The 144179-nt window shown below is 41.8% G+C and overlaps 1 protein-coding gene across 1 annotated transcript; it reads left to right on the plus strand.

Annotated features, from left to right (window-relative positions):
* Positions 1–16488: 16488 nt before the first annotated feature.
* TRIM66 (tripartite motif containing 66) lies at positions 16489–46725 on the plus strand. Its single transcript, XM_052652523.1, has 19 exons — positions 16489–16512; positions 17935–18082; positions 19029–19161; positions 19489–19605; positions 21272–21386; positions 21923–22069; positions 24750–24867; positions 26296–27200; positions 28839–29003; positions 40214–40747; positions 40907–41099; positions 42504–42564; positions 43002–43176; positions 43489–43778; positions 44253–44379; positions 44698–44772; positions 45129–45281; positions 45694–45912; positions 46609–46725. Exons 1-19 carry the CDS (start codon positions 16504–16506, stop codon positions 46666–46668), a joined length of 3744 nt encoding a protein of 1247 aa, XP_052508483.1. The 5' UTR covers positions 16489–16503; the 3' UTR covers positions 46669–46725.
* Positions 46726–144179: the final 97454 nt, after the last annotated feature.

Consider the following 144179-nt stretch of genomic DNA (forward strand, 5'->3'; position numbering starts at 1 on the left):
CAGCATTTAAAAACATCATCATTTTTGTTTGTTTCGTTGTCTGCAGTATTTTTAAAGTGATTTGTAGCACAGGTCTAAGTTATCTGAGGCATTAGACCATTGCAGATATTTTGAGAACTGAATTTTGAGATTTTTAAACCTTGGACAAGCTACCTAACCTCTGTTAGTTCTCTGTTGAGAGTTTGGAGTACAGAAAAGATATGGTCTACTTAGATTTTTTTAAATTAATGTGATTTTTAAACTTAACCACTTAAACTTAGTTCTCCCCTAAGCTTTTAATTTTAACTTACAAATCTTATTCTATTTATTAATATAGAAAATTTAACAGTCACTTTAGAAGGACCTTTCATTAATATGTGAACATATTTACAGCTAATATTTGCTTTCATAAATTAATTTTTTAAAAAACAATTGTCTAGCAAATAAACATTCTAAATTACTTAAAGAACTCTTGGAAATATAGTAAGTTAAATTTATAAAAATGGAGAATCTTAAATATGTCTTATAAGTTCCAGCACTGTTGCATTATTATCCAGAATATGTAAAGAGCTCTTGCAACTCACCAATGTAAAAATGGGCAAAGAACTTGAATAGACATTTCTCCAAATAAGATACTATCACTAATATTTAGGGAAATACAAGTCAAAACCATGATGAGATACGACCTTACATTTGTTAGCATGGCTGCTATTAAAATGAACAAAAAATAAAGAACAGAAAATAACAAGTGTTTGTGAGGATGTGGAGAAATTGCAGTCCTGTGCACTGTTGGTGGGAATATAAAATGGTGCAGATTCCATGGAAAACAGTATTGTGGTTCCTCAAAAATTTTTAAAATAGAATTACCAGCAAGTCCACTTCTGGAATTAAAAGCAGGAACTAGAAGAGATATTTTTGTGCCCATGTTCATAGCAGCATTCTTTGCAACAACCAAAATGTGGAAGGAACCTAAGTGTCCCTGGACAGATGAATGGATAAACACATGTGGTATCTACATGAAATGAATATTATTCAGCCTTAATAAGGAAGGAAATTCTGACAAATGCTACAACATGAATGACCTTTAAGAACATTATATTAAATAAGCCAGTCACAAAAAGACAAATATTCTATGATTCTGCTTACATGAGGTACGTAAAGTAGCTAAATTTACAGAGATAGAATGGGGATTGCCAAGGGTGCAGGGAGGAGGGGGTGAAGAATTGTTTAATGATATAGAGGTTCAGTTTTGTGTTTTTAAAAAATTTTAATTATCTTTTTGGAGCATAGCTGATTTACAGTGTTGTTAGTTTCAAGTTTTGCCCATTTTTTAAATCAGTATTTTGTTCAGTTGTATGACAGCTTTATATATTCTGGACACTAGACCCTTATCAGATAAATGACTTGGAAATACTTTCTTCCTTTCCATGGGTTGCCTTTTTGTTTTGTTGATAGTGTGCTATCAACACAGTGAAAGTTTAAAATTTTAAAGTCCCATGAACCTATCTTTTGTCATCTGTGCTTTTGGTGTCATACCCAGGAAATTATTGTCATAAAACTTCCCTCCTATGTTTTCTTCTAAGAGTTTTATAGTTTCAACTCTCATGTTTAGGTCTTTAGTCTCACTTAAGATTTCTACCATGAACTAATTATGCATATCTGAAGACTTTGACTCTAAAATCAGAAACGTTCAGAAACTAAGATCATGACATCTGGCCCCATCAATTCATGGCAAATAGATGGGGAAACAATGGAAACAAGTGATAGACTTCATTTTTTTTGGGCTCCAAAATCACTGCAGATGTTGACTGCAGCCGTGAAATTAAAAGATGCTTGCTCCTTGGAAGAAAAGCTATGACAAACCTAGACAACTTATTAAAAAGCAGAGACATTACTTTGCTGACAAAGTTCCATATAGTCAAAGCTATGGTTTTTCTAGTAGTCATGTATGGATGTGAGAGCTGGACTGTAAAGAAGGCTGAGCGCCTAAGAATTGATGCTTTTGAACTGTGGTGTTGAAGAAGGCTCTTGAGTCCCTCGGACAGCAAGGAGATCAAACCAGTCAATCCTAAAGGAAATCAACCCTGAGTATTCATTGAAAGGACTGATGCTGAAACTGAAGCTCTAATACTTTGGCCACCTGATGAGAAGTGCCGACTCATTAGAAAAAACCCTGATGCTGGGAAAGATTGAAGACAGGAGGAGAAAGGGATGACAGAGGATGAGATAGATAGATGGCATCACCAACTCAATGGACATGAGGTTGAGCAAGCTTCAGGAGATGGTGAAGGACAGGGAAGCCTGGCGTGCAGTCCATGGGGTTTCAAAGAGTTGGACATGACTGAGCAATTGAACAGCAATAACAAAATCAGAAAACTAAATTCATACTAATGACAATTATTAGAATCATGGTGTTTGTTAAGTGCAAGGAAGAAGGAAAATATAAGCTTTGGTGTCAGTATATCTGGGCATCTGAGTGTGAGTCCTAATCTGCGTGTGTGTTCAGTTGCTCTGTTGTGTCCCACTTTTTGCAACCCCATGGGTTGCAACCTGACAGGCTTCTCTGTCAATGGAATTTTCCAGGCAAGAATACTGGAGTGGGTTGTCATTTCTTTCTCCCGAGGATCTTCGAACCCACACCTCTTGTGTCTCCTGCATTGGCAGGCGGATTCTTTACCATTGAGTCACCTGGGAAGACCCAGGTCCTAATCTGCCTACCACTTAATAGTTGCATAGTTTGGTAAGTTTTCCTGCCTGTAAAATGGAGATAATAATTGTAATTAATTTATAGGGTTGTTATGCAGAGTAAGTGAGAACATACACAGAAAACCATTCTGTACTATATGCCTTGGATATAGTAAAGAGACCAAGAAATGTGAAAAACAATGCCATTATTTAGAACTTGTGAAACTGAAGTGGAAAAATCTGTTAGATGTGAATATGCTTGATTTGGAGTCAGGCAGTTTCTTGAATATGCTATATCTTACATTATTTAGCATGTCCTGTGGTCTGGCCAGGCTGTTGTTACCTTCCATATTTGCATTTGTGGGTCAGAGTGGAATAACCTTCCTCTGCTACTTGGAGGTTTTAGGATTCTCTGCTGTGTGCTATTTGTTGATTCATATGTCTATCTCCTTCACAGGTAGTTACTGACTTTGATGTACCAGGCCCTATGGTATTTAGGGCACTGAGGTGAAAAGACCAGGCCCTTGCCTTCAAGGAACTCATATTCTATTGAAGGGCAGATAATAATATAGTGTTGTAGGAATGTGAAGGAAAGACTCTTTAGTTTAGGCAAAGGAGCAATGACTCTGGGAGGTTCTCAGTGTACAAGGACTGGTGGATATCAGTTTCTCAGTAAATGTTTTCTGAAGGATTAAAAGAATGGCACCCAAATGAGCTGACTGATGAAAAGCAGAGATGTCACCTAGTTCTGGCAAGTCCAGTGAGACACCCGATACCTGAACTTAGATTTCTGATCCTTAATTTGAGAAGCCAGGCTTTGGGAGTCTCATTCTTTGGAAAGAGCTTTTAGCACCTCTACTTTATCCAGCAGAGTAGGATTACAGATTTGCTAAAAGGCTTATCCTACTTCTGCCAATCTGGGATTTTCAAATGTCACATATGGGAATAGGTAGAGGGTTAGCAAGGAAGATGGACAGAGGCTGAAAAATTAAAATAGGCCCTTAGCTTCAGTGCCTCCAGACACACAGGGCCACATGGCATGGGGATGAGTCCATTTCCATAAATCTATTCCTCCTGGTTGTTGGGCACAGCCAAGCAGTTGCCATGTTGAATGGAAGCAGGACTGTGCCTGAGCTCAGGGTCTTTCCAGCTGATTTTCAACTCTAATCCCTCAGTGGAGCCTCCTCAGGCCTGCATGTTTGTAGTGGGGCTCAGCACAGGGGGAGGGCATGAAGTAGGCATCTTCTCATTCAGCTGGACTGTGCCTTGCATCTCTGCAATGCCACATCCAACAGAGAACCTGACACCGGTTGAGGGCTTAAGTGAACAGATGATAAGCAGTGGGTCCACAAAAATCCCATGGCTCTTGTCTGAAAGGAAAACTTCTTCCGGTTATGACACTGCCCCTTTCTATTCCTCAAGTTGTGAGGTGCAGATCATATCTGTCAAGCATCTTCTGGTTGGCAGAGGCTATATGAAGTATTTATGCCTGTATTATCTTTTCTAAACTTCACAGCAACCCTCTAACATAGGTATTATCCCCATTTTACAGATGAAAAGCCTGGGAATTGTGATTATGTAAGGTCTAACAACTACTAAGTGTCAGGTCAGGTCAAGCCAAACTCAGGTTCATCCACCTTTGGAGCTTGTGATCTGCACTGTGGCGCTTTGCTCAGGGGGAGATTCCTCACTCACTGGAATCACTGTGCTAATGGAGGGACTCAAGGGAGAATCTGAGGAAAGACCCAATCCTGCAGCCTGAGATACTGGGTACAGATCTTCCATTAATCCAGTCATAGCCTAGTTGAAATTCTCCCCAGCAACTCCATCATACTAGGAAGTGGATCTACATCAGGTCTTAGGCCCTGAGGAAACCAGCTGGACCAGGTCTTTGAAAGCTAGGGATGGGGACCAAAGCAAAGGCAGTAGTATGCTGGGCACACACTGTCTCAGCTGTGCTGTGAGATGGCTGGCGTGGCGGGTTCCAGGAAGGCTGGATATTGGAAATGGGTCTACTCAGCCAACGAGACTATCTACTTGGGACTGTTTGCTTTTAAATCTGTTTGAAAATGGTCCCAGATCAAATTCTACCTGGAAAGTTGGCCATTGAGTCCCCAAGTGTTACTTTAAATAAATGTAGCAAGCTCTGAAGGAAGCCGGCATGCCTGAAACTGTTTACTATATGCTGGGTCTGTCTTCAAAATTTTCAGGGCTCCTGTGGTTCTGGGACTCCCTGGTGGCTCAGATGGTAAAGAATACACGTGCAATGCAGGAGACCTGGGTTCAATCCCTAAGTCAGGAAGATCCCCTGGAGGAGGGCATGGCAATCCACTTCAGGATTCTTGCCTGGAGAATCCCCATGGACAGAGGAGGCTGGCGGGCTAAAGTCCATGGGGTCACAAAGAGTCAGATACAACTGAGTGACTAGCGCGTGTGTGTGCCTGCACAGACACACACACACACACGCACACACACACACACACTTATGATTATATTTGTTATTTTAGGAGAGGAAGGCTATTAATTGGATATTTCCTTCCCAGTGTAAGTAAAAGGAACATTAATCTTTCTCTTCAAATCTAATAAAAGACAAATTCTAGATGTGAGACCTTGATTCTGAGGTCTAGATTCCAGTCTCTCCTTGTTTGGTATCTTACTTTTCCCAGTATCAGTGTGGCTGATGCAGTCTAGGTATGGACAGAGACCCTGGTCTGGAAGTCATGGGCCCTGTAGCTTGGTCTAGACACTAATTGACTGGGTGATCCTGGGTACTCTCTGGGACTGGACTTGAAGAGCTCTGGGAACACCAAATAACCACCACAGCCTCCTGCTCCCTGAAGCTAGTGACAGGTAACAGCATACCCCTTGAAAACTGCAAATGCTGAAAGGGGGAGCAATCTCTGTCCCTTCATGGGCAGGCCTTGGGGCTTTGGGAAGATGCAAAGAGAGGGACCTGATGCAAGATGCTACAACCTCAGAGTCAGAGAGGGAAATGGTACTTATCTTAATGAGCTGGAGGGGCTCTAATGGCCTGGGGTGAGAGTGGGAGGTGGGAGTCGGGGGAGGGGTGAGGTCTCAGCAACAGAAGCTTGGCAGGTGAGATGACTGCTGCTTGCTCACTCCAGGTGATGAACAGTGTGTGCAACCATTGTGGGGTCTGGTGTGGGCAGTGACCCAAGTTTCCCAGGTGGAAGGCAGGCTGCTGAGCTGCGTGTGCAGCAGGTGCAGAACCTGGAGTGCTGGTGCCCTATCAGCAGGATGGTTTTTTTAGTTCACGAGCAGTTTTCCTCACATTAATTGGCTCTCTAGGGCTCTGGGAGTAGCACTGGTACTGCAGAACAGTACCGTTACTGGGAGGGCAATTCCCCTGGTGACAGGAAGGAGGCAGGTTGTGTTTTGGGGGATGTATTTCTGCTGCCAGGACTACTTGGAAGACTATAGCTACAGAGGGAGTTCAAGGTGGATGTGATTCATGGACAGGGTCTTGGAGGGGCCTCTTGTCTGCTGGAACTCTCTCATTTAAGAGAGACCAGTCATTGTTGACTGCTGTGATGGCTGGAGAGCAGGAAAGACCTATAAGAGTGTATCTCTAATCCCTCATTGAGTACATGGGACATCAGAATTCCAGAAAGTTCTAGAATTCTGTCACATAATCGGTCACAGAGCAAAGAAAAAAAATTCAGGTAGCTCTCTTGCCTGTCAATCTAGGGCTTGCCTGGACTTGAGGGACAGTAGGAACCACAGACCTAGAGTAGGGTGCTTCCCTTGGTTCCCCCACCATCCTCAGTCCAGGCCCAGTTGGAAATTGGGACAGTGGCCTTGCATAGAGTGTGTTCATGCATCGGTTCCTGGATTGACTCTTGAGATAGGGAGTGAAAAGAGATAGAGGTGCCACTCTGTGAGATGAGCTCAGTTTCCTCCTACCTGTACTTTCTGCATTCTGCTACGGGTATTTTCTTGACACAAAAACCTTATTTCACAGTCAGGCAGTTCCTAGGAGCATGTGCTCATCCATCTCCAACCTGTATCTGTTACCTGGCTCTTACGCCCAGGTTCTGACTCTTGGCTCAGATCTGCTACCTAGCTCTGACTCACAGTCCCTGGATCCCCCTGCCTGACCTTTGTTCACGTAGTGCCTCTCTGGGTTATGCTCCCAAATCCTCTGGCTTTGACTCTGACCACTCTCCTATCCTGGGCCTGAGTTTCTAGTATCTATTTCTAGTACCTACAGGGCTCTTAATTGCTTGTAGTCCAGAACAGAAGCTTAGCCATGGCCTTTAAGGCTCTTCCCTATCTGACCCCGCACTAATTTTATTCAAAAAACCTCATCTGTCATTCCTCTGCATGGGCTTTACATTCATTCTCCACAGGGCCTCACACTCTGTCATCTGTTATCCTCTGTTTATAGTGTCCCCCCCTTCTGAAATGCCCTTTCCTTGTTAAGTTACATCCTCCCAAAGTGAAAGTGCTAGCTTAGTCATCTCCAACTATCTGCGACCCCAGAAGTCTGTAGCCCGCCAGGCTCCTCTGTCCATGGAATTCTCCAGGCAAGAATACTGGAGTGGGTAGCCATTCCCTTCTCCAGGGGATCTTCCCGACCCAGGGATTGAACCCCAGTGTCCTGCATTGCAGGGAGATTCTTTACCATCTGAGCCAACACAGAAGCCCCCAAACTGAATATCTAGCTGAAATGTGACCCAGCAGAACTAGAGCACACAGGGATGGCAATTTGCTTTGGAATAAGTAGGTTCCCCATTATTGGAATTGAACCCCAAAGGGTGAGACTGAAACATGGTAGCTGTTGCTTTAGGTCAGGGATAAGCAAACCTTTTCTGTATAGATAGAAAGTCATTTGGGGCTTTGCACGTCATAGAGGCTCTGTTACAACTACTCAACTCTGCCACTGCAGCACAAAAGCAGTCATAGACAATATCAAAATAAATGGGCATGACTGTGTTCTAATAAAAGTTTATTTACAAAAACAGATGAATTAGTTTTGTGACCCTTGTTTTAGGCTCTGGTTGGGGAAATTGGGTGAATTTGAACCTGTGGGTGGCATCAAATAGAAATAGCTGCATAGGAGCCAGACAGGGCCAAAAGATATGGAAGGGAATCACAGGCAAGGGATAGTGTTAGGATGAGGTGCAGGGAGGGGAGAGCAGGAGGACCAGAAGTGAGTTTGGCACATATATAAGACTACTTGAAGGAGAGAAGTAGGAACTCTGTTTGGAAAGGAAATTTAGGGCCAAATTTCCTTTCCAAACAAAAGGGTCTTAACCAATTTAGGCTATTCAGTAGACAGTCCAGAGACATTGAAGGTTTGGGGTCAGTGGAATATAATCAAATCTGTATTTTTGAAAAATCATTCAGGCTTACTGAGAAGAATGATTAGAGGAGACAAGACTGGATATAGAAAGACCTGTTAGGAGGCTTCTGTAGTTATCCAGGCAATGGGTTCAAGATTTCTGGTCCCTTGAACCAGTGCTGGTCTGGATGTGTGTGCTAAGTCACTTCAGTGGGACTCTTTGTGGCCCTTTGGACTATAGGCTACCAAGCTCCTCTGTCCATGGGATTCTCCAGGTAAGAATACTGAAGTTGGTTGCCATGCCCTCCTCCAAGGGATCTTCCCGACCCAGGGATCGAACCCTCGTCGTCCCTTATGTCTTCTGCATTGGCAGACAAGGTCCTTTACCACTAGCGCCACCTGGGAGATATATAGATACAGATATCTATCTATCTGATCTGGATGCCTAAGAATTATTTTGGAAACTTGCTAAAAATATAGATTCCTGGTCTCGTACCCACACTCGGGAGATTTGGGTTTGGTCAATAGGAGGTTTCTAATAAACCCTCCACATTTGTAAATCATTGGTCTAGTGAGGCAGAATGAGGCCTGATCTTTTTAAGAGGCTATGGATGCCAGAGAAAGTAGAATGCAGGTCCTGCATCCTCCTGCTGCTGCCTTTCTCTGTTCACGGCAGCCCGTCCGTGGTTTCTGCCACACACTCCACCGCTCTGCTCAGCATCCCACTTTGGTCTTGTTCCATTGGTTCTCTTCGAAACAACTCTTCTGTCCGTTTCTTTCCATTTCTGTCCTCATTTAGGCTCCCATTAAACCTCTTCCCTACTCCCCACTCCCCTCTCCCATCTCCAGTCCATCAGTGTTACTCACTCAGTCATGTCTGACTCTTTGCAACCCCATGGACTCTAGCCCACCAGGCTCCTCTGTCCATGGGATTCTCCAGGCAGCAATACTGGAGTAGGTAGCCATTCCCTTCTCCAGGGGATCTTCCCCACCCAGGAATCGAACCTGGGTCTCCCGCCTTGCAGGCAGAGCCACCAGGGAAGCCCTAGGCCATCAGGGCAGTCATAAAGCCCAGTCTGTCTGTCTTCAGAACCTTTTTGGGTGGCCTCTGCTTTTAGGATAAAGGCTCCTTGGCTCGGCAGGCAGGGCTCTTCAGGAGCATACTCTCCTGCCAGTCTTTCCAAGCTCATTCCTGTCACTTTCCCTCTGTGCTTCTGAAATTTTTCCGGTACTCTGGGCTTTTGCAGTTATCCCAGACTTGTAGTCTTGACCCATCCTCATATCTTTCCTCTAACTTGACCCTGTTTTTCCCTGCTGTTTCTCTCCCAGCTTGTGCATGACTGTATCTCCCTGGGGGGAGGGGGAGGGTTGGCTGCCAGGGACACCTCTCAGGACCTTTGTGCGCTGCAAATGTGTGTCTTCTCCATCTGAAGTCCTAATCCTCTGCTGTGACGGACATTTGGTCACTATGGCAACTGACTGTGACGTCACAGGAGAAGGACTTCAGGTGAAGTGGCAGGAGCAGGTGAGTGTGTAGGAGACAGATCTTCATGTCTGTCGAAGCCCCCTCACCCCCACCCTCCTTCTGCGCCGGGGGCATGGAGGGCTATCTCGGGCTCCTGCTGATTTTTAGAACGCTGCGGTGAGAGTGTGTGCCTGGCATCTGCGCGCTGCAGTAGTGTGGGGCTGACAGAGTGTGTCAACTTGAGCTCTGGCTGTGCCGGCACCGCTGCTGCGTGAGCCTGTTATTCCATTCTGGATTGCTATTTTGATACCCAGATTGCATCATTCTTCCTACGTATAAACAGGGGGTCCCCAGGGCCCTGCAGCTACTCACTTCTCCACCAACACTGTTGTTGTGATGAGCTCTATTTAAATGAGCTGCCGGATCGGGGCAGGTTCCAGCCACACATGAGCACTGTCATTTTGGGGAACATGGAGGGCTGAAGGATTTTTGGATCGAGTCCTAAAAAGCTGGGAGTGATGGCCTCCTGAGCTGTGCAGAGGGCGACAGAGCTAGTTCCTGAAAGTTGAAAATCTCGTTTTCTTCCTTCTGAGCTTCTGTTCCAAGGCACCCAGAGGATTAGGAAGGAGATGCAGCTAGGAAGAGAGTCTCCTCTCTGAGGTCTCCCTCTCGCTGTTCAGTTTGGGAAAAATACTGCAGAGCCTTCGAGATAAACAGGAACAGGAGGAGTCAACCAAGCCCTTTCTTGCAGAAGCGTCTCAGGTGAGCTGGAGAAACGCAGCCCTGGCTGAGGATGCATCAGGGAAAGGAGGAGAGGACTCAGGCTGCTCCCTTTTCCCCACCCAGTACCCAGCTCCCCGAGGTTTAGGCCCTGTAGCCCAGCTGGCTGCAGCGTGCAGGGTGGGTGTTCCTGGGCACTTGGTAAGCACCATCCTCTGGGACCTGTGGTGGGCTCACCTGTCGCTCTTCTGACTTCTCCCCCAGGTGTTGCTCTAGTCACAGGGCAGCAGGCGCCACAGGTAAGCCTGCTGGCAGCCAGGGGCAGGAGCAGAATCACCTTAGTATCGAAATCTGTCTTTCTAGCAGGGAGGGGGCATCTGGGGAGTGGGTGCAACATGTTTATTAAAGGTGATGCTGCTGCTCTGAGCTTTGGGGGGCTCATGTGGTGGGGGCCTTAGCTGATGCCCAGTACCCTGGGGCTGCCTTGGGTGGGAGAGCAGGAATGGTTAGTGAGGAGGGCCAGCCTGCCAGAGGATATAACTGGAGAGTTTTTTCCTCCTTGTATAACATGTGACAGAGGTATAGAGAGGTAGAATGTCTTACTTGTGGCTACAGATGTAATCAGGGACTGCTCAGTGGTTTACAGGGACCTGTGGTTCTTTTTAGCTATGTCCCTCCCTCTCTCTGGGCCTCTGTGTCACTATCTTTATGGTGAGGGAATTGATTAGGTGAACAGTGGAAAAAGCTAGGTTTGTGCAGCTTTGGTTCTACAGGTGAAAGCTGGCAGTAGAGCACCAGTCTTCTCCAGACGATGCCACTGCTCTGTTGGAGTCAGAGCGTGGGCCCTGGCTGCAAAGTTTCAGGGAGCCCTGGCCAAGAGCTTTAGAGTGACGGGCTTTTTTAACCCTCAGAGGGTTGCTTAGCACTGGGCTCAGGCTTATGTGCGTGTGCCTGTTGGGCCGGGCTGACCCACTGCTAGTTTTCTGAGTCCTCTTTGGGCATGCTCGCCCATCCTGGCCCCGTGCCCAGGTTGCCTTGGCACTGCCCTTCATATCTGAGGGTAGACTACCCACTCTTGGTCCACCTTCCTTGCTGCCTTGCTAAGTTCCGGGCTTATCGCGCTCTCTAGGCAGCAGCAATGGTTGTAGTGCCAGATCTCAGGCTGCACCCTAGGTCTGCTCATGGGTCTTTCTGTGAAGCTGGGAGTTAGGGGAGGCAAATTGTGTCCTCCAGGGACCTGGGATCAGGACACCCTTCTGTCTGTTGGGCATCTGCCCTTTTCTCTTCTCTGCCAGAGGGGAAATACATAACAACTGCACTCAGAATCTTTCTTAACTTGTTGGAGCCTCTTTAAGACTGGTGAGCCTGCCTTTCTCAGCTGCTGAGATACAGAGGCCAATCTATCAGGCTCAGCCACAGTGGGAAGGGGTACTCACTCTATGGCACTGGTCCTCAAACTTGGTTGTACATTGTAATCAACCTGTAAAATTCCTGAGGAATTTTAAAAAATACTGCTGCCTGGCTCCCACCTCCTGAAACTGATTTAATTGACATGGGCTGTGAACTGGACATCAGGATGTTTAAAAGTGTCTCATATGATTCAAATACATAACAGAGTTTGAGAACCACTCATCTACAGAATGAAACTGCCCCCAGATTTATTTTTCTAGGCAGAAAAAACTCCGTTTCATTTCAAATATCATATTTCTTAAAACTATAAGCATCGCTGGGGCTGTCTCCCAGCTCTTCCTGGATTTCAAATTCAAAGCTGGGTCCAGATCATCTTTAGAGTTCGATCATTATTACGGAATATTTTACTTATAATCAAATTATTTAGTTAATTAAAAAGTTAAAATTACCTTGTTTGTTTACACTTGAGTTGACAGTGAAAAGTGAAAGTGTGGTCGCTTTCTGTCCATGGAATTCTCTAGGCAAGAATACTGGATTGGATTGCCATTTCCTTCTCCAAACACTTGAATTAGAGAGGAGTATAGCGACATGGGCAGGGGTGAGTTTTAGAGGCGGACAGACTTGGGTTCCAGTTGTAGTTCTGTCTCTACTTTCTGGGATCTTCTGCAGGTGACAACTTCTTGAAGCCTCAGTCTATCCAACTCTTAAATGGGGATAGTGCCTACCTCTATTTGGTGAACTGACAGTTAAATAAACCTGTAAAGTGCCTAATATAGGGAGTGGTGGAAAAAGAATAATCTGCCTTACCCTCCCAGAGCCCAGAAGTGCTCACTCTTGTGACAGAGGGACTGAACAGCCTCAGTTTTCAGAGGGCCTCTGGTACCTGTGAGTTCTTCATTCTGGAAGCAGAAACGCTATCTCCTTTGGCGATGGTTGTGTGGCTTTTGGGCCCTGGTCCTCCATTTCTTAGAACAGAGGGTCCTCTGTATGAAATAAAAGCTCAATGCTGTCACTTGAAAAATTCAAGTAGAAAAATAAAAGCAATATATCTAAACAATATTTTATGATTTATAATTTGTGATTTAAATAACTAAATATTAAATATTATAAACTATTAAAAACTTAATGTTAAATATTGTAAATTGATATTTGGTCATTTTATATATATGCACAGCTCTAGGAGTTCATGTATTCCAGTTGTCAAAAAAATAACTTTGTTTTGGTATCCTCATTGAAAAATGGGGAATCTTCTTGAAAAAATAAGAAGCTCAAGGTTGACACAGCTTGATGGGGGTTAGGGAGGTTACGGACCTCCTGAGGGAAGATAAGAATTTCTGGGCAAAAGTTATGACACAAAGAGAGCCCGTGTCCTCCGTGTCTACTCTGGGCCCTACAGCTATCCTGGAACCTGGGTACCGCTGCCACTGCGGTTCTCCAGCTCTGCTATCAGCTGCAGCAGCCCCTCTTCAGATGGGAGGAGCTCTTCGGTCCAGGCCTCCCTCAGCCAGGCCTGACTTACTGGCAAGGGTGATCTGTCTCTTCCTATCTTGCCCAGGGGAATTTATTTCTGAAGCGTAGTTGCAGAGGAGGAGGGTTGAGAAATCCGTGTGTGTGTGTGTGTGTGTGTGTGTGTGTGTGTGTGTGTGTTAGTCACACTCAGTCATGTCTGACTCTTTGTGCTTCTATGGATTGTAGCCCATCAGGCTACTCGGTCTATGAGATTCTCCAGGCAAGAATACTGGAGTGGGTTGCCATTCTCTTCTCCAGAGGGATCTTCTCGATCCAGGGGTTGAACCCCGGTCTCCTGCATTGCAGGCAGATTCTTTACTCTCTGATCTACCAGGGAAGCCTGGTAATCCATACTTCCCTGCTATTCCCATTTCTCTCACTTAAGGATGTAGAAAGTGTGATTCAGAGAAAAGGGGTCACTGATTTCAGGTTGCACAGTTAGTGACAGTCTTGAACCTGGAACCTATATCTCCCAATTCGCAGCCTTTCCCAAGGCCCACACCTCTGCTCTGAATCAGACCTTGTTCCTTTATTTTCCTGGGCTGGTTTTTTCCACCACCCAGAAAACTTCCAGATGGCTTTTTTCGACTTTCATTGGCTGTGAGTGCAAGGAATACACATGGAATACTCAAACTGGAAAGAAACATAATTGTTGAATATGCTAAAAATCATGCAATATTTTTTAGTATCAATTGTGGATTATTTTTGTATGTAGACATATGAACAGATAGTTAAAATGCAATGTGATATATGTTATATTAGAAGGATGTTCAGGGTACTGTGGGAACCCTGAAGAGGGAATAATTAATTCTTCCTAAGGGAAATCAACCTTGCTTCTCAAAGCTAGAGCATTTGAACCAATTTGGAAGGATGAATAGGAAGGAGTTTATCTGAAAAGGACTGGGGTAGCAAGGAAGAGTATTTTAGGGAGAGGGAACAAACGCTTTCACAAACACAAGAGTTTTGCAAAGATTTGGTGCATTTAGGGGATAGCAGAGGTATTTGGCACGGCAAGGACATAGGATGTGTGGCATGTGAAGCTAGAGATGAGACTAGAAAGAGCTGAAGCCAGTGTGGAAAGGGCCTTGAGCCACAAGCTAAGGATTTTGGCCTTTGGGGCCATGTGAGGTACAGGATGTGTGATGAGGCCTTGTCTCATCTATTCAGTTATTTCTCTTTTTCTCATCATGCTAATGAGACTGTGTTACTATGACTAATGTTTGAGCATCTGCTACCAGGGAGTTGAAAGCCTTATGGAAATTATTTTCAACAACTAGAACAGCATTTCTGACCTGGGGGGAAATGAGGAGGGTCTTCCCTGACCAGCCAAGTGGAAGGGAGGGACAGTTGCATGATGCCCCTGGATGATGCCCCCTGTGTCAAACGTCCTTCCCACATCTGTTGACGGGCAGAAGAGTATCTAGGAGATTGCAGATCCAGCTCTGTCATTAAAGTCCGTGGCTCTGCAGAGGCTAAGGGAGGGTTTTTTGTGTTTTGTTTTTTTTTTTTGGCAGAGAGGAGTGGTAGGTGAGGAGAAGAGCGGTAGTAAACTATTATTTTGCATGATTTTGTAGATTTAATTTTTCCAGGATATATCAGTTACCTTTTGCTGCGTCGAAAGCCACTCCAAATCTTAGCGGTTAAGACAATAACAAAGCTTTATTTATGAATCTGCAGGCTGAGAGTTTGGGCTGGGATACTCTGGGTGGTTCTGCTGGGCTGTGCTGGGCCTGCTAATCTCTGCTGTGCTTACCCATGTCTGTGTTCAGTTGGTGGGTCAGTTGGGGCTCCCTGGCTTGTTTTGGCTTCAGGTGTCTTACCTGAGACAACTAAGGCCTCTCTGCACATGGTTTCTTATCTCCCAGCTGTCTAACCTGTTGTTCGTGTGGCAGTATTCGAGTTCTGAGAGGGAGAGCAGAATCATATAAAGGCACTTGATGTCTAGGCTTTGAACTTATTCACTGTCATTTTTGCTGCATTCTGATGGCCAAAGCAGGTCATGAGGGCAGCCTAGCTTCAAAGGAGAGCGAATAGACTACACTTTTTTTTGAAGACTCCACTTTTAATGGATAGGATTGCAAGGGCATGGACACAAGAAGGGGAAGAATTTGTGGCCACTTTTTCAGTCTCTCAGATTATCTGACTTTCATCACATGCGAGAGTTGATAATTAAGGTTATTGACTTACCATGAATGGGATATGAGAAATCTTTTGAATTCAAAGTCAGCATTCATGGAGGATTATGTGAATTCTCACATATTGTTTAGTTCAGTCCTCACAGCAACTCTTGTTTTCCCTTTCTATTTTGCATATGAAGAAACTGGTGTACCGAGGGGTTAAATGAGATTAAGTGACTTGCCCAGCTAAGGTCACTGGGTGGTAAACCTGGTGTTTGGACTTGTTTGTCTGCCTGCAACTCTAGAGCAACTGCCATTGTGTCATTTTGGTGATATGAGACAGAGAAGACCGTGGTGTTATTGCTACATCACTGGCAGAGCCAGCCCCTTTCCAGGTTGTCCTCATCCCTGGGCACAGGCACCTGGCCCTCAGGAGCTCTCTCCTTGCCCTCAGTGGGCCAAGCACTTACGGAGTGGACCTGAAGTACTGCAGTCTTCAGGGTGGCAGTGTCATACTGCTTATATAGTTCAGGAACCCACCATGCTGACGAATGTGTTGGAGACTGCTGCATTTCTCTGGAGAGAGGGAGGTAGGACAAGATGTTTGTGTTCAGGGGTGAAAATACATATATGGGGTGCACCCAGCGTGGACTGTGTGGAGAAGGCGCAGCAAAAGCTGTTTGAGCTGCAGGGGCAGACCAGTTGGTCTTGGTTGTTACAGGAGAAGAGTATCTCCTAGATGAGCAGGCAGGCAGTCCTTGCCTTTCTCTGGCTAGAACTTTCTGAAAGCTCTAGTTTTGAAATCTCTAAGGAAATTCTCCTACACAGTTATATAAATGGCTGGAGCTGTGCCCTGGGCTAAACTGACCCCTTTGAACTTAGCCAGTAGTGGGAACTGGGCTCTCAGGGTGGGAGCAGCAGGAAGGCACCTGATTATCACAACTGGAGCAGGGTTGGGCCTCTGTTTTGTAGGAAGGAAAGAGCTGTAGGATCAGGCAAAGTTGAGGATGTGGAGAGGTCTGTAGGGCAGGCCCCTAATAGGTTGGCCATGTCCAGAGTACCCTGATGGTAAGTGCAGGCTGTGGCATCAAACATACTTCATTTTGGCACAGATGGTGTTGGTACATACTTGGGTGTTGTATATTAGAAAGCCTTGTGTCTAGGTCTTATGTATAATCTGCCATGTTGCCCTGTGCTATCTTTACCCTCTTCTCCCAGAGCTCATCTCCTGTCCTGGGTGTGAGTGAGTGTACATCACCAGGGATGTAACTGAACATTTTCTGCTGCAGTGCTTTTCTTCTGGGCAATCCAAGATGGTGAGGGTAAGTCAGGACAAGCAAAGAAGCAGCTAATCCTTTTCAGAAATCTGTGCAACCCTGTCCATAAGTCTGTCTGTCCACCCATCACTCTATCTTACTTGTTACCCTTCCACCAGTTTACCTAATCATCCATCCATCCATCCATCATTCTATCCAGAAGAGAATCAAAATGTTTCAGTTGGGGAAGCAAAATGAGTGTGTTTTTTTTCTCTCTTACAGCTTTTACTGGAAATTATGACTACTAAGCTTTTATTCCCTCCACCGTCCCAATACTCGAGCTGAAACTCATTCACCAGCCTGGGTTAGATGGGTTCACCAGTTTTGCTTGTATTTAACAACTAATACCTTTTCCCTGAGTTTCTGAAATTTCACACCACTTACTGACTAGTATCCCTTCTCATTCTTTCTCCACTGGGGTATCCTTGCCACTACATTTTATTCATTTGCCATTTTACTTACTTGCTCCTGTATTACATTCTTACTGAATGTCTGCCATATATGCCAGGGCCTGTTCTGAGTACTAGGAAGACAGAGACCCATGTATCTACCCTCAAGGAATTAATAGTTTAGTTAGTAAGACCTACATTTCTCCTCTTTCCTTTTTCTTGCTGTGGGTTTGTCAGATCCCAGGGTGAGGACAAAGCTGTCAGAATCCATGTCAGTTTGGTGGCCTGTGTTATTTAGCACAGATAGGCTAATTTTTTAGAAATCTTCTTTTCATCTCTCATATCAGCCCTCCATGATATTTCTGACCAAATGAATGAACATTTGTACCAGGAGAAGGCCAGAGATTCTTGGTCCTGGCAAGCCCCAGTAGTGGAAACACAGCTCTGAGAGCTGGTCTGTCGTACTCTTTCCTGGCTGTTTATCATCATCTTTTTGTGCACTCATACAGCTACGGTTTCTTCTTCTCTGTAGCATGTTGAAATTTTTGCTTTTGCCTGTGCTTTACATTTTCCTCCCTTGTCTGCCTGGTGAACTTCTACTTGTCTTTCAGTATCTAACTCAAATGTCACCTCATTATGGAGGACCTTTCCTAGCCTCTCCTAGTTGGAACTCCTGGAAACCTTGCTTTGCTTCCTTAGCACTTGGTGCATCGTTTCATCACAGCATAACCCACTGAGTATTTGCCACACTGTCCAGGCTGTGTACCTTGAGAGCGGAACCTTGCCTTATTTATCTGCATATCCTCAGCTGCAACACAGGATTTGTGTGAATAGGCCTTGAGGCCACTGCTCTTAGTCACATGCTTTCCTTCACGTGTCCCTACGTGTCCCTCCCAGGCAGTTCTCCAGAATGGACTGCACTCCAAAATAGTGGAGGAACAGCTCTGTGGGTCCCCAGTCCCTAGCGTGTTTACCACTCATAAAAGCAGGTCCAAATGATGAAGACACTGTCAGTAATTCCAGAACTCTCTACTCCTAGAACTGCTCGGAGTGCAAGGAGAAGAGGGCAGCTCACATCCTCTGTACCTACTGCAACCGCTGGCTTTGCAGCTCCTGCACGGAGGAGCACCGGCATGGTCCGGCCCCTGGGGGCCCGCTCTTTTCCCGGACCCAGAAGGGATCTCCAGGTATCACTCCCTCCCCTCCACTAGCTCACATACCTCCCACCCCCATCCCCAGCCCCCGCCCCATAAGTAGTACCAAACCACAAAATCTTTGGAGAAGAGCTCTCTGCCCTTGTTTCCCTGCTGGGGGTGAGAGGAGGGGTGGTCTCAGAGCCTTTCCGAAAGAAAAGCTGTTTCCTCCAGAGTCACAGCACGGTGTGCCTTCACTCCAGGCTCTCCCTGTTGCCAGGCCAGGGCAGGGGGCGCGTGGGGAGTAGGTGACTGTGAGTGAGATGGTGCGGGGAGGAGAAGTTTTAAATTACTGTGGCAGCTAATTGAGTTCCCTGTCTTTCACCTCTGTTTAGAGCAATCAGACCCTACTTCTGTTTAGTTACTTGATTAATTTAGCATCCAGGATCAGGGTTTGTCCATTTATCCATCCAGCACCGTCTGTTTTAAGTGACAATCTTCTTCAAAGTCTTTTCTCAAGGCCCTTGAACTGTGGGAAAGGTTTTACCTTCGTCAGACAGGAACCAAAGTTTATGATCCATGTAATCTGATCTGGGTAGCTGGTTTCAGCCTCAGTCTGGATTGGGCAGCTGTTTCAGCCCCACCGTAGCAGAATCCTGGCCAATGAGGAGGTGTAGGTTAAGTTCTGAAGGACTCACTATTCTGCAGGAGATCCATGTGCAGCAAGTAGCAGGTACCTTCCTCAGGCTCAGCAGATGGTGAGATGCCTGGGGCTTGGTGGTTATTTCTGGACAACTGTGCCGATCTGGCCAGTGTAAGCCCACCTTCCTCATTGTGTTCCTGGAACCTAATTGGCCCAGAGAGAGGGTCACTTTTGCACCACCTTCCCTCTAGCTCAGGGTCTTCCCTGTGTCCATAGAAGGCTGAGGGTGCTCAGTGGAGCTAACTTAAGAGGTCTTCCTGAGCAAGACATGCCCGCTTTCTCCATCTTCTCTGGCAGGAGTGAATGGTGGTTCTGGAGACTTCGCCTTGTACTGTCCTCTACACACGCAGGAAATTCTCAAGCTGTTTTGCGAGACCTGTGATGTGCTTACTTGCCATAGCTGCCTCATGGTGGAACACAAAGAGCACAGGTCAGGCAGGGTGGCTGCCCAAGGGGACTTGGGAGGGCTCTGGACTCTCTACCTGTGAGAGTGCTGGGTTCCCAGTGCAAGGAAATCCTCTCCCTGCTTAAGCCAGCCTTCAGTGCCCAGGCTGGGCTGAAGGTTTTCTCTGTTCTGTTGTGTGGGGCTTCTCTGGAGAAGCCCTGAGGGCTAAGAGTCTCTGACTCCCTAAACATAACCCCAGCCTCCCTGCACTGGGCCTGACTGAGGCAATGCATTGCGGGGATTCTTGCTTAGCAGGCATGCTCAGAATAAGACTCAGTCTTCCTCATTTTTTTTCTCTGCCTCCTCCTCTAGGTGCAGACATCTTGAAGAAGTTTTGCAAAACCAGAGGATGCTTCTGGAAAGTGTGACTACGCAGGTGGCCCATAAGAAATCCAGTCTACAGACATCTGCAAAGCAAATTGAGGACAGGTAGCATCAGCGAGCCCCTTGCCTACACTGGAAATGCTCTGCTCCCTCTCACCCTGGGTCCCAGGGCCAGGATGGAGTGGACATGCAGACACTGGCATACGTCCCAGAAGGCACATGTCCTGGTCTTAGAGGTCTCAGGGCCAGGGAGGGGGTTTCGGGGCATCTCTTGGTGAATGGAGCCAAGCTAGGTGAGGATGATCACAGTGGACCTGGGCTAAAGTGCCTGCCTTCTGAACATGACCATGAACTGACCAAAGGTAGGTGCTTAAGAACAAGGGCACAGAGCAGATACTGAAGAAGAGAGGGCTGTTTATTATGTGAGTACAAGTCAGTGGCAATCTATCCTTTATCACTCCTTTCCAAATGTTTTCCTTATACATCTATACATGATATGAAATCATCAATATTTTGTGTAGAAAGAGAAATAAGCAGGTACGGAGAGAGGATCACATGGCAGACATTGGATTGGGCATCATGCATGTATCGTTTTGATCAGTTCTTTCTTTGAGTCAGGGGTTATCTCCATTCTACTGATGAGGAGGGTAAGATTCAGAGAGATTAGGTGAATTATCTGAGATCACATAGCTAGTCAGAGACTGAGCTGGGTTTGGAAGCTAGGTCTGTGTGGCTTCAAAGCCTCTTTTTTCATTTTTAAAAAATGGTTTTATTGAGATATAATTTATATACCATAAAATTGCCCTTTTAAAATGTACAATTCAGTGGGGTTTTTTTTTTAGCATATTCATAGAGTTGTACAACCATTATTATGATGTGAAAGTCACTCAGTTGTGTCTACCTCTTTGTGATCCCATGGACTATAGTCCTCCAGGCTTCTCTGTCCATGGGATTCTCCAGGCAAGAATACTGGAGTGGGTTGCCATTCCCTTCTCCAGGGGATCTTCCCAATCCAAGGATCGAACCTGAGTCCCCTGCATTGCAGGTGGATATTTTACCAACTGAGCCATCAGGGAAGCCCTGGTGAATTGTACATTTTAAAAGGGCAATTTTATATTTTTTATATAATTTTTATATATAGATATAAAAAATATGATTTTTATACCATAAAATTTCCTTTATAAAATGTACAGTTCAGTGGGGTTTTTTTTAGCATATTCATAGAGTTGCACAACGATTATAACTGTCTACTTTTAAAATATCATTTTTATCACCCTAAAAAGAAACCCATACACATTAGCAGCGACTCCCTATTCACCCTGCAGCATCCCCAGCCCTTGACAACCATTAGTCTACTTTCTGTCTCTACCTAGGCTCTTTTCACCGCATGACGCTGTTTAGTAGAGCATTCCCCCTCTTAATGAAATAAGAAATTACATGAAGTCGTACCTGTGTTCACTCTCTCTGTCCTGCCGCTGGTGCTGTGTGAACCGATGAGCTATTGACTTGACCTGGGGATGGACCTGTCGTTTGTTGAGAGAAAAATGAGTTGAACTTCGGGCCATTGGCCCACTTAGATCAAGTGGGCTGGATTGTACAAACGGCAGGATGGATGGTGGAGGAAGGTTCTTATTTCTTTACATTTGGTGCCTGCTGGTCCCTGATTTCAGTAGAAAGTTTTCCCATTGTAGGCTCTTACGTTTGCTGTCTGAAGGCTGTTGTAGGCCTGGAGGGAAAGGCTCACCATGCTGTTTCCTCCTGTTGTTTGCAGGATTTTTGAGGTGAAGCACCAGCACAGGAAGGTGGAAAACCAGATCAAAATGGCCAAGATGGTTCTGATGAATGAACTGAACAAACAGGCCAATGGACTCATAGAGGAGTTGGAGGTATATGTGAACAGATGGTTAGGTTCTGTACTCTCCTTGGGGCAGAAACCAGGCACATATCAAATATGTCTCATGGCTCAGAGATGCCTGGGCTAGAATTCAGATGTGCAATTTCCATAGCTCTCTGCTACTCCCTGTATCTTAAAATGTCCTGTCTAATTTTGGGAAGTTGGCTCATTAAGGGCTTAGAAAATCAGATCAAACTCCCATTAATGCTGTGGCAGTAAGGCAATGCCTTCCTGGCCTTTGCAGGTTTATGGCCTTGAAAGAGTCATGAAACGAGCTATGCCCAAGAAATCTAGACATTCATTTCCTCAGTCATTTATCACTTATTCCTCTTTGCACTGTAAAATCTACCTTCCCTTTCTCTCTCCCTCCCTCCATCCCTCAGCAGCCATGTCCTCCTCTCAGGGGTGCAGTTTCATCTGATTCCATTTGTGTTTACACTGATGCACACAGGCCACTAGACTTCTCAAGCATGTGGTCTGCAGTCCAAGAATAGGATCAGGGACTCTGTCTTCTCTCTCTGTACCCAGGGCATCACTAATGAGAGGAAGCGGAAGCTGGAACAGCAGTTACAGAGCATCATGGTTCTCAACCGCCAGTTTGAGCATGTGCAGAATTTCATTAACTGGGCTGTCTGCAGCAAAACCAGCATCCCTTTCCTTTTCAGCAAAGAGCTGGTAAGAAGAACTCCAACTCCTCAATCACTGACTTTGGGTTAGTAAGTGAAAACCATCTTTTACCAAACCTCACCGTGCAAAGGACCCAGGTGCTAGAATAGACCTACCTTCCTCCAGGCAACTCAGCTAGGAAATTCTGTAGTTCTGTCTCAGGTCATGGATCCAGACATTAATACTAGAAGTGTGTTGGACCTTCCCTAGGAAGTTGGGTTTAAATGGGGCCTAAGAGGAAAGGAGGAGTGGAGGATGACATTGAGGTGTTGGGCTTAAGAGATTGGTGATGCCCAGGAAAAGGAACAGAACTTTTGAAAGAGTTGATGAGGTTTGTATTTGGATATGTCGAATCTAAGGGGCCTGTAGGGCATCTAAAGGGAGCTGTCCCAAATCTGTTTTGATAGATGGGTCTGGAAGTCAGAAGAAAAGTCAGGGTTAGAGAGAGAAAAAGATGTGTGAGTCTCTGGGATTTGGGTGGTATTGGAAAAGTGTGTGAAGAAAGAAGAAAATAACAGATCTGGAACCCCGGGAAATGTCCTAGTTCTCAGCACAGTCTGAGGAGGGAAATGAGTGAAGGAGATGAGAGGCAACCATCAGAAGTCAGCAGAGAAAAAGAGTGTGGTACACAAAACTTAACAGAGACCTTCAAATTTTTAAGTGATCAATGTTATCATTGCTAAATAGGTGATAGAGGATGAGTAGTGAAGAGAAATCTCAGAATCAGGAGGCCCATGGTATAACCTTTGAAAGACACCCCAACAGCTTTTCTCTCCAGCAAAGTAGAAAGGTCAAAAGCTAGAATGAGGGATTGAGGATGGGAGGTGAGGAAGTAGAGGAATTAGTGAAAAGCAGAGAAATAAGGTAACTTGAGAAGGAGACAGGGTTGGGGATACTTTTTTAAAATAAGGAAAACATTTGCACATGTTTATTTGGGAGAAGAAGTTGAAGATAGAAGCGATGTGTGGTAGAGGGAGCATACTGGGAAAGCAGGAGGAAGTGGGATCTAGAGTGAAATGGTTGACTTTAAACAAGAGGTGCTTGTTTTCTCTGAGATTGAAGGATGGGAAGATGTCAGTATAATATAGTTAAGTCTGGAGATAGGAGGGATACAAGTTTGAGGGAATTTGCCTTCACCCTCTATGAAGTAAGCAGTGATAATCAGAGGATTAGACATTGGGTAAATGACGTTCAGGAGAGAAGTAAAGATTTTAAATAGTCATTAAGGACCATGGAGGGACTTCCCTGTTGGCTCAGATGGTAAAGCGTCTGCCTACAATGTGGGAGACCCGGGTTCAATCCCTAGGTTGGGAAGATCTCCTGGAGAAGGAAATGACAACCCACCCCAGTATTCTTGCCTGGAAAATCCATGGACGGTGGAACCTGGTAGGCTACAGTCCAAGGGGTCGCAAAGAGTCGGACCTGACCGAGCAATTTCACTTTCACTTTCAAGGACCACGGAAGAGGAAACTGACAAGAAAGGAAGGGACTGAGGGGGGCCCTGAGCATAACGATCAGTGAGGCGACCCCATGTAACATAGCTTTGGGGTGGCTGGGTTGATGCAAGGGCAGGCACTGATGGGAAGGGAATTAGGGCACTAGTGATGTTGTTACTTAAAGCAGTGGAAAACTAGGATGGCCAGCTGGGCTGAGGGAGCAGGGCTTGGAGATCAATGAGGTGGAAGAGCATGCTCAGGAAGAGCAAGAACTATTCTGATCAGGGAGTAGGTTTTTGGAGTTTAAGGTCTCATAGGTAGAATGGCTCTAGATGGTGAAAATGGTCTAGGTCTGGTGACTGAACTGAAAAGAGAAGTGGAGGTGTTTTACATTAAAGAGCTCAAGGAAGTAAGAGGCTAAAACATTGATTAGGACATTGGTTAATTAGATGTTAGCAGGGTAGTTGGATACTTGCCAAAGTCCTAGATAAATAGGAGAGTTTTAGTAATAGGAGACGGAGAAGGCAATGGCAACCCACTCCAGTACTCTTGCCTAGAAAATCCCATGGATGGAGGAGCCTGGTAGGCTGTAGTCCATGGGGTCGCTACTAGTTGGACACGACTGAGCAACTTCACTTTCACTTTTCACTTTCATGCATTGGAGAAGGAAATGGCAACCCACTCCAGTGTTCTTGCCTGGAGAATTCCAGGGATGGGGAGCCTGGTGGGCTGCCGTCTATGGGGTCGCACAGAGTCAGACATGACTGAAGCGACTTAGCAGCAGCAGCAGTAATAGGAGATAGATGAAAAGGATGAGGAAAAAAGAGGGCAATTAACTAGGATGGAAGGGAGTTTTACAAGTGGGTGGAAGGACAGCTCTGGGGAACTCAGAGAGTGTCTGCCCCCATGGACTTTCCAGTTGAGATTATGGTAGAATGAAGGGAGCACTCTTGAGAGGGTGCTGTCAGATGATATCCTGAGGAAGAATTAAACTCATCTGAGGCCTGGAAGAGATAAGAATGTAGGCATTCCAAAAGCCTCAATAAGAGGAAGGGGATCAGTAGGGGCAGAGGGAAGGGGAGGAATGTCAAGATACTAAGGTGTAAGGAAATGAGGGAGCACACTGGGAAGGACCACAGGCTAAATAGCCCTGGCTCTGGGCCCTTCAGCTTGTCCCATGAGTGAGGGAGAGGGAGTTCTCACTCTGGCACAAAATGCCCAAAGAAATGACCCTTGGTCATTGCTGTTGTCAGATTGTGTTTCAGATGCAGCGATTGCTGGAGACAAATTGTAACACAGACCCTGGCTCCCCTTGGAGCATCAGATTCACTTGGGAGCCTAACTTCTGGACCAAACAGCTGGCTTCCCTAGGTGAGCCCAGGGCCTACTCTATGGGCCTTTGCATGATTGCTAAGAACACATTTAGACCATCTGCTTAACTCGCTGGGTAGATCAGCATATGCCCAAGAGAAAGTGCACCCTGAGACTGCCAGTGGTCATGGAATCATTCAGCAAACCTTTTCCTGGAGATGATGATGGTGGGGTTGGAGTGGGAGGGGGAGAGCTGACAGCTTAAATAGCAGTGGCAGTATAGGACTTTTGTAAGAGGACCAGTTGAAATCTGAGTTTCCTATTTCACATGAACGTCCCTGTTCTTCTGGTTTCATTGCTAGAAGAGGAGACAAGACAGTGGTCCTACTCTCCAGAATGCTGTATGCCAGTGCAGGTGGACCTGTGTCTCCGAGTACAAGGGCATACATGTGTGTGGGCACAGAGATACTTCAGCGACACAGAGAGAGGCAGACAGGCAATGGCACACACGTCTTTTGGAGTTGAGATGTTAGAAGATAATTCATGACCTTGCACATTTTTCTTCCCTGCTGCAATAACTTGCTGGCGTTCAATATTTAGGCAGAATGTAGACAATTTGAAGTTGTGCCTGTGCTGACAACCTAATGATAGGTTTGTTAAACTAATGGCCAACTGCTGCCTTTATCTGGACTGATATTCTCATTGAAAGTGTTCTGAACTTGACAAAATAATAAGTGGATATTTAGGTTTATTTTCTGCTTCCCTTTCCCTTTTGATACAATTCCACAGACCTTTGGTGAGCACCTGCTCTGAGTCAGGCCCTCCACTAAGTGACCAAAGGTGACCACCTGCCCTCAGGACACTTCGTTTTCCCCTACATAAGCCTCAGAGGACCTGAAGAAGCCATTAGACTGAAACAGCAATAGCATCATCTTCTCATGTATGAGGCCCTAGGGTCCTCAGACATCAGCACTGACGCTTGGCACTGACCTGGGGATGGAGCTTCTCCACTCTCCTCCACCCTGCTTGCCCAACATCTAGTTCTCCAGAACTGTATTTGAGGACTTACCCATTTGTCCTGGGGACGAATCTCCTTTGCTACTTTTTAGTACACTCCCTCTTCTCCCCCCAGTGTTGATAGTTTTGGTCTGAGTCTTCCTTGGGCTATTCTGTTAAAAAAGCAGTAGGTACTCTGTGAGGGAGCCCATGGTTTCCCTAGTGGGATACAAACAGAGTCGGGACTGAGCCTCTGGTAAGAGCTGAGCTGATTCCTCAAATGTTCCAGGCCCCCAGCACAGGTCTATATAGTTTCTATTGCTGATATCATTCTAGACTGAGTCTTGGGGGTTAGGGATTGAATTTCTTAATCTCTGCCTCTGGTACAAGGTTGTTGAATGATATCCTTTGGCCCTGGAAGAGGGAGGTAGCAGGAGTAGGGGCAACAACTGCAGATCACCTTTGGAAACACTCTCTATTCTGAATTTTTAGGCTGTATAACTACTGAGGGTGGACAGCTGTCCCGGGCAGATACTCCTGCTTATGGAGGCTTACAGGGACCATCATCTTTTTACCAAAGCCACCAGTCCCCAGTGGCTCAGCAAGAGACTCTCAGCCATCCCTCGCACAAGTTCCAGTCTCCAGCAATCTGTTCCTCCTCGGTGTGCTGCTCCCACTGCTCCCCAGTCTCACCCTCCCTCAAAGGCCAGGTCCCCCCACCCAGCATACACCCAGTGCACAGCTTTAGGCAGCCCTCCGAGATGGTACCCCAACAGCTGGGCTCCCTGCAGTGCTCCATGCTGCTGCCCAGGGAGAAGGAACTGCCCTGCAACCCTCACCCGCCAAAGCTGCTTCAGCCCTGGCTGGAAACCCAGCCCCCTGCCGAGCCGGAGAGCACACCCCAGCGGCTGGGGCAGCAGCTGACTTCACAGCCCGTGTGCATCGTTCCCCCACAGGATGTTCAGCAAGGAGCCCATGCCCCGCCCACCCTGCAGACACCCTCCATCCAGGTGCAGTTTGGCCACCACCAGAAGCTGAAGCTCAGCCACTTTCAGCCACCGCCACAGCAGCAGCTGCCACTTCCGCCCCCTCCGCCCCCTCCACCCCAACAGCAGCCACCCCCGCCTCTCCCTCCATCCCAGCATCTGGCCTCTAGTCAGCACGAGAGCCCCCCGGGACCCGCCTGTTCCCAGAACATGGACATAATGCACCACAAGTTTGAGCTGGAGGAAATGCAGAAGGACCTGGAGCTTCTCCTTCAGGCTCAACAGCCCAGCCTGCAGCTGAGTCAGACCAAATCACCTCAGCATCTACAACAAACCATCGTGGGGCAGATCAATTACATTGTGAGGCAGCCGGCGCCCGTCCAGTCCCAGAGCCAAGAGGACACTGTGCAGGTGAGGTCAGGGTGGTACCACCTCCCTAGATTCTCCCTAAAGAGCGTCAGGGACACAGCCTCCCCCTCACAGGGTGGCACAGGAACAGTTTCTTCATCTTAAGCTGGCCTTGAACTCAGCCATCCCAATTCAAGACTGCCCTGGACTCCACCTTCCATCTCAGGAAGGCTCCAGAGAACACAGTACTTAGCTCCAACACAGATCCAGGCTCAATCCTGTCCAGAGTGGCCTGGCTTAGTCCTGTCCTTCTGGGTGACACTAGGGACTATGTCCGTTAATGGAACTTCCTGAGCTGTGCAGGACTCCAGTCAGTGCAGGGCAGAAGGGAGGCTGTCTCTTACCTTTGTAACCTCACTTCCTTTACTGTAACTTATGAATTCCAGCTGGGGGAAGGGGAGAGCTTAAGCAGATCATTTGCCTAGAAATCATACAACGTTGGGGGCTTCCCAGGTGGCACTAGTGGTAAAGAGCCCTCCTGCCAATGCAGGAGGCAAAAGAGACAAGAGTTCGATCCCTGAGTTGGGAAGATACCCTGGAGGAGGGCATGACAAACCACTCCAGTGTTCTTGACTGGAGAATCACATGGACAGAGGAGCCTGGCAGTCCGTGGCTCACAGGGTCGCAAAGAGTCGGACACGACCGAAGCGCACATGGATGCTCATAAAACGTCGAGTGGTAGGTGCCAAGACTTGCGTCCATGCCAGCTGACTCTGAATTGCCACAGAGGAGGCCTTGTCCTCTCCCTAGGAGGATGACTAAGGCTGCTCTTCTCTTTTCTCAGCTAAAAGCCAACTGGAGAGGTGCAGTTTGTACCTCTGGGATCTTTGCAGTACTCCATATCTTCATTCTTAATTCTTGCTTTTCTTGGTTTCCAGCAGCTTCCTGTTCCAGACCCTTCCTCCTCCCCTTTCACTTTTTTCATAGTGAAATATATATAACCACATTTATACCTTCAAAGCAGCTCTATAGACTTTTACTTTATTACAAAATCTAAGGCTTCACATTTATGCTTCTGCACTGACAACTTCAATTTTATTTATTTTTATTTATTTATTTGGCTGTGCAGCATAGCATGTAGGATCTTAGTTCCCCAACCAGGGATGGAACCCGTGTCTCCTGCAATGGAAGGGCAGTTTCTTAACCCCTGGACCACCAGGGAAGTCCCTAAGCACTGACTTCAGATCATGCTTTGAATGTCTGCCTCTGAGGCTCAGTTCCTTACAGAGAATAACTTATGATGGCAGAGAAGGGTCTAGGGTTTATAGAGGACCACAGCTCTATAAATGTAAGTCAAAACTGTTGTGATTGCTTAGGTAACTATGACAAAGTTAGCTCATGATTCTTGGTTTGAGTTCTATTCTAAGATGTCATATTAGGAACAGCTTAGATAAGAGTATCTTCCTGAAAAGATTTCAGGCCATCTGCAGTGTGTAGGTGGTGGGCAGTGCAGGTGGGCCTCAGCCTTTACCACTGCTGCTACTCTTTGTGGGAAATGAAAGTCACTCAGTTGTGTCCGACTCTTGTGACCCCATGGACTGTAGCCCGCCCAGGGTCCTCTTTGTATGGAATTTTCCAGGCAAGAATACTGGAGTGGGTTGCCATTTCAGGACGCACCCAAGTTCTTATTTTCTCCTCCAGGCTGCGGATGAGCCCCCAGCATCTGAAGGCCCAAAGCCGCCGACTCTCCCCCTTGACAAGAATACTGCTGCTAACTTGCCCCAGGCATCTGGGGAGGAAACCCCTCACAGTGTCCCCGCATTGGACAGCGCCATCCAGCACTCCTCTCCGAATGTGGTGAGAAAGGTACAATTGGAGCCTGCTTTCCCTGATCATATGGGACCCACTGCCAGTCAAGACCCCAGGGACCTGGCTGAGGATGTCTGGGCTGGGGGAGGAGTGTCCCTGTTCCATCCCTGGATGTTACACAGCCCTGACTCATGCCTTTTGTCCTAGTGAGTGAGCAAGGTCCTCCTCCACCCCATTGGCACTCCCCCACACTTAAATTGGGAGCAGCTGGGCTTCATTTCGAGAGGAAGGGGAAAGGGAAGGAAAGCCAGTTTGTTGAACACTGACTGTGTACCTAGAACCGTGCTTGGTGCTCCGCAGGGTGACTTCACTTAACCTTCCCAATAGTTCTGTGAGGTGGGGATCCCGATTTTATAGCTAAGGAAACTCAGATCCAGGGGCCTACAGCTAATAGAGAAAAGGGGCTAAGGTTTATGTAAAATGAGAATCACAGCCTGAGCTTTTTCCTCTCTGCAATGAATGACAATGGGGAAAGTATTTTATGTGGTCCCACGATCCAGAGTTGGCTGGCTTTAGAATTTGAATTAATGGAATTCTGTGGGTGAGTGGCCTACAGAGATGACCTGCAGAGGTGGCTGACCATCTGAGGGCACTGGGATGTTTTGAAGATAAGCTAGCAAAGCTCTTCCTGTCTGTCCACCTGTCTGCTTGGTGGACGGTTCATGGCAATAACCCAGAATCTTACAGCTCCTGGTTGTCCTACTCTCAGTCCTGTCTTTCATCTCTGCCCCGGTCATCCTCCTAGCTGGAACCTCAGTGCTGTGCCTTCCCACCAGCCCTCCATGTGTCCCTTGGCCCTGTTCCCCTTATCCTGTCCCTTTTCTGGTCTCATCCCCTCAACCCTCCTGGTACTTCCTCTCAGCCCTGTGCCAGGAGCTCTGCCAGCTATTCTGTACCCTTCTAGCCTGCACTCTCAGCCCTGCAGCATCCCTTGGGCTCTACAGTCCCAGTTTCGCTAGTGGTTCTTTGTACCTACTACCCCTCATCATGTTTCTCCCAGCAGCACCATTGCCATAGATCAGTCTACCTCAGTGATGCCTGAGAAGAGAATTTTGAAAAGTAAGAGACAGCAAATTTGCACTGTTACCTTAGAAATCCCTTGAAGTCTGGTACTAAAGGTCTTTAGTTTGTGCCTAGCCTGCCCTATCCTTTTGAAAATGGTTTGGCTTAGAGGCCCAAAAGATGCTGTGCATTGGACCTGTGTGCCCTTAGCAGTTTGCATTCTTACACCTGAGGTAGATACCTGTCTGTTCAACCATCCGTCTATCTACCCATTTACTTATTTACTCAGTGATCAAAAAACATGTTAACCTCTTGTCATGTGCCTCCTATTTTTATAGGTGTCAGGAACACACTGGTGAATAACTAGTCTCACTTTGTACCTTACAGTCTAGTGGGAGAGAGAGTTAAACAAGCAGCAACAACGAAGTATGATGAAGTGCTGTGATAGTCAGTGGGGTGTATATAAAGAGCATTGAACTCTTGGAGATGACTTCCTAGAGAACATGGTTTTTAGCTGAGATTTGTTTGAAAAATTAGGCTGGTGAAGGAGACATGGAGGGGAAAGGCCAGGATAAATAGAGGGAATGGCTAGTAGGAAGGTCCAGGAGTGAAAGAAAGCCTGGGCTACTTAGGGGGTTTCAGATAATTTGACTTGGTAGGAACATGAGATGAACTAGAGAATGGGAATGATGGAAACCAGAGCAGTTAGAAAGCTTTGTGAATCATGCTCTGAATTTGGGATTCAGTCTTCGGGGTTGTGAGGTGTGAGTGAAGGATTACTAGCAAGGAGGATTACTAACATGGCTTGAATTAAAGTATAGAGAGATCACTTTAGTTATAGTAAGGGAGACCAAACTAGTACAGAGGAGAAATAGGAGAAGATGAATGAAATCAGCTAATGATGGGAAAGAAGAGGCCGCAAGGACTTCAAGAGATGAGATCCTAGGAGATTTTTGGACTTGGAGTCTGACTGGCAGTGGGAAGTGGGGTAAAGGACATCCAAGGTGTGTCTTGGTCCACTGAGTTGCCATTCATCTGAGATGGGAGCATGGGAAGAAAAGTACATTTGAGGGGAGGAAAAAGTCAAGTTTTGAATTGGTGGTGGTCTCCTCTGTAGGCTACGTTATAAGATGACTGGAAGACAGCTAGCTCTAGAGGGCAGTAGGGAGCATGGGCATTACCAGTGCCCAGCTGGTAGTGGGAGCCATGCTGAAAATGCTTCTGCTTATTTGATGGGTCTCAGTTCTGCTCCACCCATTAGAGAGGAAAGGAGGCAAGCCACATGCAAGCATGGAGTCTGTGCTACCTGGGTGGGTGGCCTGTAGGGTGCTCGGAGCCTCGAAGGGAGGGGCCGCTTCACTCCTGCATGGCTGCAGGGTGGCAGTGGAGTTAATGAAGATCATAGGATATCTAACTTTTCATCTGGAGCTCCTCTGGCTGTTACCGGGGACTCATGCAGAGGTGTGGAGGGGCCAAGTGACCTGACGTTTTTCAGACATTTCATAGGCTTCTTTAAGGCTTGTACTCCCAGAAAAAGGAACCTCAAGGTTGCCATCCAGGGGAACCTGGTCCAGAGGAACCTTTGGGTCTACTTGACTGAGTGAGGTACTGGTTATACACAAAACTCCTGAAATAAGGAAAGGGGCTTTCTTTTTGAGGGAATTCATTGTCTTGAATCTGGGATTGGGCAGGATGGGGGATATGAAGGTCACGGTTACCCAACAACATTCTGAGCATCTTATCATTGATTTATAGCATTTTCTACTTTTTTTCATAGATTTTTATATGTATTTTTCTATTTTATTTCTTTGTTTATCCTAGCAATACTATGAGGAAGCCACTTTCTTATTCCCCTTTGAAAGATGTGGAAACTGAGACACAGAGAGATTAAGTGACTGCCTAAAAGTTAAACAGCCAACTGTTGGCAAGGTTAGGCCCAGAGCACAGTTCCTGCCTCAGCCCTGGGTTCAATGACTAGGTTAAATGGCCTCTCTCTGTGCACTGCAGTGGGAGAAGCAGGACTCCATGTGGCCTCTCACTGCTGGATTTTCCTACCTTTATACTCTCTGAAGTAGCCTGAGGCCTTGCTGGGGAGAAGTCTTAGGACCCATCCTAGCTGGGTCTTGGCTGTCTTTATCTGGTAACGGCACTTAGCCCCCAGCCTACTCCTCAGTCTGTACTGGCTGGCAAGTGCCAGGGGAAGTCAGAAGTCTATCTGAGTCCACAGACGAGAGGAAACTGTGGCAGCAGGCACAGCCCTGTGTGTTCCACAGAGATGTACTCCTGCTCGGCGCTACTTCGTGTCACTACAAGGGGGACTTTTGTTACAGCCGAGCAGCTGTGCACACGTACCTAGGAGATGGTACTAAATGAGCTGATGGTGAAAACAGATTGCTGCTGCAAATGAGATGTGAAAGTTCTAGAATGGGTTTTCTAGTGGCTTGAGCTCTGCAGTCTCTGGAGCATTTTACCCCACCACCTTCTGTGCCACCAGCAGAATGTTTTTGTATGAACTTGGACATTTGTTTGTCAGCTGCTGTTGCCTAAGCGTTCTAATCTTGGTTCAGCCACTTTGGAAAAAGGTGATGAAGAAAGACAACTTTACAACAGAACCCCTTTAAATACCAGGTGAAACTGGAAGATATTTCGATGGCTTCGTTTCATACTTCTGAACTAGTCGACTGCCGAAAAATACACACACTCCTTTTGTCAGCGCTCATGGAATCGAGGCTGTAGACATCACAGAGAGCTCTAGCTGAACCCCAGTTCACCTGCAAAAAGGACCTCTCTTCTGCTCATAGTGGGGCCCCAGATCTTCAGAGGACTTTGAGGCCGCTAAGTTACTGCTTACGGCTTCAGTGGAGTCTGGGATATATTGTCAGCAAATGATGCAGAAGTAGTTGACATTCCTGTGGTCTGGATTATTAAGAGTGAAGCAGAAGAGTGGAGGATCATGGACCTGATGAATAGCATTTATGCCTTTATCAAAGCATTTTGATGCCTGCGCTCTTGATTCTTAAAACTCAGTGAGATTTACATTCACCTGTAGAGGAGGAAGTTCAAGCCCAGAGATGGAAAATAATTTGCTTAAATGCATATTCTAAAGCTTGACATAAGTGAGGAAAAACTAGGCACCCTGCCTTAATAGTCTCCAAATACATGGCTATAGACCAGATCATGGGTTCTCATCCATGTCTTTTCCAAAAGCAGCTGTCTTTTCCTTGCAGCCTGGCACTGACAGCTTCTGCTCAGAATGCTTCCAGGGCCTGATAAGGCTTTCTTCTGGCCTAGGCTGTGACCCGGTTAGCAGTGCAGAACTGTATAGAGATGTGCACACTGTCCTACATAGGAATCGAGCCAAACACCCCCCAGGTCTGGCTGCCTGAATTTTATACTCTGTAGGAAGCCTATCTCCTTCCTTCTGGCCTGATTTCATTCACAGACCAAACCTAAGATCTTTGTCTAGGTCTCCTGGTTCATGAGAAAGTAGGTTCTTGCTCCTAGACCTTTAGATTTCCTTAAGCCAGCCCAAGAAAAATACCTCTGGCCTAGTTCTTCCACATCTCCAAAATTTGGGTTTTAAAAGTTCCACTCATTCTAGCCTTCACTTCAGATTCACTGGACTCCACCTTTTCCTTTGCTCTTCCTTCTGCCTCAGACCCTGATCCTTTTTTTTTTTCCATCTTCATGGATCATCAGGGCACTGGGTACTCTTCAGTTCTCTCTTCACCAGCCATCATTGTTTTTCCATTTGACTCCCATTGGTTAGCAGATATCAACATAGTTACATCTGTAGCAACAACCTTACTTCATAAAAGAATTTTTCATTGAGCTGGCGGGACACTTACTATCAGCAAGAGCAACTTTCCTGTTAAAAATCAACTTGTGAAACCACTGGCAGGAAAAGTTAGTTCCCCACTCAGCTATCTGATTCAGTTGTGTCAAGATCTACTGCTTAATCTGAAAGCTACTTAATCTGTCTACTTAATCTGAAGCTGTTGAAACACTCAAATATTCCAAAGATTTAGTTCACAAATCTATTTACATGCATCCTTGTCTCCTTATCTATTTCCTTCAGCCGAGGCGAAGGCCTTCAATATGTTTCCAAAAGACAACTCACAAGTCATTGGTCTCTTCTCCTACTGTACCTGTATATGGTGGTCAGTCTTTGACAAGTTTGACTCCTAGAATCAAAACCTGAAACCAGAAGTAAGCAGGCAAAGCTTCAGGGCAGCAACAAGAATAGTTGTTACAAACCTCACACATTATATTCTGTATGAGACTATAAGCCCAATTTAGTCAACTTGATCTAGCAAGCTTAGTTATATGGTTTTCTTTGGAAATTTTTAGTTTTTCTGTATTATAGCAGTAAGCAGAGTAGAAGCAGGGAGTTGGGACTTCTATAATGGCAGCTAACAAGAGGAGAGAAGACAAGAAACTTCACCTGGAAAAGTGCCATGATGTGATGTCATTCACAGAAAGGACTAGCTAAACCCTACTACATTCTTAGAAGTTCTCTAAAGCACCGATGAACTACAGGATACCCCAGCAATAGAGGTTCATCAGAATTCTTTTACGTCACTAAGAAATGGTCTCATTCAGCCTCAGATACTCTGTTTAGTAAGACAGGGTAGTGTGCAAAGCATTTTAGAAGTACTATCCTTCAAAATAATATTTTAAAGTCAATTGCATTTTGTTACTGAAAGAGGTATGTTTCAGATATCTGGCAAATTGATTTCTGCAAAACACCGCTCTATCTGTGCTCCTTTATCCCAAGCAATATTATCTTGCTGTACAAACTTGAAATTTATATTAAACTCAGGGTATGTGCACCAGGTGTCTGCTTATTGACTTCTCAATCACGTCGTACTAGAGCACTAGCTTTCTACCTAATGGCACAAAACCAAGACCAGCCAGCAGGTTTCTATGGCTAGGCCCAGTCTTGGATTCCTTTATGAGCTTGGAAAATTTGGGTACTCACTCTGTGTCTCAATTTCCCTTCCTGTTAAAATGAAAAAACAATATCTTCCCTGAATTTGACAGCATCTTGTGGCAATCATTAGAATGGCAATGTAGGCATTCCAGGTCTTCAGAAAAAGAAATTGAATTCAGCAAAAAAAAAAAAAAAAAAGAAAATTGAACTGCAGAAAAAGATCTGAGTGGTGAGAAAGGGGAGAGGAAGGCAGCAGGTGGCAGGGCACAGGTGAACAGGATTGGACAGGTGAAGGACTGCAAACGTGACCAGGAGCAGAAGTTGAAATTTCAGGCAGTTTAGATAGGTCACAGGTCAGGCAGGTGGCAAACAGAGATAAAGAGATTAAGAGACAAGGAGAGCGAAGGGATGGGGACATATGATTTGGGAGGAGACCAAATTAGGGGCAAGTAAGGAGATACTAGGTCATGGAGGTAAGAGAGAGCGCCCTTCATATGTCAGAGGTGACCTGAGCTGATTCCCAGAGGTTGTTTGTTTTTGTTTTTGCATTTTTAACTTTTCTCCTTGAGCTAGAAAATAGCTTATTTTTACTTGCAAACCTCAAAATCCATATGCTCACCGATGAAGTCTGAGGTTTTATAGGTGAAGATGAATTCAAGGTGTCAGTTAATCTGGGAGGTGTCAGTGATTGCCCTGAACAGACATTCCAGCTGGCCATATACTTTCACCTTCTCTCATTTGACCTCTGAACAATCCCAGGTGCTAGAGAGGGCAGATAGCACCTTCTCCACTGACATATAAGCTTCTCCTGTGTGTGAGACACCAAGTGTCGGACAACTTGGCCATACTCACAAGCCCTTCTCCAGCTGTAGCACGTTCCTGAGAAGACCTTTCCTTCCTTCCTTACAGCCCCCAGCGACTCAGCCTGCTTTCCTGGCCCTGAAAGTTGGCCCTCCCCTTGCCCCTACTCACCTTGTCATAGAGTAGGATAGAGGATCTCAACTCCCCTCTTTCTTTCCGTACATGACATAAGGACCTTCTGTGTTAATATTTTGTTGTTATTCACTCCAGAGAGCCAAATGAAGTATCAAAAATAAGTAACATACAAGATAATAGGTTCCAGAAGTGCCACTATATTTGCATAGCCTATAGAACAGGATTGAGGCCAACTTCCGCAGAGCGCTTTTTCTGAGTCTCTTCTTAGAATTTCCCCATATACGTTCCCCAGGTCCTTGTTACTGTTACCAGAGCTTCACACCACTCCTGATATCCTTGGCCTTCTTGAGATTGGTTATAGATATGAACAGGAAAGAGATCAGTCTAGTGTTCAGTATCAGGACAAGTTACTAACCTCATGCTGTCTGCTAGGTGTTGTGGGAGCAAGTCCAGCAGGCCCAGCTCAAAATAAACCACAACAGAGTTTCCACAATTCTTCTATGGCTCAAGCTGCATGCCCTCTCTCCTTTATCATTATATTAACTCACATTTCATGGTATGTAAGAAGGGGAATTGATATCCTACAAAAGTGATCTCTACTCCTAATCTGGAAGGTTTTGTCTTTGGGAATTTAATCTCTTGTATATCTTATGACATATAGCCCCTGACCGTCTGGGACCTGGAATGGTTCCAGATGGATTTTGGTGCTCTTGAGGCTTGGCCCCAAGGATTTCACTAAGTTATCTGTGTCATTGGTAGATGAGATGACTGCATTAAATATACATGTCAAAAAGGGAGACAGTCAAAGTATCCAGCTCAAAGAATTAGACAATCATGTATAAAAGGAAATACAATGATCACTGGATATTCCTATCCAAAGATAAGAAAATACAGAATATCAGAGAGCTGTATGAGTGCATAACCAGGACAACAAGGGGACACCAAGGGATGCAGGCCTGGGTATGTTTGAGATATCCCTTGGCCTCTGGCCTCAGTCCCTTAAGCTGGGCTCTATACCTAGTTTATCCCATTTCGTTTGCGCATTCCCCCCATCTCTCCTCCTCCTCACCTTTCTGATCTTGGGACTTAGACTATTCAGCAAATTGAAGTCTTTTTATTGAAGACCATTGAACTATGAAGAAACATATTAAAAGTAAACTTCTGTAGAGAAACGAAGGGTATTTAGGTCATCTGCTTTTAAAACTGAAAATTAAGAATAGGAATTATAAGCTTTACTAAAGCAGTTAAGTAATAAGGAAAAAGGGTTGGGGGAGAAGAAAAGAGAAGAGAATCAAGAGAGACTAAGGGCAGGTGATGGAAAGACAAAGAGATGGAAGAACAGAGTGTGGGAGAGATCAGGGAAGAGGGTGAGCAGAGAGAAGGGCAGAGGCAGGCAGGCCAGAAAAACGAGTGTGGCTTTGGTGCCAGAGAGCTGGATTCTAAAGCCATAAAAATCCTATGCAAATATACTGGTGAGTGAAAGGATCCCCCTGAGATTAGGAATGTAAGATGGCTACTGTCACTACTTCTGTTCAGCTTCATACTGGAGGTCTTAACTGGTGGAGTAAGGCAAGAGAAACAAATGTAAGCAAAGGGAGAAAATAAAACTCACTAGTCCTAGGCAACATGATTTGTATGCACAGATCTCAATGTGACTTTAGTAAGATCGCTGGGTACAAGTTCAATATATAAACAGCAATTGTATTTCTACATGTGAACACAAATAGAAATTGAGATTTATAAAATTATGTTTTCAATTATATAAAAAACCTCAGATGCCTCTGTGAGCTTCATTTTTCTCAATTATAAAATTAGGGCCACAACAATAATAACATTAACAGTAATAGCAACAGCAGCAGCTAGGGTTTGTTGAGTACCCACTGCCAGACATTGCTCTAAATGTTTACATGGATTATTTCTTTTAAACTTCACAACCCTTTAATGTTTGCTGTGAGAATTAAATGAGGAAATATATGTAAAACACTTAGCAAATTGCATTGTATATAATAAATTCTCAACAAATTTTAGCTACATAAAAATGGGCATTGTTTTAGAGAAACTCATAGACTTAGTTGTTAGTAGAACTGAGCTTCTATTCATTGGGCATGCAATTTGTAGACTAAACAGTCATGCATTATTGTTTTTAAAAAATTGTGAATAGCTCATTAATTCATTTGTTCAGCCAGGCACTGCTCTTGGGTCTAGGGAAACACTAGACAAGCAAAACAGAAAAAAATCCATACTCTAATAGGGTGGGACTTCCCAGGTGGTGCAGTTGGTAAAGAATCCACCTGCCTGCTAATGCAGGAGACACAAGAGTTGAGGGTTCCATCCCTGGGTTAGGAAGATTCCCTGGAGGAGGAAATGGCAACCCACTCCAGCATTCTTGCCCGGAAAACTCCATGGTCAGAGAAGCCTGGAGGGCTACAGTCCATGGGATCACAGTCAGACACAACCGAGTGACTGCACGCACATACTCTAATGGAGTTTACAGTTTGGTAGGGGACATATGTGTTAAGCAAATGGTATCACAGATTGCGCTATGAGACCGAAGTACAGGAGTTATGAGAATGTAAAAGAGGGGAGTGAAAATTCACAGGTGAGCTGAATTCAGAAGGTAAGTGGAACAAGGGCAGGGCTAGGAGAATGTTCCAGAGGAAGCAGTCTGTCTAAAGTGGGTAAGGGAGAGGATGTCATGATTCTGGACCTAAAAAAATTGAGTGACTGGAGCTCAAAGGCTGAGGAGAGGGCCACTATATGAACTCTGGCTGCAGAGAGGGACAGAGAACAGAGCATCAAGGCCTTGGAAACTTTGTTAGGGATTTTCACAGTGGGGAGCAGTATGGTTTTATGCAGATTGCTGATGTGGTCAGATTTGTGCTGTCAAAGTATTTCTCCACTGCAGAGGCTACTACTGTAGTCTGGGAAAATATGAAGTATAACCCGGGCTCAGGCACCAGCAGCAGAGAGAGGAAGAGTGGGAATAGCTGAGAGGTGTTCAGGTGGTGGAGTTGATGAGGTTTGGTGTTAGCTTGGGTGAGGGAGGAAGGGTGCCCACTGATGCCTCCCTCCTAGGAGCCGACTCAAAGAACTGGGTGACTAGGGTGACATTCACTGAGGTGAGGACAGTCTTTGTTGGTTAGCTTTACTAATATAATATGGAAACTTGAGAGGGTATTTGAAAGTATTTCTTTTCCTATGGAAATTTGAATGTCTTACTCAGGGAAAAGAATGATAGGTTTAAGATACTAACTTGGAAGCTTTGAGATATTAACTCCTTGTTTCCCCTTTGATTTTCAAAAGGTGTCAAATGGTTATGCCTTTTGTCTTAAAAAAGGCTTGGGTATTAAACAGAAATTACTGAAGGTTGCATTTAGAACCAGTCTTCCCACCACTTGCCCTCCATCTGTTTCTCCAACCTGAAAAGCTGCAGTGGTTCAGTAGAGTAATCTGTATGTCTGTCTTCTGCCTAGGTCACCAAGTGGTTAGAACTGAGCAAAGAACTATGGGGGTTAGGATATCATTGCTGCATCCATTAATTGTCCGAGTTGTCCATATTAAGATTTAGCTGCTCTGATGTTCTCTGCCTCTGGTTTAGAATGGCTTTGGCAGGTGTGGTAGGGCTAGAAAAGACCTTCACATCTCTTGGTCAGAGTCTTCAGTCTAATGCTGGTGGTGCTGGAGTTGATCTGAACAAGCCTGTGAGAAGGCTATGGGGTTGACGTTCCCCAGGACTGAGGGGGCTCCCCAAGCCTTGGCGTTATCTCAGAGAATGTCTGCGGCAGATCAGGGTTTGAGCCTTCTGAACTTCCTCCCGTTCTTATGTAGCAGAAGGTATCCTGTAGGACTCCCAGAAGGGAGGGGAGGCCACTAGTGGCTTGTGGGGGACATGTGATGTGGGAAGGTATTCCTACAGTCTGACTCTTTGCTTAGGTACTAGAGGGGAGTGAGGGATGTGGCTGATAATGTGTGTGTGTAAGTTTGTACCACCCTCAGGTCAAGTGGTAGGCTGTCTCTCTCCCTCTCTCAGTCTGTGTCTCTCTCACTCACACACACACACACACGCACGCACGCACGCACACACGCGCGCACACACACACACACGCACGCACACCAGTGTCCTCGGCTGTGCCCACCTCTCTGGGTCATAGCCCAGCAACCTCCATGGTGTAGGGGAATGGGAACAGGACTTCATGGTCTGTCTGAATTCCCTGAAGCTACTAGACTCTGAGGCAGAGTGAAATCTGAGCATGGGACTCTTAAGGGCTGCCTCCCTCCTTTCCCTCCCACCATTCCTAGCTAACAGCCAGACTGTCCCCTGTTTTTGCTCCTGTAGCACTCCACTTCTCTGAGCATCATGGGCTTTTCCAACACACTGGAGATGGAGCTGTCATCTACCAGGCTGGCGAGGACCCTTGAGCCACAGATGCAGAGCACAAGCAGCCTGACAGTTGCCCCACCCCAAGTGATGCCCCATGTGGTACCAAGCCTGCTGAGTGGCCCCCCACCAACCATGTCCAGCCTAGTGAGCGGTCAAAACCAGGCTGTGCCCAGCCTGACAGCCAGTCACCTGCCAGCCATGCCCAGCCTTGTGCGTGGCCCACCCCAGTCCATGCCCAGCCTAATGAGTGATCCCTCCCCAGCCATCTCAAGCCTGGCAAGTGATCGCTCTCAGGCTGGACCCAACCTGATGTCTGGTCCCACCCATACTGTGCCAAGCCTGGCAACCTGTCCGCTGCAAAGTGTGCTTCCAGCTTCTGATGTGCAGCCAGAGACTGGGTCCGGCTCCAGTCCTGGTGCTGGCCGAACTGCAGGGGGCCTGTGCCCTGGGGATGGAACTGACCCCTCCCTGGGGAATGCCTTGTGTAAGGTAGGTCTTGGAGAAATGCCATTTAATGTCCTCTGCTTAATTCTGGGCAAAAGGGTGGCTCCTGAAGCCTCATTCTGGCCTTAGCTTAATAGCTCTGTGACCAGTGACAGGGAAAATGTCTGATTTCTTTGATTCTTGTTGGCCTTTCACTTTGGAAAGATGGAAAGTGAGGAATCTACCCGCTTCACTGACTCTCTGGGACAAGGCCCTACAGCCGCTGCTCTGGATGCTTCCAAGGACTTGTCTATCCCCTCAGACCTGGAGGAGCCAATTAACCTCTCTGTGAAAAGACCCACACTGGTGCCAGTGGTCAACACATCTGTGGCCCTGCAGCAGCACCGGAGCCCAAGAGGTGAGACTCAGCAGCCTGCCCTTCATGCTGACCACACACTCGAGCAGGCGGACTCAGCACCGCAGGTGAAACAGGTCGCAGAGCCGTCTGAGACTGAGGGAACAGTGTCTTTCTCTCAGGCTGACCTCACTTCTCTGTCCAGAACTGACCTTTTGATGCCTGTTCTGTTTCCCTCTCTGTGGCCAGGAAGTAACCTCCTTGTAAAATTCCCCAGGCAGAAGTTTGGGGATCTGGGTTATAGGAAGGGGGACCCAGGAAGAGCACCGCCCCAGAAGGCCTGGGCTTGGCACAACATCTTGGGGACAAGACCGCGTCTGACTTGGTTAGCTGACCTGCTCTGTCTCTTTATGTTTGAACGTGTGCAAGATACCTAACATTTCTGACTTAGTTTTCCCCCCTGTAAATGGAGCTAATCATAGCTACTTCGTAGGCTTCTGGGAAAAATACCTGCAGTGAAATCATCTGATGACTTATCCTGTAGCAACAAGAATTGGCCTTGCACTTGGCCTTGACGTGGATTTTTGTCTCACAGAAAGGGGAATTTGCACTGGTTGGACTTGGCTCTGATTGTCTTCCCAGCTCCCCACACGCAGTCTCAAATGTGGCTAGGCGAGGCACCTTCCTTCCAGGGAAGGAGAGGGCTGGTTGGGAAGTTAGACAGCAACTGCCTAGTGAGTCCTGGGGGCCTTCTTAGTTCGGTGTATGATACATGTGTAGTTTGTGACGATCGATGTTACCTACGTATTTAATAGATGAAGAAATTTTTCTCCTTGTCGCCTCACATTGGCTCTTCCTAACTGCACAATAACACCACCCTGAATTGTAAGCAATTAAATATTTTGAACCCTGCTTGTCCATGGACGGTGCCTCGGCCAGTGCCTGGTGCTGAGTGGGCACCTGGTACATGCTAGAGTCCTCCTCTCTCCCCACTGCCCCCTGCCTATCTGCACAGACTGCACTTCTCTGGGGAGGGCTCCTGGGAGCCTCTTGCCCCTGCAAGGTGAGCTGGATTCTCAGGCTGTGCTGAAATCCCAGCACTTGGCTGATAAGGAAGGGGCTGCACAGAATGACTCCTAAGAGCAGGTGACACCAGTATATACATGGGGAATGAGTGACTTCTGAGCTCATTTTGAAGGTGAGATGCTGGCTCCTTAGCACCTAACCCAACACTCACTCCTGGGTAGCCTCTGAGTGTTACCTGTGTTATCTTTGAAAAAGAAAGTAGCCTTCTTCCCCCCTCAGGAAGGGAGCTGGGTAGGATTGTCACCATGATGAGTGATTACAGTGTGAGTAACGACGGTATGACAGGCGTGTGACCGCAGTATGAGTAGCGGATAAGAGTAGAAGGTGTGGGTGATGGGGTGTGTTATTATAAATGTATTATGAATTTGTCTTTTGTCTTAGAGTATGAGAATTTTGAACAAGGAGCCCTCGGGCTGAACACAAAAGGGAACCAGAGTATCAGGTAACAGACCCTTGGCTCAACATCCCTCTCCCACCATCCAACTTCATGTCCTGGGAGACTGGCACAGGAAGTGAGTCTCCTTGAGTACTTAATCTGGAGCTTGCCTGCCTCTGTCCTCAGCCCTCAGACCCTGGAGTGGGTGTGTGGTTGTGTGTCTGGGATGGTTGTGGGAGGATGTCCTGACTCCAGTGCTGTGAGGCAGGCACTCTGGGTGCAGTTCCCCCTCTACAGGGGTCCCCCTTTGACCAGAGGGCTCCCAGGGGCCAATGGGACCTGACCAGGCAGAGCTGGTGGCGGGCTGGAACAGGGGCCTGTGGAGGGTTGGACTGAGGAGCTCCTGAGCAGTTCAGTTGTGGGATCGTGGATGAGCTTGACTGAGCAGTCGGGCCAGAGGGATGTGGCCTGTCCGAGACCCAGAGATGTGGTTCTTGCCCTAGACCCTTCAGTAATGAGCCCAAGATTCCCTATGTGCGCCTGGAGCGGCTCAAGATCTGTGCCGCCTCCTCGGGCGAGATGCCGGTGTTCAAGCTGAAGCCACAGAAGAATGATCAGGATGGGAGCTTCCTGCTGATCATCGAATGTGGTGCTGAGTCCTCCAGCATGTCCATTAAGGTACCGCTTTTCTCTGCCTTCTCCTTGAAACTTGGCCCAGTCCAGGAGCCTCTCTTTCTCTCTGCTCCTGGCAGAATCCTGGCTCCAGCCTTGTTCCGAGTCTCTGAGTGGGGCTGCTGCTCGGCCACACCTTGTCCCCTGCTGCCTGGGGTCTGTGAGGGGCACACTAGGACTGAGCTGTCCTGGTGTTCCTAGGGCTGGCTGGTTTGGGGTCCTGAAATAAGTTGGTGCCCAGGGCTGGTCATCTTTCCTCTCCCTCCCTCAACAATGTGGTGCCTCGCTCTAACCGCTCAGACTCACTTCTTCCCCAAGGTCAGCCAGGACCACCTGCCTGATGCCATCCAGGCCCCAAATCTGGGGGGAAGAAAGGTCACTGTCACATCTCTGGCTGGGCAGCAGCCTCCAGAGGTGGAGAGTGCATCTCCTGAAGAACACAGGCTCATTCCTCGAACCCCCGGAGCCAAGAAGGGGCCCCCAGTACCCATAGAGAATGAGGATTTCTGTGCTGTCTGCCTCAACGGCGGGGAGCTGCTGTGCTGTGACCGCTGCCCCAAAGTGTACCACCTTTCCTGCCACTTGCCAGCCCTGCTCAGCTTCCCAGGGTGAGTCATGCAACCCAGGCCCTGACCTGGATGGCACAGTGGTCTTCCAAGGGAGGTTATTCCAGGCCAGCCCACAGGGCTCCCTCGGGGGAGACTTCCTCCCCTCTCTGGCCTGCATAAACTGCAGGTCTGTGACTTAGTGGCTCTCTCTGTGCTTCTGCACACAGACAGGCGGATGCTTCCCTTTCTCCTCTGTTCCCAGCTTCCTCCTCTGTTCCCAGCTTCCTCTTGTGCAGATTTATCCCTTGATGTCTCTCCCAGCCCCTTGCTAACTCCTGTTTTTCTGGATTCTCTAATCCTGAGTTAACTGAGTTTCTTTCAAGCCTGTTGCTAGGAAGCCATTCTCTGTAGGGCAGGGCTGGGGACTTAGTTTCTCATGCCACCCCCACCCCAAGCCTGTCTCGGGGTAGAGGGACAAGGGAGGGGGCTGTGGACACGTGCTGAGGCCTCACATGGCCTCACTTGCCTCTGCAGGGGAGACTGGGTGTGTACTTTGTGCCGCAGCCTGACCCAGCCTGAGATGGAGTATGACTGTGAGAATGCCCGCTTTAGCCAGCCTGGAGTGCGGGCCCCTCCTGGCCTGAGCATATATGACCAGAAGGTAGGCAGGGGTCTCTGGGAACAAGGTTCCCACCTGGGGTAGCCTGCCTGTGCCTATGGGGGCTGAGACTTTTCTGAGGGGGATGAGAAGCCTCTCTGGTACCTCTCTTTTGCGCTATGCCTGGACTTTGGCCCATGGGGGTTCGCTATGATTTTTCTTCTGCCAGCTGTCTTCCTCTGGCTTGGGAGGCTGAACTGTGCCCTGGTATGGCTGGCGGCTCATACCCTGTGGGCCAGAGCCACGAGGGTCACCATGGTCAATTCTTACTGAGGTGGGGCCAGAGCAGACTGACACGGCTGCCCGTTCTGGTTTCTGCAGAAGTGTGAGAAGCTGGTGCTCTCCTTGTGCTGCAATAGCCTCAGCCTGCCCTTCCACGAGCCTGTCAGCCCGCTGGTAAGGAAGCGCTTGCTGGTTCTGCAGAAAGCCTGGGCCTCGAGCGGATTGCGGTGGTGCCCAGGGTGGGCTCGGAGCGTGGCCCCTGGAAGTAGGGGTAATTTGTGCATGGTCTCGGGACCTGGGGGGCCTGGCCACCACAGGCCCCAGCTGCTGTTGCGTCAGACCCGCTTGACATGTAAAGCACTCCTCGCTTCCCTTCCTTCCCTCCACCTGTTGCTTCTTGCTGCCTTTCTCTTCCTTGGGTTCTTTTCCTTCTACTCCAACTCATTCTCTATCTTTTCTTCCTTCTTATCCTTCACTTTTCTCCTCCACTTCTCTCTTCCTATTTGCTTCCCCTCCTCTCCTCCCCCAAGGCCCGACATTACTACCAGATTATTAAGAGGCCCATGGACCTGTCGATCATCCGGAGGAAGCTGCAAAAGAAGGACCCAGCTCACTACACCACCCCGGAGGAGGTGGTATCAGACGTCCGCCTCATGTTCTGGAACTGTGCTAAGTTCAATTACGTATGTCTTCCCTGTTTTCCCTCTCCTCTATTTCCGGTGACCCCAGGAGTGTCATGGCTGGATAGGGGTGTCTGGTTTGGGCCTGGGCTGCCATGAGGACCTGGGAGCAGACCTTCGGGGGCCTACTGTAGCGACTGTGTATAAACTCCTCCCACATTTGGGCCTCAGCATGAACTCAGGAGGAAGATGGGGGTTGTTAGTGACTCGTTATCTGTGGGTAACTGTCAGGGTCACTTCTGCTTGGAGAGTTGATGACACTAAACGGATTATCCTGGGTCCTGAGAAAATGTAGAATTTGAGCCATCCAGGAGACCCAGCGGGGCTTTGTGCTCTTTGTACAGCTCTTGAGCAGCCTGGAAGGGATGGGCTGGTGGATCAGGGACAGGTCATCACTGCTCTCCTCCCCCTTCAGCCCGACTCTGAGGTTGCAGAGGCAGGCCGCTGCCTGGAAGTGTTCTTTGAGGGCTGGTTGAAGGAGATCTACCCCGAGAAACGGTTTGCTCAGCCACAGCAGGAGGACTCAGACTCTGAAGAGGTGTCTAGTGAGAGCGGGTATTCCACTCCCCAGGGTTTTCCGTGGCCCCACTACATGCAGGAGGGCATCCAACCCAAGAGGCGGCGGCGACATATGGTAAGAAGCTGCTGCCAGCTGGCAGGCGGGTGGGTGATTAGGCAGGTGGAGGGCACCCAGGCAGCAAGTACAGGGTAACCTGAAGTGAGGCTTTTCAGCTCAGGTGGCACAAGAGAGTAGGGACAAGGAGCCGTCACTTCCCACCCCTCAGCCTAAGTGGAAGGCAAGGCAGTGTGGGGCTCTTCAACTCCAGTGACCCCTGAGGCTTGGAACTCAGAGAGGTGGATGTATCTGCCTGGGTCACCCTGAAAATTTGCAACAGGACCAGGTCTCCTGACTCCTGCTGGTTATTCCACACTGTGATGCCCTGGTCTCAATCCTGATCTCCACTTGGGTTGGGAGAAAGGGAGAGTCTTCTTGGCCCCTTGATGTAGAGAAGGAAGGAGAGGTGTTGCTTGCAGGAAAGAGATCTCCTCTGACCTTTTGTCTGGTCTTACTCGTGCAGACCTGAAACGTCAGTTCCATGCTGTTTCATTCCACTGACATGTACTGCCTGCCCACTGTGTGCCAGGGTCCCCCTAGCCACCCCCATCGCCTGTGACACGTGGCACACAGTGCTTGGTGGCTTCATGAGTTTTGAAGTTGCATCCCTGGGGTGGAATAAAACGCTTTGGCCCTGGGGAATCCTAGTCTAGACTTTTCACACTAATGAACCCTACATTTGGGCATTCTGATTCTAAATATTTTTTCTTTCAGGAGAATGAAAGAGCAAAACGAGTGTCGTTCCGCCTGGCTAACAGCATCTCCCAGGTGTGAGGGCTGGAAGGAGACCAAGCACTCTGGCAGCTGGTGCCTCCTCCTGTTGACCCCTCCTCCCCACCTTTCAGCGCATTCTCCTTGGATCGTGGACGTGAGACGCTTCTTGTCGAGCCTGTACTGCCCTTCTTTGCCTTTTGCATCTTACAGCATTTATTTGGGAGCCATAGTGCATCCACTACAGAGAAGATTTCAGAAATAAACAGCAAAGAGGGGGTGTTCCCTGTGAGCAGAACGGTCAGATGTGTAGGGTCCACTTGACAAGACCAAGCCTGGTCGGGCTCAGGAGGACCATCCTTCCTTGGTGAATTCTTCCTGCTGACGAAGGCAGACATTTCTCACCTTTCAGTGTGCAGGGCTCAGGAGCAGCGTATGTATCTGAATTCCTCTTGGGCCCAGAAGAGGGTAAAAGAAGGGAGAGAGGTTCTGATATATCTACTGCAGGCCTGTGATCCTTGGCCTAGCACAGCCAAAGACTGTCACTATTTGCCTTTGTTTGGCCTGCTCGGACAGAGGCACCTGCCCTGGGTGTGGTAATGAGGCTTCTAGAGGCCATAGGTCTCAACTGGTGCCTATTCGGGTTCTCACGGTTTTCAGGGTATTTGTTCTTCACGTCCCCTCTCCTGATGCTGATGCAGGTGGCCACCGTGGAGCTCTAGATAGTGTGGCATTCTTGATGGGGCTGGGGAGCCGTGCAGACACCACTTAGGTCTTCAGGCTCAGATCTTACTTACAGGCTTAAGAAGATTTTAACCTCAGAGCGTGCCCTCTGTGCCACTTCCTTGGATTGCGAGCTCTTCTTTGGTGTCAGAACTGGCTTTCTAGAAGTGATTATTGGTGGCCACCCCTTCATTATGCCCATTCAGAGGTCCAGACCCTGAGTTCTGCTTGGGAGAACTGTGAGGAAGCTGCCGTCTGCTTCACATATGGAAGTTCTGGGCCAAGGAGAATGACCCACAACCAGCTCCCTCTGCTGGGTCTCTCCTCTGGCTTAGAGATCCTAGCTCTCAACTCCTCCACTTCATAGAGCCAAAGATCAGAGTGAGTCCTCTGACTCGCCTGCCCTCAGGCTGTCCATAGCCAAGAAAAAGTCAAGACTGCTGATAGCCCCCCACCCCCTTTTGTTTGTTGGAGGTTGGAGAAGGTCAGAGGGACTGGCAGGAGCAAGGCCTAAGCATTCATGGAAGTTCTGTCAGGGATGTAAAACTGATAGAAGCCTCTTCAGTGTCCTTTGGTGACCCTGAAGCAACTTCAGAACGTTATTTCTCCAGGAATTCAGAGAGAAGTGTTCTGGGGCTCACGGGCACAGGAGCAGCGCTCCAGGGTACATCTCAGATAGACGGTCATGGTCCATGCAAGGAGTTTGGGAGGAAAAGGCATACACAGATGCTGGGGGTCAGGCCACCTCATTGGCAAGGGCTTGGTTGAGAAGGAACCTGTTACTGATGTTGGCTTGGCCTGGAGACAGCTCTCCCTGGTCCTGTAATGGCTTAGCTAATTTCAAGGGAGCTGCAGGTCATGGCTTTGTTTTTGCCAAGAGATGAAGTTTAAGGAAATTCTTGGCTGTAGGCCCCTTGTTAATGGGGACATTTTGATCAGAGAAAACATTTCTTCTCTCCTTGTGCGTGGATGGAACTGCTCATTTCCTTTCCACCCAGGCTGAAAGAGCACCTTCACTTCAAAGCAGACTATGCCCACTGACTTACCATTCTCTCACCAGCACATGCCAAGCTCTTCTAAGCAGATGGGTTTCCATAACCATGTTTTCTGGTTTGGGGTAACTAAGTCTTGAATACTCCAGTAGCCAGGCAATCTTTGGGCATAACCCTCTGCTCTTTGGAGCTCATATGACTTTATGGTTTGGGCTCTAGCCATTTCCCTTTCAATTTTTGAATCTTTTTCTCTATTTAGTTGGCTTGGCAAGGTTCTCTCTGTAATTACCTCATTAATTCCTCCTCTCGGTCATTTTTCCTTTGTGTGGGTCACCTTCCCACCTTCTCTGGATCACCTTCACGGTGCTTTGTGTTGGGCAGCTGGGTGAAGGCTGTGACAGTCTCAAACCTGATTGACATCTTTCCCCAAGACCAGAGGGAAACCACAAATACGAAGCAGAAATATAGTTTAGTGCTTGGCTTCCCTTGTATCAGTGTTGTTCCCACTTGTAGCCTGCTGGGCCAGGGGACCTTAGTGATGTGGTAGAGAGTCACATGCTCCCTTCCCACTGCTGAGAACCCTGCATGCCAAGAAGCTCCCTTTAGGCACCTGAGCAGGGAGGGTGGGAAGGAGGGTGTCCTTTCCACCAGGAGTGTGTGGCCCCCCCGTTCCTCCACTGGTTACCCCACAGCACTGCCCTCTCCTGGCTTTTCCTGTGAACTTAACACCAGTGTTTTAAGTCATAGTTTTGTTTTGTTTTTGCATGCAGAAAACAACATGGTGTTTTAGAAATTAAACTAAAGGCTACTGGCTGCGTGACCGTCTTTAATGGCTCTTTGTTAACATTTGAGCTAATCTTGTTTTTGACTTACTCCTATAATGGTCCCATTTTGGAATCAGTTAAGTCCTTTGGTCATTGACAAAGTCATGAAGTGAAAATGCAGTGAGTTCTGGTAAGGTACAGAATGCAGTCCTAGAAGAGAAATTGGGTCTCTTGGATGTGCTGAGAAACAGAAGAACGGGCTAGCTTCAGCTGATGCAGAGGAGATTGTAGTGCACTCTTCTAGAACCTAGGTAGGTTGACTCGGCCTAACTTCCAGCAGTTGCCAGCTATGCATCTTGCCTGTCTGTGCAAGTGGCAGCCACCAGATCCTCTGTAGGCTCTGTAGGTCTTCACAGAGAACCCTGCCGTCAACCCTGGTGCACTCTGGCTCCCTGTACCCGATTCTGGCAACAGGTCTTTGCCTTGCTCCTAAGACCTAGACCCCTCCCTATATGTTCCTGGGCTCTGCTCTGCTTTCTCTTTCACTCCATGGTGTCACCTACAATCTTCTCTTCTGAACTCCTTAATGAGACTCTGCCCTTTCTGGATTAACATCCCCTGTGCTTCCTCTTCTCCCACTGTTCCACTGCTATTAATTTAACTGCCTGCTCCTTCAACCCGTTTCCAAGACTTTAGCTCTCTGTTCTCCCAGTCTTTCAGTCTTCTCCTGGACTTCCTCCTCTCCTGAGCCTAAACCCATGTCCCATGACACACTGATGCTTTTTTCAGCATCCTGAACTTCCTCATCCTCTCCAGCTTTTGCTGGAACTATCAACCCTCCTCCACTTTCTGCATCAACCTGTGTTTAGCTCCCTCTTTTGGGCTCCTAAGCATGACAGATTTCAGAGTTGAGAGCCTCAGTTGGGCTCTCAGTATTGATTGGTGTATCTTTGACTTGTTATTACTCTGCTTTCCATGCGTGCCCTTTATCTTTTCTCTCCGCAAATGACTGGCCTCATTGCCTACTTCACAGAAGAGAGACCCTAAAACAAGACTTTGGCTGTCCACGTGCTCCTCTCGCCTCCCATGCCTCTGTGCATCCATCCTTAGCTCCCTGCCAGTTATTCCTGTTTGGTGCTCTACTTATCTAATCCTGCTCTGCATCTTCCAAGACTGTGCTTTATCGCTTATCTCACTGCTCCCATTTTCCAGGGTCTTCAGCCACACTCTCCACTGGTTACCTCCACATAGATAACAAATTAACTAAAGTCTCCCCAAGATTAAAATAAAATTTCTTAAGAGTCTGTTACACTTACATTTTCCCCTTGTCAGCCAAATTTCTCTTAACAAAATATTTTTTATTGATTCTTCCTAGTCACTCTTTCATCCTCTATATAGTTTTTCATAAAAGTCACCAGTGACTGCCCAGTTGCCAAATCAAGCGAATACATTTCAGCCCTCAACAGTCATGAACTCCCTACAGCATTTCACATCATCTACCGCTTCCTCTTTGAAAAACCCTCTTTGCTCGGCTTTGGTGACACTGCAGCTATCTGGGTTATCCTCTTTACCTCTCAGCCACAGAGGCTGAGCCTTCCTGGAGATACAGACAGGAAGCGCCATCGGTAGCATCCTGTGGTCTCCTGTCTTCAGGAGCCGATGCACAGGAGGAAGCATGGCTGCTCCTTCCCCTACCCTTCGTGTCTGCCCGTTTTCTCTGACTTCATTTCTTCTCCTGGACTCAGATCTCCTCATGCCAAGCAAGTGTGTGAGCTCTGCTGGGAGGACAGCATCTGTCATTCTTTCTGTCTCTCCCAGCACAGACACAGACAGATTTTAGTCAGATTTTAGTGTACTAAGAGGCCCTATATAAATCAGCCCAGGAATGTGGATTTAGGTCTTACCAAGAAGAAATTTGGTAAACTGTATTACCCAGCTGGTGGGCAGCTCATCACTAGGATCTTCACACCAATTAGAGCCTGCCTTAGCTGGGAAGGAGCATGGGATCATGGTAAGCATGTTTCTATGCAGGGATCAGTGCTCTAGCCAGGAGGAAGATCCCATCTGGGGTGGGTATCTGCCACTGATAACATTTTGTTGGAGGGAAATCAGGAAGCTCTGTGATTCATCGCTTGCTTGGGGTTCAACTAGGGTCAGCCTGGCCCCTTGAGCCAGGTCGTCCCCATCTGTACTGATCACCACCACCTGCTTGCTCAGTTGTTCCTTGAGCTGGAGGCAGATGCTGGTTGTTTTCTTGGAGGCAAGAAGGTATGACAGAAAGATGTATTATTTGAGATGCTAGATACCTAAGTTTGACTCTGCCAGTTATGAACTGTGTGACCTTGGGTACAGTTTCCCCATCTATAGAGTCATGGGGAGGAAGTAGGGCGGAAGATGTGAAAACAGTGATCTCTCAGAGGCTCTCCAGCTCTAAAGGTGGTAATGGTGATTCTAATTCTAAAGCTCAGGTCACACAGGGAACAAGGGAACACTGCAGTGGGACATGGCTAGGGAGTCTTGACCAAGCCAGGGCAAAGGGCGTCACAGGCCAGACTGAGCTGCCTTGAGGAAAGTCTTCAGTAGCTGGTGCTGCTTCTGGAGCCATGTGCTCATTCCTCAAGCTGCACCCCTCTGTTGGTTGTGTAGGGTAAGTTCCTGCTAGGCCTCTTCTAGAAGTGGCCATCGGATCCAAGGTGGTTGGGGGCATGAAGGAGGAACATTATAAGGGGAAGTGTCACTGATCTTAATAGAACCTACACATTCAAGAACAAATTAAAAAAAGAGCACTTTTCTTTACCAGTAATTGTGTCCTGGAGTGTTTTTTCAGTGGAGATGGTTGAACCGACTTCCTGGTCTTCTCACCCCCAGACTCCACCATCCTTAAGACACAAGGTGGGGAAGAGCAGACTGGGGAGCTTTCTCACTAGGAAAGAACTCCACTCTCTGCTTCTTACTGGGTGAACACAGCCTGTTCTTTGAAACAGAGGCAGCAAGTCTGAGGCGAGGTCTGGGGGAAAAGTGCCCACCACTTCTAGACCCTCACCACTTCAGGAATATCCTTTATATAGCGACATTCCCCAGTCACTTAACCTGAGTGTTCCTCTCTGCCCAGTGGCTTCCAGTCATCGTGCAGGGCAAAGACATTGTAGTGAATATTTGTCATTCGTTCTGACTGAATGGAATCTGAACCTCTTTCCTATTTTTGGAGAATTCCCCACCCCAGGAGTCTTGGGAGGCAGAGCTCACTTCTCACTATTGAGTCTGAATACAATAAAACTTGATTTCCCAGCATCCCTTGCAGCCTGGGTACTGGTCCAGTGGTAGTTATTTTTTCAAAAGAGAGAGAAAGAAAAGAAAGGCAAAGCGAAGCAGGGACTGCAGAGACCCCTCTGGTGACAGCACTGGCTGCAGCAAGGTGGGGTTCCCATGGCAGCAGCAGCAGCAGCACAAGCTGAAGGACCTGGTGCTTGACGACAGCGGTAGTTTCTTCAGCACTCCAATTAGCTCTTAGCTCAGTTCCCTGGCCTTCCCACTAATTCTGCGAAATGCTTTAAAAATCTTTTAATAAACTCATTTCTGCTTAAATTAGCCAAAATCGATACTTTTACCTGCAACTAAGCATCCTAACAGATGCAGAAATCTTGAGGAATCTTATAAAGTCATGGGCCCACTCTCAGAGCTCCAGACCCACAAACGTTGTGGTCTGTGGACACTTTCACTTGGGTGTCTCAGCATCACCTTACACATAGGCCATCCATCCCTCGGTGCCCTTAACATTCTTCTTCAAAGCAGCCAGGGACATGGAAAGAAAACTGGGTAATGTGGTGTCTGGGGAGCTAAGGAACTTTGTGTTTCAAGAAAGGATGACCATCAATTTAATGCTGACAATGAGACCTGGAAATTTTGTCTAACCCACCTTCCCCCACCCCTCCTCAGACTGGCCCAAGTACCTGACACCTTTCCCCACACCTGCTCTGAGCTTTCTGCTCTGCTTTTTCCTTCCTAATTCTATTAGTACCAGCCTTCTCTAGGTCCCAGGGGGGCCTCTCTGCTTCCCATTCTTCAGGTTCTCTGGCACCTGCTAGAGCACGCCCTGTCCCGGCAGGTAGGTCTGCAGCACGTTTTCTGCACAGGTGGCCTGTGGGACTGCTTTATCCACGAGAAAGTAGAGCCAGGGTATCCAGGGCCTGAGAGCTTTTCAGGGACCTACACAAATATGTCAGAAACACATTAGAATTAAAAATGACAAAATTTAAATAAATAGTTAAATGTCTATAAACTATGCCATTATGTTAAACTCTTAATTGTTAATTTTATAACAATTTCATTAAAATTTTATTACACTTAGAAACAATTTGCTGGTTAGAGTTCTTCACTTCATAAGAAATTCTATTTACTGTATGTTACTGTGTTCTTAACAATCATGTGTGTCATCTTTGTTAGCAAGATGAAGAAAGCCAAGCCAACTGTAGATTAAATGAATTACTCTTGGCCAAATAATTCAAAAAGAAAAACTGTGAAAACAATTTCAAGATTTTGCAGTAAAAACCCTCTTTACTGTAGGCTGTGAATACATTTTAACATTTGATGTGTGTTGTAGGGCCTCCTGGAATAAGAATGCCTGGGCTCTGGGAAGGGCTCTCAGATGTCAGCTCCTGGAGGCTTTGCCCACAATATGGTTTGAGGACTGAGAGGCTGTAATCAATCCCTAGAGGCCATTATCAAACTGGGGCAGAGGCTGCTAATTGTTGCCAGTATCCATTTTCTCCTTAATTTTAGTAATAATCCACTTCTCCACCTTCCCTGGCTTCCTCTGCAGCTGGATGCTATCTTATGAATAAATTCTTGACAATCAATTATGAAAGGCAATAATGTATAAAACTTCCAAGACAGGTTTTAAATGAAATTGCTTGTCCTCCGCTTCCTCTGTCTTTACCCTTCCTCCACACAGGAACACAGGTAAGCCTACTGGTTATCCACTTTAATCTTGCTGATGGATATGACATCCTAGAGAATGATGAAACAGGAAGTACAAAGAACCTAGGTGATTTGACAAGCTCATGGAGCACAGTCTCCATCTACCTTGATCTACCTGCTTACCTCATTGGACTGTTGCTTTCTTTGAGGAAGAAATACATTTCACTTTTTAAGCCCCTTTATTTTTTTTGTTGTTATAGCAGCTGAGCCTATACTCTAATATGCCAAAACCAGAGCTTTCTTTGCTCCTTGGGCTGAGATGATATCCCTCAACTTCCTGGAAGCTGCTGTACCCCTGGCCTCCAGAGGTATAAAACCTATTGAGGCCAAGCTCAGCATTCATGAAGAAAACAAGGATCTCTCCGTGCTTGGAAACAACCACCACAGCCTCAGCCCTGCCCCAGCCTAAGGGTGAAGGCCTGGTCCTGCTGAAAGCAGCTGTGTTATCTAGGACTCTGCTCCCCACTTGTTCTGGTGAGTCCCAGGTTTGATGGGGCCCACTGACAACATCACTTTATGGCAAAGCCTGTGCCACGCAGTGCCTCTGTGACTTTTTAATAAGTGTAATGAAGAATTCTCTTTCCTATATGAAGTGCTTCTGTGGGCAACCAGATAGTTAATGGGAGTATCACCTTAAGGAAAAATGCACAACATAAGAGCTGCAAATTTAAGTATGTTTTTCAGGGACTTCACAGAGGACTGTAACTCAGGGGACAGCCTCTGCACCAAAGGGGCAGAGGAGAAATCAGCTGATATATGATTTTGGCTAGAGAAGATGCACAAACACACATCCTGGTGAACGATTAGTGCTAGTCACAGAGAGCAGATATCTCAGTGATTTTAGTGCTTTTCTGTGTGTGGGAAGTCAAGAATCTGGGCTCATTAAAATTCTTCTTGAGATATACATCTAACTCTCTAGGCCCTGTTCTTCCCAAAGTGCAGAGCGCTTCATTCTGTTTTTCATATGACAGTCCTCTCAGGGTGCGTGCCGGTCAGCGCCTGCTGTGGCTGACACTCCTTGTCCAGCTGGGTGGTGAGCAATGCTCCTCGTTCTTTGTTTGCAAGGGGAAGTGTCTCAGAAGTTTCCTAGCTTATAATGGAAGAGTTGATAAATTGGAATATCACCATTTTTTCAACCTTCAGTTAGTTAATGGATCTAGGCAGTGACCATCCATGGTTACCCATATCACACAGAGAGACATCCAGACACTACATGTCTCCTGATACACAACATCATCAATGAAGTGTTTCCAAACCAACAGACTCTGAATCTAATCAAGTCTCTAGATTTAACTGCAAACTTACATATGTATCTCCCAATTGAGAGGAAATACAAAAGGACAGAGGAACATCAAAATGACATCACAAGGATACAATCAGTCAGATCTGGTCTGGGGCAGCAATAGAACATAGGTTTCTTCAACAAGTATATTGCAAGGAAAAAAAGAGATGGAAGGGGAACCTACAGATGAAAGAGACTTAAAAAAGAGTATAAACCAATTGCAAAATATGGAACTTATTTCCATCCTGGTTTAAAGAAACTAAAAATATGAAGCAATTGAGAAAAGAGGAACACTCACAGGATATTTGATAATATTAAGGATTTATTATTTTTAATGTTACTTTTACTTTAATTCTTATGTTATTTTTTAGGTGTGATCAGGATAGTAGAAAAGCAGAATACTGGAATATTTATATAGTAGAATATTGGAAACAAAGCCTATAGAAGATAGGTGAATAATTTTATGATATACCTTAAAATGATATTTCAAGAATCTATACGGCATACTTTAACTGAGACAAAGATTCTCAAAGTCTTTGAATTAGGAATCCAGCCAAGTCATAAGTTGCATAAAGGAAGAAGGAAATTCCAAACTTCTGGCTTGAGAAACCTCTCAAGTATTTCAGAAATCAGAGATATCAGTTAAAATAATGATCAAAAGAGGAATCAAGTTTTAAGGTAACAAATTTGCAGATTAGATTACATTTTATAGAACATAACAACCCCTCAGAAGCACAGTCCTCTTTAAAAATGCTTTTGAGTGAATAACATTGCCAAGGCTCATTGAACAATCTTGTTTTGTTTTCTGTTGTAAATTTTCATGCAGTCTCGGTGATCTCATTTTTAGTGATAGTTAGACTGGGCTGATATTCACTAGCAGTTAGAACGGCCTACATTTTCAAGACTGAGCACTGAACTTCTGTCAGTGTACTTTAAGATAAAGTTTCCTGTCTACGAAGCTCTAAGTGTAGAAAAGAACAACTAAATAAAAGATCTGGTTTTTGACTGGATACTAGATCAACAAAAAAACAAACCCATTTGAAAAGACATTTCTGAGATAGGTGGGGAGAATTTAATATGAGCTGATAGCTTGTATTAATATTACGCTTCCCAAGAGTGATTCTGTGGTTACAGAGAAAAAAGGCCTTGTCTTTAGGTGGTCCATGCTTAAGTGTTCAGGGATGAAGGATCATTATGTCTGTAACTAACTCTCAGGGGTTCAGAAAAAACTATGTATTATGTTATTAGAAGTACAGTAGGTGTGGCAAAAAGTTAACAATTGGTAAATCTAGATGAAGGGGACATGAGAGTTTATTGTACTGTTCTCAGGAGAGGAAAAGGGCAAATAATTTTAAAAAATGAAACATGAGGCAGGCAATGTTTGTATCTAGAATAGCAGCATGGAAAATGATTAGGAGATGATGCTAAATTAAAAAGAGCAAAACAGAATTATATGTAAAATAAAAGAAAAAAGATACAAATATACTAAATTGTTATTATACCAGACTGATTACGGTGGTCGCATTATGTATAATTTTTGTCTTTTTTACAAACTTTGGTGTTAAAATGTTATACTACTTTTGTATTTATACAAATACTTTTATATATATTTTTAAACTTTCATAGTATATTTCAAATATAATCCTTTATGTCTTAGCCAAAGCCCCTCTTCAGAGAGCTTTTTCTAACTATCCAATCAAAAGTGAATCCCAGGCATTTGCTCTCACTATCTTGTTTTATTGTCACCTTAGCACTTCCTACTATTATATTTGTCCTTTTCCTTAATTTATCTTCTTGTTCATTGTCTGTGTCACCCCTCATACGGTGTAAGCTCCCTGAGAACAGGAATCTTGGCCAGACCTTAGAACAGTGCCTGTAGTTACTCAACAAGTATTTGTTAAATGAATGAATGAAATCCGGTCTTTGTCCAACCTGCCATTTTACTGGGAACTCTGAAGTCTTGAGAAGGGGAAGAACTTGTCCCGGTTTTCTCATCAGTTGGTGGCAATGTCAGAGTTAGAACTCAGGCCTTGTCACTGAAGCCTCAAAGGCTTTTCTTTTACATTTTTCTAAGGCTTTTCTTTTAAAAATTTCTAAGGATTAAACAGCTCCTGGGCACCAGACAAGTGGCAGGAGTGAGGGAGGATCCAAAGCGCATTCCCCTTGTTGCAGTGTGCCAGCAGCCCCATAGGTGGCGCCAGCGGCACTCCTTTAGCTCTGGATAAAGTCAGGAAAGGGAGACATTTTGACGAAGAGTGGAATATTTGCACAGTCTTAAATTGTCTCTCTACTGACCGCTCATTAGTTGTGAAGGAGAAAACATACACAGTAATTCTGCAGTGGAGAAATCAGACAACTCTGACTGTGTGATCAAAATAACATCACCAATGAGGGACAGATAGATGTGTTGTGCTTCCGGAAGTGATATCCTGAGAAGGACACATCTCCTATCCAGTATTGCAGCCTAGAATGTATGGTCTGAACCTAATTATGGAGAAGTATCACAGAAGCCCAAAATGAGAAATGCTATATTAAAGTCAGGGAGTAGGGGACAGGATTTTTAAAATATGGCCATGTCACTAATGACAAAGAAAAGCTATGAAAATGTTGCACATTAAAAAGGCTAAAGAGACATGGTAACTAAATACAATATCAAGGGCTAGACTGGTTCCTTTAATGAAAAGGGGGAAATGCTTTAAAGGACATCATTGGGTCAATCAATAAAATTGGAATATGGACAGTAGATTACAGTATCATATCAATGTTAAATATCAATGTTGATAACTATGCTGTGGTTATATAAGAAATTATCCTTATTTTTAGGGAATATGCAGTGAAGTATTTAAAAGGCTATAGTGTATGTGACCTTCAAATGGTGCAAAGATATTTTTATAATTTAAATATGTAAAATGTATTTTAATATTACTATATACTTATTGTATATTGCAATATATATTTATATATTTAATTGGAAAAGTATTTAAATAGAAAAATTAGAAAAAATATATACAAGATACAAATAAAGCAAATGGGATAAACTGTTAATAGGAGAATCTGGGTAAAGAGGGTGTATGGGTGGGTATTCCTTCTACTATTTTTATTTTTGCAACTTTTCTGTAAGTTTGAGATTATTAGCAAGTGGAAATTTAAGAAGGAAAAAAAATGAATGAAAGGATGGTGGTTCCAGGCACAGCCTCTGCCCACCCAGCCCTCTTTCCATTGTGCAGCAGTTCAGAGCTGGTACCTTGCCTTTTGTGTGTGTGTCTTCTGCCGTCACTGTTGCTTCAGTCTTTTCTCTTCTGAAAGGACTGTGTTTGGCTTCTGGATTCTGAGGCTGAGGCCTAAGCTGGAAGAGGTGGAATTACCATTGTTCATGGCTGGAAAATGCTACTGAAGCCTCTGTAAGGGGGTGTGGGGAGGCAGTGGAGGGCTCTGAGTCTGGTCTCCTCCCTCACACTGGTCTCCAGGAATGAGGGTATCTGTGGGGTCAGGTTTTTGAAAGCAATCTGGTTCAGGTGAAGCTTCCCTAGAGAAGCATTTGGCATCCAGGGGTCTCAGGGAGGCTGGCTGTGGCAAGAGCCTTGGCAGAATGAAGACAGAGAGGGCTTAGTTATCCTTCTCTTCTACCTACAGTTTCTTGGAAGCAGTACAATGCATCTTCTCTCCTGAGCCTGGCATGCTATACATGAATCCTTGAATCCTCAGGAGTCCTTTCAATCTTCCAATGATTTACTTTGCATTAAATCAGCACAATTGAATGTCAGGTAATAGAGTTCAGTTCATTTCAGTCGCTCAGTCGTGTCCGACTCTTTGAGACCCCATGGACTGCAGCACGCCAGGCTTCCCTGTCCATCACCAACTCCCGGAGTTTACCCAAACTCATATCCATTGAGTCAGTGATGCCATCCAGCCATCTCATCCTCTCTCATCCCCTTCTCCTCCCACCTTCAATCTTTCCCAGCATCAGGATCTTTTCAAATGAGTCAGTTCTTTGCATCAGGTGGCCGAAGTACTGGAGTTTCAGCTTCAGCATCAGTCTTTCCAATGAATATTCAGGACTGATTTCCTTTAGGATGGACTAGTTGGATTTCCTTGCAGTCCAAGGGACTCTCAAGAGTCTTCTTCAACACCACAGTTCAAAAGTATTGATTCTTCGGCGCTCATCTTTCTTTATAGTCCGACTCTCACATCCATACGTGACTACTGGAAAAACCATAGCTTTGACTAGATTACTTTCTTGGCAAAGTAATGTCTCTGCTTTTTAATATGCTGTCTAGGTTGGTCATAACTTTTCTTCCAAGGAGTAAGCGACTTTTAATTTCTTGGCTGCAGTGATACACCTGCAGTGATTTTGGAGCCCCCCAAAATAAAGTCTGTCGCTGTTTCCACTGTTTCCCCATCTATTATGGGGAAACATATAGATAATAGAGGTAACAGGTATCATAATAGATAATAACAGGTAATAGGGAGGTGGAATATTTTGCCTCAGGTTGGGTCCTGCATTTCTTCCTGAGATGGCTTCTGGTGGGTTTCCTCTGGCTCCATACCCTTCATGTATAAGTAAAAGAGACTTCAGCTCTCTCTCCCCATGCTGGGACTTACCTGATCTGCCCCTCATCCAGCCAGACCGACAGGAGAAGGAAGTCAATCTCTGCAGTCAGCTGGGGTAAATCAGGAGGGTCTAGACTAAAATGCCAGCTCCCTTTATTCACCTTGTAAATCAAGAAGAGATTACCTCTTATCTGAGTTTGGTAAACAAAGTTCTAGACTATGAGCTCCCTTGTTGTTCAGTTGCCAAGTCACGTCCAACTCTTCAGGACCCCATGGACTGCAGGATGCCAGGTCTCCCTGTTTCCTACCATCTCCTGGAGTTTGCTCAAGTTCATGTCCATTGCACTGGTGATGCCATCCAACCATCTCATCCTCTGATGCCCTCTTCTCCTTCTGCCTTCAATCTAAGCTCCCTCAGATGTGGCCCAAAAATATCTGAATGAACCAGTCAAACTTCCAAATGAATGGTGTTTTTTTAAAATCACTAAACCATTGCAAGACTCATTATTAGCTTTCATTACTCTTTTGGCCAACTTGGGTTAGGAAACCTTGAAGACCATTGGCAGTAGTGGCTGTCTTGCACTCACAGGTAAGTGAGCAGTGAAGCCTAATGGTTAGGAGCACAAACTCTGGACCAGAACAGCCTGGATCAGCACACATGTACCAGCTGTGTGATCTTGGGCAAGTCACTCCAGCACACTGTACTTCTGTTTCTTTTTCTGTAAAACATGGATAATAACAGTACTTATTTCACAGAGCTTTGGTGAGGATTAAGTTAAAGTACAGAAAGCATTTGGAACAGTACCAGGATCAGAGATGATGATATTAGGTGAATTAGTGTCACTTGTATTTTATGAAAACTAAGACACAAAGGGAGAAGGAAACGGCAACCCACTCCAGTATTCTTGCCTGGAGAATCCCAGGGACAGAGGAGCCTAGTGGGCTGCCGTCTATGGGGTCGCACAGAGTCGGACATGACTGAAGCGACTTAGCAGCAGCAGCAGCAGCAAGACACAAGATGCTGGGACTTTCTTGGTCCTTCAGGAAGATTTCTACATATGTCAGGACTGCTATCTGGCTGAGAGCAATAGCAATATGTGATCAGTTATAACATGCAACCCAATTTCAAAGAAGTTTAAAAAGTGAAAAAAAAAAGTGAGTTTTAGAATTCATGAAATGTGAAGTATTATTTGGTTGTTTTACCTTTACTCTTTAAATTGAGACAATTCATATACCTAATATTCACTTTTTTAAAGTGTACAATTAAATGGTTTTTAGTACATTCACCAGGCTTTTCAGCCATTACCACTGTCTAATTTTAGAACATTTTTATCACCCCAAAAAGAAATTCTATGCCTGCTAACAGTCTCTCTCCATTCTCTCTTCCCAGTTCCTGGTAACCAGCAATATAATTTTTCTTTCTATAGATTTGCCTATTTGGGACATTTCATGTAAATGGAATCATACAAGATATTGCTTTTTGTATCTCGCTCCTTTCACTTAGCATGTTTTCAAGGTTTATCCATGTTGTAGCATGTATCAGTACTTCATTCTTGTTTATTATCCAAATATAGTTCCATTGTATGGATATACCATCTTTTATCTACTCATCATTTAATGGCCATTCGGATTGTTTCTGGTTTTGGCTACTATGAATAATATGTCTATGAATATTTGTGTATAAGTTTTTTGTGTGGACATGTAATTTCAGTTTTCTTGGGTGTATACCTAGCAGGGTCAAACGATAACTCTATGCCTGATTGTTTGATAAACTGCCAGACTATGTTCCAAAGCAGCTACACCATTTTATATGCCCACCAGCAATGTATTAAGGTTCTAATTCTTCCACATCATCATTAGCATATATTATTGTCTGTCTGTCTTTATTATAGCCATTCTAGTTGGTATGAAGTGGTGTCTCATTATTGTTTTGATTTACATTTCTCCATTAAGTACCTTTTCATGTGCAAATTGGGTACATGTTTATCTTCTTTGGAAAAATGTCTCTTCAAATTCTTCGCCAACTTTTACATTGAGTTATTTGTTTTTTTACTGTTGAGTTGTAGGAGTTTTAAAAATATTTTAGATGCTAGACTTTTATCACTTGTAAGACTTGCACTTATTTTCTCTCCCATTTTGTGAATATCTTTTATTTTCTTGAGAGTGTCTTTTGAAGCACAAGTTTTAATTTGGTGAAATCCAATTTAATCCATTTTCTCTTTGATTTCTTTTGTTTTAGATATCACATCTCAGAAACCATTGCCTAATCAAGGTCTTGAAGATTTATAACTGTGTTTTTAAGAGTTTTATTGTTTTAGCTTCTATGTTTAGCTCTTTAATACATTTTGAATTAACTTTTATATATGGTATGAGGTACAGGTTCAGATTCACTCTCTTGCAAGTGGATATCCAGTTTTCCCAGTATCTTTCGTTGAAGATTTTTCTTTCACCCACTGAATCGCCTTGGCACCCTTGTCGATTGTTCAATGATGCATGGATTTATTTCTGGACTCTCAGTTCTATTCCATGGAATTTTTAAATCTGTCTGTCCTTATGCCAGTCTTGATTACTGAAGTTTTATAGTAAGTTTTGAAATCGGAAAGTGTGAGTCCTCCAACTTTGTTCTTCTCATTTAGATTGCTTTGCCTCCTCTGAGTTTCTTGCAACTCCATATGAATTTTAGGATCAGATGGTAAACTTCTATGCAAAAAAAGGCAGCTGGAATTTAGATGAGGATTGTAAGGAATTTATAAATCAATTTGGGGAGAATTTCCATCTAAACAATATCAAATCTTCTAATCTGTGAACTCTTAATTTAGTTTTGGTGTTCACTAACCTGAAATCTAATTAGTTTTATCTGACAAGGAGCCTGGGTCAGACATACACAGTTGATCAAAAAAATTGAGTTAATTGCTAAATGTTTATTTTGAATTGTGGGGATAAGGTACAGTTTTACTTTTTTCAAGGTGGGAGAAAAGTGGAAAGACTTTGTGTAAATTGGTAGAGCCTACCAATAATCAAAGAGATATCATTAAGGTAAAGTTACATTTTATATTATACACTTTTAAAAGGCATGTTCCCCATTCAAGAAATCTTACTATAAAACATATAGAGTAGGAAATGGCAACCCATTCCAGTATTCTTGCCTGGATAGTTCCATGGATGGAGGAGCCTAGCGGGCTATAGTTCATGTGGCTGCAGAAAGTCGGACATGACTGAGCACAGTATAACACATAATGATTTAAACATCTCTTAATTTATAATATAGAACAGAAAAATTATGGGATGATCTTTTCGTGATATAGAGTCTTTTTAAAGTCTTCTGAATAATAGAGATAAATTGAAATTTGTGTGTAAATCAACTGCTTTTTGATTTAAGAAAACTGAAGTCTATCTCTTCCCTCCAAGATTTTGATATTTTTACTAACAGGGTCAACAAACCCTGGAACAAACTGTACTAATTGCTTCTATGTTTTGTTATATTGACAAACTTCAATTCTGATCTCCGTTAAATATTAAGTAATTTGATATTGCATTGTAACAATGATGTTACCATAGAGTGTTTTAGTAAACTGTATATAATACTTGTTGCCAGTGGTGACATTAATAATTACAGGAATAGGGTGAGAGCAAATTGTTGTGTAGTAATGACCCCTGGCATAGATTGAGTTCCCTTGGCAGTATCAAGAGTTTGTCATGTTAGTGGCCATGGTGTTACAATCCATTACTGATGACTTCTGCTATGGTAACTAACCATAATATTTAATGTAGCTGCCTTGAGCCACTTGAAAACTCAAAAAAAAATTCTTTTTTTTTTTTGTCTAAGGCTTTTACAAGAGTTCCTCAAGAAAGCCTAGTATCTCTATGTATATATTTCAGAAAGTCATGTGTTACTTCTTTGTGGGGTTTCTCTGATTCTTCCCTATAATTATTAGTGACATTTGCACATAAGAAATTAATATTTGTCTATTTTTCAGTCTATCTACCTATTTATCTATCCATCTATATGTTACCATATTCTACAAAGCCTCTGCCTTCCTTCTTCCTGCTCTTTCTTCCTTTTTTCCATTCACTCTTTCGTTTACTAACACCATGCTTTTTATTAAATAGCTGCTAATTGCCAGCCATTGTCTCAGGTACTGGGAGCAAGCAGTAAACGAAGAGGCTGGGTTCCTCCTGTCTTGGAGCTTAACGTCCTCTGAGGAAAGAAAGATGGTAAATTAGATTGTCTTGGATGGTATTCAGTGCTCTATGACAACAAAGTAAAGCGATGTGGTATGTGATAGACTGGGAGGGACTATGTTAGATAGGGGTATCGGGGGCAGAGACTTAGAGGCAGAGGAAATAGCAAGTCAAAGTATCTGAAGCAGCTTAAAATCACATCATCAATACAATGAAAAAAAAGGTTTCATTGAAATTTCATTTCATAGAAATGAGAGAAAACAGGAGGAGAGGACAGAAGAAAATTGTAGCACTGATATGCAAGCTGTAGAGCTTGACAAAATTATTAAAGTTGAGTTGTAAATTTGGTTCTTGTCTTCCTGGAAGCTAAGGTGAGAAGGGAAAAGTGATCAATTTCATGGTTAATTTTCTTTATAAGGAAATGAGGTATCCGTTTTTCAAGGAGAAAACTATTTTTTTCCCTGGCACTCAGGGTTGGAATACATTGAGTTTCCTATAAGGGGCATAGACTGATTGTATGTTAGCGTGGATCCACCCTCCCTTCCCGCGAGATGTCCATGTCCTAATCTCTGGAAGCTGTGAATGTTACCTCATGTGTACAAAGCACTTTGCAGAGGTGATTACGTTAAGGACCTTGGAATGGGGAGATTACTCTGGATTTTCTGGGTGGACCCATCTAATCATTTTGGTCCTTAAAAGCTAACAACCTCTCTAGCTAGAGTCAGAGGGAGATGTGACCTCAGCAGCATGATCAGAAAGACGCAGCATTGCTGCCTTTGAAGATGGAGGAAGATGGCCACGAAAACAAGGAATGAGGTAACCCCCAGAAACTGGAAAAGGCAAGGGAACAGATTCTCCCCTAGAGCCTCCAGAAAAGAACAAATACCCGCTAACCCTGATTTCACATCACTGAGTGAAGTGTCGGACTTCTGACTTATGGAACTGCAAGATAATACACTTATGTTGTTTAAATCACCAAGTTTGTGGTAATTTGTTACAAAAACCGTATAAAACTAATATAATTAGATTCACCTTGGTTGCAATAACAGAAACCCAGCCACCTGAACTAGCTTAAGCAAAAGAGTGCACCTTATATAAAGATTTGGAATATTACTTGGAATTCAAAGGTAGCAATGCAATTCATTTCAGGAAATAAAATGATCAGGGATGGAGAGTTGTCAGAATTCTTTTGGTCTCTTCTTTCCTCTTTGTGAATCTCTTTCATCCTTCCTGTTCTTTTCATATTTTTCCTACAACCTGGTTTTCTGCATTTCTCCAGGCCACATAGTAGGGAAGCGTATCCATAAATAGCTTCTGACTTTCTATATTACAGCATTCTATGTTTCTATGTTAGCTACCTAGAGAAAAACTAAAATCTCTCAGTACTAATTTTAAATTCCTGGGAGAGGGATATGATTGGGTTGCCTCTGGTACTGCTAGTGGACAGTGGACAGGTGGCCTAGTTTGTCTGAGGATCAGGGCTAGCTTCCAGAAAAAGATATCTGGCTGTACTGTTGTTTTTAAAATGCAACTTACAACTCATCTAGGGGTCAAGGAATCGTTTAATGGGTAGAAACCAACATTAAAAAGCAATAAAATGCATGTGATATGGGTAACATTTCATAAAACTTGTCTCAATTATTAAATGTGTAGGTACATGTGTACTGGGTGATAATGTAAAACATATTTCTTTTGGTAGATTATGGTCAAAAAAATTAGAAAAACCCTGGGCTGGGCAATATAGTAGGATTCTGCTGTGCCATGCTTAGTCACTCAGTCATGTCCCAACTCTTTGCGACCCAGTGGATGGTAGCCCACCAGGCTCCTCTGTCCATGGGGATTCTCCAGGCTAGGATACTGGAGTGGGTCGCTAAGCCCTCCTCCAGGGGATCTTCCCAACCCAGGGGTCGAACCCAGGTCTCCTGCATTGTAGGCAGATTCTTTACAATCTGAGCAATGGGGGAAACCCAAGAATAGTGAAGTGGGTAGCCTATCCCTTCTCCAGGGGAACTTCCCGACCCAGGAATCCAACCGGGGTCTCCTGCATTGCAGGCGGATTCTTTACCAGCTGAGCCACCTGGGAAGCCCAGGATTCTGCTACTGGGATGTAATAAATATAATTCTTAAAATATTATAATCCCTCCAGTTAATTCAGAGGTATCATGCATATTTTTTTAAACCTTATCTGTTAACATAAGCAGATGGCATAAGGGTAAAGGACGACTTAATAGAAACTATTTTGTAAGGGTGAAGAAAAAGTGGTACAAATAGCTTTTTTGATGGTCTGGCTTAATTTAGAATAAAACATAGCCTAGTGGTTTCCCAACCTCGCTTTGTAGTTTTGCATCAAGCTCACATGGAAGATCTTTTAAAAATGATTTCACGAGATTTACTTAATCAGAATTCCTGGAAGTGTGTCCTATGAATATGTATTTAAATACAAATCAAAACAAACAGAAACTCCAGATATCTCTGATTTATAGCAGGTTTGGGACTTACTTGACCTAGAGACTATGCATTGATAGAGGAGGAGGTTATCTGCATACCTTTCAATTCTCTAACTGCTGTTTCTCGCCACCCAGGCATGAGAAAGCGGACAGTTTAAAGTTATTTCTTGGTAGGGCTGGGAGTGTAAGACTACACAGCTGCTGATTAAAGGCAGATTCATGCACTTCACAGCTCAGTGAAGCAGATGGTAGAGCTTCGTTTGTTGGACATTGTGGCACCAACACTCATGCTTGGATAAAGGCAGGGTTGGGGGAGACAGGCAGAGAGAAAATCCTTGCACGCTGTTCCAGACCCTTGTCGGACAACAGTTCTGTACTTCTTCAGAACAAAGTATGGCCAATACACCAAAGTTCTAGGGTATAGGACATGGTGGGGATTATTGAAAAATTTGTAATACTGAAGTTACCAGTTGCTCATTAGCAGCCATTATGAGTTGTCAGGTGAAACTGACAGGAGGAACCCATTGCCAAAGGTGGACTTCTACCTCTAAGAAGTAAAATGAATCGACCTCTGTACCAAGTTCTTGGCTATTAATCAAATAAACTGTAGAGGACATCTGTCTGAATAATTAGGCTAGTGTTAGGAGAGTTGAATTTCTTTCCCCCCAGCTGCTAAAGAGCAGGACCCGTGTCCACAGAAGCCATTCCTAGATCAGGTCAGAAATACATTAGCATACAGCTGGAGTCCGTGTTTCTAGCCGTTATTGCAGGGGGCATGCATTCAGATGGTCCACAGAGCTTTGCGGCTAACACATATTCCTGGGAATTGCCTTTTGATCTGTCAAGAGCCTTCTCAGACCCTCTGTGGGGACAAACACCATGCACTTCGGGGGCCTTCCCCCAGCACCGATATTCATTTTCCTGACTTTTAGGCCAGCTCTGACCCCACTGCGGTGCGAGGCTTACAGCACCAGCTCCAACTGGCTGCCCCAGAAAGCTTCGGGCCCTGAGCGAGAACTATGGCCTGGATATCCTCTCAGTTCAGTGATATCATTGCTATAAAGGTTTAATTTCCTGTAATACGTGTCTGCTTCTCTGTACCTAAGATAGGGTTCTCAGGTCCAGCTCTAGGAGAAGCTGCTCGCGGGGACGCCCCTGAGCGCACCTGGGGGTCTCCCTCCTTGTCAGCCCGGCTGCGGGGAGAGGGCCTTCGCGCCGGCCGACGCACTTTGTCCCCAGGCGGCCCCCGTCCACCTCCCTGCGGTTGCCCCGCCGGCCGAAAAGTTTCTCCAGGTGCGGAATTCCGGGCTCGGCGACCACCGGGGCGGAGTGTGCGCGCCAGTCGGAAGCCAGCCCGCCTGCGGGCCCGGGTGAGTGGCCCCTGGCGTCGCGGCGCAGGGCGGGCCCCGCGGGATGGGCGGGATGGGCGGGATGGCCCCAGGCCGAAGCTGGCCCGGCCGTTGCTATGGTAACGCGCCGGCAAACCGGCCGCTGGGCCTCCTCTGCCCTGTCGGCTGGCGGCTCCCGGCGTCCCCTCTTAGTGTGTCCTGGGGCCCAGCCGTTGAGACCCCATTTCCCCTGGGTCGGCGTTTGGGGTGGTCCCTCGTTCATCTTCACCTTCTCACCTTGACCCCCATCTTGGGACGTGAACCTTTTTTGAAATTTAAAGCGAACATACTCTCGGGTAAGTATAGCACATCCTTAAAAGTTCTGAATTTGTGGCTTCCCTTCCGCTATCCGCCTTCTCTCTTTTTTTACTCTCCTAGAGCCTGGCACCTAGGAGGACCTCATTATATGATATAGCTCTTCCTTACAGCACTTAGGGTAGTTCCTTGCACACAGTGGGTGCACGTACAGGGAGATAGATAGTATGCCGTTAAGAGGAGCCTCTGTGTGGACAGGTAATTTAAGCGCTCTGCCTCAGTTTCCGCATCTGTAAATGTAGAGTATTATTTCTACAAAGTGTGGTGGGTTTGAAGGAGCCTGTATGTGAAACTGCTTTGTGAACCGTAAATGTCAAGCACTTGGGGTTTAGTTTTAAGGGATCTTTATATGCTGCGCGTGGTTTAATTCTCCAGGTCCCACACTACCAGCCAAGGGGAGAACCTTCTCTTTTGTCTGACCACTGAACTGCTGCAGTATCCAACCGGAAAATATGGTCGTGCACCAGAAGAGGGCTCTGCCAATGGAAAGAAACATCGTTTCACACTTAAACATTCTTAGTTTTAGGCACTCTTTCAGGTTCCCCCCACTTCACATTGCAACTGCCGTGCAGATGCCTCACACATTTAACTGTCTAGCTCATGTAACTCTCTCATATTCCTATCTCGGTGAATCATATCAACATCCATCTAGTTTGCAAGCCAAAAGTCATGGACTCTTTCTCCATGTCCAGATCAGCAAGTTCTGTTCGTTTTATGTTCAAACCAGACTGAATTCCATCTACTTCTTTTAGTCTCTATCATTGTCACCCTAGACCAGGCTGTCATGATCTCTTGCCTGGTCTCCTGTAGTGGCCTCCAAACTAGTCTGAAGGTATTCACCTATCCTTTCAATATTCTCATCTATTCTTACCCTGCAGTAGGAGAAATCTTTTGAAAACTAAAATTTCATTATGATACCCTTCTCCTCTCCCTTGCTTAAAGTCTGTCAGGATTTCTTACTACTTTTAGGATAAAGGTACCACTCTTTAATGTGGTCTATAAATTGGGTGACCATATATTTTATTTCGCAGACCAAGATACCTTTGAGAGTAAAAGAGAATATTAATTACACTGGGAATGTCGCTCAGGCAAATAGGGGCAAATGTTATTCCACTTATAAGGTCCTGTAGCCTCTACCTCCTCTATAGTGTGAAAATCTCTCAGTCATGTCTGACTATTTGCAGCCCCATATGACAGACTTTATTTTTCGGGGCTCCAAAATCAGTGCAGATGGTCACTGCAGCCATGAAATTAAAAGATGCTTGCTCCTTGGGAGAACAGTTATGACCATTAAAAAGCAGAGACATTACTTTTTCAACAATGGTCCGTCTAGTCAAAGCTATGGTTTTTCCAGGAGTCATGTATGGATGTGAGAGCTGGACTATAAAGAAAGCTGAGCGCCGAAGAATTGATGCTTTTGAACTGTGGTGTTGGAGAAGACTCTTGAGAGTCCTTTGGGCAGCAAGGAGATCCAACCAGTCCATCCTAAAGGAAATCAGTCCTCAATGTTCATTGGAAGAACTGATGCTTGAGCTGAAACTCTAATACTTTGGCCACCTGATGCAAAGAAATGACTCATTTGAAAAGACCCTGATGCTGGGAAAGATTGAAGGTGGGAAGAGGAGGGGATGACAGAGGATGAGATGGTTGGATGGCATCACCAACTCAATGGATATGAGTTTGAGTAAATTCCAGGAGTTGGTGATGGATGGGGAGGCCTGGCTTGCTGCAGTTCATGGAGTCACAAAGAGTTGGACACAACTGAGTGACTGAACTGAAGTGGACTGTAGCCTGCCAGACTTCTCTGTCCATGGAATTCTCCAGGCCAGAATATTGGAGTGGGTAGCTGTTCTCTTCTCCAGGGGATCTTACCAACCCAGGGATCGAACTCAGGTCTCCTGCACTGCAGGCAGATTCTTTACCATCTGAGCCACCAGGGAAGCTCCTTATCTTACACTAGGCTTCCCTTGTTCTCTGTGTTCCAGTTACACTGAGTCCTTTGTCTCCCATCTTCCCTCCTACTACAGGGCCTTTGCACATGCTCCTCTCCTTCCAGGTATTCTCTTCCCTCATCTTGTTAACTCTTGCTCATCCTTCACTTCTCAGGTCAGATGATTCCCAGAAAAGCTGCCACTGACCACTCTGTCTAGGACAATGCCCCTCAGGGTATAAACTTTTCTGATACCAAGTATATCTCCTTAGTAGCATCATCACAATTTTAATTTTCTCCATGTGTCTGATACATAGTATGTAGTTAATAAATACCTATATGTTTTTATTATAAAGATTTTCCTATTCCATTAAATGATCTCAAAATAACCATCATGGTTAAGAGCACAAACTCCAGAGCCAGGCAGATGGAGAGATTTGAATTTCAGTTCTGCCACAATTCCTTATCTGAAACCCATGGGGCTAGTTGTGCTTTAAGATTCAGAATTTTTTAGATTATAGAAGGACAACATGGTTTATAAACTGCATCCCTTCTGGTGTGGTTTTGGGCAGCACTCTGTAATCAAACACATTAATTTTTCTTTAGAAAGAAAACTTCACTCTAAGTGAGATAAGTAAAGACTATACATACTTTTACATGAGTTCAGGTCAGGTTTTGCCAAGAAATGGATTTGCCACAAATTTATGAGAACATGTGGTATTCAGAGCTTTTGGATTTTAGGATTTCAGATAAGGGCATATGAATCTGTGCCAGTGTAACTTTAAACCAACTACTTAACTTTTTGTGCCTCAGATTCCTCAGCTGTGAAAATGAGATGATACTAGCACCTACTTACCTTACAAGTTCTGTTTATGCTGTTGGAGGAGTACATGAGTTAATACATGTTAACTGCTTTGGACAGTGAATGTTATTTAATCAGGGCTATAGAGGAATCAGCTCGTACTATATCATTTTTATTTGCCCCATAATGACACTATGGATGAACCATAATTTATTTGTAATTTACGTATTGTTTGATAGTTATATTTCAAATACGGAAATGTAGAGATGAATTTCTTTATAGTTAAATCTTTCAAGTAGATTTTTGATTACTGAAGATCAGTTCCTGAAAATGAAATTACAGAGTCAAAGGACAGATGAATACTCTTCAAACATACTGCTACCTTTGGAAAGATTATACCAGTTTACCATCTTGCTGTCACTTTTATGACATCTGTGTTAGCATTATTATTTTTAAAAATCTTCAAATTTCACAGATAAAAATATTATCTCATTTTAACTCACATCTTCTATTGGAATGTGAAGTCAAGTGGGCCTTAGAAAGCATCACTGAACAAAGCTAGTGGAGGTGATGGAATTCCAGTTGAGCTATTTCAAATCCTGAAAGATGATGCTGTGAAAGGGCTGCACTCAATATGCCAGCAAATTTGGAAAACTCAGCAGTGGCCACAGGACTGGAAAAGTCAGTTTTCATTCCAATCCCAAAGAAAGGCAATGCCAAAGAATGCTCAAACTGCCACACAATTGCACTCATCTCACATGCTAGTAAAGTAATGCTCAAAATTCTCCAAGCCAGGCTTCAGCAATACGTGAACCATGAACTTCCAGATGTTCAAGCTGGTTTTAGAAAAGGCAGAGGAATCAGAGATCAAATTGCCAACATCAGCTGGATCATGGGAAAAGCAAGAGAGTTCCAGAAAAACATCTATTTCTGCTTCATTGACTATGCCAAAGCCTTTGACTGTGTGGATCACAATAAACTGTGGAAAATTCTGAAAGAGATGGGAATACCAGACCACCTGAACCTGCCTCTTGAGAAACCTGTATGCAGGTCAGGAAGCAACAGTTAGAGCTGCACATGGAACAACAGACTGTTTCCAGATAGGAAAAGGAGTACGTCAAGGCTGTATATTGTCACCCTGCTTATTGAACTTATATGCAGAGTACATCATGAGAAACGCTGGGCTGGAAGAAGCACAAGCTGGAATCAAGATTGCCGGGAGAAATATCAATAACCTCAGATATGCAGATGACACCACCCTTATGGCAGAAAGTGAAGAGGAACTAAAAAGCCTCTTGATGAAAGTGAAAGAGGAGAGTGAAAAAGTTGGCTTAAAGCTCAACATTCAGAAAACGAAGATCATGGCATCTGGTCCCATCACTTCATGGGAAATAGATGGGGAAAAACAGTGGAAACAGTGTCAGACTTTATTTTTGGGGGCTCCAAAATCATTGCAGATGGTGATTGCAGCCATGAAATTAAAAGACGCTTACTCCTTGGAAGGAAAGTTATGACCAACCTAGATAGCATATTCAAAAGCAGAGATATTACTTTGCCAGCAAAAGTCCATCTAGTCAAGGCTATGGTTTTTCCAGCAGTCATGTATGGATGTGAGAGTTGGACTGTGAAGAAGGCTGAGCGCCGAAGAATTGATGCTTTTGAACTGTGGTGTTGGAGAAGACTCTTGAGAGTCCCTTGGACTGCAAGGAGATCCAACCAGTCCATTCTAAACGAGATCAGTCCTGGGTGTTCTTTGGAAGGACTGATGCTAAAGCTGAAACTCCAGTACTTTGGCCACCTCATGCGAAGAGTTGACTCATTGGAAAAGACTCTGATGCTGGGAGGGATTGGGGGCAGGAGGAGAAGGGGACGACAGAGGATGAGATGGCTGGATAGCATCATGGACTGGATGGACATGAGTCTGAGTGAACTCCGGGAGATGGTGATGAATAGGGAGGCCTGGCGTCCTGCGATTCATGGAATCGCAAAGAGTCAGACACGACTGAGAGACTGAACTGAACTGAGCTGAACTGATGCTGGGAGAGAGTGGGGACAGGAGGAGAAGGGGACGACAGAGGATGAGATGGCTGGTTGGCATCACCAACTCAATGGACATGGGTTTGGGTGGACTCTGGGAGTTGGTGATGGACCGGGAGGCCTGGCATGCTGCAGTTCATGGGGTCGTAAGGGGTTGGACACGACTGAGCGACTGAACTGAACTGAAGCATTAAAAAATCTTGTTACTAGCTATTAGCTATTTCTTTTCTGTGAATTGCCTGCACAAGTTCTTTGATTGTTTTACATGGAGTCTCAGCTTGTCCCTGGTGGCTCAGGCGGTAAAGTGTCTGTCTACAATGAGGGAGACCTGGGTTCGATCCCTGGGTTGGAAAGATTCCCCTGGAGAAGGAAATGGCAATCCACTCCAGTATTAGTGCCTGGAAAATCCCATGGACAGAGGAGCCTGGTAGGCTAGAGTCCATGGGTCGCAAAGAATCGGACACGACTGATTGGCTGCACTGTCGCTTTCCTTTCAGCTTTTTGTTAATTGTTTAGTTTGATTTCGCCTTTCTGGCCCAGGCAAGAGGAGCCAGCATGCTGGACTTTGGCTGGAATTAGTTGGAATAGTTGAATTGGTTCGTATCCCTGGAGCCTGGGGCGAGTTGTTACTTGTCTGAAGACGGCAGAGCAGTGTAGAAAGCTGGGTTGCAGAGGCTGGACCTTGGGGAAAATCTGAAGTCAAGATCAGGTTGTTTATCTGAGTCTCCTGGCTAACAGGCCTTAGGAGAAGGAGAGCATCCAGATAGGAGGCAAGGAACTAAGGCAGAAGAAAGAGGCAGACTGATCCTGAAAGCTCTGAGAAACTATAACGTTTTTTAAAAAGGAACCTAGCAATTTCTTGTATGGATGAGGAGGGGAACGTGGGGGTTGGGGTCGGGGTGGCACTGTCTAGGCCAGACACTGATTTGTGTAAACTCTTTATAGAGTAAGGATATTAACCCTTGCTTGTCATGTTGGGGCATTTCTCCTATAGTTGCCTTTTTTTTTTTTTTTAAAAAATCTTTTTATAATTGCCTTTTCATTTAACTTATGGTGGTTTTTGATTTATAGAAATTAAAACAATTTTATATGGTCTACTCAACTTTTCCTTTTTGATTCATTACTTTTTATGCTTAGGAAGTCTTTTTCATACAGAGACCAGTTAACAAATTACATTTTCTTTAAAAATGTTATTTTGTGAGTTCAGCAAATCAAGGAAGAGTTCATGAAAGTGAAAGTGAATTGAGTAGTGTGGTTTCCAATAAAAAACCTAAAGGATGAGAATATGAAGGTTGATATTCATGTCATCTTCCTGTCTCCTTGAAGATAGAAGAAAAGAGCTTACACGCCGTAAAAGACCGATGAAGACTTTTCCTGCCAGTGTCTGTTGTACATTGTGAACTTGTAGAACTGTATCCTTAGAGACTTTTAGAAGTGTTCTGAAAGAGAAGATGTGATCTCTGAAGATATTTTCTACTTCTTTTATCTACCTCACGGTTCTATATAGTGTTTCAAGCACCCGCAGTTGTTAGATACTGAGAAATGATTTCCCTGTTCTTGTCAGAGGATATAAAAAGGGAAAATGTGATGTAGAATTAATTGCTGACCTTCCAGGCATTGGTAAATTAGTATGCTTTAAGATGTGCTTCAGGAAGAATTTCCCTTCCTGTGGAGCTCCAGTAGGGATCAGAGGTGAATTGTGTTTCGCTTGGATCTTAGGGTTCAGAATGTGACGAGTTAACAACTGTATCAATATATCTTTTCTTAGTTTATTAACTAAAATAAATTGTGAGGTGAATGACTAATCACCTCACAAATTCTGCAGTTTTATTGACCCAAAGTTGTTTCATTTCAGGATGTTTTGTAAGATGAGGGGCGGTAATTATGAGAATTAACTCAAACTATCCTTTCTATTAATACTTATAATAAACTAAATATCTTTGTTAATGACCATTGACTTTTCAGTTGGACTATCAGTGAGGATGTGAGGTATAACATCAGGAATAACACAAGTAAAAAACACCTTATTGATGAAGACAGGTTGATTCAGAAATTCTGTTTGCCTTATTATTTGATCTAAATTATTTAGTAGATAGTAAAGAGCCCACCTGCAATGCAGGAGACTCAGGTTTGATCCCTGGGTCAGGAATATCTCCTGGAGAAGGAAATGGCAACCCATTCCAGTATTCTTGCCTGGGAAATCCATGGACAGAGGAGACTGGCAGACTACAATCCATGGGGTCACAAAGAGCTGGACACGACTTAGTGATTAAATCACAACTTTAAGTATAAGCTTCATTCAGCAAGTATTTAGTCGGTGCTACAATGTTCCAGGTACAGTTAATAGAATACTGTCTTATATTTTTGATTTTACATTGTATGTGTGCAGAGTTTATTTGTAATTCAATATTCTTAACATGAGCTGTGTTCACCTGGAAAAACTGATCATTTGGACTCATACATATTCATTCAGAGAATCTAAGAAAAAGCCCTATAGAAGATGTTCATCCAGTCTCTAAGGTTGAGATGCTGGTAATTGAAAAGTTCTACTCTGTTACTCTGTCGTTATCATGGTGGAATGCTTGTCTGCAGCAACAGAGCTTGCTAGGAGAGAATCCATTTACCATTTACCAAAGGCAGCTCATCTGAGGCTCAGTTTCTTATACTTGAATTCTTTCAAGTCTGTTTGCTGTCAGCAAATCTAACATAGAGGCTCTTATATCTGCTCCAGGGAGTTCAGCTTCCAACCAGCCGAGATATTGGGAAGAAAGCAAATAAATATCCTTGGATGGTTTTTCATGGAAATCAAATTAATTTTTCCTCTCAATCTTCTTTATGTTGGTGTGCAACTTATGACAAAAAATGCAATACTTTTCATATTTGTTATTATGAAAGTAAACACCAATGTCCAGCAGTGATTTTCAAGTTAACTTAATTGCTTTTCTGTCGTATCTCTTTGATAGTACATATGTTATAATGTGTACACTTAGCTCCTTTTTATACTTTCAGCTCACTTAAAAAAAATTGAGATATAATTAAGACACCATATAATTTGTTTTTAAAGTGTAAAATTAAGTTTTTAGTACATCACAAGGTTTTGGAATCATCACCACTATCTAGTTCTAGAATGTTTTGTAACCCCCTAAAGAAACCTCACATCTGTTAGCAGTCACTTCCCATTCTCCCTTCCCCTAGCCCCTGACAAGCACTAATCTGCTTTCTCTATGGATATGCCTGTTATCATGGACATTTTGTATAAATGGAATCGTACAATATGGACCCTTTTGCATTTGGCTTCTTTCACTTAGCATGATGTTTTAAAGAATCATTTCCGTTGTAGTATGTATTAGTCCTTCATTCTTTTCTATAACCAAGTAAAATTCCACTGTATGGATATACCACATTGTTTTTATCCATTTATCAGTAGATGGCGATTTTGGTTGTTTCTTTTTCTTTTTTTGCTATTATGAATAATGCTACTGTGAATATTTATGTATAAGTTTTTGTGGGAACACATCTTTTCATTTCTCTTAAGTATATATCTAGGATATCCAAGAGTAGAATTGCTAGTCATTTCTACGTGTGACTTTTTGAAAACTGCCAAACTGTTCTCCAAAGTATTTAATAGTTGCACCATTTTGCGTTTCCACCAGTGATGTGTGAGGAATCTCATTTTCCACATCATCACCAATCCATCTTTTTGATTATAGCCATCTCTGCAGGTGTGAGGTGATACCTCATTATACTTTGGGTTTGCATTTCCCTTATGACGAATGATGTTGGATGTCATTGGCTATTTGTATATCTTCTTTGGAGAAGTAGCTATTTAACTCCTTTGTTTATTTTTAAAATTTGAATTTTTTTTATTCTTGAGTTGTAATAGTTCTTTATATATTCTGAATATTAGACCCTTATCAGATGTATGATTTACAAACTTTTCCTCCCATTCTGAATGTTGTCTTTTTGGTTGTTGCCTGGTAGTGTCTTTTGAGGAAAAACAGGTTTTAGTTTTATGAAATTCAATATATACATTGTTACTTTGATTGCTTGGCTTTAATGGAGAAGGAAATGGCAACCCACTCCAGTATTCTTGCCTGGAGAATCCCATGGACAGAGGAGCCTGGTGGGCTACAGTCCATGGGATCACAAAGAATAGGACACGACTGAGTGACTAACACTTGCTTGTCTTTAGATGTCATGTGTAAAAAATTGTTGCCTAATTCACGGTCGTGAAGATTTACTTGTATTTTTTTTTTTTTCTAAGAGTTTTGTGGTTTTAGCTCTTGTATTTAGGCCTTTGATCCATTTTGAGTTAGTTTTTGTATATGTGTAGAGTAAGTGTTTAGATTCGTCCTTTTGCATGAGGATAGCCTGTTGTCCCAAGACCATCTGTTGCAGGCCTCACATTATTTGTTTAAGTCAACTTGTAAGTCCTGTTGTTTTGATGAAACATTTGGCTGATACCTTGTCACCTCAATTGGATGCCACCATCCTACACAGAAGACATTCCAGACAAAGGAACATCTGTATTGCTAATTAGTACTTTGGTTACCATCTCTATGTAGGCTTACAACCTGGTGAGTAGGCTTGCAGGGGATGTAAAAAGCTTCAGGGCTGCTTCCCCTTCTAATTTAAGGCCTCTCATGTCCACCGTGGTGATGCCTCCTTGCCCTCTTTCCTCTTAATTATAACTTGATTGCCACTTGACCTTTTAGAGAACAGGAAAAGTAAAAGAGGCTTTGCTTTTCTCTAAGCTGGAGAGGCCCTAAAATTATCCTTCCAGACTAATGGGAGGAACGTGGGAAGAGTTGTGAACCTTTCAACAAAGAAAAGGGAATATTCTCAAGGGAAGGCAGAGCTCTTTCATTTCTTCATGCTTCCCATTGAAAGCTCCACCCTCTGGAATCATAACCCAGTTGAGCCTTGGCTTGTTTCAGAACTCCTTTTTCTTGGAGTGGAGTGATAGGGAAGGGAGACTTGTGTTCCTCCCAGGGATTCAGGTGTGCAGTGGGGGAAAAGCTTAGGACTAGGGTCAGGCTCATCTGAGTTCAAATTTTGTCTCTGTGTGTCTATCATTGGTTTCTTTATCTATCAAATGAGGATTATAATCTCAACTTCCCAGAATTATTATGAAAAACAAATCAAATATCATATATAAAGTGCCTAACAAAATTGTAGCCTCTCAATAAAGGCTTGTTTCCCTTCTCTTTTCCCCAAATCTTCTGGGAAATTTGTGTAAATACAGCTTTTTAAAATTCCACAGAATCTTGACACTGAAAGAGACCTTCATACTCACGACCATATCACTTTGCTGAGCCTGTCAAAGCTCTTTTCATGTATATTTACTTGATTTATTCAGTCAATTGATTTTATTGATCAATCAGTGTGCTTCAGGCACTGTTTTCTGTATGTCTGTCACTAGTCAGTAGAGAAGAGATGAAAGACGTATGACACAAAACCTGGCATGTGGTTGACACTTCACTTATCCTACTTCCCTCATTTGATTCATTCACTTACCAAACTGTGAGCCAGACGCTATGCTGGATTCTTGGAATACAAAGATAGCGCTTTTGAGAGCTCACTATGTGTTTTGGAGGGAAGCACACCAAGAAACAATCATATCCCATAGGAGTTATCACAGCAACATGAGGCTTGGTGCCGTGGAAACTGGAGGGGAGCTCTCCTGAGTCTGCTAGGGGTAATCAGGGGAGGCTCAGCAGAAGGGGAAAGGGATCTGAGGCAGGATGAAGGCCTGGTGTTGGAAAGAGTGTAGGCCTTTAAGAAAGCTGATATCCAGGGAAACAATCGGAGACACTGACTGATAGGCTACCAGTGTCCAGCTTACAAACAGCCTATTATGCTGGGCCAAGATTTGAGGTCAGTTTGGGTGGAGACAGAAGCATAATTTGTAGTTTAGAATCTGTTAACATCTGTCTTGGTTTTATTCTTCTTCTAAGTGAAAGTGAAAGTGATGTCGCTCAGTTGTGTCCAGCTCTTTGCGACCCCATGGACTGTAGCCCACCAGGCTCCTCTGTCCATGGGATTCTCCAGGCAAGAATATTGGAGTGGGTTGCCATTTCTTTCCTTCTCCAGGGGATCTTCCCGACCCAGGGATCGAACCCAGGTCTCCTGCATTGCAGGCAGATGCTTTAACCTCTGAGCCACCAGGGAAGCCCTTATTCTAAGCCTAGCTTAAAAAATCCTTTTGTCTTTAGCATTTCCCCCAAGCATCTAATCTAATATGTTAGGCTTTTGCCTTCCTGCTTCTCTTTTGATAGCTTTCTGCCACTTGAATATTGTCCTAGGTTACTTGCCCGTCTACTTTGGTATTATGACCTTACAGTTCATGGAGAGCTCCCTCTGTGACTATGTGCTTTCTCTGGAGGAATCTCTGTCCTGCTTGCCCCAGGGCTTAGTCAGAAATAGGAAAGACCCATCACGGTGGCTGAGCCCTAGTAGAGAGGGCTATTGAAGAATGGCTGGGTACAAGGGAGGCCCCTGAACTGGAGCTGCTATCCGCTGGAGATTGTGATGTTGGCACAGGCACGGCCTCCCTTCTGAGCTTCCCACAGTCACTCACCCATTGGCTCTGCTCCCTGGCCGTGTCCTCAGGCCCCTCTTGCTTTGCCTGAAGCAGAGGAACTGAGGGTTGAAGAGTGGCTCGAGAGTCTTCATTTGTTGGGGACAGCCTCCTCCCGGAAGCCACTCATTTATCCCCTCAAGACAGTCTAAGCTGGCCCTTCAGATGTGAAGGAACATGTCTGAATTTCCAGAAGTCACTTAATGTAGGAATTTGTTCTGAGATCCTTCCTTTATTATAAGTCATTGAAGGAACTGGCCTTGGAAAGAAGATTGGTGGGAAGGGGGGATATCAGAGCTGTTTTGAGATATTTGAAAGGTTGTTCCAGCACAGTAGACAAGGTGCCAGATTTCGGCCTTTAATTCTGACGGTCCTTCTTATTGGTGGTGTTTTTTTTTTTTTCATCTAAATTCCTTTCAGCCTAAAACAATTCTGTGAGTCAACAAATGAAGCAGGCAGTGACTATACTGATTAGATCTAGATTCTTGAGGCAGATTGAATGGCAGTGATTTAGCTTTCTGAGCTCAGTCACTAGTAAATTGAAATGGTAATAGCTGTATTTATTATACTCAGAATTGAATGAGTAATTAATAAGCCATCCCTTAACCCCATATTATCTCTGTTTTACAGACTAATTTTTTTCAATAGGATTTCCTTAATTGTATCAAATGTTTCTAGAATGCTTAACATGTCTGATTTGTATAATCTCCAGGGAAACTGAACAGTCTTAATTACATCCAGTATTTTTATTTCATTTGATTCTTTAGATGAAATGAAAAGTAATTTATTTTAAAGGCTACGATTGCTTTATATATGCCTATGCTTATGGAAAATTTAGCAAGTTTTGGTCATATTACTTTCTCATTACCAGTATCTCAGGTAATTTAGATTGTGGACTAGCATGTAGTGCGGTTAACTTCTTTCAGAATGAATAGCTAGATGACACTATATTTTGTTACCTCCCCCTCCATTTTTCTCATCACTATCTTTGGTTAAAACTGACTTATATTTTCTATTTATCTGGCTATGTCTATAGTACATGTTAAGACTTGTTCCCTAGGAAGCACAGCATTCTTTGGTTTTACTCTTTCCTAGTGAATAAATGTTGGTAATAACTTATGGAGTATGACTGTTCTAGATGCCATTCTTTAGTTAAGATATTGGCAAATTGAATTATGCCTAGAGGAGATTGAAGGGCCTGGAATGGTGCAAGGTCTTTAAATGATATGAAGGACAGCTAAGGTATTGGGGATGTGGAAACGATGGCTATCCTCTAGGAAATATGACTGGGGGACACACATTCATTTCCTTTATACCTAGAAGACTGAGACCTGTTAAAGACGGATTAGGCATATCTGCAAGGACAGATGAGTTACATCCTGAAAGGAGGGTTTATAGGGTGATGATTTTGGCTTGATATGAGGAAAAATATTCTATTGTTGGCGTCTGATGAAAACGAGCTTCTTGGGGAAAGTAAAGACTGGGATCCCTGTGGTTGGAAAACGTTTAACAGTGACCATGTCAACATCGCTCAGTTCTGTGAAGGAAATTCCATGCTGCGTCAGATGTCCTTTGAAATCCTTTCCAATTCTAGGATTCTGTGATTGCCTTTCCACTCCTGATACTATGACATGACCGCTTCTCCATTCTAGGTTTCACTTTAGTGATTTAAATGATTGATTTTATATTCATGATCATACTGTGGCCAAGAAGGCTGTGATATGATAGATAAAAACTTCCTGACATTAAATTATTTTCGTAGATAATTCACAAAGTGTATATGTACCACATGCACGTGTATATTTATACACATATCCATACATCTATTTTGTATAATTGAGTTACTATACTTTCATAGTTTTGTCCTTTGTTCCTATTGTTCTAAAATGTATCAAGCTATAACCTATATAGACTTCTGAGTCTCATAAGAACTTTTTTTTTAACATTTATTTATCACATTGATTTAAAAAAATACAGTTAAGTGTTCAAAATAAAGCCGATAAAAGAGCTTTTGTGGAAGTAGGAATTAAAAACTGGTAATTTTATTTTGAGAATATTTGAGAAAGAGCTATAAATAAAATAGTAAGGACATTCAATTAATGTCTTATATATTTAAGAATAGGAAGTAGGAGCACTATAGTCATTTTGGAAAATTGTGTTTTCAGACTCCCTTACTAATTGGATTTTTGAGTGCAGTATTAGTGGTTTCAAATGGAATCACAATTCATTGCAGTTCTGACCTGGGGTAATAGATATAGAGGTAAAATGAAATCCATCTTCCTGAAGAAATACTGGTTTTATGAAATGATTAAACTGATTTTAAAATAAAGCATTAAGTGCAAACCACTAAGAGTTCAGAAAATACTTACAGGCCCTGTGAAAGAAGATTTAGTGCATTTAGCTTTCAAACAGTTTGCTCATTGTGGATGAAATGCCTTTACATTGATGTGAATTAACATGCCAATAAATTAATAAAAAGGGGGAAGTTAGCGTGTCTTCTCTTTGGAATGGGCTAAACCTCCAGGGACAGATGGTTCTCTTTTGGAATAGACTTTCTTCTGAGGTGATAAGGCTCCATCTAAGTGTTGGGTTTCTTTTCCAAAGCCTTTAGAGAACTTTAGAGCAGTCTGTTTTTTGGGATGAACCTGAGCACAATGTGGGTGCTGTTAAAGCTTTGATTTGATTTGGTATTATGAAAAAGAAAGTCATTGTGCTGGGAGAATTTCCCTGGTGAGAAAGATACAAGTTTTATAGGACTCTAAGAATTCTTTAATACTTTTCATTGTGTATGTGATGATAGCAGATTACATCTCTCTTCCATGAACTTTACACAGCCCAGGCTATTGGTATTAGAGTATTTTATGGGGAATGTCCTTAAGTTTACTGGGGAGGGAGGTAAATCCTTGGCAGTCTTGGAGAATGAACATATTGTGTGACTCTGCTAAAAATGAATCTTCCATAGGATAGTCTTTTTTTCTAACTCTGGTCTGAACACTGTGTAATGTAATAGTGATATAAAATGTTGAAATAATCATTTTTCAAATATTTGGGTATCTGTTACAAATACTGAACAAATGAATTTATCACTTCATGTTTGACCATTTCAGAGTCATGTTGCTAAGTGAAAATATGACAATGAATTTCTGTTGAGAATATCTCACATTTCCCCCTAGTAGTAAAACATCCTCATATATCTTTCTTAAAATATTAATAATATTGGCCATGGACAACCATTTTTGAAGTGTTTGAATCATTTATAAACCTACTGGGGTATGGAACAATTTTAATTTTTTCTTTTTCTCTTCCCACTTCTGCTCTCCCTGCTTCTCTCCCTCCTTATTTTTTGGGAGGGGGATGCCCTGTCCTTCTATATAGGCTGTATAAAGACATCAACATGGAGCTCCTTACTTTGTAAGCTTTTGTGTAGCGTGCCATTGGTTGAGACTGAGTAGTCCTTATTTCTCTTATTAATTAATATTAAAGTTCACTGGATTATCTGCATGTTAACTTTTAGCAGTTTAACTTCTTTGAAGCTTTTCTCCCCTTATTTCTGTGGGAATTCTCTACCACTTCAACTACTGCTTTGTGACTTACTTGTATAAACAGATTGCTCTTTCTCTTCCTTCCTTTTTCTCATTTCCACAAACACCAAACACCTACTATATGCAGTGATAGCGCTGTACATATAGTGATGAATTAACACCGTCTCTGTCTTAATCAGAATCTGACGACAGAGAGGTACTTAAGTAATAGAGTGTGATGAAAGTAATGCCAGAGCTGTGTATAAATTGCTACCAAGTATAGAGGGTAGAGAAGGCTTCCCTGGTAGCTCAGCTGGTAAAGAATCCGCCTGCAAGGCAGGAGACGCCAGTTTGATTCCTGGGTTGGGAAGATCCCCTGGAGAAGGGCATGGCAGCCCACTCCAATATTCTTGCCTGGAGAATCCTCATGAACAGAGGAGCCTGACGGGCTACAGTCCATGGGGTCGCACAGAGTCGGATACAACTGAGCGACCAAGCGCAGCTTGGCAGCATAGAAAGTGGAGAAACTTATTTTGTGTATGGGAATGGGGAAAATAAGAGAACTGAAAATTGACTGTTAAGGTAGAGGTAAGATTGAATACTTATTAAATTTTTTACTTGTCAATGTGTTAATCTGCATGGATTTTAGGCAGTGATTTTTCAGTTCAGTGTGGTGGAACTTACAGTTGGTCAGGAGATTCCCTATGATAGGTTTTTGTTTTTCTTGTTTTCCAGAGGCTCTTAGCAGGAGCTATATTGTTGCTCATGATTTCTTGCTTCTGTAAGAAACTCGTTTTCTATTGGAAACTATTTCTACCTATTCTTCAGAGAGGCCTTTTTTTTTTTTTTTTTTAACCATTTCCCAAAGATTCTGACTTTGTCACTGGAGAGTCACAATGATTAGATTCTATGTCATATTGAGTGTCTTTTTAAAACTTTCAACTTCTGAATTTATTAGTATTTTATTTACTTGGCTTACTTTAGTTAAAATAATCCTTACACTTAATGTTGTTTGAAAAATATTCATAAATCTTATGAAGCTCTATTTGTGATATTAAGTAATTTATTCGACAGATATTTAATAAAGCAGGTATGTGACAGACATTGTGGTGAATGTTGGGATAAAAGAAATATGTGGTCTCTACCTCCATATAACTTGTAGTTAGATGGAGGACTATAGACAAGCAAATAGGCAGTAGAGAAAAGGGCTCTGATAGGGGGAGTATATGGTACTGCTTGACCCGTAGGAAGGGCACCTGGTCCAGATCTGGGGGCCAGGAGATGTGTGTTTTTGATGAAGTAGCATCTAAATTAAGACTGAAGCGTAGGTAGAAATTATCCAGGTAAGAGGTAGAGTGGTGGGGCGTGGTGTTTCAAGCAGAGGACATAACATATTTAAAGGTATGGACCTGAGAGATGTGAGACCTGAAAGAATTTTATGTGTGGAAAGAATGATGACAGGAGCCTGCATGGCGGCTGGGGTGGGAAAGTGGATAAGGATGAGGCTTGAGCCCATATCACACATATCATGCTGGACTCTTTAAGTCACAGTAACAAATTCTAGACTTTAATTCACAGTAATAGGGAGTGATTGAAGGACTTTAAGAATGTTGTAAGTAGATATGCATTTTAGAAAAATCATTTTGGCTGCAGTTTGGAGAACATGTTGGGAGAGGGCTAGAGATGAAGAGATCAATTAATTGGAGGCTGGTATAGTAATCTAGGTAAGAGATATTGGAGTTGTACAGTAGGGAGATAGCCATGGGCACAACATGACTAAAACTTTAAGTGGGATGGAGGCCCAGATTAATTGGACATTGGACCATGTTTTGATTGTCTTGATGAAAAACTTGAATTTTACACCAATGTAGGACAAATATCTTATGACATTAAAAAATACCATGTTTCTGTTAAAAATAGTAGTGAATACTATGAAGTTTACCAGACATTATGCTAAGCCGTTTACATTATATTAATTCTTTTGTACTTTACAATAATCCTATAAGATAGCTATGAGCACTTTCTCAATTAGACAGATGAGAAAAATGAGGCATACGTTCAGTAATATGCCCAAGGTCAGATGCTGGTAAGTGCCCAAGCTGGGATTTGAACCGTGCTAATTTGGTGCCAGGGTCAGTCCCCTCGGTCAACTGCTCTCCAGTCCTGGAAGTTCTGGGCTAGGCGTGGGCTCTTGTCTCCAGCTTTGTCTCTTTTCCTATTCTGAATCCATTCTGAAGAGAAGTAGATTCATTCTATAGATATTTAGAGGTAGAGGCAGGGTTGGTGGATTTAGGGAGAGGATTGGAGGAGAGTCGCACGACTCTTAGAGTTATGAGGGTGATGGGGGGACTCTTCGGGGGTGACAGGGGGACCATTCACTGAAGTAGGGGTCTCAGGAGGTGAAGGTGGAAGAGCAAGTCCAGGCAAGGGTTGAGGATGGAGGATGAGGCAAGATAGTTACTACCGATGTGAACATGTTAAATTTGAGTTGCTTGTAGGTCATGCTTGTTGATATAATCAGTGCAGGCCTAAGTTGTTTGCTGTTGCAGTAGACGGAACTCAGAAACCTAGGGCTACCAGATTCAAGGCAGCTTCTGTGGACAAAGTCTTGGTGGGCATAGTTCTAGGTAAGGGAAGAACAGTGTGCTTAATGACATCCTGGTAAGAATAGACACTTCCTGGAAAGACTGTAGATGAAATGAGCATTGAAATGAGAAGATCTGAATTCTAGGCATTCTTTCCCCTGTAAAGCATGTGGCCTATGGCATGTCACTCCTGTTCTTTGGCTTTCATTTAATTAATTAATTAATTATTTAAATCGTTTAAATTCATGTGTACATTCATATATAAAAATCATTTGAATTCATATTTAATAGATTGGTCTTCCACCAAAAATGTTCATCTACAAAAGAGGAATAAAGATGTCGGCTCAGCGTGTTTCATAGTTGTTAAAAATTTAGAATGTCCTTTAATGGACCTTCTATTTCCAAGATTCAGTTCCAGGAATCGAACTAAAGTGTTTGAAAATACTTTATAAACAGTAAAATGGGAATACACTTTATAAATTGGTGGCCTTTGTTATTTATTAGAGATTTTATATTAATAGATGTCTGTATGTAATGGCAGATGTATAATGGCTCCTAATTGACTTGCTTATGAAATTCAAAGTCTTTAGCTAATACTCCAGGGTCTGGGCCAGTCTCTAGTGGTTATACAGTGGATATAAATGGTTGGATGCTGTATCTTTTTAAAAGAGGAACTAACAAAATTTGCTCACTGAGAATAAGAAAGGGAAAAAATGATTGATGATGACGGTAACTTTGTGACTTCCAAGTCTACAGTGACATTTATATAGAATATTGAATAATCATAGTTTCCAGGATCTGTGCTAAGTGATTTATATACTTGATTCACTCTGAGTCTCACAGTCACTATCATCCCCATTTTACAGATTTAGGAAACTGGGGCTTGGAGAACTTGCCTAAGAGCTGGGACTTAGTTCAGATCTTTTATCTACAGAGCCTCTGTGTGTAACTACTGCACTATATTTTATTTTAAAGTTTAATTATTTTTTTGAATAGATAATAGTTGTATTTGGTACATAATTTAAAAATAGACTGGTATAAAGTGAAGAAGTCTTCCTTTTGTCCCTGTCTTCTTGACACTTATTTTCCTACAATAAGTATCCTTTCAGAGATTTGTGTGTATAAATATATAAAACATTCATGTAATAACATTTAGCACATTATATACAAATATAATTCCACCCTTCTTTTATGTAAATGGTAGTATGCTGTATGTCTTCACCTTGATTTTTTTGCCTGATAGTATCTAGGAGATTATTCTATTTTTTAAAAAAGTCTTCATTTTCCATTGCTGCATAATATTCTCGGAGAAGGCAATGGCACCCCACTCCAGTACTCTTGCCTGGAGAATCCCATGGATGGAGGAGCCTGGTGGGCTGCAGCCCATGGGGTCACTAGGAGTTGGACATGACTGAGCGACTTCACTTTCACTTTTCACTTTCGTGCATTGGAGAAGGAAATGGCAACCCACTCCAGTGTTCTTGCCTGGAGAATCCCAGGGATGGGGGAGCCTGGTGGGCTGGCGTCTATGGGGTTGCACAGTCAGACAAGACTGAAGCGACTTAGCAGCAGCAGCAGCAGCATAATATTCCATTGTATAAATGTACCACTAATCCTTTATCAAAGGGCATTTGAATGTTTCCCAATATTTTGCTATCGTGAGCAATGCTATAATATTAATAAATAACTTTGAATTTAGGTTGTTTAGTACGTCTGTGAGTCCACTGTGGATGGTAAACAAGATCCAAGGAGATTGCTCTGAATATGGTGGAATTCACTGTGGGAATAGCTCTATTTTATTACTAACATGGAAGGTTTTTTTTTATCCCAGGTACAGATATGTGATAAATCAACAAATATGTGAGTGCTTTTTGGTCAGCAGGGCTCTGCATCAAGCAGTGCAGTCACATATATGTAAAGGCTTGTGGCTTTCAAAAAAAATGAGAAAAGAGAGGGTTATAGCATAGTTGACTGACTAATGAGAAATGAGCAGTCATTTCCTCAACAAAGTTAAACTTTGATTTCTGAAGAAAAATGGCTCGTTACTGCACAGAAAGACTTCCCCAGAGAAGCAGTGATACATTTGACCTTTAGTAGGTTTATCGTATGATTCTTGTTCAAGAAATTTGCCATATGAAAATGGCTATAATGGCTCTGTTGCCATTGAATATATCCAGAAAATGGGCAAAAATAGATTCATTTCTGCATGTGAAATGAAGAAAACTAAAGAAAGACCTGCAGAGCTGGTCAAATGGAGAAGAGTGAGAGTGGAATATGTACTCATATCTTCTTAGCTTCAGTGCAGGTAGAATATAAAATGACTATGAAGATAAACATCTATATTGCACAGTACTTTTTAAATCTGTTACTGAGTAGACAATTACCATTTTTCAGGAGTGGTACTAGATACTTTAAAATAAGCATGAAGAGTATAGAAATGTATTTATATGCCCAGATAAACAGAATTAAGGAGGGTGACATGGCAGAATCAGGAAACACATATAAGATTATTCTATTTACAGCACATTGCATTAATAGTAAATAATAAATAAAGTTTGTGAAAAGTCATATTCAGTTCAGTCACTCAGTCATGTCTGACTCTTCGCGACCCTATGCACTGCAGCACACCAGGCTTCCCTGTCCATCACCAACTCCGAGAGTTTACCCAAACTCATGTCCGTTGAGTTGGTGATGCCATCCAACCATCTCATCCTCTGTCGTCCCCTTCTCTTGCCTTCAATCTTTCCCAGAATCAGGGTCTTTTCAAATGAGTCAGCTCTTTGCATCAGGTGGCCAAAGTATTGGAGTTTCAGCTTCAACATCAGTCTTTCCAATGAACATCCAGGATTGATCTCCTTTAGGATGGACTGGTTGGATCTCCTTGAAGTCAAGGGACTCTCAAGAGTCTTCTCCAACACCACAGTTCAAAAACATCAATTCTTTGGCGCTCAGCTTTCTTCACAGTCCAACTCTCACATCCATACATGACTACTGGAAAAACCATAGCCTTGATTAGACGGACTTTTGTTGGCAAAGTAATGTCCCTGCTTTTTAATATGCTGTCTAGGTTGGTCATAACTTTCCTTCCAAGGAGTAAGTGTCTTACAGTTTCATGGCTGCAGTCACCATCTGCAGTGATTTTGGAAATCTGACAAAATTGGTCCACTGGAGATGGGAATGGCAAACCCCTTCAGTATTCTTGCCTTGAGAACCCCATGAACAGTATGAAAAGGCAAAAAGATAGGACACTGAAAGATGAACTCCCCAGGTCGGTAGGCACCAATATGCTACTGGAGATCAGTAGAGAAATAACTCCAGAAAGAATGAAGGGATGGAGCCAAAGCAAAAATAACAGCCAGTTGTGGATGTGACTGGTGATAGAAGCAAGATCTGATGCTATAAAGAGCAATATTGCATAGTAACCTAGAATGTTAGGTTCCATGAATCAAGGCAAATTGGAAGTGGTCAAACAGGAGATGGCAAGAGTAAATGTTGACATTTTAGGAATCAGCAAACTAAAATGGACTGGAATGGGTGAATTTAACTCAGATGACCATTATATTTACTACTGTGGGCAAGAATCCCTTAGAAGAAATAGAGTAGCCATTATAGTCAACAAGAGTCCGAAATGCAGTACTTGGATGCAATCTCAAAAATGACAGAATGATCTCTGTTCGTTTCCAAGGCAAACCATTCAATATCATGGTAATCCAAGTCTATGCCCTGACCAGTAATGCTGAAGAATCTGAAGTTGAACGGTTCTATGAAGACCTTTTAGAACTAACACCCCCAAAAGATGTCCTTTTCATTATAGGGGACTGGAATGCAAAAGTAGGAAGTCAAGAAACACCTGGAGTAACAGGCCTTGGAGTACAGAATGAAGCAGGGCAAAGGCTAATAGAGTTCTGCCAAGAGACTCTACTGGTCATAGCAAACACCCTCTTCCAACAACACAAGAGAAGACTCTACACATGGACATCACCAGATGGGCAACACCGAAATCAGATTGATTATATTCTTTGCAGCCAAAGATAGAGAAGCTCTATACAGTCAGCAAAAACAAGACCAGGAGCTGACTGTGGCTCAGATCATGAACTCCTTGTTGCCAAATTCAGACTTAAATTGAAGAAAGTGGGGAAAACCACTGGACCATTCAGATATGACCTAAATCAAATCCCTTATGATTATACAGTGGAAAAGTCATATAGGCTTTTGAAATTAGAGTCAAGACTGAGTTTGATTTGCTCGTATTATCCTAATTTATTAATTATGCATTGGAATGTCTGTTGATTTTCCTTTCTGGCTGTTTTCTGTTTCTTAGTTATTAGCTCTAGAATCTGTAGTTAATGAACATTTTTTTCTGTATTAAGCATTGTTTTATTTATTTACTGTTTATTTTTGGCTGTGCTGTTTCTTTGTTGCTGCATGCAGGCTTTCTCTAGTTGTGGCGAGCGGGAGGTACTCTCTAGTTGCGGTGCACAGGCTTCTCGCTGTGGTGGTTTCTGTTACTGCAGAGCCAGGGCTCTAGGCATGTGGGCTCTGACAGTTGCAGCGTGTGGGCTCAGTAGTTACAGCTCACAGGCTCTAGAGTCTGAGCTTAGTAGTTGTGACACAAGGGCCCAGCTGCTCCGCAGCATGTGGGATCCTTCTGTCTCAGGGATTAAACCCATGTCTGCCACACTGACAGTTGGATTCCCAACCACTGGACCACCAGGGAAATCCATTAAAAAACTTTAGAATGCAGACTAAGGTCACTTTAATTGTTGAAAAAATTAAAACCTCTCATCCAAAAATATAACTTCTTACTTGTATTGTATTTGGTAGATAATTACTGCATGTAGCAGAGTGATTACTATCATATTTTGGTAGTTGTATCATATAAGCTATTATAGTACTCTCCGTTAACTCTCTGCTAGATTTTTTGGGCTTCTGTCCTCCTGCATTTTCTAAATGAATCTTCCTGTCCCACAACCTCTGTTTTGACACATCGGGGTTCTTGCTGTAGCCGACTGTCTTCCCTCAACATGTGATTAGACTAGAGTTGGCTAATTGATACTTAGGTTTTCTGCACTTAATTACCTGGGTTCCTTGGTATATAAAGGTGAAATGATCAGATATTCTCATTTGCATAACACTTGACTGTCAGTATCTAAGGACTTTTCTTATTTCCCATAATTTTTCAAGGTCTGTCAATATTGGCTCTGAGGTTACACCTGCAGCTTTTCTTTAGCAGATAGTTCGGGGGCGCCTAAAGTGGTTATGCCCTTTTTTTGTCTCACATCACCTGTCTGCATCTTCTCTTCTCACTTTGTGTGTTCTGTATATTACATTCTCTTTGCTAGAGAAGGAAGAAACAAAATAGGAATCAACACATTTTATGATGTGATCATTCATATATTTTATTACTGTTTCATTCTTTTATTAGTTGTGACACTTCTGAGGAATGCTTACATTTATGTTTAGTCTGATATAACAAGTTAATCCATTTATAAAATAACTATTAAATCAACTATTGTTATAAAGTTACTATGTCTTTGAGTCAGGCATTAGTTTTTAAAAGTTCTAGTGATAATATTCAACTTCTCATGATATTCATCCAGGTATTTGGAGATTAAATGGAAAGCAGTAAGAGTTTGGGGTTCACTCTGGCACTTTTGGAAGTTTTGCTTGAGCAAGAACTGCTGGAACCTATTGGGTTGTGGTAGCTTAGAACTTACTTTCAGCTTTAGCATCCCTGTGTGTGAACTGGCAGCTATGATGATTCTCATTTTACAGCTCAGAAGATTGAGGTGCAAAGGTTAAATAGCTTTCTCAAGAATACTGAATGTTCTATAGCACAGTAGGAGTTGGATCTGAGTATTATTCTACCAATGGGATCATATATCTCTGAGTCTCTCTGATTAAGTAGTTTCAGGTGAAGCTGCTGCTGCTGCTGCTAAGTTGCTTCAGTCGTGTCCGACTCTGTGCGACCCCATAGATGGCAGCCCACCAGCTCCCCCATCCCTGGAATTCTCCAGGCAAGAACACTGGAGTGAGTTGCCATTTCCTTCTCCAATGCATGAAAGTGAAAAGTGAAAGTGAAGTGGCTCAGTCGTGTCTGACTCCTAGCGACCCCATGGACTGCAGCCCACCAGGCTCCTCCATCCATGGGATTTTCCAGGCAAGAGTACTGGAGTGGGGTGCCATTGCCTTCTCCGGAAGCTACTGCAGTCTGTTCTTTTGTCCTTGGTCACTTATTGTTAATCAAGGAGTGGCAATGAATCATAGTGATTTGTTTAAAAATAGTTGCCTGGTTATTTAAGTTATCCTGCATGGTGCATTCTGCTTTGATTGTTTCTCATAAATTTGTCAAAATTCTTTAGTAGGATTCTTTTTTTCCAAAAAGGCTTATTTAATTTCTGTTTCTTTTCCCAATAGTTTTTTATATTTAAGAATCTAGAGTAATACCTTTTACATTCTGAAATTTGGGAAACATTTTCACTTTAAAATTAAATTAGCCTTTAATTTCTGGTTTCAAAAATGTATTTCCCCCAAAATGTATTATTAGCATTGCTTAATTATAGAATATATATAGGAAAGTTGAAATTCTTGTTGCCTATATCAGCTTAGTGCATTTGACTTTCTTTCTTTCAGTGGTATAAGTTTATTTTCTGAGTCCTGGTTTGAAAATGATTGAAGTTAAAGTATATTTACAGTTAGGTCACAGTTTGCAATTGCAGATACCTCTTATATGAAAAATGCATATTTTCTAAATTTTTGGTCTATAAATCTCTAAGTCTATTTTACTGTTTTTGATGAGAACTAGTTCTTAAATTAGACCAGTGGATTAGTGCATGAAATTTGTTGAAAACTATTTCTTTGCAGTATTCTGATGCTTCCTAAATATGTATCTGACATTCACCTCATATTAAAAATTTTTTTAAAAATTTATTTTGAGATACTTGTAGAGTCATATGCAACTGTAGAAATAATACAGAGATTTTGTTGGAGTCACCATCCAGTTTCTCACAATGGTAACATCTTATATAACCACAGTACAGTGTCACAACGGGGAAATTGACATAAATATGACCTGTGTACCTTGTTCAGATTTAACCAGTTTTACATGCCCCTGTGTGTGTGTGTGTGTGTGTGTGTGTGTGTGTGTGTGTGTGTAGGATCTCTCATGCCACAATCTCCTCCCTCTCTCTCCACCCAACCCCTGGCAACCACTAGTCTAGTTTCTATGGTGTTGTCATTTCAATAATGTTATATTCAAGCCCCTTATTATTTTTTCCCCTTCATATGCATGGTGTCTGAAAATAAGAACACTTACAAGAAGAAGGACTAACAATTCTTAATATTTGCTTCTATATTATTAGCTAGTCTAAGGTTCCCTTTGTTAGGAGGGTAAGGTTATCACCTTAATGTTTTCTAGGTAAATTACTTTCCCTGGGCATAACTCATAGTTTTCATATACTAAAATGCTGAGTTAGTAAATCTGTGTAGTTGTCACACTAAAAATGCTTTTAATTCAACTTTCCATTTAAATATCACCTTTTAGAGAGACTTGATTATTCACACTAAAGTAGCCTCCAAGTTATTCTTGATCTCATTGTCCTATTATTTTAATTTTTATTGTTTATTAGTCCATCTCTCCCTCTTTACCCTCTTAAAACAAACTCCATGAGCATAGGAACTTTATTTGTGTTTTCCACTTCATATTTCCGGTGCCCAGAGTGTAACTATACATACAATGCTGTTACTGAATGAAAAGTATTTTATGAGCCTAAAAACAGAAGCCAATTTTTAAATTTTGATGATAAATTTTAACTTTTTATGATACCCTGACAATGCCTGAGTTTTGGTATATATTGCTGAAATGTTTGAATCATTTTATTATAATTTGGTCCACCAATGATTTATTTGGAACATTAAATCTCAGGGAGGTGAAACAGTTCTTTCATATCCTAATCAGGGTCCTTTAAAGTCACCCAGCAGTCTTTTGAATTGATAGGATTCTAGAACGTCTAGCACTGGCTTAATTTTATAGTATTACTCTTAACAGTTCAGTCTGGCAGCCAATTTCCTGGGATGGAAGCCTGGGATTGAATAAATGATAGGCATTTATTATTAGCTGTGTGGCCTTGTGCAGATTACCTAGTTACCTCTCTATACCTTGGTTTCAAAATCTGTAAAATGGGGATAACATTAGAACTTATTTTATAGGATTCTTATAAGAATTAAGTGAGACTGCGTTCAAAAAGCATTTAGACAAATTCCTGCCAGATAGGGCTTCCCAGGTGGCACTAGTGGTAAAGAACCTGCCTGCCAGTTCAGGAGATGCAAGAGTTGCAGGTTCGATCCTTGGGTTGGGAAGATCCCCTTGAGGAGGGTTCGGCAACCCACTCCAGTATTCTTACCTAGAGAATCCCATGGACAGAGGTGCCTGGTGGGCTACAGTCCATAAGGTTGCAAAGAATCAGACGTGACTGAAGCAAATTAGCATGCATGCATGCACCTGCCACATAAAAGATGTTTAATAAATGTAAGCTGTTATTATTTGGAATGAGAAAGTTATTATTTGTTTTATTGACATATCAAGCACTTGAAATAACACCAATTTGTGATATACATTTAATCATATAGTGATGTATCATAAGAGTTTTATCTATAATTGGAAAATGGATTCTAGGTTTTTTTATTTCCTCTTCAAATAATTTGGAAGGTACTAAAAAACCCCAAAGCTTGAATGCCTAAGAACATACTTTCTTATTTGCTGTTTATACTTCTTGCTTTGAATGAGAGTGATCAGTTCAGAATATAGACTGTTCATTTGTTGTCCATGTAAATTATGATCACTAGTATGAGTTTCCCAGGCATTGGTTAAATGCTGATGGTGAGAGAATGAGAAGGATTAGGAATCTACTGCCGTTTGTTTTTAGCTCTCTTCAGTCCTCTTAGAGCTCTCTCTTCATTCTTTCATCTCCAATGTCTGGTTTCTGCTTGCTGCCCTCTGGCACACCGTCCTACAGACATTTTCGACACTATCTGCAAATGTTGATTTGCTAACTCTGGCTAGCTCTTTAGATTAAGTTAGTTTCTGTAATGTCTGCTACTGCTGCTAACTCACTTCAGTTGTGTCTGACTCTGTGCGACCCTATGGACAGCAGCCCACCAGACTCCCCTGTCCACGGGATTCTCCAGGCAGGAATACTGGAGTGGGTTGCCATTTCCTTCTCCATCTGTAATGTCTCCCTCCCATGTAACAGATTTATAGGAAGTTGCATAGAAATGTTCAGGGAATTCTGTGTACTTATGGGCTTCCCAGGTAGCACTAGTGGTAAAGAACCCACCTACCAATGCAGGTTCGCTCCCTGGGTCAGGAAGATCCCCTAGAGGAGGGTCCTCTGCAGTATTCATGCCTGGAGAATCCTGTGGACAGAGGAGCCTATGTACTATGGTTCATAGGGTTGTAAAGAGTTGGGTACAATTGAAGCGACTTGACAGCAGCAGCATGTGCTTGTTACCCATCCTCCTTCGATACTAACGTCTTACGTAACTATAACGTAGGATCAATACCAGGAAATTTCTATATGATTTTTGGGGTGTGTGTCTGTGTGTTTGTATATTTATGATTCTGTGGAACATTTTGTCACGTGTGTCACTTTGTACAACTATCACTATGTCAAGATATTGTACTCTACCGTCACCATAAGGCTCCCTTGTGTTCCTCTTTTATAATCATACCCACCTCTCCGGCTGTCTGTTAACCCCTTGACAACCAGTAATTTGTTCTTTAGTTTTGTTATTTCATGAATGTTATAAAAATAGAATCATAGAGTATGTCACATTTGGAGATTAATTGATAAAGTATGTTACATTTTGGGATTGGCATTTTTTACTCAGCATATTTCCCTTGAGGTTCCTTTCCTTGTTATTGCTAAGTAGTATTCCTTGGTGTGGATGTACCACAGTATGTTTAATGTTCACCCAGTGAAGATCTTTTGGGTGGTTTATGGAAATCCACTCCAGCACTCTTGCCTGGAAAATCCCATGGATGGAGGAGCCTGATAGGCTACAGTCCATGGGTCGCAAAGAGTCGGACACGACTGAGCGACTTCACTTCACTTCTTGGGCAGTTTCCAGTTTTTGACTGGTACTCATAAACTTCTGTGAACATTTATGTACAAGTTTCGGTGTGAACATAAGTTATCATTTCTTTGAGATAAATGCCCAAGAGTACAATTGCTTGGTATGGTAAGTCCATTTTAGTCTTTTAAAAAACTGCCAATCTATGTTTTAGAGCAGCTGTGTCATTTTACATTTCTACCAGCACTGAGTGGTCTGATTTTTCCAGATTCTAACCAATATTTCATATTGTCCTTATTTTTTATTTTGGCTGTTCTGATTGGTGATAGCTCATGATTATAATTTGTATTTCCCTAATGACTGATACTGCTGATCATCTTTTCATGTGCTTAGTTGCCGCTTATGTATCTTCTTTGGTGAAATGTCTACTCATGTGTTTTTTTTTTTTTCTGTTTTCTAACTGGAGTTTTTTCAATGTTGAGAGTTCTTTATGTATTCTAGATACAAGTCCTTGTCAGACATGTGATTTGCAAATAGTTTCTCCTAGCCTGTAATTTGCTATTTTAATCTTTAACAGGGTCTTTCACAGAGCAAAATTTAAGAAATTTCGATGAAGTTAACTTATCAGTTTTTTCTTTTCTTTTGAAAAAACTGATATTCAGTTTGGAGTTTCTTGAACTTCTTACATCTGTGAGTTTATAGTTTTCATCATGTTTGGAAAAATTTCAGCCATTATTTCTTTATTTTTTCCCCTCTGTTCTCTCCTTTTGATTTTCCTTTTATATGTATACTAGGTGTTTGGTATTGTCCCACGGATCACTGAAGCTCTGTTTATTTTTTTCTGTGGCATTTTTTGCCTCTCTGTAGTTTTGTTTTGGATAGTTCCTTTTGCTGTGTCTTCAAATTCACTGATTTTTCCTTCAGAAATACCCAATCTGCTGTTACTCTTACCCACTCTGTATTTCATTTCAGGTATTGTATTTTTCATCTGTAGAGATTCCATTTGAATCATTTAAACAATATCTTCCATTTCTCTCTTAATCCTGCTTATGTATTTCTTTTTTAAACATGGATAGCGTATTTATAGTAGTGATTTTAACATCCTTGTCTGCTAGTTCTATCATCTCTGACAACTTGGGGCCATATTTTCCTGAATCTTTGCATGTTAGCCAGTTTTTAATTGGATACCAGACATTATGACTTTCATGTTGTTTGTTAATGAAGTTAGTTGACTTTCTTTACGCAGTGTTGGATTTTGTTCTGGTATGTGGTCAAGTTACTCAGAGTTAGCTAGCTGAAGCCTTTTGAGACTTGCTTTTTAAACTTGGCAGCCTTTGCTGTTGTTTAGTCGCTAAGTCACTAAGTCGTGTCCCACTCTTGCAACCCCGTGGGCTGTAGCCCACCAGGCTGCTCTATCCATGGGATTTTCCAGGCAAGAATACGAGAGTGGCCTGCCCTTTCCTTCTGCAGGGGATCGTCCCGACTCGGGGATCAAACCGAGTCTCCTGCATTGTGGGAGGGTCCTTTACTACTGAGCCACCAGGAAGCCTAGAGTAGCCTTTAGTGTAAGGCCAATTGATCTCTTTATTAAGATGAGCCCCTTCTAAGAATCGTGTCTGTTGCTCTATGTATTTTGAGGTCTCTGTTTTCTGGCTGGTGTGGATAGGAACTGCTCCCAGTCTTGTATGAGCTCTGGGAGTTGTTCTGCTTTTTCTTCTCAAATCTGTCTTTCCTCTCCTCTGTGCCCCCTGCCCCTCACCAAGTCTTGGGTAGAGTTTAAAAAAATTAATTTTTTATTGTGATAAAATACATGTAACATAACATTTGCCATTTAAACCATTTTTGGACATACAATTAGATGGCATTAATTATACTTGCAATGTCATGCAGCTTTATTATCACTCCAAAAGAAACTCTGTAACCATTAAGCAGTAACTTTCCATGATCTCCTCCTCCAGCCCCTGGTAACCTCTGATCTACTTTCTGTCTCTCTGAATTTGCCTATTCTGGGTGTTTCATAAAAGTGAAATCCTGCAGTGTTTCTGTTTTTGTACCTGGTTTCTTTCACATAGCATGTCTTCCAGCTTTATCTGTATTGGGGAGTTTTGGTCTCACACATGTGTGCATCAGGTCTTAGCCAGAGACTCATGTATACCTTTCTATAACTCTCTGGAACTCTGTGAGTTTCCTTCTGGAACTAATTTGGACTGCTGGGCTTTTTTGAGGGGGAGGATCCTCCTCCCTGTGCTGCATTCTGGAAACAACTACTGGGCAGCAAGCTGGTACAAGTGTAGAACCCACTGTGTCCGTTTTCCTTCTCCCAGCTGACACAATCCTGTGTTGTCTCTTTGTGTGAATACCTGAAAACTGTTGTATCACATATTTTGTCCAGTTTAAGGCAGAAGGGTAAATATGCCACTTGTTATTCCATCTTGACTGGAAGGAGAAATCTCCAGTGTGGGTATATGTATGTGTGTGTTTCTGACAGTTGTATTGGTTTATAACTGACATGCAACAAACTATACATGCTCATAGTTTGATTTATTTTGGTGTGTGTATACTTGTGAAACCATCATCACAATCAAGATGATAAACATGTCCCCCACCCTCAAAAGTTCCCTCATGCACCTTTTAATTACGTCTTCCTGCCTTTCTATATCAATTCCCCATCCCTAGGCAACCCGTGATCATTTTTTGGTCACTATCGATTAATTTGCATTTTCTAGAACTTTTTATAATTGGAATCATACTGTTCTCTCTCTCTTTTTTGTCTGCCTTCTTTTGCTCAGTGTAATTGCTTTGATATTTATCCATGTCGTGGTGTGTATCAGTGATTTTTTCTTACTGCTGGGCAGCATTCCGTTGTATGGATATACCACAGTCTATTTACCTTTGCACCTGTTGGTGGACATTTGGATGTTAGTAGTTTTTGGCTATCACACATAAAGCCGCCATGAATATATTCGTATAAGGCTTTTTGTGAATGTTTTTATTTCCCTTTGGCATATACTTAGGGTGTACCAAATTGGATTTTCTTATTCATAGGATGGATAGGTGTATGTTTATAAAATTATTTCCTAAAGTGATTATACCATTTTATAGTCTCAGCAACCACATGAGATGGTTCCTATTGTTCCACATAATCCCCAATATCTGTTGTTAGTCTTTGTAATTATAACTTTTCTCAAGGTGTTTAGGAGTATCTCATTGTGGTTTTGACTTGCGTCTATCTAATGACTAGTGATTTTGTGAATTTTTTCTATGCTTATTGTCCATTCATTTGTCCTTTATAAGGTTGCCCATTTTTGTGATGGGTTATATACATTTTTATAAATGGCACCCCACTCCAGTACTCTTGCCTGGAAAATCCCATGGGTGGAGGAGCCTGGTGGGCTGCAGTCCATGGGGTCGCTAGGAGTCAGACACGACTGAGCAAATTCACTTTCCCTTTTTACTTTCATGCACTGGAGAAGGAAATGGCAACCCACTCCAGTGTTCTTGCCTGGAGAATCCCAGGGATGGGGGAGCCTAGTGGGCTGCTGTCCATGGGGTCGCACAGAGTCGGACACGACTGAAGCGACTTAGCAGCAGCAGCAGCATATATGTTTTTTATTACTGAATTGTAGAAGTTCTTTATGATTCTGTTAAATATATGTATTATATATGTATTTTTTTCAGCCTGTGGCTTACATATTCATTTTCTTATTGTTGCTTTTTTTTTCTAACTTATTTTCTTTTTGAGGAACAGAAGTAATTTTGCTGAACTAAAAGTTATCAGTTTTCTTTTGTTGTTGATATTTTCTATGTTCTTTCTAAGAAGTCTGTAACTTATTTTAAAGTCATGAAAGTATTCTATATTTTCTTCTAAAAGCTTTTTAGTTGCAACTTCTCCTTTTATCCATTTCCCATATCATCCATTTCAAGTTAATGTTTTTATGTTGTGGAAGATAGGATTTGAAGTTAAAAATTGTTTTCATATGAGTATGCAGTTGTTTCAGCACCATTTGTGGAAAAGACTCTTCTAATTCGTTGGGTTACTTTGCCACCTTGTTGAAAATTAGTTGCCCTCTGTTCTGTTCCCTCAGCTTCTCTAATCTTATTCCTTTTAATGGGCTTCCCTGGTGGCTCAGATGGTAAAGAACCCATCTGTAATACAGGAAACATGGGTTTGATCCTTGGGTTGGGAAGATCCACTGGAGAAGGGAATGGCAACCCACTCCAGTATTCTTGCCTGGAGAATCCCATGGACAGAGGAGCCTGGTGGGCTACAGTCCATGGGGTCATAAAGAGTTGGACACATCTGAGGGACTAACATACACACACAAGTCCCTTTTAGTACCATTAAAGTATCTTGATTCCTATAGTTTCATACCAATTCTTGAAGCCAACTTTTCTCTTTTTCAAGATTATTTTGATTTTTCTGGGATGTATGTATTTACAAATACATTCTGGAATCAGTTAGCCAGTTTCTATAAAATGTGTAGAAAGGTTGAGAATCACAGAACAGACACTGGTAAATCCATGCCTTTTGATGTTGATTAGAAGTCATCTTGGGGTCTTCTCTAGAAAACATTGCCTAGGAGAACTGGGCTTTATTTTGTTTGAACTTTCATATATTTTAATTCCTAAAAAGGAAACTTATGCTAATAATCTTCAGGTCTTTGCCTGAGTATATAATTGCCTTGTCTGTTTTGGCATCTTTGGTAGAACTGAATTGTTACTGTTTCTGTCTTAAGAAATCCAAGTGTTGATTTAGTACAAGAAAAACAAGAAGAGAACAGAGCAGGCACATCACTGATTAAGTATGTCTACAAAAGATATGTAAGAGAATGAGGTTTTTTCCTCTAGTATCAGAATTAATCTTCCTTCTACTACCTTACGTATTCTAGACAGGTATTAGGGACATACTCAGAGACACAATTTTTATGGCACTGTGCTTAGCTTTATTGCTTTTATATTTCCAAATAAACTTGAATTTTCAAAAAAACTTTAAACAGCCTATTTTTTGGCTGTTTATCCTCAAACACTATATGCTTTAATAGTGTTACATTTTTTAGTGACTTTAAATTACAGACAGAATTATATTACAGTATGTATGATGCCTTCTAGAATTTACCTAACCACACTGTAGTATTCATTTTTATAATTAATTCTGAGTTGTGGTTTTTACATATATAGAGCATTATCCACAATTTATGATTCCAATTACATAAATTGGTCCTTTTTACTCTCTTGTATTAATATATGGAAATGTTATGAATAAGATCTTAGAGGAACTTTTACGACATTTTAATGGGTTCATATTTGTATTGAATAAATGAATTGCAACTTTTAATTTCAAATTGGAGTGTTCACAGAATAAAAAATTTGAGTTAGCTGAAATAAACTAGGGCACCTCAGGACAGTGATGGAAATAACCAAGAACCGTGTTCATTTTATTAGAGAGATCATATTGTTTTATGGGAAAAACAAGCCATTTCGCTCCAGATTACAATTATTTGTTGTAATGAAGTACCTGAGAATTATAGATCATTTTTCAACTTTATGGGCATTTCTTTCACCTGAAAATAATTATTGACTTGAGCTTTCTTTGGGAAAAGAGGTGGAATTTTTATTATTAACTTTGTAGAAAATAATCTTTTTATTCATTAATTAGATATATTCTAGATGTGGTGGGATATTATTTTAAAAAGTTAGAATTCTGCACGGTAAGCCCAGTCAATGGATAAGTTGGTTGTAGAAAAATGCTACACGTATGATTCAGAGAATCTGAGACAGGTGGTGATTTAGTGTGCATATGCTCCAGACATTAAGCACACAAGGAGTCCAAAGCCTGACAGATCCAGGTGATCTGGAGCTGCAAGTGGTTTTCATTTAAAAGAGTATGTGGTGTTGTTCATCATGCTTGCATTGGGACAGCAGAAATACTTCCCAGGATTTCCCACAGAACATTATCCACACACAGTTCACTTGCCTCTGAGTGCATCCTGTGTTCTGTTATATACAGGCATAGCTCATGCATTTCTGGAAATAGGAGGACAAACTGAGCTGTTGCTGTGCTAGTACATTATTGCCTAATCCCTGAAGAAATGTGTTCCTCCCAAGACTCTTTCACTTTTCTCCATATCCTCTGAAATTATTATGTGCCTCCAGCCCTAATACCTTCTTATGGTTCAGATGGTAAGGAATCTGCCTGCAATGCAAGAGTCCTGGGTTCAATTCCTAGGTTGGGAAGATCCCCTGGAGAAAGGAAAAGCTATCCATTCCAGTATTCTTGCCTGAGAAATTCCGTGGACAGAGAAGCCTGACGGGCTACAGTTCATGGGGTCACAAAGAGTTGGACACAGCTGAGTGACTAACACACGCACATACACATAATCCCTTCTAGCTATGGATAATAATGACCAATAGTGTTATATCACTGAATTGTGTATCATAATGTTCTGTATACGTTTTGTATATTGATACATTTACTCCTCATGTCAGCCCAACGAGGTAGGTAATATTTTTCCCGTTTTACAGGTAAGGAAACTGAGACAAACATTACACAGCTAGAAAGTAACAGAGATGAGCTATGAAACAGAGTCTTTGCTTTTACCCTATTATGTTCTGCCTATCTTGAATTAAGTAAATCCCAATTTACTTACACTGAATCAGTAAATTTTATTGAATGTTTTAAACATCCTTTTAACAGTGTTGCAAGTTAGCTCTATGCACATATTCGAGATCTCTTCGAAAAGCTTGTGTAGTAATTTCTTTAATTTCCACTAGAGGTCAGTCTATCACCAAGGAATGTTTATGTTTATTATCTACTGTCTATTCTTGGAAGTGCAAAATTTAAAGCATACTAAGTTAAAGAAGTATGCTTTGAAAGAGACTTGGGCAATAGAGTAACTTTTGAATTATAAATATAATCAAAGTCATCTTTATAGTAAAAGCATATATGACTATTACGAGACCCAGTAATTGGCTCAATAAATTGTATTTACAGAATTTAATCAAGATGTCCCGTGAGATGATATCCAGCATAGAAAAAGCTAATGACCTTGACCTTTCTATATTCCATCTAAGCTACCCACAAATTAAGCATTAAACCAATCTTGGCTTACTAGTACTCTAGATTCTTTCTTGATTCATTTAATTCAGTCAAGGAATTATAATATACTGTGAAAGTAATTGAATAGTGAAATTATTTAAAGTCCCCTAATAGACATTCTCTGGTAATTTTAAGGCAATATAGGTCTAAGGATTTTTTAAGTATCCTAGAGACTTCTACTTATCAGCTTTCTACTTTTCGAAATAACAATGTATTGAGTTAAGATGCAGAAACCAAGAGTCTTCATTTAGAAGCGACATTTCGAGGCAATTTTTGTGGTTATAAAAGGGTCCTGAGCACAGAGTGATTTATCAGTTGACCAATAATGTTAGTTATATGTAAGTTAATGGTTCTGGCTATCTCTAGGCTAAATAAAGCCTTTTAGGCAGCCTTCAAAGTAATGGAAACAATCTGACTTGACTTCAGATTTGTCACAGTGAATATGAAAGGTAGCGTACAGAAGAGGAGGCAGGGAGGGAAGTTACATAGCAGCGGTGAGTCAGCAGAGTTTATAGGTCTGGATAGGTAATAAATTGGGCTTCCCTGGTGGCTCAGCAGTAATGAATCTGTCTGCCAATGTAGGAGATGCAAGTTCTCTCCCTAGATCGGAAAGATCCCCTGCAGAAGGCAATGGCAATCCACTCCAGTATTCTTGCCTGCGAAATCCCTTGGACAGAGAAGCCTGGCAGGCTATAGTCCTTGGGGTCACATAAAGTTGAACATGGCTGAGTGACTAAATGACAACAACAACGTAATAAGTTAAACCCAGGGACTGTTGATAGAGTGAGGGATGATAGCGTGAGTCCTGTGAAAGTTGCTCAGTTGTGGCCAGCTCTTTGCAACCCCATGGACTGTAGCCTGGCAGGCTCTTCTGTCTATGGAATTCTCCAGGCAAGAACACTGGAGTGGGTAGCCAGCCATTCCCTTCTCTAGGGGATCTTCCCAACCTAGGGCTTGAACCCAGATCCAGCTGAGCCACCAGGGAAGCCTAAGAATACTGGAATAGGTAGCCTATCCCTTCTCCAGGAGATCTTCCCAACCCAGAAATCAAACCGGGGTCTCCTGCAGATTCTCCAGGCAGATTCTTTACCAGCTGAGCTACCAAGAAAGCCCTGTTCAGTTCAGTTCAGTCACTCAGTTGTGTCCGTAGATAGAGATAAATAGGCAGAAGCAGAGAGAATATTGGTGTTCTAGGTAGGTAAGTTACACCCAAGACCAGAGACTTCTTCAAAGGCAACAGAGAAGAACAAAAGGGTGTTAATGTAAGAATTTATGATTTCTAATTCCAGCAGTACATTTCCCCTATTGTGTACTTGCTGTGTGTCAGGTACTGTGCTAAGACACTTTGTATATATTATCTCATTTTCTCCTTATAATCATCTTTTAATACAAACAAGGTGACTGAATCTCAGAAAGTTTCAGTAACCTGCCTGGAGTCATATATGCCTTGTAAATAGTAGAACTGGGATTTGAACCCAGAGGTTTGGGACTCTAGCCATAAGACTCTGTTTCCTGACGCAGAAGGTCGTTTTTTTTTTTTATTCTTTCTGCCCCAGTTTTATTTTGCCTGCAGTATAGGCATACTCATAGGCTTACATCCAATGGGAAATTAACCCCACAGGTAAACCCCACTTACAACAAAAGTAGAGGGTTATCACTTCCAGGGAGATGGGGATGGGGATATTTTTGTTCAGAATGTGAAGTTTTTTAACCTTTGCCTGTAAATCACAGTAAAGACCTATATTCTTCATGCGGCAGTGATTAGATGGTGGTGAATCTTTCCCTTGTACTTCTCACCACTTTGTTGTTTTTTTTTTCCCTCTCCTAAAATCCACTAATTATCTTACTAGGTATCCTCTCTGTTGCTTTGGTTTTTCATAAATGACACTCCTGGAGGTGCCCTCTCAAGGACTTTCTGGAGTCTTAATAGGAAGAGTAGTGGGCCAACCTAAAAGGAAGTTTAGGGATCACTAATTTGGTCTGTCAGTGTACTTTTGTCACTTTATTTTTATACCTGCAGGCAGCAGTGCTTCTGAGACCTTTTAGTCCTTTAAAGATAGCTTTGATCCTAGATCTCTTTCTGCTTGGGATATGTTTTTGAAGGGATGAGGACAGAATGTCAGCTTTCTTCTCCCAAAGGCACCCGTTGCTGAATTTCCCCTATAATCTAGGGCTTTCATCATTTCCTCCATGTTGATGGTGGCACTAGACCTGGGAAATAGCATTTATCTTTTGTTTTTTGACCTAAGTGACTGGTAAATGGTGAAAGGGCCATCAGCTAAGAATGCTTTTAATAAGGCCCTCTTTTCTTGTGGTCTAGCCAGGGTCTACCTGTGGTCAACTGCAAAAGTATTTCCCAAGTTCTCTCACTTTTTTATCTGAAGTTGCTTGAAGGTGATACTCAGGAAGAGAACATTCACATGCCGTACAAGGGCAAGCAAATGAAAAGTTCTTTTCTTTGTATAGCTTTTAATCTCTTGGGTAAAACTTTGATTTATTTTGACAAAATAATACAGAATTCTTAACCCAGCAGTATAATGTAACACTAAATCCACAAGGGCCAGAATTCCCTTCTAAGCCTTTAGTAGAATTCTGTAAGGCCAAAGTGTCCACTTTCTTCCAAGAGGATTTTGGGATTGAATTTACTCATCCTTTGAATCCCATGCATGTCCCCAAGTCAATCCTGTCTTCTACCTGCTCTGCCATAGACGAGGAAGACGGCTAATGGGAATTCCCTACAACCAAATCTATAAGCCCACTTGCACCTGCACCCCCTGCTCTTCCTCAGATAACTTCCCAGCTGGCTTTCCTACTTGTTTCCACTCTTGTTCTTGTACACCCTACAAATAGAGTCATATTTTACAAATGCAGATATGATCATGTCATGCTTGAAGCTTAATTATTACCTTGCATTGCTCTTGGGATAAAGCCTCAAATATTTAATGTAGATTACAAAGCCCAATAGGAGATGGCCCCTTGCCTACCTCACCATCTTTGACTTTTTTTCACAATCCGGGCACACTGACTCTCTTTAATTTCCTCCAATCTGCCAAATTTCCTCCTGGATCCTCCTTTTGGAATACATCCTTTACAACAAGATAACTGCTTGTTGTTCTTCAGATCTCTGCTGAACTGTCACCTTTTCAGAGAAATCCCAATATAGTCATATCGCTTTAAATTATCAAGTTAATTTGCATTATTGTCCACATGCTTTTATTGCCAGAAAGTTCTTATCTTCCTTTTGAGGACTCTTCCTTCACTGTGTATTATCTTAAGAACCTGGAGGTTCATGCACCAGGTCAGGGGTGAACTGGAATCTGGTAAGTATATCAGTCAGTCAGTCAGTCAGTTCAGTCACTCAGTCGTGTCCGACTCTTTGCGACCCCATGAATCGCAGCACGCCAGGCCTCCCTGTCCATCACCAACTCCCGGAGTTCACTCAGATTCACATCCATCGAGTCAGTGATGCCATCCAGCCATCTAATCCTCTGTCGTCCCCTTCTCCTCCTGCCCCCAATCCCTCCCAGCATCAGAGTCTTTTCCAATGAGTCAACTCGTCGCATGAGGTGGCCAAAGTACTGGAGTTTCAGCTTTAGCATCACTCCTTCCAAAGAAATCCCAGGGCTGATCTCCTTCAGAATGGACTGGTTGGATCTCCTTGCAGTCCAAGGGACTCTCAAGAGTCTTCTCCAACACCACAGTTCAACCGTTGCCAAAAAAGACTGTTGATGTTGAAAATGGCCCTGCACATCCCAGAGTGAAACTGAAAGTGAAAGTCGCTCAGTTGTGTCCTACTCTTTGGAACCTCATGGACTATCCATGAACTATTCCATGGACAGTCCATGGAATTCTCTGGGCCAGAATATTGGAGTGAGTAGCCTTTCCCTTCTCCAGTGGATCTTCCCGACCCAGGAATCGAACTGGGGTCTCCTGCATTGCCAGTGGATTCTTTACCAACTGAGCTGTCAGGGAAGCCCTGATCCCAAAGGGGCAGATTATCTTTTGCATTGTGATGACCTACTCAGGCTGAAGGATGTATTGTTAGTTTATATTCACATACCCATTATTCCTCAAAGCATAACCATATATCATGGTGGTTCTAGGCTGGGCTAAAGTCACTTATCCTCCATAAACCTTTGGGCGTGTGTGAGCTTAGATTACCAACTCAGACAGCTCCTGTGTATCAAGTATCTTTTTGGTAACAAGCATTTGTTTTGTTAAAAAATTTGCACCAGGGCTTTCCTGGTGGCTCAGATGATAAAGAATCTGCCTGCAATGCAGGAGACCTCGGTTTGATCCCTGGGTCAGGAGGATCCCTGAAAAAGGAAATGGCAGCCCACTAAAGTATTCTTGCCTGGAGAATCCCATGGGCAGAATTCATAGGAATGCAAAGAGTCAGACACAACTGAGCAACCAACACTTGCTTGCATCCCTTCTTGCCAGAGACTTTGGTAAGTGCCATGTCAACAGGTTTCCTTAACTTTGAATCCCAAGAAATATCCCAGAAGGCCAATAAGGTTTACATTCACCGAGAATAAAAGGTAGTTATTTTTAGATTGGACCATCAAGAAAGGTTCTACTAATACCCAGATATGGGGTATGTCCTTATCTTGCATTCTGTGTCTAAAGGAGGCAACTTAGGTGACATCACAAAATAAATAAAATAAGCTTCAGGGAGACTTTTGACTCTCATACTGAAAGGGACTAGCTAGATAGCTTAATCTACACCTCTTGGGTACTCTTATGTAATTTTTCCTCTGACACAACTACCTTTTTACTCATTTATTGATCTGTTATCCTTGTGATTATCTGTTTAAATGTTTGTCTTCCTCATTGTAATATAAGCTCCAGGAGAGCTGGAACTATTTCTGCTTTCCTCATTGAGTATCTTTAGTGCCTCTCAAAGTGCCTTGCATATAGTTAACATTCTATGCATGTTTGTTGAGTATGGACTGTAAGATTTTCAAAGTAGAATTTTAATAGTAACTATTATTTCTAAAAATTCAGAAGATTTTAGAAAAGTAAAGGCATGTTGCTGCTGCTGCTGCTGCTAAGTTGCCTCAGTTGTGTCCGACTCTGTGCGACCCCTTGGACTGCAGCCCACCAGGCTCCCCGTCCCTGGGATTTTCCAGGCAAGAACACTGGAGTGGGTTGCCATTTCCTTCTCCAATGCATGAAAGTGAAGTCACTCAGTCATGTCTGACTCTTAGCGACCTCATGGACTGTAGCCTACCAGGCTCCTCTGTCCATGGGATTTTCCAGGCAAGAGTACTGGAGTGGGGTGCCATTGCCTTCTCCGAAAGGCATGTTAACCAGTCTCTATCATGAAACTAATTCAAACTCAATAGTTAGAATGAAAAGCAAACACAAAAATTCAATGAAACCAGGAAAGGACTCAGTATATGTTATGGACTGGTATCTAAGAAGTTTAGTAAAGTATGGACAAAATCAAGGGAAGATGCTAAGACTTGATACACACCTCTCTAGATTGTAAACAGTGCAAATTTCACTCAAAGTGGAAGACCCTGAGTGCCTCATCCTTTGAGGCTTACACATTGGGGCAGGCCATGTGAAAAATTGGAAAATCCCCAAGGGAGCTGGTTCCATATCTTAGAACAGAGGGAGAAATAAGGCTAAGGGAACAGAATCTTTTTATACTAGGACTTCTAACCTATAATGAAGTAGGGGGGAAGAAATGACCATGAGTTTTGTAGAATGTTGACCAAAACAAATGAACAGAAATGAATAGGTAATGAATTAGCAGACCAAAGTTGGCTAAACTGCTTTACTCTAAGCATACATTTCAGATTCAGGATTATTTTGGGAAATAGAAATTCTAGAAAAATACATATATATTAATTTGAAGGGAACGTAGGATTTTTAACAATTGGAATTATGGCATTGAAACATGTATAATATCATATAAGAAATGAATTGCCAGTCCAGGTTCGATGTAGAATACAGGATGCTTGGGGCTGGTGCACTGGGATGACCCAAAGGGATGGTATAGGGAGGGAGGTGGGAGGGGGGGTTCAGGATGGGGAGCACATGTACACCCATGGCGGATTCATGTTGATGTATGGTAAAACCAATACAATACTGTAAAGTAATTAGCCTCCAATTAAAATAAATAAATTTAAATTAAAAAAATAAAAAGAAAGCAAGGCAATCACTCACTGCAGTAAGAATCGTGGGATGTGAGACTTCAGCAGCTGGCCACCATGTTTCCTGCCTTGTGAAGGAAGTTGGTCTCCCTGTGGTGATAAGAACCAAGACAATATGTAGAAGAAAAAATAAAAGATGAGAGAAACACTGCTGGTTGAGATCAACAGTCCTGGTAGTGGTGGTGTTCATGTCTGTGGTTCCGGTTATCCCTGAGGGCCAGCTGCTCTTTATGCATTTCCTGGAGTTATGTGGGGTATTCTAGAGTCTTTTCAATACATTCCTTTTGTCCAAGCTAGTTCAAGTTTACCTTCTGCTGTAGATGTACAACTAAAAATTCTATCTGATATACTATAGACAATAAAGACAGGCAGAGAGGATCCAACATAGGCATTATTGGTGTGCCTAATAAAGAGAGCAGGACCGATGGGTAGAAAATATTTAGGTATATAATGGAAGGAAAAGGCCTTCAGAGATGAAGGAAATTTGTAATCTACAGATTAAAAGGGCACACAGTTCCAGGAAAAACTGAGACAGGACAGTCAATACCAAGTAAGCATATAATAGCAAAGTTAGTATACTTTAAGCCTGAGAAAAGGCTCTTACAGGCTTCCAGGCAGGAAAAAAAGTTACCCAAAAGTGGGAGAATCAGGTTGGCCTCAGGTATCAGGGTGGTGGTGGCTGGTGGTTTAGTCACGGAGTCTTGTCAGACTCTATGGCCCCACGGCCTGTAGCTCACTAGGCTCCACTGTAGTCCACTAGGCTCCGTGGCTGTCTATGGGATTTCTCAGGCAAGAAGACTGGAGTGGGTTGCCATTTCCTTCTTGAGGGGATATTCCCAACCCAGGGATCAAACCGGGGTCTCCTGCATGGTGGTCAGTCTCCTGCATTACAGGTGGATTCTTTACTGACTGCCCCACCAGGGAAGCTCAGGTATCGTGGTAACACTCAAAGCCAGGAGGCAGTGGCACACTGTCTCTGTATGTGGGCAGACTTGATGCCTAGTCAAGCGGTGGTTTACATATAAAGGTAGCAAATGATATTCACAAACATTCGAGGAGCTAGTTCCCCCCAAACTGCCTCATGAATAAAATTAGTTTGCTCAGTGATAAGTAAGGATAAGGAATTTGAGAGTGGAGAAACAGATCTAGTAAAGGGCTCCCAGAGTATGTGGAATCCATTTAAGTATGGATCTAAAATATGAGTGACTGCAACAGAAGAAATGTAAAGGCTGTACAGTTAATGAAAAAGGAATTACATAATAAATATAAGATGGGAAGAAAGAAGAGGTAAAGGTATGTAGAAGTATGTGAGCTGCTTGTTTTTCTTAGTGGGGTCACTAAGAGTTAGAGAAAATCAGTAGTTAAAGCTTAAAGTTGATGAATTTCCTGGTCTGAGTTGAAATCTTGGCACTGCTTCATACCAGCTGTGTAACCTCAGATAAGTTTAAACCTTATCCATAGTCACAGAATCTTCATCTGTATCATGGCGATAATAACACTACCCACCTACTAAGCTTGTTGTGAGGATTAGGTGCAAAGGATACAAGGATTAAGTGCAAAGTGTTGTGAGGATACAAAGTGCTTAGAATAGTGCTTGGCCCTGAGTAAGCATTCAGTAAAAATTACTTGTTATTATTTTAAGGAGAAAATTTGGGCAAGTAGTTTTATAATCTTAGGGCAGAGAAGGTCTTCCTAAGTATAACTCTAAACCCAGAGACCATCGAGGTAAAGATTAATAATTTGACTTCATAAAAAGCAAAGGGCCTTTGCATAGCAAAATCACCATGATAAGAATCAATGAACAAACACTCAAGTGGGGAAGAATAATTGTAAAATGTTTTGACAGAAGAAGGATTGATGTTGGTAATATTCAGGGGTCACTGATAAGTCAACAAGAAAATATGAGCAACCCAGTACAAAAATGGATAATCATATGACTTTATAGAAAAATAAAAATATTAAAAATTTGAAAAGTTACTTAGTTTCACTTATAATTAAAGAGGTAAAATGAGATTGGGATGCCATTTTTCACTTATCTGACAAAGATGAAAAACTTGGAAATTTCTAATGGTGAAAAGGATGTAATGAAATAGGCATTCTCATATCCTTTCTTGAAGACAATTTGGCATTTATCAAAATTATAAATATTCATATATTTTACCTCTGCAGTGCTACTTCTAAGAATACATTCTACAAATATATTTATTCTAAGGTACAAAGATATATGTAATAGGATGTTTTTTATTGCATTGCTTATAATAGAAACAATTTGAGAACAATCTACTTGACTATTGATAACAGTTTATTGAATATTTTAAGGTACTTATATACCTTGTAATATTACATAGTCACTAAAACAAAGGCTGTATGAATATATTATTGACAATGAAAAATGACTGCACTATAAATTTAGGGAAAAAGTAATTTATATGAGAATACATGTGTGTGTGTGTGCTAAGTCACTTCAGTTGTATCCAACTCTTTGCAATGCTATGGACGGTAGCCCTCCAGGCTCCTCTGTCCATGGGATTCTCCAGGTAAGAATGCTGGAATGGGTTGCCATTCCCTTCTCCAGGGGATTTTCTCAACCCAGGGATTGAACCTGCATCTCTTGCATCTCCTGCATTGCCAGGAAGGTTCTTTACCACTGGCACCACCTGGGAAGCCAATGTGAGGATATAGTGTGATCTTATTTACTAAAAATAATGCATAATATATTCTTACATATATGTATAGAAAACATCTAGAATACTACATGAGAGCCATTAAAATTAGTTCTCTCTTGAGGTGAGGAATAAAGGTGCTGTTAGTATCCTCTCAAGACTTAGTACCCTCAACACTCAAGTTTTCCAAATTTTTTTACAGCAATCATCTTCTAATTTCATAGTAATTAAAAACAAATAAAAATAATCTTCAACTAGTGGTAACTGCTGACTGTGTTGCTTTTGAAAATGGAATTTAATATTTTGGTACTGAAATTGTTTTGGATAAATAGCAAAACCAATCAAGTAAGTTCAACTAACATTTATTCAGTGGAAATAAATAAGCCCCTATTTCTTATAAAGCACTGACCTGAGTGCTCTTGATGCTTACAAGCCTGTGGAATAAACAATGCTTGATAAATACTGTAAATAGAGGCTCAGACATTTCTCCTGGAGGTTGGATTTTCCTAAATAAAAACAGGTGAAATGGGATCTGTTAACAGATACTCTTTTCACTATATGACCATTGTTATGATACCAGCCTAGCCCCAAGGACAAGAGCAGTGCTATCGGAAAGATTTATGAGTTCAGGTATGCCAGTGTGTTGGCTTCGTTGCCTTGGTTATCATAGTAGTGACTGCTGAGGGTGAATAGAAACTGTGAGAAGGTGTGCTAATGATGATAGTGAAGATGACAGGACAAGATGATCCTAATTTCTAAGTAAAAACTAGATTTGATCAAATGTTGTTATGTTCACCAGTAATATTTAGATTTTATGTCACTATATACTTATTGCTTTAAAGGCAATGATTTTATGAAGAAGGCTATACTTTCATGGAGCCTAGCAGGCTCCAATATTACCAGAGTTTGCCCATATGACTTACACAAATCTATTTAGGAATTGTGACTTTTTTCCTATTAGAGAGTCTGTGATTCTTCAAAGTCTTGTGAACTCAAGACATTTGAGCAATGAGAAATGATTGCAGTATCCAGTTGGCACTGGTTGTTTGATTCTAAATACCCATGCAGTCAGTTCTGCTATTAAAACTTGAGAATTTATCTCAGCATGTTTATTATATATTAGGAAGCAATTTGGGCTTCCCTGGTGGCTCAGACAGTAAAGAATCTGCTTGCAATGCAAGATACCTAGGAAGATCCCCTGGAGAAGGGAATGGCTACCCACTCCAGTATCATAACAATGGTCATATAGTGAAAATTCCATGGACAGAGGAACCTGGTGGGCATGGGGTTGCAAAGAGTTGGACACTGCAATTTCAGATAACCTTATTTCTATCACTTAACAATTAATTCACAAACTACAACCTTTCAAGCACTCACATCCACAAACAAGCTTCAGGTCTTTTTCAAGATAAAGTACAATATTTATATATTTTCCTAACCATTTAATTTGCGTGAAACTGTGCTACCAGTTGTATTGGATTCCTGTATTTTGTGTGTGTATCTCTGACAAAATTTTTGAACGTTGTGTCCCTAACTGCATTTTTTCATAAAGCACATGTGTTCTATTGTGCGATTTTTGTGTAGTGGTGTTTTGGAGAATGCAGATATCTCTTTGTGGCAAAACGATCTACCTCCTTGCACAAATCTATGTTGATCTTTTCATTTTCAGTTTCTGTAGTGCATCTAGTTTGCAGAATTTAGTTGCGCAAAGACCTCCAAATGAATGACGAAAATCGTGTTTTCCCTTTGTTCTAGGTACTCCAGTGTACCAAGTTAGCTCAGCATTTTGAGTTCAGCCAACTTCTTTAGTTCCTTACTGCTGGTTAGGCCTTCCTAGTACAGGTATACTGGTGAATTAGGTGATTTTTCTAAATTTTTATGAGGGCTGCATCTGGTCATAAAGTCCCAAATGCCACATGTTGAACTCCTTTGGACTTTTATTTTGGTCTCTGAGGGAGAGGGAGAGAGTGGGATGATTTAGGAGAATGGCATTGAAACATGTCGACTATCATGTAAGAAACGAATCGCCAGTCTAGGTTTGATACAGGATGCTTGGGGCTGGTGCACTGGGATGACCCAGAGAGATGATATGGGGAGAGAGGTGGGAGGGGGGTTCAGGATTGGGAACTCATGTATACCTGTGGCGGATTCATGTCAATGTATGGCAAAACCAATACAGTATTGTAAAAAAAAAAAAAAAAGTTCATTACATTGCTAATCATTTTTTTTCCTTTTAAACTTTTTATTTTATATTGAAGTGTAGCCAGTTAACAATGTTGTGATAGTTTCAGGTGGACAGCAAAGGGATTCAGCCATATGTATACCATTTTCCCCCAGCTCCCTTTCTATCCAGTTTGCCACATGACATTAAACAGAGTTCCCTGTGCTCTATAGTCCTTGTTGGTTATCCGTTTTAAACAGTGTGTACATGTCCATCCCAAACTCCCCATCCCTTAACCTCCATTCTTCCCCACTGAGAACCATAAGTTCATTCTCTAAATCTGTGAGCCTATTTCTGTTTTGTAAATAAGTTCATTTGTATAATTTCTTTTTAGATTCCACATATAAGGGATGCCATATCTTATTCTCCATCTCTGTCTTATTTCACTCAGCGTGACAGTCTCTAGGTCTATCAGTACGTGTGTGCTAAGTCACTTCAGTTGTGTCCGACTCTGGCGACCTATGGACTGTATCCCTGCCGGCTCCTCTGACCATGGGATTCTCCAGGCAAGAACCCTGGCATGTGTTGCCATGTCCTCCTCCAGGGGATCTTCCCAACCCGAGGATGGAACCTGTGTCTCCTGCACTGCAGGTGGATTCTTTACCACTGAGCCATCAGGGAAGCTCCTAGGTCCACCCATGTTGCTGCAAATGACAGTATTTTGTTGTTTTTAATGACTGAATAAGATTCCTTGCTAACCTCGTATGAAACATTATACCATGTTTGTGGCCTGGAGGTCAAAAGTATAAATAGCATGTGATTTAAAGCCATATATTCATTATGTGGAAATGAATTGTTTGTGAAGAAATTCAGTCATCTTTCTTTGAGGGTTTCGTCTACTCCAGTGATGATCTAGGTGAACATAAAGCATTTCCTGTTGAGTGCTGAAGTTCTTTTTGAGGCTCTAACACGCATGCATAGATCAAGGAGTCACTACAAGTATGTAATCACCTATTTACAACCGACTTACAATGTTTACTCTGTACTCAGATTCCAGTCCTTACTCCAGTTATTTAGTAGTTGCTTTATGAATTTTCTCATAAAAATATGAGAAGTAGAAATGTATATTCTGGCTGGAATATTTGATTTAAGATTTTCTGTGTAAGAAGTATAGACTTGTATTATGATTCTAGAAGACAAATTTTATTCTGATTTTAGAAGAGAGGAATTTGGGCTTGTTCTAAGTTGAAATTTAAGATTTCTTTAAATCCTCCCTTTGAAAGAAAGTATTTTTACCAATAGCACATTTAGCAGAGAGGGACATTACAGTGGTGGCCTAGAAACCTGTTCTTCTCCTCTTCATTCATTCATTCTTCACAGACCAAGTGTTTGTCAGGCACCTACCCTGTGTTGTCCCTGATCGCTCAGTTGGTAAAGAATCCACCTGCAATGCAGGAGACCCTGGTTCAGTTCCTGGGTTGGGAAGGTCCACTGGAAAAGGGGTAGGCTACCCACTCTAGTATTCTTGGGCTTCCCTTGTGGCTCAGCTGGTAAAGAATCTGCCTGCAATAAGGGAGACCTGGGTTTGATCACTGGGTTGGGAAGATTCTCTGGAGAAGGGAAAGGCTACCTCCTCCAGTATTTTGGTCTGGAGAATTCCATGGACTGTCTGGTCCATGAGGTTGCAAAAAGTTGGACACGACTGAGTGACTTTCACTTTACTTACTCTGTATTATACGGTTTTAGGCTCTGGAGAATATGATGATGAACAAAAATAGTAATGTCCTTTCTCTCACAATCTAGTGGGAGAGAGAGATTTTAATCAAATTATTGACCAAAATATATAATTATAAATTGTGATAAATGCTGTGAAGAAAAAGTATATATTCTTTTGAAAGGGAAAAAAAACAGGTAGACCTAATTTGGATAAGTGATTAAAAAAGGCCTTTCTGAGGAAGTGACATTTAAACTTAGACCTACAGGATAAGGAGTTTACCGGAAGGGAAAGGGGGTGGAAGGATTTCCAGGCAGAGGCAAGAGGTTTTGTGATATCATTTTATAGTACTTATGACCTTTTTAGATGCTTATATAATTAGGTACTAGTCTATGAGCAAGACAGTTTATAGAGCTGTGTAACTGAAAAGATGCATATAAATTACATTTTTATAAATGAATTCCTGAATTCCTGCAGGCTTACATTATATTCACTGTGCTATATCATCTGCCTTTGATTGATGTTCAGTTACTTCAATTACAGCTAGATTGATTTTTCTAAAGCACAATTTTGATGATGCTTTTGCCTGCTCAGAAACCTTTACCAGCTCCCCAGTTACCCGACAAAGTCCATACTTCTCAGCCCTCCCACATTGGTCCTGGTCTTGGTGTCCTACCTCATCTTTGATTACTTCTCTTTCTTCAGTACTCTCTGTTAGCCAGTGGAATTGCTGGATGAGCCATGGATGCTTTCTCATAGGTCCACCTTCACTTGTATTGTTTCTATTCCCTTATGTTTATCTCCTGAGATTGTCCAAATCACATGTATATTTCTAGGCCCATCACAGATATCCCCACTTAATCTCAATGTTCTTCTCTGATCAGCCCAGCTGAAAATCACCTTTTAAAAAAAACAAAAAACACGTTTTATTTATTCATTTATTTTAATGACTGTATTTCATTCATTAATTCGTATGATATAAAATATTCATTTATTTTACTTATTTTGGCTGCACCCTCCAGTATGTGGGATCTTAGTTCCACAACCAGAGATTGAACCCACACCCCCTGCATTGGAAGGTGGAGTCTTTACTGGACTGTGGGTGAAATCCTCTTCTGACTTCTTGCATGCATGCGTGCTAAGTTGCTTCAGTCGTGTTTGACTCTATGTGACCCGTTGGACTGTAGCCTCCCAGGCTCCTCTGTTCATGAAATTCTCCAGGCAAGAATACTGGAGTGGGTTGCCATGCCCTCCCCGAGGGGATCTTCCTGACCCCAGGGATCAAACTCGCATCTTTTATATCTCCTCCATTGGCAAGCGGGTTCTTTACCACTAGTGCCACCTGGGAAGCCCTCTGACTTCTTACGACACATTATTTTTACTGCTCTTTAAGCTCTTTACTCTTCTTGTTTTGTTTTGAAGTTATTTCTAGTCATGTCTTCCCCACTAGACCTGTAAGCTTCTTGAGGCCAGAATTTGTGAAGGATGAGTCTTTGCTTTTCTCACTGTGCCTAACATAATCTCTTGCATATGGTAAGGTCTAAACAAAAAAATTTTGGAAGGGATTTAAAAGTTAATTTTTGGTTGCTAGATTGCTTATAGAAAGTTGTTAGTGGCCTCTAACAAAATGCATCAAGGGATTGATATAAAAAAATATCTTTTGTAATGTTGGTCATCCTAAATTCTCATTTTCTTACAGAGCTACTGCTCACTTGGGATGTTTGTATGTCTTTTTGCCCATTTCACTGACACTGATTCACAGAGATCATTTTAGATTCATAAATGGTACTGTCATTTCCATTTTACCTCTCTTTTGAAGGTTTGCATGCTCATTTAGCTGTAAAAAAGACGAAAAGAACAAATCAGCCCTCTCCAGTTGTTGATACCCAGCAGGGAGAAATAGATTTGAAAGCATGTCTAGATAATGTACTTATTTTGATTGTTTTGGGTTTTCCAAGTGCATGTGGCTTCAAATGAGTTTGGAACAATCCCACACAGAATTTCCTTATTCATTGGTTCTTCTGGACCTATACCTCTGGTGGACAACTTTATAAGTTTTTATTAAAACCCATTTCTCTTTGAGAAGCTGTGCCCTTTATTTCTGCCTGAATAAACATTTGAACAGCTTTTAGATTACTCTTCAATCTATGACTATAGGACCATGCCATAGCTTTAGTTGACGTAATTCTTAGTTTATTTTTTATATTGAAATAACATTATCTAAGGCAGTATTTAAATATGCAGGATTTCTGATAGAAACATTTCTCTCCAAGGACAAGTAAAACAAAGTATAGTTGCAGAATAATGTGTAAGTATCTATGATTTATTTAGTATTTGTAATTCATTTAACATTACTGTTTTGGCTAGAAGCATCTCTTTGTCAGTCTTTTTCAATTTTATTCACGTTACCCTTTATATTAACAGCAGATTCTTTCAAAAGAAATCATGTAGAAATTTCATATTTTTATGATTAACTCTATTGTTCTTAAAATTTAACCCTTGAATAATGTATGATTCTCTGTAAATTGATGAGTTTATCAGAGGTTCTTTCTCTTTGACTGTGATTTACTTTTCTTATAAAATTACTGTATAAATATTAATAGTAAAACAAATAAAATCTTTTAAGTTATAAGTAAAAAATGAAATATCTGTAATTCTTTTCAGGGGCAATCATGATTCTAGGTATTTGTTAATTTAAGAAATCTCTAAATAGACAGTGATTAAGGAGACATAAATCTGGATTAAAAAAGCAGAAAAATCTTAATTTCCTCTCTGGATGCAGTTTTCATATTAAATTAGGGACCCTAGAGTTTAAAAATAATTTTCTTTCTTTTAAAAAAATATTTTTTCATTGATTTGGCTGTATCAGGTCTTAGCTGTGGCATGTGGAATCTTGTTGAGTTGCACGGGCTTCTAATTGTGGGGTGGGCTCAGTAGATGTGGTGCAGGGGCTCAGTTGCTCTACAGTACTTGGGACCTTAGTTCCCTGACCAGGGATTGAACTTGTGTCCCCTGTGTTGGAAGGCAGATTCTAAACCACTGGACCACCAGGGAAGTCCCCCAAAATTTCTTGAAGATTATTTTGACCTGGAAGTTGTGCATTACTATTTAAGAAGATCATGTGGGCCTTTTAACCTTTCCTTGTTACATTGTTCACATGATGAGTATTTCCTAAAGACTATTTGTTTTAATTATTTAGTCTTAACATGTAAATTTGAAATACACTGATTTATCAACAAATATGGCCAAATAAAGTTATAGTGTTTTAACTCCCATAGTTAAAAACTATATATTCTTGAGCTCTTAATAACTGAAGGCATTTGAAGGTGTTTTCATTTGCTAATTTGAATGACAATTAAATGGTCAATATAGTGTTCTTCTTTTGGATTCCCTTGGAACCATATCATAGGGCAAGATCCTTGACAGACACATGGTGTCATTTGGTCATACTTGATACCAAAGGGGAATGAGATGAATGAGTAGCTAAAGGTCTTGAGGATAGAAATAGAGCCTGTATTAGGCACAATCAGATTGACAGAGATAATCAGAAGCTATAAAAAGTACAAATGAAGTGATTTTACTTATTAAGGTTCATTCTTTCATTCAACAAATATTTCTTCATTGTTCAAGCACATCTGATTGTGTGCTTGGTATTGCTTTAGATCAAGGGTACTCAGCCTTAGCACTGCTGTTGTTTTGGGTTGGATAATTCTTTGTAGTGGGCCTTTCTTGCATTGTGGATGTTCAGCAACATCCTTGGCTTTTAACCTTTAGATGCCAGTAGCACTCCCCTGGTTGTGACAATTGAAAATGTCCCCATACATTGCCAAGTGTTCCCCTGGAAGACAAAATCACCAGTGACTGAGAACTACTATTTTAAATGAACGTTCTAAAAGCAAATGTTTTGAACTATATTTTGCATTGTTTCCCTATTTCAAATGGTGTGCATGTTCCATGTGATTTGGTCTTTCAGTGTTTCCTGGGTAGTGCCCTCTCTGGAAAAATGACTTAGGTTTTATAATGGAATATGCAACTAGGCATATTGGCTATAAAAATAACAAATAAATACCTTGTATTTTAATATTAACTGTTGATTTAATCATAATTTGATAGCATTTATGACATCTGGGATAAAATAATCTATTTCTTGATCTTTTAAAAAACACTTTGTACCTAAGAGCAAATTCTTACAAAGAAACCTAAATGCTTGTTATTTTTCCCTCCTTTTAAGACTGATCCTATTCATCTTTTGTTTTAAAAGCTCTGTAACTTATTGGTGCTGCATAAAAATTCCATTATTGTAGAAACTGTTCTCTTTGCTTCTCTGCAGCATCCTTTTCTGAAGTTATGAGAGATATGAAACATATTCTGAAAATTCATTCAAAGCTTTAAAACTTATTATATCCAGGAGAGACAGATTTAAGATTGCTGAGGTTTCTGGTTGAAGTACTTCAAGCAGAAATCCATACTCCATTAGACTCTCTAACATTGTGACCTTAATTTTCCAGATATTTTGCCCTTTAAATTGAAAGCAGTATTTTAATACTGTTTAAGTCTTCTGGAGGGGCTTGTAATATCACAGACTTAAGTTGTGAAACATTTGAAGCAATTGAAAAGTAAAATAGCAACTGACTTAAGACTGTGTATCATTATATATATTTTTTACTTCAGAATATACAATGATAGAAGGATATGCAGGAACATATCTAACGCATTGAAATTTGTGAAAAAAGCTATTTAGTAAGTTGTTCACACTGTACTTGAGCAGAATTTCTTACATGGGGCTGATTCCTGGCATTGCCTAAAGAGTTTCTCATTGGGAATAGTTGTTATATTCTCTGAAGTTAGGAAATTTACTTTGTATAAAACTATGCTGTGGGTGAAATGAAAATCTAGCTACTGAGTTATCCTGCTTCAGCAGATAAAGCAGGAAATATAAAATTGTCTTACACTACCAAGTCAAGAAACTGAGAACTCTTTACCAAAAATCCCTATGTGGAAAAGGAGAAATGAAAAGCCTCTGTTCTTTCATTAGTAAATAGTCAGTTTTTAAATATATACTCATTGAAAAATGTATATATTTTCTCAAGTAATTGATATATTGGGTTGGCCAAAAAGCTCATTTGGGTTTTTCCTTAACATGTTATAGGAAAACCCAAAGAACTTTTTCACTAACCCAATAATTTAATCCAATTCCTATCTTAAAGGTATTAAACTGAATTGAATTCCTTAGGGACCCTTAATTGCTTTGTCTATTTTCCACTGTAAAATGTTGTTTAGAACCTAAATTGATCATATAATCTTTAGTTTATGGCTCCACTGAAGGATGATTTATCAAGTATCTTTATTAATTTATAGCTTAAATTTTATATTAGCCTCTGTGTATTACCTAAATTATGAGTTAGCTATTAAAGGGCTATGGTACCCTCTCCAAGTTCTTTTACACATGTTTATGTTAGTTAAATGCCAGATAAATCACATGACTATATTAATGCCAGGTAATTATTGCATGAGTTGCTAGGGTGCATTTTTTAGTATAAAAAAGCAGTTGCAGGTAGTTTCTTTAAATCTTTTGCTGTCCTGTTGTAATCCAAAACGAGGGTAGTTTGCCCTTATTAGTACTGATGTTTTATGAGTTCTCCATTGCTTAGGCTAAAAGTGAAAATATCCTTGCCTTTTGGCAGAATGTAACCTGTTTTTGGAGAAGGAAATGGCAACCCACTCCGGTATTCTTGCCTGGAGAATCCCCATGGACAAAGGGGCCTGCCAGGCTACAGTCCATGGGGTCGCACAGTCGGATGTGACTGAGCGACTAAGCACACAACCTGTTTTTGCTGAGAGTTTGGTTTGGTGAGTCTCCAGGTGAGTTTTTAATCTCTACTTTGTTGGCCAGCAGTCTTAGTCCACCTATTCACTGATGCACTGTCTCCCAAAAGATTATTGATGTCCTCATTAGATCAGGACAGAGAGATCCTTTGCCTCCACTGAAAGAACAACTTGTGAGGGGCAGCACAGTGTCCAGAGACTGTCGTCGAGCCCCTGGAGGATTGAGCTCGATACACGGTGTAAGAATGCCTTTTCTGTGAACTTGCCATATCATTCAGGAGTGAAATCCTCTGGCTAGACCTGACACTTCTTGGATATGGCTGAACATCGAAGGGAGAGCAGATTCTGGACACCTCAAACTTAATCATGCCAGTTTATATCAGGAGTATATTTGGAAACATTCCTCTTAGCTTTTAGATACTTTTACTCTTGCGAGAATGGTTAACTGGCCAGACAGTAGTGGCTCATTGTTCTATATTTATCTCCTGAAGCAGTTCCTGACCCTGACTTTTGGGAGCTCTTCTTTCAGGAAAGTGAAGCTTTAGATTTCTCCCCTCTTTAGGACCTTTTGAAAGGGGCAGGCACTCTGCTTCTCTTTCCGAATCTGTAGAGATGGGCATACGTGTGTGTCCATTCATTAAGCATTTGTTGAACACCAGACATTAGTGCAGGACTCATCCTGTTAGTTTGGGTTACTCTGCAAAATTAATGGGAAATTGCCTATATTCCCGAACTATTTTGTTTCTCCAGAAAAATTTTTGCAATTGGCGTTTTTTCTTTAGTTAGGGACAACAAAGTAATATATAAAAATATACCTTATGAGTGCTAAAGACAAAGTCCACCCTTAGTATTTCCCTTGACAGAACATCTCAGCATGGAAATAGAAGATATAAAGAGTAATAACCAAGTGAAATTTTAGTATTCAAATGAAATTTTAGTACTCAAAAATACAATTTAAATAAAAAGGTCTTTAGTAGTTAGATTTGTTTGACTAAGTTCTAGTTCAGCTATTAAACAATAATACTTCATAAGTAGTGTTGTGTATTTCCTATTGTTTCATGTCATAAACTTCGCATTACATCATCAGACACATGGTGTCCGGTGGTCCCACTTTTAGTGGGATTAATGTTCATCAGTCCCCCTGTTCATGGTGAAGGTACCTTACCGATCTTTCTTCTCTTTCTTCTCGGTGTTCTGAAATTTCATGATTATCAATGTGGATCATTTTTCATTAATTTTGCTGTGAAATCTGTGGGCTCTGTCAATTTGGAAATTCTTTACTCCTATGAAAGTTTATTTGTATTATTTCTTTGATAATTGCTTCTCTTTTATTTTCTATATTTTTTGTTTGAACTCTGGTTGTTCACATGTTGGACCTCCTGGGCTGATCCTTAATTTTCCCATCTATTCACTCTCATTTCCACCTTTTTGTCATTTTGGTCTGTTTTCTAAGATATTTCCCAAATTTATCTTCTAACTACTTTTTTAGATTTTTCAGGACTCCCTCTGGTTTCCGAATATTCTTTTATTGTGGCTTCTTATTTTATGGATATGATATCTTTTAACTCGCAGAGGATATTTTTATATATATGGTATAATTTTGCTCCTGGCCTTCTCTCTTTTTTCTCTGAGATCCTTTCCCCCCACTTGTTTGTTCTCTTTCACACTTGAGACTTTCATAAAATGTCTAACTATGCTTTCCTATTTAAGAGTGAGGTATTAAAATTGTGTCACAAGCTCTGTGTCACCTAGTAAAGGTGACTTGGTAACAATCTAAGCTCTTTTACTAGGGGATGCAGTGATTGTGGTGGCTCAGTGGTAAAGAAGCCACCTGCCAATGCAGGAGATGCGGGTTTGATCCCTGGGTCGGGAAGATCCCCTGGCAAAGGAAATGGCAACCCACTCCAGTATCCTTGCCTGGGAAATCCCATGGACAGAGGAGCCTGGTGGGTGACGGTCCATGGGACTGCAAAAGAATTGGAAATGATTTAGTGACCAAACAACAACAATCAGGGATTAGGGGAAGAACCCCGTTCGGTCAGTACCTATGCCCCTTTTTGCGTATCAGGCAGTTTCTCCAGTGAGGAAGTTTTGGTCTCCAGCCAGGGTGATGTAAGCCTGGTTCCATGCATTATAGGGGGTAAGCAGGGCAAGAGGGATGGAGTATCTCAGTACAGTACTTCACTTTTTGGTTTCAGGTATACTTGAACCCCAAGCCAGAACCTGTCTGAGGGATAACTTCTAGTCTTTTGCAGATTGAGGAAGGTAGTGGTCTGGCTGTGCAAAATCTAGGATACTTTTGAAAATTTTGCATTGACTGGGACAACTCAAATCTATAAATTGCTTTAGTAATAATATTTTAGACCATAAACAAAGTAATCCAATGCCTGGGCCATTTTTGTTTCTTATCTTGAGGCTTAGAAGAGAATAGTAGACAGTACCAGATACTGGTAATTGGGACTAAAGTGACACCCCTACACCCAAGTGGTCTTGGCAAATTTACCGTATCTTTTGTCTAAAAGAAGTAATAATTTTTATAAAACTCATTGCTGTGCCAAGTTTAAGGATGGATTTACATACCCTCCCCTTCCCTGATATCGTTCTGAGATGCTGAGAAGATTCTGTCTAAGGGAAAAGTGTGCACTTTTCTCATTCCTAAACACTTAATTCAGTGTTTCACATTTTCCCAGAGACAGCCAGTGTGCAGGGTCCTTTCAAAGGCAACCTTTTTATAGTCCTTGGTCTCCTTAAGATCAATAGGACCTTCTAAGATATATGTTCTTTTCTGAGTATTGCAGATTGCAGTTCTCTAATAATAGCAGTTTTATTTTGGTGGATCATGTGTCACTCAAAACAGCAGAATACCCACTGGACCCACAGCTCACCTAATTGTTTTCAATGGATGGTGATTTAATATGTTACAAAGTTGTGTATAGCCATTTCTTATGCCTTAGAGCAGTGGCTCTCAAACATTTTGACCCAGACCTCAGTATGAAAAAATTTACCTTGCTACACATACACACACACGCATACCTGAACCTAGTTTGAAGAAATAATACCTTTATGACAAGTGTTATACTCTCATATCTTCTTTTATATTTAAATTTAGAATGTTGTATCCCACAAATGATCTAGTTTGTGAATCATGGCAGTTGTGGTTCTTAAAGTTGGGGAAAGGGGGTATGGTAGATTGTAGACCTTTTGGTACTCTTCTCAGAAGAATGCCCACACACTCACAGACACAAATTTTTGTATATGTTTTCAGGAGATGTACAGTCTTTAGTTATAAACATGGACTCCCCAGTTCTAAAAACTTCTATGCTGCATAAAATTTGGAGTTATCTAGCTTTTCAATACATTTCACCCAGCATACCGAATATCATCAACTTTACAGTCCCATCTGCCCTTCCTCCTTTTCTGTTGCTGGGTGTTAATACAGGGTTTTAGGCCAGAGACACCACATAATAAATAATGCTTCCTCTTGTGTATCAAGGTTAAAAGTCTCAGAGGACCCATATTCTCTCTGGGCATGCAGTTATCTTTGTGGCATTTAGAGACAGTGCACAGTAACTAGAGAGACTTGCTTCGAATACGTCAGAAGCCATTGTGTCCTTTGCAGAGCTGCTCCTTGTCTCTGCATATCAGACGCTTAGCAACTGTAGGCTGATTACCTGCCCACCTTCACTCTAAGTTGAGAAAGTTATTTATTACCAGTTACCTTCCCCAAATAGATGGCAAATAGATGGGGAAGCAATGGAAACAGTGATAGACTTTATTTTGGGGGGCTCCAAAATTACTGCAGGTCGTCGCTGCAGCCATGAAATTAAAAGACACTTGCTCCTTGGAAGAAAAGTTATGACCATCCTAGATAGCATATTAAAAAGCAGAGACATTACTTTGCCAACAAAGGTCTGTCTAGTCAAGGCTATGATTTTTCCAGTGGTCATGTATGGATGTGAGAGTTGGACTATAAAGAAAGCTGAGCACCAAAGAATTGATGCTTTTGAACTGTGGTGTTGGAGAAGACTCTTGAAAGTCCCTTTGACTGCAAAGGAATGCAACCAGTCCATCCTAAAGGAAATCAGTCCTCAATAGTCATTGGAAGGACTGATGCTGAAGAACTGACTGACTCATTTGAAAAGACCCTGATGCTGGGAAGGATTGAATGTGGGAGGAGAAGAGGATGACAGAGGATGAAATGGTTGGATGGCATCACCGACTCAACGGATACAAGTTTGAGTAAACTCCAGGAGTTGGTGATGGACAGGGAGTCCTGGCGTGCTGCAGTCCATGGGGTCACGAGTCAAACACGGCTGAGCAACTGAATGAACTGAACCTTCCCCAAGTGTTCTTTGTAATCACCACCTGATATTTCAAATGGAGCCACAGCTTTGTTGTATGTACTTCTGTCCCCCCCACTGTCGCTTTCATTTTTCATGCTTTCTACCCTTCCTTCCACAGAAGTTTATTGAGTTTTTCCTACATTCCAGGCTTTGTGAATGCAAGGAGTAATACAGGGGTAGGAAAAATCCTATCTGTGTATGCCTGGCCACCCTTGCCTTGCTCCTCTAGGACCTCTGCTATGTGGTCAGTTTTCCCTGGCCACCATTCTTGGGCTTCATGGCAGCCCTGCTGCTGACTTCCTGATTTATTGGGGTTGAGTATTTAACTGTTTCTTGCCCACACTGGAAATTTTCATTTGCAGTTTTTTCTCTGCCTGGAACTACAAGCACACACATTTATTTTCTTGTGCACTTTTTCTTTTGCCTAGCACCAAAAAAATGCATACTGTCTTTTAAAATAATAATGTAAATATGCAAATTTAAAAATGTCATTTCTGCTGTTGGTATGTTCTGAGTCACTATTTTAGAACTAACATCAGGGGAAAATGGTGTTAATGTGCAAAACTCACCCCTAATATTAAGAGGATCTTTGAAAGATGTCTTAATAATGGGGACATTTTCAACTGATAAAATACAGGCTCACAGCATTTGAAACATTATTAGTATTCTTTCATGAGCAGACATCAATCTCAGAAATCTTGTGTACAAGCACGATAAATTTGGTCTGTATTACACTCTGATAAAATATCAAAAGAATTCTATTTACTTCACTTCGTTATGAATGTGAAATATTTATATATTTTTGCAATAACTTCCACAGCAGTTGGAACAAAATCTAATACATTGTTAATGGTGTAGTTAAAAATGTGTGCATTATATCCCTATTTGGTTGCAGTTATCCAACAGTTTTTTTTTTTTTTTTTTGAGAAGATTCTTAAAACTTGTTTATTTTGTAGTCAGGTTCCACAAGTAAATGCCCATGGTAAACATCTCTAACCAATCATAACATTCTTCCTCACTGAACCTGGACAGTTTCACATCCTCTTCAACATGGTGATACAGGTGGTGAACTGAGTGCCTGTGAGATGAAAGCTATTTATCATATTTCTTTTGCACTTTAACCATTAGTATCAACAGGAGTTACCAAAAGTTCTGAAGTCTGGAAAAGGGAAGCTATAATGAAGTAGAATAATATAGTGGTGTAGTCAAGGGTTGGCAAACTTTGTTGGCAGAGGGCCAGATTTTAGGTAATTTAGGTATTTTTAGGCTTTATGGATCACGGAAGTAGACATAGGCACTATCTAAATGAACGAGCGTGGCTATATTTGAATAAAACTTTATAAAAACCGGCGGCAGGCCAGACTTGGCCAGCAAACCAGTTGCTGTTTTAAATCACTGCTATTCAAAGTCCATCTATGGACAAGTGCTGTGAACACTACCTGTTTGCTTCTTGGAAATGAAGTTTCTTATTCCACACTCTAGACTTACTGAATCAGAATCTCTGGAGATGGTACCCAGGAATCTGCATGTTTACTAGTTGATAAGGTGATTCTGGTGCTCATTAAAGTTTGAGATCCTCTAGTTTTATATGGCACTTCTTTCAAAGTTACATAGGGCTCAAGTATGAAACTACCCAATGCATTTAATTAATGGCTGATCTTTAATCACTTTTCCTGTCTTTCTATGGCGTTTGATCTACTCAAGCTTTATACTTCTTTTTGGGTCATGACTGGGAATTCATGTTCTGCTAGAAAATTACTGATTTCCTCTAGGGTTCAGATTTTTTGCTGTGGTGGCTCTAAAACATTTCTGCAATTTTTAAAACAGTTCTGTTAAGGCTTGGATTTATGTTCACTCCCTTTGGATCTAGGTAGGATTATGGTTACTTCAGCCAATAGAATATGGTGGAAGTGATACTATGTAACTTCCAAGGCTGGTTCAGAAAAGGTCACGCACGTTTTATCCAGTTCTCAGGGGGTCTTTCTCTGGGAGAAGTCTGCTGCCAAATAAGAAGTCTGATCGCTCTGAGCCCGCTCTTCAGGAGAGGCCATGTGTAAGCTCCTAGCTATCCACCAGCATCTCTTGCCCTCCAGTTGAGTGAGCCATGCTGGACACATAATCTAGTTGAACTTTCAGATGATGACAACTCAGCTGGCATATCAAGGCAGTCACAGGAAAGACTCTAGCCTAGATGAGCCTTCCCTGACTGATAAAATTTGTGAGCATAATAAAATAATTATTGCTTTAAGCCACTGATTTTGGGGTACTTTGTTATGCAATAATTGTGACTAAGAAAATTACTGTAGAATTGGAAGTATTATTGTTTTATAATTATTTTAATGACTTTCTCATCTGTGCTTATGATCTCTTTTATACTCTGAATCTTTTATATATATATATTTTTTCCTCTGTTTCTTTTCTATTACAGTTTATTACTAGATATTAAATATAGTTCCTTGTGCTATACAGTAGGTCCTTGCTGTTTATCTGTTTTACATAGGGTGGCATGCATCCATTAACCTCATACTCCCAATATATCCCTCCCCACCTTCCCCTTATCCATAATTTTTTTCCTATGCCTGTGAGTCTGTTTATTTTGTAAATAAGTTCGTTTGTATCACTTTTTTAGATTCCACATATAAGTGATCCATATAATATCTGTCTTCGTCTGACTTACTTCACTTAGTATAATAATCTCTGTATCCATTCAAGTTGCTGCAAATGCAACTTTATTCTTTTTTATGGCTGAGCAGTATTCCATTGTGATGTATGCACCACATCTTCTTTATTGGTTCATCTGTTGGTGGACACTGAGGTGCGTCCATGTCTTGACTGTTGTAAATAGTTCCACTTTGAACATGGGTATGTATGTATCTTTTTGAATTAGAAATTTCATGTTTTCCAGATATATGCCCAGGAGTGGGATTGCTGGATCATATGGCACCTCTATTTTTAGCTTTTCAAGACACCTCCATACTGTTTTCCATAGTGACTGTACCAGTTTACATTCCCACCAACAGTGTAAGAAGGTTCTTTTTTCTCTGTATTCTCTCCAGCATTTGTTATTTGTAGACTTTTTGATGATGGCCATTTGGACTGGAGTGAGGTGGTAACTTGTAGTTTTGATTTGGATTTCTCTAATAATTAGCAACAAAGGTCCGTCTAGTCAAGGCTATGGTTTTTCCAGTGGTCATGTATGGATGTGAGAGTTGGACTGTGAAGAAAGCTGAGCGCCGAAGAATTGATGCTTTTGAACTGTGGTGCTGGAGAAGAGCACCACAGTGCTCTTGCGAGTCCCTTGGACTGCAAGGAGATCCAACCAGTCCATCCTAAAGGAGACAGTCCTGGGTGTTCATTGGAAGGACTGATGCTGAGGCTGAAACTGCAATATTTTGGCCACCTCATGTGAAGAATACACTTACTGGAAAAGACACTGATGCTGGGAGGGGTTGGGGGCAGGAGGAGAAGGGGACAACAGAGGATGAGATGGCTGGATGGCATCACTGACTCGATGCACATGAGTTTGGGTGAACTCCGGGAGTTGGTGATGGATAGGGAGGCCTGACGTGCTGTGATTCATGGGGTCGCAAAAAGTCAGACATGACTGAGTGACTGAACTGAACTGAATGATTAGCGATGTTGAGCATCTTTTCATATGCCTTTTGATCATCTGTATGTCTTCTTTGGAAAAATATCTAGTTAGGTCTTCTGCCCATTTTTTTATTGTTATTGAGCTGTATGAGCTGTTTGTATATTTTAAAAATTAAGCCCTTGTTGGTCATATCATTTGCAAAATATTTTCTCCCAGTCCATAGGTTATCTTTTCATTTTGTTTATGATTTCCTTTGGTGTGCAAAAACTTGTAAGTTCGATTAGATCTCATTTAAAAAAAATTTTGCTTTTATTTCTATTACCTTGGTGTACTGACCTAGGAAAACATCACTATGATTTATGTTGGAAAATGTTTTACCTATGTTCTTTTCTAGGATTTTTATGGTTTCATGGCTTATATTTACATCTTTAAGCTAATTTGAGCTTACTTTTGTGTATGGTGTGAGGCATGAGATGGTGGATAGTATCACCGACTTGATGGACATAAGTTTGAGCAAGCTCCAAAAGTTGGTGATGGACAGGGAGGCCTGGGGTGCTGCAGTCTATGGGGTTGCAAAGAGTTGGACACAACTAAGCAACTGAAATGAACTGAGCTGATGATGTGAGGGAGTGATCTAACTTTATTGATTTACATGTGGCTATCCAACTTTCCCAACACTACTGTCTTATCTCTTTTGTATATTATAGCATCCTTTGTTGAATATTAATTGACCAGAGGTGTGTGGGTTTATTCCTGGGCTCTCTAGTCTGTTCCATTGATCTATATATCTGTTTTTGTGATAATACTGTGCTGTTTTGACTACCATAGCATTGTAGTATTATCTGAAGTCTGGAAACATTATGCCTCCAGCTTTGTTTTTTCGTCAGAAAAACCATTTCATCAGAATTCCGAAAGCAATTCTAGTCTTTTGTCATTCTGTATACATCTTAGGATTACTTGTTCCAGTTCTGTGACAAATATCATTTGATAGGGATCACATTAAATCTGTATATTGTTTTGGGTAGTGTGGCCATTTTAACTAAATTATTCCAGTCCAAGAACAAGGGATATCTTTCTGCTTCCTTGAATCATCTTTGATATCCTTTATCATTGTTTGATTCTCTGTGTATAAGTCTTTCACCTCCTTGGTTAGGTTTATTCTTAGGTATTTGTGTGATTTTAAATGAGGTTGTTTTTATTCTTTCTGATATTTCATTATTAGTATAAAGAAATGCAACAGATTTCTGTATATTAATCTTGTATCCTGATACCTTGCTATCAGTTCTAATAGTTTTTGATAGAGTATCATGTCATCTTCATGTAAGGATAATTTTACCTCTTCTCTTCCAATTTGGACACTTTTTATTTCTTGTCTAATTGCTGTGACTAGGACTTCCCGTGCAATGTTGAATAGAAATGGTAAGAGTGGGCATCCTTTTCTTGTTACAGAATTTAGTGGGAAGGCTTTCAGCTTTTCACTATTGAGTATTTTGTTGGCTGTGGGTTTGTCAGAAATGGCACCTATTATTTTGAGATATGTTCCCTCTATACCCACTTCTGGTAGAGTATTAATATTTATCATGAATGGATGGCTAATTTTATCAGATGCTTTTTCATTGTCTATTGAGATGAACAAACAAAACCTAAATTCAGCAGAAGGAAGGCAATAAGAAAGATCGGAGAGTAAATAAATAAAATAAAGTTTAAAAAGATAGAAAAAAATCAATAAAACCAAGAGCTGTTTTTTTGAAAGGAAAAGCAAAATAGACAAACCTCTGGCCAGGCTCACCAAGAAGAGTGGACCCAAATAAAATAAGAAATGAAAGAGGAGAAATTACAGCCAATATCACAGAAATAAAAAATACCATAAGAAAATGTTATGAACAGTTATATGCCAACAAAGTGGACAATGTAGAAGAAACGTTTCTGGAAGCATACAGTCTGCTAAAACTGAATCTAGAAGAAACAGATAATTTGAACAGACCAGTGACTAGAAGAGAAAATATAATTTGTGAAAAACAAAACAAACCAAAAAAAAACAAAAAACAAAAAAAAAAACCTCCCTGCAAACAAGAGTCCAGGACTATATGTTTTCACAGGGAAATTCTACCAAATATAGAAAGAAGAACATATACCTTTCTCAAAACTCTTCCAGAAGATTGAAGAGGAGGGGACATACCCAAAGTCATTCTATGAAGCCATCATTACCTTGATACTAAAAGCAGACAAAAAGATATTATCAAAAAAGAAAATTACAGGTCAATATTTTTGAAGACTATAGATGCAAAAATCCTTAGCAAAATATTAGCAGATTGAATCCAACAACACATAAAAAAGATCATACACCATGATCAAGTTGAATCATATATATATCTTGATTTTCTTTATTTCTTTATCTTATTAATCATGTTAAAGAATCAGTTTTTAGATTTATTCATTTTCTATTTGAGATATTTATTTTATTAATTGAAGCTTTACTCTTTTCATCTTTTCTTTCTACTTTGTATTTATTTGTCCTTTTCCTAGTTGCTAAATGTGAACACTAATTTTCTTTTTCATTTTTCTTCTTTTATAAGAAAAGCATTTGAAGCCATATAATTTCTTCTGACTATAACTTTTACTGTTCCCCATAATTTGGTAGGAAACATTTTGCTGTTTATAGTTTTCTTGAGAGTTTGTAATTTCAGGATTGTTTTTCCTTTTATCAAAGCATTTTGGAAAATATTTCTAAATTTCCAAATAGTTTTTTTTCCTTTACTAAGGGAGGAAAGGGTCTTTCGTTTATCCAACATATATAATAAGTACATATTTCTCTACTACTACAAGAAAATAATATTCTGTTTTCCACACCAAGACCCTCTCTTCTTCCTTTACCACTGAGTTTGTCTTTTTCTTTAGGATGCTTTTACTTCCTGATACCCCACATGAGAAGTTTAAATACTTTTCCTTCTACTGTCTCCACAGGCCTGTCTTCTCAAACCTAAGCTGCATTAACAAAAAATAGTTTAGTAATTTGTTTCAGCCCATGATTAGTTTTTTATTCTTTGCTTAGTGTTTCTAGGTACCTTGATGCTCCCCACATTCTTGTCTCCTTGGATGCAAAGGCTTTCTTCCATCCTAGGGAGCAGGAGGGACATAGCACACTTCTTTAGTCCCCACTTTCACTAGCCTCAGGACCTAGTGGAAAATACTTAATAAATAAATAAATAAATAAATAAATAATGTACTTATTTTAATTCTGTCCCAATTTTGTATATATTTTATGGTTCAGATGTCCTGTTTAGACTGTTGATTTCATTGACAATTTTGGAATGAAATATTCCTGTAAATATAAAGAAAGGAAATCAACTGCAGCTAACAACAGAATTTCAGAAAAAAAATATGCCTCATTGACTACGCTAAAGTCTTTGACTGTGTGGATCACAACAAACTGTAGAAAATTCTTAAAGTGATGGGAATACCAGATCACCTTAACTGCCTCCTGAGAAACCTGTATACAGGTCAAGAAACAACAGTTAAAACCGGACATGGAACAATGGCCTGGTTCAAAATTGGGAAAGGGGTATGGCAAGGCTGTATATTGTCACCCTGATTATTTAACTTCTATGCAGAGTACATCATGCAAAATGCTGGACTGCATGAAGCACAAGCTGGAATCAAGATTGCAGGAAGAAATATCAACAACCTCGGATATGCAGATGATACCATTCTAATGACAGAAAGTGAAGAGTAACTAAAAAGCCTCTTGATGAAGGTGAAAGAGGAGAATGAAAAAGCTGGCTTAAAATTCAACATTCAAAAAACGAGGATCATGGCATTTGGTCCCATCACTTCACATTAAATAGATGGGGAAACAATGGAAACAGTGACAGACTTTATTTACTTGGGCTCCAAAATCACTGCAGATGGTGACTGCAGCCATGAAATTAAAGGATGCTTGCTCCTTGGAAGAAAAACTGTGGCAAACCTAGACAGTGTATTAAAAAGCAGAGTTTTGTTTTCTTGTTTCAAAGGTGTATCAACTAATTGTTATTTGTTAAATGTGATCTAAACTTTAATAAACCATAATTTAGGTTTGATAAATTAGTTTTTGATTACCTAAGTTTAAAGAGCCATCTTGTATTTTATATCTTTCCATCTTGTATTTTATACCTTTGTTTTCTGTCTTGCATGGAAACTATTTGTATATATGCCATATTATTTCTTTTTAGATTTACTATTTTGTTTCTTTTATAAGGCTCATAATTCCTCACAGACAGTAGAACTTGATATTATTATTCAATAAATGATTGAATAAATGGATATAATTGCCATTGTGATAATATTAATAGTAAAGTGATTATAGTTATGATCATAAATTTACCACGGTAACTTTTTTATTATTATATAGACTATATATTTTTGGATATAATTGAAATATAGTATATAGTACATACAAAGCTGAATTCTGTTCATCTGTGGATCTCATATTCATCTGTGAATCTCATATTCATCTGTGAATCTCATAGTTAGATACTGGATAGCTCCTTCAGCATCTGGATATGGCAAAATCAATGACTTAAGCAGTAATTTACCCATTCAATGCAGATTGAACATGTTTATGTGATAAATTATTACTTCTCCTTTTGTCTTTCCAAAGCATATAGAACAGATTTGGGCCAAGTTTTGAAGCTGTTTTGCATGCGTGTGCTAAGTCGCTTCAGTCATGTCCAGCTCTTTGCGACCCTATGGACTGTAGCCTACCAGGCTCCTCTGTGCATGGGATTCTCAAGGCAAGGATACTGGAGTGGGTTGCCATGCTCTCCCCCAGGGGACCTTCCTGACCCAGGGATCAGACCCGTGGCTCCTGTAGCTCCTGCACTGCAGGCAGATTTTTTTCCTGCTGAGCCACTCGGGAAGCCCATGAAGCTGCTTACCAATGTGGGGAAACTGTGTGGCATACTTAAGGTAAAACTGGGGCTTGGAGAACACCTGAGCACCTTGGAAATGTGGGTAGAGGTAAAGGCAGGTGCTCTGAACAGTGAGTGGACTAGTGACAGGGCATTGAGAACTCTGTGGTGTTTGGCGCTTATCCTAGAAGAAGAGAGTAAAGGGACAAGAGAAACAACATTGTCTAATTAACAAATCAGATAACACCTGTCAAGTTTATGTCTAAGCTGTGCCATTAGTGTATTGAATATTTTAACAGCTCGTCTTCCACCCACATTGGGAAAATAGTAGTATAAAGGAGACTCAGTTCCGTTCAGTCAGTCAGTCGTGTCCGACTCTTTGCGACCCCATGAATCGCAGCATGCCAGGCCTCCCTGTCCATCACCAACTCCCGGAGTTTACTTAAACTCATGTCCATCAAGTCGGTGATGCCATCCAGCCATCTCATACTCTGTCGTCCCCTTCTCCTCCTGCCCCCAATCCCAGCGTCAGGGTCTTTTTAAATGAGTCAACTCTTCGCATGAGGTGGCCAAAGTATTGGAGCTTCAGCTTTAGCATCAGTCCCTCCAATGAACACCCAGGACTGATCTACTTTAGGATGGACTGGTTGGATCTCCTTGCAGATCAATGGACTCTCAAGAATCTTCTCCAACACTATAATTCAAAAGCATCAATTCTTCGGCGCTCAGCTTTCTTCACAGTCCAACTCTGACATCCATACATGACCCCTGGAAAAACCATAGCCTTGACTAGATGGACCTTTGTTGGCAAAGTAATGTCTCTGCTTTTTAATATGCTATCTAGGTTGGTCATAACTTTCCTTCCAAGGAGTAAGCGTCTTTTAATTTCATGGCTGCAGTCACCATCTGCAGTGATTTTGGAGCCCCCCCCAAATAGTCTTGACACTGTTTCCGCTGTTTCCCCATCTATTTCCCATGAAGTGATGGGACCTGTTGCCATGATTTTCATTTTCTGAATGTTGAGCTTCAAGCCAACTCTTTCACTCTCCTCTTTCACTTTCATCAAGAGGCTCTGTAGTTCCTCTTCACTTTCTGCCATAAGGGTGGTGTCATCTGCATATCTGAGGTGATTGATATTTCTCCTGGCAATCTTGATTCCAGCTTGGGTTTCTTCCAGTCCAGCGTTTCTCATGATGTACTCTGCATATAAGTTCAATAAGCAGGGTGACAATATACAGCCTTGACGTACTCCTTTTCCTATTTGGAACCAGTCTGTTCCATGTCCAGTTCTAACTGTTGCTTCCTGACCTGCATACAGATTTCTCAAGAGGCAAGTCAGGTAGTCTGGCATTCCCATCTCTTTCAGAATTTTCCACAGGTTATTGTGATCCACACAGTCAAAGGCTTTGGCATAGTCAATAAAGCAGAAATAGATGTCTTTCTGGAACTCTCTTGCTTTTTCCATGATCCAGCGGATGTAGGCAATTTGATCTCTGGTTCCTCTGCCTTTTCTAAAACCGGCTTAAACATCTGGAAGTTCACGGTTTATGTATTACTGAAGCCTGGCTTGGAGAATTTTGAGCATTACTTTACTAGCATGTGAGATGAGTGCAATTGTGTGGTAGTTTGAGCATTCTTTGGCATTGCCTTTCTTTGGGATTGGAATGAAAACTGACCTTTTCCAGTCCTGTGGCCACTGCTGAGTTTTCCAAATTTGCTGGCATATAGAGTGCAGCACTTTCACAGCATCATCTTTCAGGATTTGAAATAACTCCACTGGAAATCCATCACCTCCACTAGCTTTGTTCATAGTGGTGCTTTCTAAGGCCCACTTGACTTCACATTCCAGGATGTCTGGCTCTAGGTGAGTGATCACACCATTGTGATTATCTGGGTCATGAAGATCTTTTTTGTACAGTTCCTCTGTGTATTCTTGCCACTTCTTCTTAATATCTTCTGCGTCTGTTAAGTCCATACCATTTCTGTCCTTTATCGAGCCCATCTTTGCATGAAATGTTCCCTTGTTATCTGTAATTTTCTTGAAGAGATCTCTAGTCTTTCTCGTTCTGTTGTTTTCCTCTATTTCTTTGCATTGATCACTGAAGAACGCTTTCTTTTCTCTCCTTGCTATTTGGAACTCTGCATTCAGATACTTATACCTTTCCTTTTCTCCTTTGCTTTTTGCTTCTCTTCTTTTCACAGCTATTTGTAAGGCCTCCTCAGACAGCCATTTTGGTTTTTTGCATTTCTTTTTCTTGGGGATGGTCATGATCCCTGTCTCCTGTACAATGTCACAAACCTCATTCCATAGTTCATCAGGCACTCTGTCTATCAGATCTAGTCCCTTAAATCTATTTCTCACTTCCACTGTATAATCATAAGGGATTTGATTTAGGTCATACCTGAATGGTCTAGTGGTTTTCCCTACTTTCTTCAATTTAAGTCTGAATTTGGCAATAAAGAGTTCACAATCTGAGCCACAGTCAGCTGGTCTTGTTTTTGTTGACTGTATAGAGCTTCTCCATCTTTGGCTGCAAAGAATATAATCAATCTGATTTCGGTGTTGGCCATCTGGTGATGTCCATGTGTACAGTCTTCTCTTGTGTTATTGGAAGAGGGTGTTTTCTATGACCAGTGTGTTCTCTTTGTAAAACTCCATTAGTCTTTGCCCTGCTTCATTCCGCATTCCAAGGCCAAATTTGCCTGTTACTCCAGATGTTTCTTGACTTCCTATTTTTGCATTCCAGTCCCCTATAATGAAGAGGACATTTTTTTTAGGTGTCAGTTCTAAAAGGTCTTATAGGTCTTCATTGAACAGTTCAACTTCAGCTTCTTCAGTGTTACTGGTTGGGTCATAGGCTTGAATTACCGTCATATTGAAAGGAGACTAACTATCACCAATTCTCAATTCCTAGTGTTTGAATTTCCATTCAAGTCCATAGTTGTATGCAGTGGATCCTAGGTGACCCAGTCAAATTATTATTTTTTTGTGTGTTCCCACAATACCAACCTTTATTGAGCACTTAATTCATTCTCTTTTGTGTTAAAATCCAGTTCAGTTCAGTTCAATCACTCAGTCATGTCCGACTATTTGCAATCCCAAGGACTGCAGAAAGCCAGGCCTCCCTGTCCATCATCAACTCCTGTAGTTTACTCAGACTCATGCCCGTTGAGTCAGTGATGCCATCCAACCATCTCATCCTCTCTCATCCCCTTCTCCCGCCTTCAGTCTTTCCCAGCATCAGGGTCTTTTCGAATGACTCAACTCTTCACATCAGGTGGCCAAAGTATTGGAAAGTGTTAAAATTAGATGGTCACATGTCCAGATTTGTATTTTTCAATGCCAATTTGGTCAAACTTTGGACTATGACCGTTACTGGGTGGGAAAATCAATTTAGTAGAGTGATAATAGGGTGATGTGCCAAGAGTTTTTAAAAATTGGGAATAGAATAGACAAGAATAACAAATAGAGTATATTATAAATATTAAGGATGTTTTCAATTAATAGTTAATTTCATTGTATATACACATGTGTATTAGTTCTTAATGTAAAAGTGTTCTTTGCTATTATGGGTTTGACATGGATATGCATTATCTTTCCTCCTTCACTGTTACCTTTACCTTTCTCTTTACCATAGAACTTAGCAATGAATAGACAGAACTTATCAAAGAATCTTTTCTGGGGCATAATGTGAGGCATTTGGTCATGATTTAGACTCATTCCCTGTTCCATTACCCTACAATGTGTATTGAGGGCTTATAATTCATTAGGCACTAGTGTAAGCATTTAATCTTCATAATAACCTATGAAATGTGCTCTATTATCCCAAGTTATTGATGAGGAAACTAAAGTACAAAAGTAGATTAAGTAGATTAAAAACACAAATTTAATAAGTGCCCAAGACTTGAACCTAGGCAGTCCATGATGTAATGCAAAGAATATAGCATTGTTCACGGGCAGAGAGCTAAGCTAGAGGGCTAGTTGGCCTAGGGTTTTGCTAAGGCTCTTTCTTAGGGTAAGGCTGCTGGAGAAAAGACTGCACATAGTCTTTTTTTGTATGACTGGGCCCTGAAATTAGGTAAAGCTATAAGATAGACTGAATTCCTGCTTTTTAATTAATATTTTGATGCCTTGTGGAAGGAGCTTGAGATAAGTGGCCAAATGCCTTGCCTTTTAAGAATTCATATTTAGTCTGCCCCCATCAAGTTACTTAATTTAATCTCGGCAACTTTTTAGGGGCAACTTAATATTTGAAAATTTTACCAGTTTAAAGTGTTTTACTCCATGGTTGCACAACCATCACTACCTTATAATTCGAGAACATCTTCTTCCCCCAGAGAACCTCATACCGATTAGTAATCACATCACATTGCCACCTTTTCCCCTTTCCCTGGGTCCTGACCATACACTATTCTACTTTCTATCTGTATGGATTTGCCTCTTCTGGACATTTCTTATCAATAGAGTCATTTAATATATAGTCTTTGAATCTGGCTTCTTTTAATAATCATTTTATTTTCAAGGTTAATCCACATTGTACATGTATCAGTGGCTGAATTTTATATATATATATCACATACCACATTTTGTTAATTCATCAGTTGATAGATATTTAGATTGTTTCTAACTTTTCTAGCACTGTGAATAGCGCTGCTTTGTTCCATTATGTATAAGTTTTGTGTAATATGTTTTCAGTTCTCCTGGGTGATATGGTGACTCTTTCCTGAAGAGATCTCTGGTCTTTCCCCTTTTGTTATTTTCTTCTAATACTAAGCAGTATTCACTGAAGAAGGACTTCTTGTCTCTTCTAGCTATTTTTTGGAATTCTGTATTAATTGGATGTACCTTTCCCTCTCTCCTTTGCTTTTTGCTTCTCTTCGTTCTTCTGCTATTTGTAAAGCCCCCTCAATAATCACTTTTCCTTCTTGCTTTTCTTTTTCTTTGGGATGGTTTTGTTCGCTGCCTCCTGTGTAATATCATGGACCTCTGTTGTAGTTCTTTGGGCACACTGTTAACTAGATCTAGTCCCTTGGATTAGTTTGTTACCTCAACTGTGCATTCATATGGGATTTAAGTCATACCTGGCTGGCCTATTGTTTTTCCCAGTTTTCTTTAGTGTAAGCCTGAATTTTGCTATGAGAAGTTGATGATCTGAGCCACAGTCAGCTGCAGATCCTGTTTTTGCTGACTGTATTCAGCTTCTCCATCTTCGGCTACAAAAAAAATTGGAAACATCAAGGGAGCATTCCACCCAAAGATGGGCACAATAAAGGATAAACATGGTAGCGATCTAGTAGACACTGAAGAGATCAAGAAGAGATGGAAAAAAGACATGAAAGAACTGTATAAAAAGATCTTAACGAACCAGATTACTACGATGGTGTGGTTAGTCAACCAGAGCCAGACATTCTGGAGTGTGAAGTCAAGTGGGCCTTAAGTAGCATGGCTGTTAATAAAGCTAGTGGATATGATGAAATTCTAGCAGAACTATTCAGATCCCTAAAGGATGATGTCATCAAAGTTTTGTATTCATAATGTCAGAAAATCTGGAAGACCCAGCAGTGGCCACAGGACTGAAAAACGTCAGTCCTCATTCCAATTCCCGAGAATGGTAGTACCAAAGAATGTGCTAATCAGTGGACAGTTGCACTCATCTCCCATGCTAATAAGGTCATGCTTAAAATCTTGCATGCTAGGCTTCAGCAGTATGTGAACCAAGAAATTCCAGATGGCCAAACTGGGTTTAGAAAAGAAAGAGAAACCAGAGATCAAATTGCCAACATTTGCTGGATTATAGAGAAAGTAAGAGAATTTCAGAAAAATATCTATTTCTGTTTCATCGACTATGCTTAGAGCCTTTGTGTGGATCATGACAAACTGGAAAGATCTTAGAGAGATGGGAATACCCAGACCATCTTACCTGTCCACTGAGAAATCTGTATGCAGGTCAAGAAGCAACAGTTAGAACCCTGTATGAAACAACTGATTGGCTCAAGATTCAGAAAGGAGTACAACAGGGCTGTCTGCTGTCACTCTGTTTAATCTATATGCTCAGCACATCATGAGAAATGTCAGGCTGAATGAGTTACAAGCTGGAATCAAGATAAGCAGGAGAAACATCAACAACCTCAGATATGCGGATGTTACCGCTCTCTAATGGCAAAAATCAAAGAGCAACTAAAGAGCCTCTTGATGAGGGTGAAGGAGGAGCAACTAAAGAGCCTCTTGATGAGGGTGAAGGAGGAGAGTGAAAGAGCCAGCTCAAGACTAAACATTGAAAAAACTAAGATCATGGCATTTGATCCCATAACTCCATGGCAAATAGAAGGGGAAAAGATGGAAACAGTGAAAGGTTTCCTTTTCTTGGGCTCCAAAATCACTGCAGAATGGTGACTGCAGCCATGAAATCAGAAGACAGTTGCTTCTTGGCAGGAAAGTGATGACAAACCTAGACAGTGTGTTGAAAAGCAGAGACATTACTGTGCCGACAAAGGTCCGTATAGTCAAGGCTATGGGCTTCCCAGTGGTCATGTATGGTTGTGAGAGCTGGACGGTAAAGAAGGAAGAATGCCAAAGAATGATGCCTTCGAACTGTGGTGCTGAAGAAGACTCCTGAAAGAAGACTCCCCTGAACAACAAGGAGATCAAACTAGTCAATCTTAAGGGAAATCAACCCTGAATATTCACTGGAAGGACTGATGCTGAAGCTGAAGCTCCTGTATTTTGGTCATCTGATGCAGACAAACAACTCATTGGAAAAGTCCCTGATGCTGGGAAAGATTGAGGGCAGAAGAAGAAAAGGGCATCAGAGGATGAGATGGCTGGCCGGCATCACCAACTCAGTGGATATGAGTTGAGCAAGCTCCAAGAGATGGTGAAGGACAGGGAAGCCTGGCATGGTGCAGTCCATGGGGTCACAAAGAGTCAGGCATGACTAGGTGACTGAACAACAACAACATGGTAACTCTTTAATTCTGGAGAAAATACCAAATTGTTTTCCATGGCTATACCATTTTCTTGATACATTCCCACCAGCTGTGCCATTTTGCATTTCAGTTATTTCATATTCTCTCCAGCACTTATTGTCTGGTTTTGTTTGTTTAACTGTAGCCATCCTGGTGAGTATGAGGTGATATCTCACTGTGGTTTTCATTTGCATTATAATAATGACTAAGAAATTGAGTGTCTGTTCATGTGCTGACTGGTATTTGTATATCTTCTTTGATAAACTAGAGTTTTTGATTACCCACATTGGAAAAGCTTGCTCTTCCCATCCTGTGCTTTATGCTTTTGCTTTCTGCCTTGCACTGAAATTATTTGTATATATTCCATTTGTTTCCTTTTACATTGAAAGGATCTTTTTTTCCAAGATTATTTTGGCTATTCTGTATCCCTTGCATTTCCATATGAATTTTAGGATTGTCAATTTCTGCAAAAAGGAAAAAGACACTTGGAAAAGGATAGTGACTGCATTGAATTGGCAGATCAGTTTTGTGGAATATTGCCGTGTTAACAATATTAGGTTTTCCAGCCATGAAGACAGTGCCCTTTCATTTGTTTCTTTAATTTCTTTTGACAGAGTTTTGTTTGTTTGTTTGTTTGTTTTCATATACAGATCTTGTACTTATTTTGTTATTTAGTCATGTTTTTTAATATTATTGCGTTGAATCACTTTCTTAATTTAATTTTCTGATTTTTCACTTTTGGTGTATAGAAATACAACTGATTTATGTATATTGATCTTAAATCCTGAATCCTTGCTAACCTCGTTCATTAGTGAGTATGTGTATATGTATTCCTTAGAATGTTCTATATACATGATCATGTTATTTGCAAATAGAGATAATTTTTTATTTTTCCCATTCTAATCTGGATACTTTTTATTTTGTTTTCATGTTTAGTACTCTTCAGGCTAGAACTTCCAGTACAATATTAAATAGGAGTGGTGAGGGTAGACATCCTTGACTTGTTCCTGATTTGGGGAGAAAAGTTTTCAGTCTTTCACCATTAACTATGATGTTAGCTATGGGTATTTTGTGTTCCCTTTGTCAATTTGAAAAAATTCCCTTCTGTTCCTTGTTTGTTGAATTTTTTATCTGGAGAGAATATTGGAATTTGTTTATTTTTTTTTTTCTGCAGGTATTGAGATTTTCCCTGGATTGTATTTATTTTATTTTCCCTGGATTGTATTAATATAGTGTTTATTTTCCCTGGATTGTATTAATATAGTATATTACATTGATTTCATATGTCAAACCAACCTTGTATTCCTAGGACAACTCTCCTCTCATTGTATTGTGTAATCCTTTTCATATGTTGTTTGATTTAGTATTTTGGTGCTATATGCTGCTGGTACTTTGTTGAGGATTTTTGCACTTACCATCAATCATAAGGAATATTGATCTCTAGTTGTGTGTGTGTGCATGCATGTGCAAGTATGTGATGTTTTTGATTGTTTTGTTATTAATGTAATATTGGCCTTTGGCTACTCATTTCATTTTTGAAGGATAGTTTTTGCTGGATTTAGAATTCTTGATTTATAGATTTTTTTTCCCCCAGAACCTTGAATGTGTCATTCCATTTTCTTCATTCTGTTTCTGATAAGGATACAGCTGTTAATCTTATTGAACATTTCTTGAATGTGATAAGTCACTTCTCTGTTTCCGAATTCTGTTTGTCTTTTGACAGTTTGGCTAATATATGTCGAGATGTGGATCTTTTTGAGTTTGTTATATTTGGAGTATTTTGAACTTCTAGATGTGGACATTAATGTTTTTAATCAAGTTTGGAAGTTTTTGACCATTATTTCCTCACATATTCTTTCTTCCCATTTCTGTTTCTCCTTTTCTTCTGAGACTCCCATTATGCATATATTGGTACAGTTGATGGTATCTCCACATATTTATGAGGCTATGTTTATTTTTCTTTATTCTTTTAACTTTTGTTCCTCAAACTAGGTCAACTTCATTGACATATCTTCAGTTGAGTTCATTGTTTCTTTTTTTCTGCCTGCTCAAATCTGCTATGGAGTATCTCTAATGAAATATTCATTTCAATTATTGTACTTTTCAAATCCAGGATTTGTTTGAGTTTTTAAAAAGTAACTCCTATATCTCACTGATAATCTCTATTTGGCCAGATAACCTCATACTTTCTTTTAGTTCTTTAGACATAGTTTCCTTCAGCTCTTTGAACATATTTAAATTAACTCATTTGAAGTATTTGTTTAATAACATATGGCCTCCTCAGGACCAGTTTATATTGAGTGCTTTTGTTCTTCTGCATGGCCATACTTCCTAGGGTTTTGTGTGTGTGTGTGTGTGTGTGTGTGTGTTTGCATGGCTAATAATTTTTTGTTGAAAACTCAAAATTTTAAAAACGTAGCAACTTTAGAAATCAGACACTCTCCCATTCCCAGGCTGTTTTTGCTGCCTTGGTGGTTGTTGTAGTAGTTTGTTTAGTGACTTTTCTGAACTAATTATGTGAAGTCTATGTTGTTTGTTTTGTGTGGCCACTGATGTCTCTACTTGTTTAGCTTAGTGGTGACCCAGTGATTGGAAGAGTTTTCCATAAATGCCTGTGACAAACAAATCACCAGTCTTTGCTGAGAAGCTTTATGTTTATGTTGGGGTGTACCTTCAACACTCAGCAAGGTGTGTGACAACTGTTACCCTTCATTTCCTGCTTATGCAGAACCTTAGGGTCAGCCAGAGAATGAGAGCTTAGGGGCTTCTGAAATCTTTATTTTGTTTGGATACAGCCTTATACATGGCTGTTTGTGGTCTCCTAGATTCCCAAGACTATGTTGGAGCTTTTCAAAGCTTGTATGGATTAATATTTCCTAGCTGTTCCTTTCAAGCTTTTTTGGTTAGTCTATTATTGCTCCATGTAGTAACCAATTCCTCAGGCAGCCGAGAAGTTAAAACACTTGCTTGTAATTGTTTTCAACAATTGCCCTTTGGGAGAAGGTTTTCTGTA

Source organism: Budorcas taxicolor, chromosome 15 (assembly GCF_023091745.1).
Source record: "Budorcas taxicolor isolate Tak-1 chromosome 15, Takin1.1, whole genome shotgun sequence".
Classification (NCBI taxonomy): domain Eukaryota; kingdom Metazoa; phylum Chordata; class Mammalia; order Artiodactyla; family Bovidae; genus Budorcas; species Budorcas taxicolor.

Bases quoted from the DNA above. Each gene is read 5' to 3' on its own strand.
- TRIM66 (XM_052652523.1), top strand. The intron at 19,606-21,271 runs GTAGCATCAGCG...TGTTGTTTGCAG, and splicing joins GCAAAGCAAATTGAGGACAG to GATTTTTGAGGTGAAGCACC. The intron at 43,779-44,252 runs GTGAGTCATGCA...TTGCCTCTGCAG, and splicing joins GCCCTGCTCAGCTTCCCAGG to GGGAGACTGGGTGTGTACTT.